General features: G+C 34.8%; 2 protein-coding genes across 2 annotated transcripts; one reads left to right on the forward strand and one right to left on the reverse strand.

The window, feature by feature from the left end:
- The first annotated feature begins 28,605 nt into the window (after positions 1 to 28,605).
- On the forward strand, positions 28,606 to 79,240 carry emc (Basic helix-loop-helix domain-containing extra-macrochaetae). The gene is made up of 2 exons (XM_085959478.1): positions 28,606 to 29,265; positions 77,118 to 79,240. Exons 1-2 carry the CDS (start codon positions 28,882 to 28,884, stop codon positions 77,160 to 77,162), a joined length of 429 nt encoding a protein of 142 aa, XP_085815604.1. The 5' UTR covers positions 28,606 to 28,881; the 3' UTR covers positions 77,163 to 79,240.
- A 16,829-nt stretch (positions 79,241 to 96,069) lies between these two features.
- On the reverse strand, positions 96,070 to 110,330 carry LOC147063209 (uncharacterized). The gene is made up of 2 exons (XM_085960014.1): positions 109,706 to 110,330; positions 96,070 to 96,119 (listed from the first exon to the last, which is right to left on the reverse strand). Exons 1-2 carry the CDS (start codon positions 110,328 to 110,330, stop codon positions 96,070 to 96,072), a joined length of 675 nt encoding a protein of 224 aa, XP_085816140.1.
- Between the last annotated feature and the right edge of the window lie 33,849 nt (positions 110,331 to 144,179).

Below are 144,179 nucleotides of genomic sequence, written 5' to 3' on the forward strand. Positions count from 1 at the left end.
ATAACGAGGTATTGCGACAAGTGGATATCGATTGCGCGTGGCCTAACAGTCGTAATTATTATTATCGTTAGTGTCCGTTTGTATCGTCCGCAAACGTTAGATGGTTGCATCAATTCATGGGTGTCACGGATCACGGCCAATGAATTATCTGAGGTGTTAAATGGCGGCGTCTTAAAGTATTACGGTGTCCTTGAGTAGATTCAAAGCATTGGCATATTATGATTAGTAAGTCAATAATAATTCATCATCGTTATTTCAACATTCATTATGTGACATTTAGTGACAACGAGACAGCGATTTTAACCCGTGACCCACGGCTTCAGAGTTGGATATTCTGCCACTTGTCCATTATCTAGTACTGAGAAAATAGCTAAGTCGTTGAATAGAAGAAGTTCTATAATCTAAGAGAAAATAATTTGACTACGGTGCATGGTTGCAGCATCAGTCGCGTGCGGCTCCGTCTCGGGACGGAATGAGAATTTAAAATCACTTCTTTCAGACACGTTTAAAGCGTCATAGAAAGCGGCCATGCATATCCACAGCTGTGCATATATGACGGGTGGTGGTGGGAACTTTAACGTAGTTCGGTTATGAGGAATACAGCGGAAAACACATTTTGAAAATACCCGATATACTGGATTATTTGTTAGTTTGGGTTATGTTAGGTTAGGTTTGGTTAGGTTAATCTAACAAATAATCCAGTATATCGGCTATTTTCAAAATGTGTTTGCCGCTGTATTCCTCATAACCGAACTGTACCGATAATTTCATTAAGGCTATACCTCAGTTGAGGCACGGTCTAAAAAGATCATGGCTAGGCGATGCGCGGATTGCGGGTCGCGGGTGCAAATGACGCATACCGAACGAAATATAATTTGTCATATAAATCCAACATGCATCCATTTAATGTTCTGTTACCCCTCGATCTGTACGTCCAAATCAGAGGATCGATCACCCTCCTCTTGAGGGGGATCAGCACAACACTCGCCGGTGTCCATCTGACACCACCGCAGAGATCCGAGGACGTTCCTTACAGGAAGACTGTAAGTGACATTGTGTACAAGACCGCATTTGCGGCATGGCAGGCGAGGTGGACCGCCTTCCCCAAGGGGCGGCACACTTACCGTTTTTTTCCAGACGTATTCTGCAGGCACCAAACTAGAAGACTCCAACCTTCGCACTGGATTAGCCAGTTCCTCACCGGCCATGGCAACTTCGCCGCCAGACTCCACGAGTTTGGCTTGATAGTATATGGGCCGGGTTGTACCTGCGGGCATGACCACCAAGATGTTGAACACATCCTCTGGGATTGCCCGCTTATGGAATTCGAACGAGCGGAGCTGTTTGCCAGGGTCCGTCCTCACACGGGCCAAATTGGTCATGGAGATCTGGCAGCAACCGAGGCCAACTTTGCGGCATTTGAGAAATTTGCAGCGTCGTATGGGGAGCGGGATAGTCCCGACTCTTCTTTAGACTCATCCATTTCAATTCGTGACACCCAGTATGCGCTTAACGTCAGCGGACAGCAGAGCCAGTCCAAAAAACAAACATTTTCTTTCTTAACTTTCTTCTTTAAGCACTACGGTGCATGGTTGCAGCATCAGTCCCGTGCGCCTCCGTCTCGGGACGGAATGAACACTTAAAATCACTTCTTTCTGACACGTTTAAAGCGTCATAGAAAGCGGCCGTGCATATACACGGTTGTGCATATATGACGGGTGGTGGTGGGCACTTTAACGTATGTTCTTACTATAATATGTTCTATTAGTACCAAACAATAATAATATATTCATTGACATGTTTTCTTTTTAAAGTAAATGGGTAAGGTTTTTAGTCATCTTTACACGATTAAAGAATTAATACGCCCGTCGCCATCACGAAACAAATTGATGTGTGCCCAGCTCGACGTTCTCTCTCAGAATGCCAGCGAGTAGTGAGCGAGTCCAAAATTTCGTCGCGCCTATAGTTGAAAATTATTTGCCGTTTCACTGATGTATCGCCTTAATCGTGTTGGAGAGCAAGTGTTTGTCTTCCGCCTTCGTAACACTAGATTAAGTAGGTACGTCAATAATGATTTGGATACTTAGGTTTAGGTATATTGTTTGCAACATGGTTTGTTGTTTAAACTTTCAACTATAAACGGATGTGGCAATGCGCGGGAAAAAAACAAAGTGAATAGCAAAATGTGCATGGAGACATGTTGAGTGTTGAATTGACATTTGGCGGCCAGTTGTTCGAAAATTTACTCAAAAATCATAGACATTGTACATTTTATTGCCACAAAAACAAGCGGGAATAATCTGCTTTTGCCCAAAAGAGAAAACTACATATTATGCAGTTCTAAGAATTTTTTGAAAATTGCCGCGGCTTACTTTGCCAAAATATACACACGTGCATAGCAATATGGGAGATAATACATCATAGTAGATTGTATATTATTGAATTTATGACGAAAAGCAGTTGTATTAACTCAGTGGTCTCCAACCTTAATGTTACTACGCCTCCCTTTAAAAAAATCTAATCTTGGCGCCTCCCCCCCTTTATTTCATTAAATAATACAGACACTTTTTTAACACACAAGTTTTTACTACTTACTTATATCAAATTCATTTTTTAATTAATTTTTTTTTCATGCGACGAATGAGCTTGTTTATTACCACAATCAATTTTAAAAGAAGTCAACCAAATTCATCATCGTTCATTGACAAAAATTAATGGATTCTATCATGAGCTCCACATAGTGAATAGGGCCCACAGGCCAGGATCTTTCACCCATATATTAAAAATATTTAATAGCCCTGAAATAAAGCAGCGCCGCAGGCGACTTTTTTTACTATTAATAAAATTATATGAAAAATGCATTAGCAAACTAACCAAGAACTCAGGAAATAGATTTTTGTTTGCTTCAATATATCTGGCGTAGAAATCATTTAAAAGTGGAGACACGTATTATTGTTATATTATATTAAAGAAATCACGTCAAAAACAATTTTAAAAAAAAATATCACACCCTGCCTATACGCTTCAGTTGACACTTTAGCTACGAGTGACATTTAAATTTGAGGTTATTGTTTTCATGCAACCAGCGGTCGTTTTGTGCATTACCGAAACAGAGCGTTTGCAAAAGCGCCATTTTTAAATTTCTCCGCTCCAAATATTTTTTTAATATGATTTAAATATATGTATTATATATTAAAATAAACATTCATGCACTGAATTTTCACTGTTACGTTAAGATATGAACTTTTATTTATTTGTAGATATTATGGTATAAAAAATAAATTATTCAAAAATTTTGGCGCCTCCCCTGGCAATAGATCGCGCCTCCCCCGGGAGGCGCGCCTCCCAGGTTGGAAACCGCTGTATTAACTATTCTTCAAGCGAAGGCGAATTTAGTTTTGTCTTGTGTACTATCTCACAGTGGTGAAGGGTGGAGGAAGGCTGTTTAGACCCGACATAACTATTGCACACTATACTTTGTCAGTCAGACTTATTTATTTGTTTTCGTTGAACTAAGAATACAAATTGTAAATGGTATCGATTACTTTTTCAAATTCAATTAATACCCTAATTAGACCAAAATAGAGGTAGGCTTTGGACATCCGAGAAAAATAATGCACATTTTGTCAGTCATACTTATTTATTTTCATTTAATAAAAATACAAATTAATATCAGATGTTGTTGGTTAGTTTTTAAAATTAAATTAAACCCATTCTTAACCCATAGATTAGATTAGATTGATTAGAATATAAGAAGATAAAAAATTAGAAATTATGTAGGTATAGTTTAATGTGTAAATTTTAGATATTTTATAGGAAGAATATTTGTTACTTATGTAATTAATATCTATTAAGTGTAGTTTGTTTTAGGCAGGGTTTTATTGATTTTTAAAAACTAACCAATACTATCTGCAATTTGTTTTCTTATTTCAGTGAAAACAAATAAGTATGACTGACAAAATTTGGTATGCACTATTTATGTCGAATCTCCACAGAATACTTCCACCCTTCGCCACTGCTACCTAGCAGATGATGTAGGTAACAGCCTTGTAACAATTTATTACAATTAAGTCATTCCAGAATAATGCAAACATAATTACAACATTAGTTTGAATCCAATCATTGTGGTGAGTGAAGGCCTCTCCAAACTGATTACATTTCCCTCGTTCCTTGAAGTTAGGTAGGTACGTTTTGAAGCAAGGTACTTTATTTATTTATAAAAGACACATTGAGCACATAACCAATTATTAATTCAAGACGTTCACAACATGACATTTAGAATAAAAAGTACAGGTAAGTATATCAACTTAATAAAGAAAAAAACAGTAATTTTATATTTAGCAAAAGAAATAAAATAACAAAAACAACAATAATTTAAGAAAAATATAAATTAAACAATAAAATAGAATTTTAAAAGCAAAATAAGTACCTACATCTTAGATTATAGAAAAATATAGATAAAGCGATAGTGAGTGTTTGTTCCTGAATAGATGACGAATTTTTTCTCGCGCTTGGGTCGCCCCCACCACGCGTCCTTCACGCCCCTTTCAAGGGTTTTTCGGAAATACGTGACAGTATGCGTGAACATTTGCTTGGCGTAGTGTTGCCAGATTTCGAATGATTTTACAAGCGATTTATTTTTATATTATATTAATAAATATTAGCAGAGTGAATTTTGGTAATACGAAATATATTAAGGTAACACACAATCTCAAAAATACGATTAATATTTATTACATTCCTATAGTGTTCGGAGAAATAAAAAAAACATGTTTTCATAAAATTTTATTTCTTATTAATCAAATAATACATTCAATTAACGATTCAAACATATTTGCTATATAAATTATGTAGCAGATACCTACCTACTTAGAAGTATAAGTAAAGAAAAATATAAAGCGTCAATTACATTGAGCTACTTTACGAGCTGTTTTTTGGCAAATTTAAAAGCGGGCGATTCAGCTACTGCGATTGTGATGATGACACACAAAACTTTCCATTTGCTGAGAAGCCACAAGCCAGCGACTATTTTGACAGAACGTAGTTCGTTTTTTCACCGGGAGGTTGCTACTGCGCAGACGCAGTAGGCCCACACGCCGGCGTGTAGCGTGTAAAGTTGACCGGCTTTCAACTTTTATCGGTAGATTGTTTACAATCGCTTACCTAGCAGCAGATCCTTTTTTCTTATCGTCTTCCTCAGTCTTACCTTCCTGGGTGTATCAAAGACATAATCCAAGTCCGATGACAATATTAATTCATCTTCTGCACGATTAGGATGAATTTCGTCATTGAGTCCAGATTCCATGCGAATGACTGAATCACTGTGTTGTGCAACTGTCTCTTCCTGATTGACAGAATATGATGTTTCGGCATCAATGCTGAATAAATTCTGAAAAAAATACATTAGTTTTAATTATAAAGCTGAATAATTATGTCTATGTATGAAAATACTTTATTTTTATGATTTCGGCTTCATGTATGAACAACATATAATATACATATTAACAAACGAGAGTTGGAATTGCATCTTCTGTATGAGTAGGATGAATTTCGTCATTGAATCCAGACTCCATGCGAATGACTGAATTATTGTGATGTGCAACTGTCTCTTCCTGATTGACAGAATATGATGTTCCGGCATCAATGCTGAATAAATTCTGAAAAAATACATTAGTTTTAATTATAAAGCTAAATAATTATGTATATGTATGGAAATACTTTGTTTTTAAGATTTCGGTTTCATGTATGAACAACATAATAATATACATATTAACAAACCTGAGTTGGAATTGCATCTTTATACAATCGACGAAGCCCACCCTTTGTGAAGAATAAGTATTCATTTAAAAAATGATTACTGCATACAGTGGCTCCTTTTGTGGGAAACCAATATGGATCTTGCCTCGACCTTCTTGTTATATCAATCCATCTTTTTTGATTAACATCATCTCTAGGAAATCTAAAAGATAAGAACAACTTATAACAACATACTTATGGTGATACGAATCCGATAAATAAGTGATAAATGATATTTAAAAACTACCGCTATATTTTATACACCAGCAGCCGTAGCTGATTCATTCATACAACAGATAAGCTTGAATACGAAATATTAAAATATGTGTATAATATCGTAAAATGTGCAATATTATTTTAAAACAGATGAAATCAAAAATCACAAATCTGGCAACATTTTTACCCACACTTGCAGAATTCTGGCGTGTACGCGACATAAATTCGACGAAATGTAAGTCATGCAAGAAAATAATTTCAGATTACAGAATAATCACTGTTTATGAAGTACTTACAAGTGGAAAGTAATCCCATGTCCTTTTTTTGGTTCCTAGATGTGTTTTGACATCGTTTTATAGAACAAGACGGCATATTTTCCGATTTTCGTGTAGATGTTGTCGGCACAATGTCAGTTTATCGACTGACTGCCATTTTCGTGGCGTGTTGGCTATGCACTTGCTTAAACATGACTCACTAAAATCACCTATTGCGGAGGGCTTGACCTACATATTGCATCGCTAAAAATGTCTGCATCTCTAGGGAGTAGGGAGTGAGTATGATGGTTAGGCAATAAAACTTAAATAAATAAAGCGTGTCAACTGTCTCAAATATTGAATGCGCATTACATCTACATGATAAACTTTAATGAACGTTATATAATAACAGATTTATCATGTTATATAATAACAGAACTGGAAATCCGTAACCTGTTATACCACACCTAGAACGGTAAGCCAGTTTCGATTAATTTTGTGTTCCCTGATCCTACTTCCTACCTCACCTACTATTTCTTCTATCCAGCAACATCTAGACCAGTGAGTGGTTCTTAACCGGTGCACGGCGAAAACATGATAAAAGCAGAAAAATCCGCAAAATAGTGAAAACCCAAAAAGTTCTTCGCGAAATTATAAAAATGTACCAAGAAGATGAATAATTTGTCACCTTAAAAGATCGTACTCTAAAAATTAATTTTTCTGAAATAATTATGGAGAATTTTGGATTTCTGTCCAGCTATCTACACGAGGGCACTGAAAATCTTGTTACAGTTTTCAACATCATAATATTTGTGTGAGCTCGGTTTCTCAACAATAACTAATAAGTATAACAACTAAAAAACGAAAAAGACTAATTTAGACGAAGAAATTTAGTGTAGTTAAAAATATTCGACCTAATATTTCTGAAAACTGCAAAATCCAAGCTCAGGTATCACATTAATTGATTTTCACATCAAATAAATTCCATTTTGTTAAGGGTAATTTTAGTTATGTACAGTTTTTCCATATTTGTAGGTAAGTATATACACTTTCTTTAAAATTTTCTTTTCTTTGAATGTTATGTAATCTGTTTTATTTGTAATAAAAGTTATGTCCGGATATTTTTCTTTGTTTTCTGACCGCTTGATTTACACACCAAACATTTGACACCGCAAATTTTTCTTATGATTAAAAGTGTACCGTGACTTCGAAAAGGCTATGAACCACTGCTCTAAACCTTAGATCCACCATTTGGACGTTTTCTAAATTTTAGGTGACAACATTATTGTCCAGTGGCTATCAAAAATCATTGTCATTTTTTGATAGAGCATTTTGAATAAGGGTTATCAGACGGGAGTAAATTATTTGAATTTTTAATTTGACATTATAATTAATTGGAACTTTCGCGTTTATACACAATGCTCTTTAATTCGTTTACTTTCTTTTAATGAAATAATAAAATAAAAATTCTTATATTATCAGATATCGAATTATAACCCAGATGTTAGAGCCCGCTGTAATTTTTACCATCTGACTATTTTAATAAAAGAGTATGCAATCTAGCCAGGTGACGATATCGCGCGACCCCGCGAATTCCAGCCATGGGGTTGCTTCCAATGGGGTTGTACCAGCACCTGGACGGGACTGCTGGGGACTTATGTGAACCCGGGTCCTCTGAGTTTCACACATGCGCCTCGTCTCGCGCAGCCGGCCTGCGAAACTCTGATTGTTCAGCGCGATGAATAGGTTACGCGGCCAAGTGCTCGGTTTTGATAAGGAAAAGCCCGCGTTTTTGTTTGCGATTTTATTAATAATGGGCACACAGTATTGACATCTGCAGTATTTTGGCGGTTATTTTGACATGTGTGATAGGATCGACAATGTATTAGGTATCTACTTCTATTGATGTGATTTTGTTATATTTGTGTTATTAAAATATTACATGCATAAAATAAAAAAAATATCCATGAATATACCGCTGGAATCGAGTTTTAAAATGAATCTATGAAACACACGTTCTGTTAAGTTATGAAACAATAAATAAGTAGGTACGGAGGTATTATAATTGTAGGCAGTGGCGAAGGGTGGAGGTAGGCTGTTAAGATCCGACATAAATATTGCACACTAAACTTTGTCAGCCATATGTACTTGTTTTCATTGAATTAGGACTATGATTTGTAGATAGTGTTGGATAGTTTTTAAAAATCAATTAAACCCTGCCTAAGCCAAACCATAATATTTTATGTGTGATATGGGCGATCCGACAAAAATAGTGCATACTTTTTCAGTCACACCTTTTTGTTTTCGTTGAATTAAAATATACATATCTATATTATTACAGATGGTGTTGGTTAGTTTTTTAAAATTCATTAGCCATGCTTAAAACAAAGCACAAGAGATAAAAAAATATTCTTCTACTTATCTGTAAAATATCTAAAACTATGTATGATTTATTTTTAGTTTATATATTTTAAAGATAGACAAATATTTTATGACCATTATCAATTATGGTTTGGTTTATGCAGGGCTTAATTAATTCTTAAGAATTAACCAAAACTATCTGCATATTAAGTCTTAGTTCAATGAAAACACATACGCGTGACTGACAAAGTTTACTGTGCACTATTTATGACGGATCTTAATAGCCTACCTCCACCCTTCGCCAGTGATTGTAGGCATGCATTATTTATATTAAAAATAAAAGTAAACTACCATATTATTATGCCCTCCTAAGAATGGAGGATATATTAAAAGCCTGTGTAAGTGGAATGGTTATTAGTTTTTACTTATTAGACATTAGCCCAATCTACTGGGTCCTTTTAATGGATCAAGCACACAGGTCCACACGGCCGCTCAACCGACGTTGCCACTGTGGGTACTGGGTATTATTGACATTCATATTATCATCACACGACAAATTAATAGGATAGACATGCCAAAACTAATCAACATAGGGCATAGACTTTGAAGGCTTATTAAAAACATAGTTTATTAACACAATCACTGCTAACCTTTTAATTACCTTTTCATTACCACATTTAAATAACATGTTAATTATATCTAATGGCTACGATGCGCCAGTCGCGGTGTTAGCACTAAATGAGTTATTAAGTGATTATGAAGTGCAAATAGGTACTTAGGTAGTTCACAGTGGCGAAGGGTAGAGGTAAGCTGTTAAGATCCGCCATAAATGGTGCACGCTAAACTTTGTCAGTCATACGTATTTGTTTTCACTGAAATAAGACTAAAATTTTCAGATGGTGTTGGTTAAATTCAATTAAACCCCTGCATAACCAAACGATAGTAGATAATAGGCAAAAAATACTCGTCTATCTATAAAATAAGTACTTATCTAAAATTATGCAATTAAATCATACACAACTTTGAATATTTTATACATAGAATAAAAACATATCACAATTTTACACTTATAGTAAAAAAAAGTCACCTGCGGCGTTATTTTCCTTTATTGATGGTTATATTTTTAACATGTGGTTATACAATGTAATTTTTAGTTGTGTCATTACTTGATAATTCCATCATTCAAGTGGATGTATGTATTAAAAATACACTAAATACCATTAATTTTACCGTGAACACCATTTGGGAAACGCTGCTGTAGAACGTCACACTGCCATTAAAGTTGGCGATAGGTAGGGGGGCCCGACAAAGATCCTAGCCTTGGGGCCCGCTTCAAGATATGGGGGCCACGCCTATAATTATTTATCGTCGTTATTGTGTACGTATGCAGTTGGACATAACATACGAGTATCACAGTTCATCATATTGTGAACAAATGCATGTCTAAATAAAATACGTACCTACCCGTAATAAAAATCACCGAAAGATAAGGGAAAGACAGACGAAAGTAAGATCAAATCAAATCAAATTCAAATCAAATTTATTTATTTTACATATGATGAACATAACAGAGTTCAAATTTACGCCGCGTATAAGTCTGAAAAAATATGTAGCCAAACAAAGATCCCTTCGAAATTTTAAGCTACAGTGTAATCATACCTAAGAGAAAGGGATAGAGCCACGGATAATATCCATACAGACGAAAGTAAAGGAGTCTTAAAAATTTCTTTTGGACTCTCTCCACCATAAGGCCGTAGTTCAACTGATGCGGGGCCCAAACGACAGACCTACTCTCAAGTCTGCTTCTAACTAAGGAGTTTTAGAGAATTTTTAGTACCGTAACATCTGAAAAGACCCGGGAAGTACGCAAGACAAAGCCCAACAAGATAAGTAAATTAGAAATAGGTACAATCATAGCCTTTCTGTAAAATGATGGTAGATGCTTGTAAATTCACTGCGTTATTATCAGATATTGATATCAATCAATATTAAATTAATGTACTTCTTAATGTAATAAAAATGGAACATTACCTACTGTCTGCAATGCTCCAAGAAAACTCTTTTTTTTTTATATTAATGATATACGGCCATCTCTCTCCGCTACAATAGCTCACGGTGAAATGTGATACGTAAAATTTACACGTAAACATTTATTGTATTTTTTCGTGTCCAACAATTTTTAAAAAGTGGTCAATTATAATATTGTGGTTCCTGCAAATTACACTCATGGTTTTTCAAATAGTTAATATAATTCAAATAGCTAGGAAGTCATAGAATAATAATTATTATTCTGTACGTTTGCGCATCGAACATCGTTTGGCAGCCTTAGACGACATAGCGATGGTGCCCACAGAACGCGTCAGGCGCCGCACTCGCGCAAAATTTCTACAAGTGGCGCATAAATCATTGAAAATACAACGTAATCAAATACGCCAGCGCCCACTGGATATGGCGACGCATTATACCATCGTTTCATCGAATCATCGAATCATCGTTTTTTCGCGAATCACCGCTTCTCGGCGATACGAATGAAAGAAAATACAATGGAGTCCATTCATTGACCACAGCGAGCAAAAACACGCTGCGCGAGGCATTCTCGATCGACGGGCGGAAAGCAATTATTTAATTACAGAGAAGTCATTGTTTTATTTTATTGCGTGTTCAGTTTATCGCTGGTTGAAGAATGTCGTCGTAAATTTTAATTACAAGCCCCGAAATAATATAATATTTTTATTGCTTTGTTATGAGAGGCGCTGTAATAATATTTATTTTGTGCTGCTTGGGCCGCTTATAACATAGGTGAAGGGTAATGCGCGGGAAGAGACGTGTGATTATGGTTATGAATAAACACTGCATTCGCCGACTTCGCGCGCCCGACGCGTCTGTGGGCACCATCGCATAGACTTACACTTTTTGTGTAATGAATAGATTTTACTGAAAGTAACAGTGCGTAGCTGACGATTCATGAATCTTCTCCTTCTACTTTCACCCTGTCACGACCCAGCATTAGGGTATAGGGCAAGCACAAGTTCGTGCCACTTCCCTCGATCCATCGTCAACTCTTGCGCCTTCCGCCATTCGAGACCTGCAGCGCGTAGGGCCCTTTTGTAGCACCGCTGCAGGGTGCGGGAGGGCCGGCTACGATGACGGAACCCATGAGGCTGTGCCATGGGAATGGGACAACTGGACGCCAAGACAATTGGACGCCGCACTGTCGTAGACACGTATACAGAACGTAGACGAGGAATTTTAATCAGTTTCTATCTACTACTTAGTTGTTTTAATTCATTTTACTCTTAACATAGTGTTTTTTTTATTGCGGATTGAGAATTACCATGCCTAAGGCTTTATATAAAATAAAAAAACTCTTTTTTCGTTGGAACTTAAACATTCGCACGATTATATCATTATTTACGTCTGCATATTTAAATTCTCACCAACTATTAAATCATAATATAATCATTTAAATATAAATAATATGATTAAATATATTTTTTAAAAGAACCTATAAGTACCTAACGTCTATTTATTTCCGAATCGCTTGGCGTCCAGTTGTTCCGGCGCCAAATCGTCCTAGACCCCTGTGCCACAAGGGTACGAAGTGTCGCACTCTTTGGCGGCATCCGGAGCACATGTACCAGCCACGTAAAACGTAAATTACCTCAATCACCGAAGGCTGCTGTGTATGCTCATGAAATCGGATGTGTATAATGCGGTCGTACTAATGTACTCCTAAGATTCGGCAGAGACATCGATTCTCAAAGCTCAAAAGCCCAGACCTTTGCCACCTTTGAGACCTTTGAGACAGCCACACAGGAGCACAGGTAGCACGCACGCGTTGAACAAACGACATTTGGTCCTCACAGAATACAGCCTCATGATTAGGTAGGTATAATAGATACATACTGAAAAACAAAATCGTTCGTTTGCCGAAGAATGCCTAAATTTTCCAATATAACTCTACATCACGGAACGTGCGCAAACAAGTGAAATATATGAAAACGGATTAGTGTGCACGTGTCGCATGCGGCCATTATGCCATTGGTCAACAAAGCCAGGCACGCGTGCGGCGCGCGGCCAGGCCGTGGCGGGCTGCGGGCCGCGTGCCGACCGTCGCCATCGCTGTTAGATTAAAAGATATGAAACTCCGCGCCATTATTGCGCCGATTCGAGCGCTATTGTGCCAAGGGCGCAAGTACCACTTTGGCATGGAAACGAGACGCGTATCAGTAATTGACGTATGGGATTAACAGGGTTCATTAGTGGAATATTTTTGTAATGGGGCACGCGCATGTTTATTGTGTTGGAGAGGGTTGGAGTTTTTAATGACTGCATTTTTACAATTTGTAAAACATGCAATTTTATTAAGTGCATTTTTATTGTTTATCAAATGAGTCATAAACGTAGTACTTAGGTATTGTTTATGACTGCATATTCAAGACCGCAGCGTTACCAACTTAGCATTTTTCTTGCCAGACCAAGCATTTTTGAATAAGTACGCATCTAGCTTGCAAAATTAGCATCTGGTGTAGGGCGTTAAATCTAGTTGTTTTTGACACCACAGACAGCTTCAAATTTTTCATAATACGGCTAGACTGTTATACCAGATTTACTTGAAATCAAAATAAATAAATGTTACATAAAAAATAATAATTGCATTAGTTTTATTGGTTAAATTCTTATTCGATCTTGTCCTTTTAAAAACAATTTTAATAATAAAATTATGACATATCTACTTTTTGAATTTTGAGAAAATTTAGCATTAATTTTGCTGTCATCTAGGTAGTCTATTTTCTTAACATTTGTCATATTTTTGTGAATGACAATTGGCAACACTGATCAGGATGCATTGTTTATAATCCCTAATTAGTAATTTATTCTGTGAAAAACAGTATCATGATTTCTGACATGATGTAACACTGTAATTGGCACAGTAAATGTTTAGCTTTAGAGTGTATAATAAATAATATTATGAATAATAAATACTAGATAAAAATACATTATTACTAATAAGTACCAAGATATCACAGAACGGATAAATAAGATAGAAATGTGAAAGCCAGTCGTTACGGACCAAAGTTTTATTGGATTATTACTTTTGGGCCTCAGAAAGGCCATAAGGCATCAAACCAAGAGACACAAAACGCGGTGACTGTTGTTCTCAAATTTTTAATGCGCGTTTCGTTCACGTGACAAACTTTAATACTATTACGTTTACGTGTAATATAATGTTAAAGATATCGGCTATAAACAACAGTGTACATCTGTGGTTTTCAAAGCTGTCTGAAGTTGCGAGCTTTTGTTTTGCTCTTTCTCTCAAAATATTTTCCCAAGTACCATCGGCATTTCCACCCTAATTAAAAATTCCGTCCGGAATCGAATATTTCAGCATTCATTCCTTGCACGATATACTTAATAATATTATAGATATACCTATTTCATCCCTAGTGAGTAGGGATTGCAATACCGATTGAAAATGTCATTACCGGTTTTTCGGTATTTCTTATTGAATACCGGTATTAATACCAGTATTTCTTAAACATTAAAAAATCAGAAGTAGGTGCTTATCAATAAAAATATAGCTATTAAAATCTTTTAAAAGTATTATTTTGTAGCAAAAACCTACATAGGTACCTACATTTATTATGTTGACAATTATGTATTTTGTGTATGTATTGATTATAATTTTAGAACTAAGTACTTAGTGATTTTTTACAAAAAAATTGAATATAAGTATTGATAATTTTAACAAAAGCCCTCAAAAGTTCATCAAGTGCAAATAAGTCCGGCTGCAGGAAAGGGTTCTTAAATTCAACGCTTGTACAGTCATCAATAATAATAGAACAATTTTGTCACGGATGTTTTATATTTCGAAAAAATATTATGATAATTCATCGCGTCAATTACTTATATAAATATATTTCATGAAATTTGTTTTATTATGTTTTCACCTCTATTCACTCAATAAATTTGCATTTTAGCAACACATAACTTATAATTCATTTTCAAAAACGTAAACGAGTGTGCTTTCTTAATACTGAAAATTCCGGTATTTTCGATTTTTAAAACTGGTATTTCAGTATTGATAAATACTGGAATACCGGTATTGAAAATCCCTACTAGTGGATAAGTTAAACAACATAAATTATGTTCAACCACAAGCCATATAGGTATTATAGTTTAATGCAGACAAACTAATCTATGGCATATTTATCTCGTCAGATAAATGGTCACATTAATCTTTTCACCCTAACTTTACTTCCAGCTCCCAGATATCATTCCAAATGAAACGCCAAAAGGTTAAAGTATTTTGAATAGTACCTACACCCTACACTACACTCATTGTTTATGATACATAATTGAGATAAGAATTAGATGCGAGACTATAAACAAAAGTTCTTTTTTATATGTCTATGTTTATATGTCTGGACAAGAAACGCAAGGTAGTTTTATCGGAAACCGCATGTTTGTCAGTTTTTAGTCAATTTCGCGATGAATATTAATGGGTACAACCAGGCCCACCTGTACATGGCGGACTTTGCAGATCTTCATAAAATTGCTCGTATTATTTGCCAGGAAAAGTGATGTTTTTTTCTGTATAGATTTTATGTCACGTGACCCCAGAATCATGGCCCCCACAAAGAGGGGGCTGATAGGGCTCTAGCCTGGGGGGCCGGGCTCAGGGAGGACCCGGTGTGGCGGTTTGACCAGATAAGTGGGATAAACACACATCGCAAATTTTTCTCGAATATGAAAAAAGTCGCCAGCGGCGCTATTGTTATACAATATTATTCAAATAATATTAAAATATGTGATTGTGCGATGGAATTTTTAATTGTTTGTCGATACGCGACAACTCCATAATTCCAGTGGATTCAGTACAAAAAAATACTAAATACCCTTAATTTTACCTTGAACACCAATTTGAAAACGCTACTGTAGAGCGTCACACTGCCTTTAACCTTAGCGTAGGGGGGGCCGCCAAATATCCTAGCCTGGGGGCCCGTGCTCAGGAGATGCCCGGCGAGGCGAGTCGACCAGATAAGTGAGATAAACACCCATCAAAAATTTGCTTTAATAGTAAAAAAAGTCGCTATTTTCCTTCGGGTGGTTTTATTTTAAAGTTGTAGAATACAAATTCTCACAACTTCATAATTCAAATGGATGTATTTAAAACATACAAAAAATACACTAAATATACACATTAATTTTACCGCGTATACCATTTGGAAAACGCTAATGTAGAAAGTCACACTGCCTTTATTCTTAACGATAGGTTGGGGGGCCGCCAAAGATCCTAGCCTGAGTGCCCGCTTCAGCATGTGGGGGCCATGAATGGGAAAACCTTTTTTGGAAGGGAAAATAATAGTATACCTACCAACCTAGGGGCCTAGCGCTTGGTAGGACCGCCCCTGGCTGTATTGGATAATAGATGGCCGTATAGTATTGAAATCTAATTTATTTCTAAATGAAACCGACGTGCTCGGCATGCCTTTTGTATAGGTAGATATGGAGTGGTATAATTTTCGATGAATACAAAACAAAACACCAAATAATATAATAATACATTTTCAGATATCGAAAAACCGTCCCACGATCAACCCCTATTTTTGGAGATCGAGTGACGTCACCGCCACGTGACCGCGATTTATATAACATTCAGTCCACGTGTCGGGAGGGGCGGGGTGAGGGGCTCTGCAACAATATTAAGCTCCGCTACTCCCTTTATGCTCCCTCTAAATCGCTTATCTCTATGTAGGTAGATACTATGGTGTTTACTGTGAAGAAAATATGCACGTACTTACATAAATATGTTCGATACGGCTCATGAATGTGCCACCATTTTTTTTTTAAATATTGTATGTGCAATACAATAAAAGTTGTATTTTATAATATTATAAATAAATAATAATTGTAAATCATACATAATTTTGAAAAACACGTCTATTATAACCAATGACATTAATATGGACGAAACATCTGGAAAATAAAATGATACTCACTTTTTTGTCGGGTCTGCCGAATGGCATAATCTGTTCTAACGCCATTACAATAAAGGTGATATTGCTATAAATTCCCGATGCTTTTTGTCGGGTCTGCCGAATGGTTCGGTTCGAACGGGTTCACTCAAATGAACATTGACACTAGAAACACTGTTCTAACGCCATTACAATAAAGGTCATATTGCTATAAATTCCCGATGCGTGATATCGCATAATGGAAATTGCGTGACGTCTACCTATACATGTGCGAATATCGCTATGCGCGAATTTACTTGCTAGCTACTGTATTGAGTGCGTTGTCCATTAATAATGTCATTGATTATAACCAATAGAAAGAATATTTTTTGAAAAAAGTAAGACACCTGGCAGGAATCGAACCTGCACATTCTCTACTATGCTACAAGGTGACATACTAATTACGACAAATTTTAACTATTGGCCTTTAATACCTGCTCATCAGCGCTCTTCCAAAGCAAGCTACTTCGAGTGGGTACTAGTTCGAGTAAGTTACAACATAAAATATTGGAGAAATCCGTCACGTCGGTTAGTAATTAAAGTAGTAGGTACCTACTTTGATTTAATAAACAAAAGCCGATTGCCAATAGTAGCTTGATTATATTGTTATCAAAATGTAAAACAAAAATACTAAGATAAAATACTAGTACCTAACATATTTTATCTAATTACTATAATAATTGATATTATTATCATTCTGAGCACGGGGATATGCCTAATGACAGAAGAAGAATGCAAGTTTTTTTCATCAGTTTATTAGATATGTGTATAACATATTGTAATAACATATGTACCTACCTACTTATATTTTTTTATTAGGTATTATCAATACCAATATTTTTCTAGGATTTTTGCCGCCTCCTCAATCATCCCGCCCGGGTGTTTCGCACCTCTAACACCCCTTATTGACGCACCCCTGGTTAAGTAGGTAGATGAAATGGCAGTGGTCTGAATATGTTGCCTGGCGAGTGGACAACCGCTGAACAAATGCCGTCATACAGTGGTAACGAACGGGCTCTAAAGGGACCCCTTAAACCAGCTGGATAGACGAACTTATAAGGTTCTATGTATGTATGAGGCAGCGAAGAACTAGAGATCGAGAATAGTGGAGGAAGCTAGGGGAGGTCTTCATCCAGCAGTGGATCGACCCCGGCTGGTGATGATGCAGGGAACTCGGAAACAATGGAAACTGAAATACCTACCTAACAGATAACCGATCTCGAGTAAGGATTAATCCGGGATAAAGTTAAACACGTGTCAAGAATACGCCATACATATAAATTGTTGACTGCGGAGAATTTAATTACTTTTTAATTACCGCATTTCAATAACATGCTAATTATATCGAATGTCCAATTAATTAGTGTACAACAGGTGTTCCGTCCGCGTGGAAAGGACTAATACTGACAATAAATTGCTCTCGGTGTATGCATTGATGTTCATTTAATATTGGTGTATTACACACACTATTGCACGTGTAAAAATGTAGTGTGTTAAATATTACCTATCGGAATTCTATTTATTATCACTGTTCTGTGTGATGATGGCATTTACTGGAAGAAAAGCTCTGTAGGTCGATTAAGCAAGAAAATATAAACATATAATGATCGCGTCCTATTTTCATTATCAGCACTATCAAAATCCTTAACCCCTAACGATAGTCATTTACACGGGATAATGCATCACCGAAATGCCCATTTCTGCTTATCAATCCGCTTATTCACGATGATTTATCATTAGGGTCGTGGCAGGGTTGAAGCGTTTTGGGGGCATGTGATATAAAATATAATAATATCTGTCTCATGGCGTGGGAGAGAAGTCGCCGAGGTGCTCCCACTAACAAAGGCGTCGCACGCCACTGACACGCGACTCCTAAACGGGGGGGTCGTTTTTCACAGTGATGCAGCCGTCAATTTGCCCCCACCCTGTTATTATGCATTACATTTATGTTTACTTTGTGTCTACTCAGTGCAATGGTCATAATATAATACGATAATCATTTACAATATAAAATATCAAATGATATTGAATTACATTTTCATTGGTGAAGTATTTTTCACTTGGTAGGTGAACTGTATACCTACTTCGGAGATCGTTTACAAAGTTTCGCGATATCCGAGAAGATCTCTTTCCGGGTTTGACCCAGTCAGTGGTGAAGATTGCTTGTTGAACGAAGGTGAAAGATAATAAAAATCGAAAAGAATAATAGTATTCTTACATTTTGCCAAAATATTGCGACCCCCTTCTATGATGGCCAGGTAATCTGCGACATTTAAAATAATCATTAAACAAATTTTTACATGTGAATTATCAATCATCACATTTGCTGTAACTTTGTCTATGTTTACGTGTGAATTCGCAAACATCACATGTTCTTTCACGAATTATTAGGGACATTTTTTAGGTACTCTGTTTATTTTGTAAAATATTACTACACTTTTCTTAAACCACGGTTTCCCTAACTTTACAGCGATGGTACACTGCAAATCCTGAAATTTTAACGGAACACGTTGTTTATTTTGTAGGGTAGGTAAATAATACATAATCAACAGACAATAACTACCTACATAAAAAAACAATTATTATGTATTTAGTAATTATTTTGAAAACATAACTGATGAAAATATATTAAGTGAATGAAGTTATGATTTTGGGTCCTTGAATAAATTGCAAATCTACTTGATACCTGATGTGGCATCAAGCCTGTTTCTGGATTTTGACTTCGTTGCAACCAATGACATTATATGGATGAATCATCTGGGAATAAAGATGACACTCACTTTTTTGTCGGGTCTGCCGGATGGCATAATCTGTTCTAACGCCATTACAATAAAGGTGATATTGCTATAAATTCCCGATGCTTTTTGTCGGGTCTGCCGAATGGTTCAGTTCGAACGGATTCTCACAAATGAACATTGAAATAAGAAATACTGCTCTAACGCCATTACAATAAAGGTGATATTGCTATAAATTCCCGATGCGTGATATCGCATAATGGAAATTGCGTGACGTCTATCTATACATGTGCGAATGTCGCTGTGCGTGAATTTAATTGCTAGCTACTGTATTGAGTGCGTTGTCCATTAATAATGTCATCGGTTGCAACATAATAAGAAAATCCTGCATCACCTGTCAAGATGAAGTCAAACATGTTTGAATTTCTTTCAGCTGCTACGTTTATTACCCCTTTGTTACCACTGTATAACGGCATTAATTTGTCCAACCTAATGTCATTTCATCTGATCCGCGCATTGATCTACCTATAACATCAATGGATCAGCGACATCTATCAGATCGCGTACTTTTATCTGCTTCATTATACATTGGTTTCTTTTGTGACCTTTCCGCGTTATGCCCAACATTTATCTACTTACCTTTCCATGACACATTAAGCTACTCGTATTTTTTTGGATTTCTCGTACAATTAAGACTCAATGGAAGGTCACATCTAAAATGTGACATCTAAAATATACGTATGACATTTCACCGTAGAACAGTTCACTGTGAGCTGTAATCGAAAAGAGATGGCTGTATAACATAGAGATCAAAAAAATACGCGTTGTTCGTGTAGTATTGCGGACAGTAACTAATATTCGAACGATTACGTCCAATTAATTTGCATTAATTTGATATTGAATGGTATCACTTTGGACCTACCAGAATTTTATATAAATTATAGGTACGATAGGTAGGTAATTACCATGATTGTATTTATAATTTACTTATCTACCTATTTTCTTCTGTCTTTCTCCTATATTCCGGTGGTTTTTATTGAGTATTCTTAAGTGTTTACGGCCATATAGGTATATTCGATACAATATAAATCACTGTGGAATATAATACGGCCAACTGCAACTTACCTACCTACAATTTTCCGGACACGCTTCAAAAACGATTTTAGACTGATCTCCCTAGTCATTTCGCACACAGCTTATTTGATAAAAAATTTTCCCGATATTATATTTGTTTTATTGACAGTCAATCTATGATCGTCAGGGCTGAAACCCTCTCACATTTGTGCTGTCACAATGCCCTCATTAGCATCAGATGTTTACTTAACCGGCCAGGCACGCGGCCCGCTGATTGGCGGGCCCACTCATGAAACCAATCAAAGTCGTCGACCGTGGGAAAGGAACTTGCCCTGCATTATTTCCAATAGGTAAGGTGCGAACTTAGTTACTACTCATTCATAATAATTAATATCATTATAGGTAGGTACCTATTAGGTATTATTTTGTCAGACATCTACATAATATAATAGCAGTAGCGAAGAGTGGAGGTAGGCTGTTAAGATCCGCCATAAATGGTACACATCAAACTTTGTTATAATACGTACTTATTTGTTTTTATTGAACTAAGACTACAATTTACAGATGGTGTTGGCTAGTTTTTAAAAATCAATTAAACCCTGTCTAAACCAAACCGTTTTTTTAGTTTTGATATACTTAGGGCGATACGAGTCAAAATTGTGTACATTTTTTCATTCATACTTATTTGTTTTCGTTGGATTAAGAATATGTACCTACATATTATTACACATGTTGTTGGTTCACTTTTTTAAATTCATTAAGGCCTGCCTAAACTAAATTATAATATTATATAAAATCTCCAAAGTTACATATGATTTAATTGCATAATTTTAGATATTTTATAGATAGGCGAATATTTTTGGACTATTATCTATTTCTATTATGTTATGACTAGGTTTTCGTAGGGTTTAGTTAAATTTTAAAAACTAACCAACACCATCTGTAAATTGTAGTTTTATTTCAATGAAAACAAATACGTATGACTGACAAAGTTAAGCGTGCACTATTTATGGCGGATTTTAACAGCCTACCTCCACCCTTCGCCACTGATAGATAGTAGATACCAGTAGTGAGGGGTGCAGTTTTGCTGATAAGATTCGACCTAATTAGTGCACACTAAACTTTCTCAGTCATATTTATTTATACCTATACATTGAACTATGTAATTATGTCATTGATGGGTCCGAAGATATCACGCAACACGCTCCGCTTAAATGAGCTCAGCACTCTTTTCACTATTCATTGAATCCATCAGGTTTCCAAGCCACACATGACAACTGAGCTGATTAGTGTTTTGCAGAAAATGCATTTTTTTTCAAGTATCGTTTCAATTTTATGCCTTATAACCAGGGAACACAAAAATAATGGGAACTGGTAGGGTTTTATTTTTTTAAGTTATTTTCAATAGCGACGTATGTATCATACTAATAATATGCCTTGTAACCAGCGAACACAACATTAATGGGATCTGGCTTAGGTATTCTACTCTTACTGGGTGTGGTATAAAACAGGCTATGGATCTCGAGTGTGGAGAAATATGGGATATAGGTACTAAACTTACTTAAACACTTGTTAAAAAAAATATTATTGTCAATATTGCTATCTGTACCTATCATATTAATAATATGCATCACCAAAGTGTGTCACGTTGATTTGAAGACTGCCGAAGCACTTTGTTTTACTTGGGTTTTATCGCCTGGCCGTCATAAAGTAACGTGCTTCAAAACCTTGGTCCATGGCGATGGCCTTTAGACATACTTCTGTGTTATTTATCTTTTCTGTGCTTCCAACGCATCTTAGTTAAAAATTAAAATCAACGAACGCTTAGTTATATCTGAATTTCAAGTTGTTTTTACAATTTATACTATTTTACTAAAATAGACGGTTTTCCATTTCCATCAGTAAACTTAATGTAATTTATAATTAATTTTCTATGAATATAATGCATTTTAGGGGTTTTATTATTACATCGATGAAATGATAAAGTTCTGCGGAAGTACGTGGCAACGCAACGCACAAAACCGAGAGAAGTGGAATCAGCTCGGAGAGGCCTTCGTCCAGCAGTGGACAGATTCAGGCTGATGATGATGATGATGATATTACACTATGATCACTGACAGATACTGCAGGTGAGTTTATCCTAAAAATGATGATACTTTTATTACCACAGACGAAAATAAGACAGGTAGGTACTAGGTAGTTTCTTTATTAATTTCAGCTGCATAGTTAACGGAAGGTGAGGGGCAGAAGATACGCTGAAGTGTTTATACAAATCCTGCCTTTCTTGTAAAAGCGCTTATCCTTCGAAGGAATAACGCGCAGTCCTTCAGATAAAACAGCATTCCATACTTCACGACAGGTAAAAGAAAACAATGCAACTTCTTACTTCGAGACTACGTCGCTTGGGAGGCACGTAATATACACTTATGGTTTCTATACTCAGTTCGAAATGTGTGGATATTTTCATTTTTTTTTAAATTTATTATTTATAAGTTAATAACCATGTCCTTGCTTTTTCTTACAAGGTAGTTGTTAGTAATTTTGGACAATCACAAACACCCAGGCTTTGAGAAAAACACATAAGTATTGTGTCCTCACCAGGACTCGAACCCAGAACTCTCGGGTGGAAGGCCAGCGCCTTGCGCACGACCCACTTTCATTAATACAAATTCTAGTGTAATTAATCTAAATATAGAGGTACAGATGCGATAACCGGACCCCCCCCAGGAACACAAGAAAATGAAATTATTTAGTAGAATGAAATATTAGTTCTTTTTCTTCGTCATTACTAAGGATCGTGCCCCGGATGATTTGAAAACCTCAAAAACCTACATAATTATAAGAGAAAAAAAGTAGGCCCGAGTAGGACTCGAACTCACACCTTTCGTCCGTTCACTTTCCGGTTGAGTGCTTTAGCCAATCCATATATGGATTCGAGCGAATTGTTTCTAATAACTGACGTTTTTATCTGAAATAGGTAGGTACTACTTTCTTCGAATTCCGCCAATGAAAAGGCTTAATCAAATGTGAATGATAGGTATTATTCAGGCATCAATAGCAAGGGCTGTGCCGGCTGTGCGGCTGTGCGGCTGGCCAATCCCTAGAGTTAGACTTTTAGTGATGCATTATGTATTTTGTTTTAAAATTCTATTTTATTGTTTAATTTGTACTTGAATTATTTTTTTTTTCTTTTGCTATAAAATAATTTTTTTATTTACTAAGTTGATTTACCTGTACTTTTTATACTAAATGTCGTGTTGTGGACGTCTTGAATTAATAATTTGTTATGTTCTCAATGTGTCTTTTTTAAATGAATAAATAAACTTAACCGAAGTAGGTAATCGTAAAAAACGTAAGTAGTTATTACATATAAATCACATGAATTGATAGCTTAAAGGCTAGAACACTCGCCCGGAAAGTGAAAGATGTGATTTGGAGTCCCATTCGGTCGATTTTTTCTAGATTTTATTGAGTTTTTACCTAGGTACTTATGGTCTTGTCCAAACTCAATGAACGGACTAATTTCCAGTATCACTGTTGTATAAAGGTGTTTCTAACGACAAGCAGGTAGGTAGGTGGATACTAAATCAAAGGTTATTATCACAATTCGTAGTATCGAATAACCTCACCTGTGGCTTTAAGAACCAGTAACCATTTACCTTTACTAGTTATTGTATAATGGCTGATGATTTAATCAGGTGTGCGTATTGTACTTTGGTTACTTATCTAATTGATTTAAATGGAATCTGAAAAGTGACCGAAATGTGCAACAAAGGATAATCTCATTAAATTTAATTTCACCGAAATGTTTTACATTTTAATACTGTCTCCAAGAATAATAAGTATAAAATAAGAGTACTTTGAGCATTTGGTCTATAAATCATGATAATAGGTAAGTAGGTAGGTTACTTACAGCAAACCCAGTAATACAATAGTTTGATTTATAATTAGAGATACCTACCCATTAATTTTACAATGAAGGCTACCTACGTTGACTTTAATTATTATTCCTATAATCGAGGTGATGTGGATTTAAGTGTAGGGGAAGCTGTTGTACCTTGGACATGGTTGTACCTCGAACACATGCATGTTTTTGTATATTGGCGCCATTTTATCTTGAAATTTACAATAGTAGTTTGAACACTTTCCTCTCGGTGGATACATGACGCTAGTTTTAGACGGCAAGCGGCACGCGTATTTATGTGAAGTGATTTTGAAAATTTTCGTTCGTAAAAGTAAGTTTTTTTCACTTATTTTTTTTGTAAATATATGCTATACTATGTTTGTTGTGTGAATAAGTAATTATGTAATTGAATTAAATTTCATATGTCTATAACATTGGGTTATTATAGATTTTGTATTCCTTACCTAAAAAAAACTTAATTGTTTTTGTCATTTTGGCGTGGTGTTATACCTTGGACATAACAAATGCTTTGTACCTCGAACATGTCCAAGGTACAATGCGTTTACCACGCATATTGTGTATGACTATGATTACTATTGTTCATTCATTTAAACATACAATTTAATTTCAACCTATTGTTTAAATTTATTCCAGGCGTTTATTTAATATGCCTACGATACGTAAGACAGGAATCAAGAGGGTTCGCCCGGATAGCGAAAAAATACAAAGTGCGATCCGTTTAATAAAAGAACAAAAATATACGCTGAACAGAGCTCCGAAACTAAACAGGTTACCCAGAAGCACAATAAGAAGATATATTCATCATTTTGGTACTGGTAAGGAAGTCTGCACCCTTTATGAAAATCTTGCTTCAAAGAGAGTTTTTAGTGAATAAGAAGAACAAAATATGTTGCTGCAATACATTACAGAAGCTGCATCTTTGCAGTATGCCTTCTATGATAAGACCTCGCCCCAAAGCTGCCCGGCGGAAAAATAATCGCCCGGGGCGAGAAAAGGGTCGATTTCGTAGTCTGATTGATACACCGGAGAAATTAAGAATCGAGAATAAGAAGAAAACGAAGCTGGCGAAGACTTAAAATATTATTCCATCGAAAAAACTAATTATGTTCTTAAAAAAGTTTCTGCTGTTAAGAAAAAGCTATTGGTTAGTTTCGAATCTTCATCAGCCGAGTCATCGGCTGATAATTTTGCACTGCAAGTCTCCAGCAATTCAGAAGGACCTCAAGAATTTCCAGATGAATTTTAATCTACACTGAATTTAGAATATCAAGTGGGGGATTTTGTAATTTTTCTTTATGAAAGAGAATAATTATTATTTTCTAGGAAAGATCCTAGAAATAAGCAAGGATGGGGCCAAGATTAGCTCAATGCAAAAATCGCTAAAGGGTTGGAAATGGTCGGAGAACATCGACTCAATGAATTATCCTTGAGATGACATAATCCAGAAAATTCTACCACCTGAAAAATGCCAATCTAAATTTACTTAATTTACTAAATTCTAAATCTACATTTATCAAGTTAAGGAAATGGTCAAGTATTAGGGTGATAAGGAAGAGATAATTGAGGTTTTATTATTAAAAAAGATTCATTATAATATCTACCTAAGTCTAATTAAGGTAATTATGGTTTATGATTAAGTATAACTGTTATGAAAAAAATGTTGTTTTGTTCCGTAAAACATATTTGTAAAAAGCTTCTTTCTTTTATCGTAATATACAAAACCTGCGAATTTAATAAATCTGTGTTTTTATTTAGCATAGGTACCTAAATGACCCCTTATTACGATTTTTTAAATGTATGTCCAAGGTACAACCTCCATATGTTAGAGGTACAACACCCCTGCTGTACCTTGGACCTAAATCCACATTTTTTATTCGGCCCAAAATCACCATAAATATCAATATATTTAATTTGAAATATACCTATATCAAAGCATGCGCAACAGATGGTAAAATCAAACTAACTAATGTTGGCAATTTTACCTATAACCAGTAATTTATGAAAAATCAAAAACAGAAAATAGGTCCGAGGTACAACAGCTTCCCCTATCTACTATCTACCTAGATAATGTCTTGACCGCGTCGCACATCCAAACTTGTCCGACTGCTACACGTCGAATACGTCGATACGATTTTGATAGTATTCACAAAACACACCTTAATGTAACTCCGCACACAGACCGAGTGCGTCATTTGAGTTTGAAAAAAAAAACATCGACGCAGTACCTAGGTAGATATAATACCAAAATGTTGCATCGGCATATGTGTGCGTTTTAATTCGCTTCGGCTAGCCGCGTGAAGTCACTGCCCCGTCATCTCCTCGCATGTGCGCACGGAAGAGTGTTGCAACGTTGCGTTCGATTTTGATTTATGACCATACATATACCAGTCGAGATGATTTTCATTGTCTCTGAGCGGTAGACCAGTCACATCAACACCTACGTATGCGTGATAAACAATGACATAATATTAATGTCATTTTGTGATAAAGGATTCAAACGCAATGTAAACTTCGTCACTGTAACAAATAATTAGAAGCATTTTATTTCAAAATTTTGATTATATCTAGGTACCTACTACAAATACATGGACCGAAATATATAAAATATTATTATTTTCATATCAACGTAGGTACCTATCGATATTTTGAAGAAAATATTCTGACTTTTGATATTAAAGAAAAATTAATTAGTATCTAATTACCTACTTAGGTATATAGGTACCTACTTAAAAATGTAGTTCTGTGGGTAAAGTATTGGTCATTCTATTTCACCACAAATATATATTTTGGTCATATAAATTGGATATATCCTTTAGTAGTTGATTTTTCTTTTTATCCATTTCTAATAATGTATCTATCGTATCAAACCGCCACGAAGAATTGAACGCAAACGAAAAACTCAATTACAGCATTTGTTTTTTTTTTACTTCATGGTCCAGGACTGGATGAAAAGAAAATCGTACCGGTGTAAGTAAATCATTCAATGGGCATTAATCTCGATGTAGGTACATATTCAAAACTATAACGGAAAAATTCCAATTTGGACCTATTAGTGGTAAATGCAATAAATAATACACAATTAACTAAGTATTGATTTCAAATGTTAGTAAGTATTTTATTTTAATTTTCAATATTGCTATGGGTATCTAATGATTAATAAATATTTACTGGTTTAAGTAAATCATTCAATGGGCATTAATCTAGATGTAGGTAACAATTCAAAATCATAACTGAAAAATTCTAATTTGGACCTATAAGTGGTAAATGCAATAATACACAATTAACTAAGTATTGATTTCAAATGTTAGTAAGTATTTTATTTTAATTTTCAATATTGCTATGGGTATCTAATGATTAATAAATATTTACTGGTTTAAGTAAATCATTCAATGGGCATTAATCTAGATGTACCAATTCAAAATCATAACTGAAAAATTCCAATTTGGACCTATTAGTGGTAAATGCAATAATACACAATTAACTAAGTATTGTTTTCAAATATTAGTACTTAAGTATTTTATTTTAATTTTCAGTATTGCAATGAGTAAGTATCTATATAATAATTAATAAATTTTTGGATAAGCTTAAGTATTTGTCCTCGTGGTTGATTATCCAGTTATGGATCTCTATGCCTTGTGCTTTATTAGAAATTGTCCCAAATCCCCAAAACCAAATAACTAGATCCAATACAAAATGCAATCTCATTGCAATGAGATATTTATGTATTTCGTGCTTATTTTTAAATTTGTTTATCTTTGTATTCAATTGTTTTTTTTTGTAAAATATCAATCGACATTCTACCTAGGTGCATAGTTTATCAAATATAAAAATGCTACATAACGTTTAGGTAAGTTCCTATCTAATAGTAGGTAATAATAATAATAAACAGCGGTTTGATTTTATTATTTTTTACATTATTATGTATTGAATAATCGCTTGAAATGCGCTGACTCAAAGCATGGGAAAAATCAAACCATTTCGAATTATCGAATTCCTTCGATCCGAACACAATCAAACATCGAACAGGTAATTTATAGCTGTTTATCCCTTTCCCACTTTGCAGATACGTCACGAGGACGCCACTTGCCGATTGGCCGAGACGGCGCCACTCGACGCCCCGGCGTTTAGATCCGACTACATGATTGGTCCGAAACCGAAGAGCGGGGGAACCGGTAAGAGTCTATAAAAACGCTACGCAGGCGCCGGCGGGAAACATTTAAAGTCGAATTCTCGTGGAGAGCACGTCGAGCAAAATTAATCAAATCTCTCTCGTCGATTATTATTGATCTGACATTACTGTTTTGACATCGTATCGAATACATACTTCAAGATTTTGTATTTTATTTGAAAAAAGCCGTGCTACAGTATAATTATACAATTATTATTAATAAACCAAGTGACAGTTCTAATCGTGATTTCTGTGTTTTGTGATTTTATAAAAAAGTGACTTGCAGTTTTTGTTGTTTTTTTTTGAAGAAATTGTACATTTTTTATAATTAAAAATGAAGGCCATAACAGCAGTGTGCGCTACCGGAGCCCCCGTGCCCCCTATTGCGTCAGGGCGAGTCCAGAGAGCGCGAGGAGGTGAAAATGAAGAGATCCAAATGTACATTGCCAAGTTAAAGGACCTCGTCCCGTTCATGCCCAAGAACAGGAAGATATCGAAGTTGGAGGTGATCCAGCACGTTATCGAATACATCGGGGAGTTACAGTCGGCACTGGACACGCATCCAGCAGCGGGGGCCTTCGACGCAGCCGCTGTGCTTGGTCCCGCGCAGGCTTCGGCCCCTAGAAGACCTCTTGGCCCCCTGTCATCGTCAAACTCTCTCCTGTCTGCATCACCCGCTCCATTATCACCTTCGTCACAACAACACACCATGCATACGGTAAGAGCATTTTTGTTTTTCAAATAATCTAAAACTAAACAAATAAGCACTTCTGTTACAATGGTTGTTGTTGGTTTTTGCTTAATTCCAATTAGGATGAATTTGGGATCTAGTAAGAAGACCTGTGCCTGTGTACCTTACAAATACTTGATCTTTGTCAGTCTTTATTTTAATACGGAAGTAATTAATACCCATTTACAATAGCAATGAAAAGTCTTCATTGTGAATAATAAAACTACCTGAACTATGCAAATTTAATATGTTCTTTTCTCTAGCCTAGCTAAACGAATATTGTATGATTTTTGCGCATTTTATACATTCTACGGACTACGTAGGTAATGCAGTTTCCCATTCTTATGTCAGAGCTTAGATTTCATCTATGATGCAGGGGACAGCTTGAAAATGTATTAACTTTTAACATATAGGTACCTAGTCTATTTTAGCTAACCATGTAAAACTCCACATTGTTTTTGTGATCGAAGTCTTTTAGACCAAAAACCAAACAAAGCTACTCACTACTGTAACAAAAATAAGATAGTTGTGTTAGTTTTATCTTAATTACCATTTTTTACATAGCACACAAAGCATCAATCTATTCTATTAAGATTGACGACTGTAAAAAACATATTATACCTACTATTGATTTTCTTTTTTTAATCTTTACAATTTTTAAAATAATTTGACTATTTCGTTTATGCATAACTAATTGTAGATGTTTCTAATTTAGTAAATTTGTTTCGTATCTATTTTTCAGAATTAATCTTATTGTTTATTCGGTTCTATACGTTTATCCTGGATACAGCGGCAAACACATTTTGAAAATAGCCGATATATTGGATTATTTGTTAGTTTGGGTCAGTCTAGGTTAGGTTAGGTTGTCCCAACAAATAATCCAGTAATATCGGCTATTTTCAAAATTTGTTTGCCGCTGTATCCAGGATAACCGACTTGTACCGTTTATTCTAGTCAAAGATAACACAACATCCTAAAAATACAGTTTCTATATGTTTCTGTAAGATGCCTCAAAATGAGTATAAAGATAGTAATATATTATGTAGGTACCAACCTAATAAAATATCATAATCGGCAAGGATGCGGCTAATATTATTAGGTACAGCACGTTATTTATTTCATTATTTTTATTACGGTTTGCACAATCGATAACGAAACAAACGGAAAACATAATAATATGGATAAATTTATTGTAAAATCCGCCAATCTCGGCGTATCGAATCCGCGAATGTTAAAAAAGACGCAAAACAAATTGCGAAACGCGAAATTACCATCGCATCTTGGCGATTGGCGCGACGTCGTTCGCTCGTTTCAATTTCTGCCACCTGCAAGCCCGAACAAAAAAACATGGCGACCTTTTTTTAAAATTTAAAACTGAACGAGGCAACTGTACCGGCGAGTGAGTCGACTCTCGAATCTCTGCACACCTGTGCGAAATTAAAACGACGAACCTGTGTGCACTGGATCGCGGCTGGCTTCCCACGCCAAACCGAAATGCGCGAGGCCTGGATAAGATAAGGTTTTCCGAAAGTCTTCATGGGAAAATTCTCATGTACGGTGTTATTTTTCAGCCAGCAGCTGCGTTCGTGGGAAACGAGAGCGTATATATTATTTCATTAATAGATTTACAAAGAAATTCTGCTGAATATACCAGTAAAATGTAGGTACTCACCAATTTTACATAGGCGTATAAAAAATATATTTGCGATGTGGTAGAAGTAATAAGGAAAAAACTTTCAACCTTTTTACACATTATTGCAAATGACTGTCGCGAGACTATACTTTTTATATTATCCATTAATTCGCCACTAGTGTTATGTACTTGGTCTACTATTATTATATTTATACTCTACTCTACCCCCTACTGAAAAATAAATGGTCCGTCGTAAAGATGCTCATATTTTTGCAAATGCATTGATAAAGATATTACCTATATAATTTAATTACTTGTTATTATTAATTCATAATGATTAGGACCGGTTCCGTCGGACGAAGGCACTTGAGCAGCCATATTAATATGGAGATATTACGTTTTCAAAGGATATGTGGATATTTTTTTATATTCATTTTAAAATAATGGAGGTAGGTATATCAACCAACTTTAATGTTAATTAAATGTTAAACGTGAATTGAGGCTTTACCTAAGCACATTCGTAGACCTGAAATTATTCATTGAATAGGTAAGTAAATTATTTTTATTCGCAGTTGCTAATAATAAAGTAAGTAGTACATAATAATAATATATAATACAAATTGATAAATGCGTGTGAACTTTTCATCAATTATTTTTTTTACTAATGACAACAAAATACGCCAAAATGCCGTTTAAAACTAAGTATCTCGAAGATGTCTGTATTGTTGCCATTATTTTAAAAACGTGTATGATCTTGTATTCATTGTATCTACCAAAATAGCGTTGGTCTATCCGAGACGTTTGTCCATGATGATGGTGATATTATGGTGATGCAGTGTCGTAGGCGGTGGCGTCATGCCGCTGCGAGGCGAGGACCGCGGTTACCTGTTTTCAGGTTTTATTATTCCAGCGCCGACCTGGCCCGGCTGAGAATGCGGCCCAACAAAAAGAAAATGAATCACAATCATTCAGTGGAGTCGTAAAATCAAGGCCTGAACAAAAACGATGCATGAGTGCGAGTGAGAAAGTATTCGGCACCCTTACGATCTCTTTGACACGCGCTAGAGTAAGATAAAAGGTCTACATTTGTGTAAGCTAGTTTCCAAAAATATCGCCATCAAATCGGGGCAAAACGCTTCACACAGCGTCGATAACTTGCGAGCTCGTGTTGCTAAAATTGATATTTTTGTGTTAAACATAAAGTCAGTGGTAAATATTTTTAGTTAATTAAGTAGAAAAGATGGTTCTGTGTGTTGTCTTAAAATGTGGTAGCCGTACTGATAAGCAAGAAGATGGTATAACGTTTCATAGGTAAGTTGATACATGTTCGTGATAATTTATTTGTATTTTATTATATATTTTAATATCAGTGACCTAGTGTTTTTTTGAAATAACTTAAATTATAGATATCTTTATCTAATGGTTGCATTTTGACCGCTTAAAAATATATTTTAATTCTGAACGTCTAGTGCGAGCACTTTGGGAGAGCACTAGCGAAATGGTCTATGGTCTCGAACATTTGTAGACGAATGCGTTTGCTCGCTCACAAACCAAACGCAAGGCAAGCGGCTTCATTTAGCAATGCAACGGGTGGCGTCTAGATGTATCTATAGTCTAAGCGTAAAATCCTCCGCCATGGCGCTCATGTAGCTTTTAACATTATTTCATACGAGTTTTAATGATGTCGTCCAACATAATCGTTTAATTGACAGACTTGAAACAATATAATTGATTAGTTATCATCGAAAACCTCCCCTAGCTTATTCCACTTTCTCTGTTTCTAAATCGCCACGTACACTCACCCTACTCCACCTAATATTAATAATTAATTAGTTACTTGATTTTAAAAGTAACGTAAAATGGGGATTGTAGTGTTAATAGTGAGATCTGCGTCTATTATATACACAAGACTGCTATCGGCAGCTATCGAGGGTAGTTTTGTATCGAAGTATTAGTACTTAAGTTTGTTGTAATTGTTACAATAAGTGCTATGTTTTAACAGCACCTCTCTTTGGTGTGCTAAATTTTAGAGCGAGATAGACAGTTTTGACTGTTTCACTTATTGTAACAATTATAATGACATAATGATACAAACATATGAAAACTACCCACGATAGCAGTTTTGTCACTTGTGTATAGAATAGATGCAATGATGTCATAGTTTGAAAGAGCAAGATGCAAGATAATTTATATTTTTAATTGTAGTTACTCGATACGTATAGTTATAACAACAATACCGAAACCAGATTCTATATAAATGAAAAGGATTTCAAGTTAATAGTAATTTTACTATGCTGTGGTACCCTAAGGGCTCAAACACGCAGCACTGCAGTTGAAGCGCGTCAACGCAACTCTTACTTGATTGTAAATCCTATTCTATTTGAATCTCAAATTAGATTATTTTATCCAATCGGTTTGCATTTGTAATCAAGTAAGACCTGCGTCGACGCGTTGCAACTGCATTGATGTGTGTCTGAGCCCTAAGTATAGACTTGTACAGAATGATACCTTTTACTGAAGGTTCGTGTTGTTTCACATGTAGGTACAATGGGAGGTCAATTTGATAGGCATATTATCCAGGCTGCCAAAAGCGCTCCAGTCAAGATTTGATCTATGAACAATTTCATCAAACATACATCCATCTATTAACACTTATTTTGCCATATTATATTATGACGTAGACATTGTTTTTCATCTGTTCAATTTTGAGTGCCCTTTAACCCACCATCCAATATTATCTTCAAACCAACGAATGGCAATATACAATTGAGTCTTTTTGTTAAACTTAAATTGACTGTATTTTTAAGAAATACACCTCATCCTATATCAGGTCCAAAGTTATGTCTCGTCTGTATGTTTATTATTAATATCATTATTAGTAAGTACATACCGTTTGGTTCCAATAATTTAAGTCGTCAGGATTTTTTTTTAATTATTTCGTAATTGTTGATAGAAGACTCTTGGCGTCATCAATATTTAATTCAGAGTATCTTACAGTAACAAGGAAAACATTTCTCAACAACAAGACGTAGATATTATCAGATTCCAAGAAACCTTAGGTGCATGATCCACTGTTTGTTACACACTTGTAATATTTAACGTGACAACGCTAACAAATCTCGATTTCACGTGGCTGCCTCGTTAATGTGACGTGAAATCAGAAAAAAAAAGAATTATTACGTCGTATGTTTAGTTTCACGTAAGGATTCCGATACCTTTGTGATGAGTAGGTATGTAATACGTAATATGTATGTATACATTCGAATATTGTACATTATAATATTAGTACTAGGTAGTACCCACCCATTCATATTACCTAATAGTCTTTACGATTTATTTTTGCTTTGAAAACTACCCTTCGCACAGGGGAAATGGGAAACTACTCGTTCAGGGAACGCAAAGGTAATGGGAAGTGGGGGTTGCCTTCTGAATGAAGCTGTTGTAACAAGGTTTAAATCTCGGATGTAGTTAAGAATAAATGAGAAAAACTTAAACACGTGTATTATGTTAATTTCAATAGTTACGTCTGTATCATAAATATGCATCAAAGTTTGACACGTAAACGAAACGTGCATTCAACATTGGTAATATAATATGAGGTTACTCGTCACGCTTTGTTTTTCTTGTGTTTTATAACCTGACAGTCGTAAATTAATCGGCTGGCTTTCACGTTTCTATATTATTAATCCGTTACTTCTAATTTTGATATTGATACTTTCGATTCCCAAGAAAAACTCTGTATAAGCTGAAGGAAAAAAATTGCAACTTACTGTTGAACATCGTAAGTAAAAGCCATCTCAATTAATCATTAAGGCGAAGCTGATTTAATTTTTCTGCTAGCTGGTCGAGTCACCTTACTATAATAAATATTTAATTTTTATTTGGATTTTACTTATATGTAATTATTTTCAGTGCTTTCACGTAGGACATTCATGTGGAGTACAGTCCTACAAACTTATCTAAAAAGTCGTCAAAAATGGAACTACGAACGAATGTCAGATTCTGTCCAGTTGCGAGTCTTGATTGGGTAGTTTTCGACAATGGCTCCCCCACCCATTCTTTCTTTAGATAAGTTTGTAGGTTTGTAAGTATGTATGTCCATTTGAATATTAAGATTTTATGTGACGTAAGTACTGTCAATATTATTATTGATCCAATATTTAAATAAGTAGACTTTTTCAGCAATCGTCGCCAATTCGCCGGAATCACGAGGCGAAATGGAGTCTGCAACGTACTTACGTGGGTACATGTTGTTTGTTTTCGATGTTAGACATCGGCCTTCCAACGTAATTGAGGTGGACACCTGCATCGGCTTCGTTCTGAACGCCAATTTACATATTCATGTAACTCGGCGATGACTATGCGCGGGCCAGTTTGAGCGAGTTTTCAACGCGACCATACACTAACTTCGATTCCGCTGGGCGTGGAACCACGGGAATTTATTTCAAGACAATAAATATTATAGATGATCACGAGTTTAATCATATGAAGGAACGTTGAAAGTGGATAAAGTATTATAATAAAATTATATCTTCCTCTTCGTCGGGGCTTGCCTGACCACCTTCCCTACAGCTTTATTACCAGATTCAGCTATCATCGGTACACAGGGCCTTCGTGAATTGAAACATGTGGCACTCGACTGGGAGCTCTTTCTCGCCCGTTCCGACCCTGGGCCAGACCCAACGTCATGAGATTTACCAGGTTGTAAATAAATACTCATCGTCACTTTAATACTACAACTAAATAACTCTGATTTGGTCATTGTTGGGAATCTTAAATCTAGGCCAAAATTATAATTTAAATAAAAATGGAAAATTGTGCTCGTCTAATCGGGAACAATTACATAATGTTCAATTGATTGTATGAACAAATATTGTAGATATATTATTTTATTTATTTAATACATGTTTAAAAGTTATCTAATATTTTCAAATACAAAATTAATAACTTCTGACTTACCGAGTTCTATCATATTGTAGAGAACGAAATGTAGAATAACAATAAATAGCTAACTCATAAAACAGTGAAAATCAAGTTATCTAGTTGTAGAATTGGAGTGACGATATATATTATTGATGCCCTACATCAAGAGTGCGAAATCCTTTTTAGGTTGGGAGAAAATCAAAATTATTTAAATATTATCTACCAGTCTATTTAGTTAGGCTGAAAGGAAAACAAAAATATAAATATCATGGTGGTTTTTTCATTCTTCAGATATTTTTTGACATTGTGTATCATCATTGGATATTGGCCATAAAATTAGTTTATAATTATTGTTTGTAGCATGACTCAAAACGCTATCGAGATATTTTGTTAATCATGTACATATTCGATATTTGGATATAATATCGTCAAATGTGGATATTATTCTTGATATAAAAAAAAACTATTGAATTTAAAAATCATCGTTGAATTTTGTAAAATACATAAACGATCCGAGTTAGTGGTTTGTGAATTTATTAAAGGGACTAGCCCACCGATTATTCCGTCTAGTTTATGGGTTCATTATGATGATCCATCCGTGTAGGCAGATTGATATTTTACCAAACCTTCCTTATAGTGTATTTGTCAATACATTATCTATGCTAAAATGATAATCTTTACTGATATTATAATAATAAGCGATTCTGCCATCCTTGGTTACGTTTGGATATTGTTCGACTTGGTTAATTTTACATTGTTAAAAATAGCCATTTATTGCCAGTGTTGACCTCTTGAGGTTTGAGAAGTATCGTAAATAAACCAATTCGTTAGCATATACTTAATTAATATGTCAAATAGTTATTTATTAACTAATTCCAAGGTATAGGAATGATTGACATAAATATATTAATACTAATATAATATGAATACGATAAAAAGAACTACCACGTTTTTAAATTTTCTGTTGAATCATATAAACTTGACAATGTACGATATAAATTTGGCGTCATATGCTTAGTGTATTCTGGATGTTGGCCTCCAGGATATCATCTGATACCATCCCAGGCTGCTAGACATATCAAATAGCTGACAATTTGATTGCGATTCAATATAATGTCAATATTAATCTCGCGCGTATCCCTTTGAGGTAATAGAAGAAGGTTAGCCATATTAAAAATTAATTTAAACTATTAAATTATTATGTTTCATTGTCTAAAAAAATGCTTGTAATAATACTTGGTAAGGTACAGGTGATATTATAAATGTTTGTGGGTGTGAAGCGTGCAAATGTGATAAGTAGCTGAAGACTACTGCGAAGAACTTTTTCGTAATGCGTACTGTGCCGGCCCTGCACGAGTTGCATTTTCCACAGGTAGCCATGCGCGAAATCCGCCGTGTACTTTTTAAAGTTTTTATCTTAATTACCCGAACGGCTTGGCCGTAACATGGCAGTAAAGTCGCCATTCGGCCCTGATTCGCGATCGCCTCGTGGGAACCAATCGACTGGAACCCAACACTCAACTCTGCTCAACATCATTTCGCGTAGTCTCGTTTTACCCCACGACTTGGATTGTTCGGCAGCGAATGCATTATTTAGTGATTAGTCGATCGATTGTTGTTTTAACTTAGTCGGTAGGTGTTTGATATTTAATTATCAATACTCCCAAGAGATGTAGATATTTTTGGCGATCCATTATAATATATCGTCGATGCACATCAAATATGGTCTATGTGACGATTTTACGAAAATGAGCTAAATATACAGTTTTTTTTCTTTTTTTTTTCTTTACCTTGTAAAATTTGAACCATGTGATAATAACAAAAATTAAGGGAGATAGAAAACAAACTATGTGCCAACATTCAAAACTTTGCATTTAAATATGAACCATGTGATCTTACTGCACATGCGTCATATTGATTACGTGGCTAGTACCGGGTTTATGGTCACATGGTCCGTATTTTACATCATGATTTCACTTGTACGTGTCCTAGTTGTTTTTGGAGTGTAAAACTATATAAACCACACCTAATATCACTGTTTTAGTACCTGTGATCATTTGGTTTATAAATTAGCGGTAAGTTATTACATTTTATTAAATAAATTTGATGTATTTTCATGTAAATATGCTGTGCGAATCAACTGGAGAGTGGATCCCACAAAGTGATATGGATATTTCTTTACCAATGGATTCTGATATTTCACTAGTTCAGAAAATTAAAAAAAGGAGAGTCTTGGGGAAAGGGTATGTCGGCTATAAAAAACATTGCGGAAAATATCAACAAAGCCAATCAAAGCAAGCAAAGTCTATGGGAATAAGATGTTCACACAAATTACCCAAGGTGGCATATAAAAATTCTTTAAGTTGTCAGAAAATAACAGAAGAGGATCGCCTGCACATATTTCACAATTTTTGGATGTTGAAAACTTGGTCAGAGAAAAAAGCATATTTCCTGGGCTTTGTAGCAACACGTGCTGTAAGAAAGCGTTGCAGTGAAAGTACAGCTATCACGAAGAAGAATCAAGAGCACGGTATATATCTTTTTACCAAGGACGGGGATAAACATAAAGTGTGCCGCAAAATGTTCATAAATACTTTGAGCATCACACAAAGCACCAACATAAGATGGAGTTATCAGCAACACATTATTATTAATGACGGCGAAAATGTTCCCCCCAACAATACAAATAAATGAGTGGCCAAGCAAACTGAAACTGTGGAGAATGTAAAAAAGTGGCTAAATCTTCTGCCAGTTGTTCCAAGTCATTATTCTCGGTCTCAAACAAAACGACTATATGTCGAATCGTCTTTTTTATCAACCCAAAACATGCTATCAGTCTTCAATATGTGGTGCACAGAGAACAATGTGCTAACTGTGAACAAAAACTTTTCCAGCAACGTTTTAAAGGCTAAAAAAGTTTCTATTCACCATCCACGCAAAGGTCAATGTGATATTTGTGTAGGATTTAAATGTGAAACTCTTGGGAAAGAAATTTACGACCAACACATAACACGAAAGGAGCAATCTAAAAATGCCAAGGACACTGCTAAAGAATCTACCAGCGAGACTACATTAGTTTTAACAATGGACTGGCGGAGTGTGATGTTCATAACACGAAAGGAGCAAGCTAAAAAGGCCAAGAATACTGCCAAAAAATCTACCAGCGAGACTACATTAGTTTTAATAATGGACTTGCGGAGTGTGATGTTCATAACACGAAAGGAGCAAGCTAAAAAGGCCAAGAACACTGCCAAAGAATCTACCAGCGAGACTACATTAGTTTTAATAATGAACTTGCGGAGTGTGATGTTCATAACACGAAAAGAGCAAGCTTAAAAGGCCAAGAACACTGCCAAAGAATCTACCAGCGAGACTACATTAGTTTTAACAATGGACTTGCGGAGTGTGATGTTATGCACGAAATTGCTGGCATCTGCTGTTTACTACAAACAGAAACTACAACTACATAATTTCATCTTATATGTCCTAAATAATGCGGACGTGACTCCCTACGTGTGGCACGAAACAGGTGGAGGTGTGACCTCTAACGAGTTCACAAGTTATATTATCAACTATTTAGGGACCAAGCCACGTAACTATAATAAGATCATCCTAATTTATAATGGTTGTAATTACCAAAATCGGAATCGAATACTGGCAAGAGCTTTAAGTGACTACTCAAAAATGACATAAGTCACTGTAGAACAGATATTTTTGACCATACTATGATGGAAGCCGATAATTTCCATTCTGTGCTGGAGCATTACTTCAAGCCCCCAATATATTATCCAAGTGATTATTTATCACGCATGCAAATGGCTCGACCCAAACAGCTGTATAATATTAAAAATGTTCATTTTAATAACTTTTTAATTTACGAAACTTTAAATACGAATTTAACTTCTTTAAGACCAGGAAAGAAAGTAGGGGATCCTGTTGTCACAGATTTGAGGGCTCTGGAATATGGCAAGAGTTGCTTCAACGCCGCAAGACTGGCTATATTCTCCCATTGCCACTGTATAACAGACCCCTTGCCTTGCCTGACTCCAAATTTAGGCATTTGCAAGAATTAAAACTTGTGATAGACAAAGTTCATCACCCTTTTTATGATTCCCTAATGTCCATGTAGGAATTGGAGCAAAAACGTTAATTTAGTTTTTGTGTGTTGTGAACTATGTTCAAATTAATAATTTCAATGTTGTATAAAAACACTTCGTTTTGTTGGTCTTATTTATAGTTATTATTTTGTTTGATGTAGTATGTACGATTTGAAATAAAAATAACATTAAAATGAAGTTGTGTTTATTTTTTCAATAAAGAATGATTAATATTCATGCTTTCAATATTGTTAAAGAATAACAATTTATTCTTAAAGAAAGAGGGAAAATTTAAATGAAGGCCTCGACTTTGAGTTGAAGGTTACGGGTTTGATTCCCGCTACACCGCCAACATGTTTTACATGGATGTTTTTACTGTGTAAATATGGGTGCTGGTGCTGTAAGTCTGGGTGTTGTGATGACCCAATAATAAGTGTTAAACTTCATGGGAAGATGGAAAAAACATTATCAGCCGAAGTCAAATAAATGTTTGCCAAAACAGAAAATTAATTAATTATTTTGTAATAAAAAATTCATATCCTCTGCATATCACTACACAATTCCATTGCATAGTATATCCATAACATTCACATAAATTTTGTGATAATAGAATCTCATATTTTAATTCTGTTAACTAGACACTAGACTAGTGCCTAGTTATCAAATTTGAATAATTTTGAATGATAAATTTTGATAGCTAGTATTAAAAATGGTTCATGTGACGAAAACTGTGCATAGAATATGAACCATGTGCAAAAAACGCAGTAAAATGCCATTTTCTTGTTCAAAATAGTAAATATTTGCAATAAAATGTATTCTCACATTGAATAAATATTTTTTCCCTAATTTGTCCATTAATAGAAGTGTTATTTTCCATTCCGTTTTTTTTTTAAACAGTTTTTATCGATTTTCTTAGAATGTACTCAGAGTCACATAGACCATATTTGATGTGCATCGACGATATTCTGTTTTTTAAATTCTATTTTATTGTTTAATTTGTATTTTTTTAAATTGTTTTTTCCCCTCTACCTTGTTTTTTCTCGAACTGATTACTTGTAATTTTTATTCTAAATGTCATGTTGTGAACGTCCTGAATTAATAATTTGTTATGTACTCAACGTGTCTTTTGAAAATAAATAAATAAATAATATTCATTCTAAGAGTAGGTACAGTTGACGAATATACATAATATACCAGTGACGAAGGATGGAGGTAGGCTGTTAAGATTCGTATCATACGTATTTGTTTTCATTGAAATCAGACTACAATTATTTACAGATGGTGTTTTCAAAATTCAATTAATCATTGCGAAAACCAAGCCATAATAGATAATAGTCAAAAAATACTCGTCTATCTATAAAATACCTAAAAAAATATGCAATTAAATTATACATAACTTTCAATATTTTATTGACATAATATGTTTTATCTATTATAGTTTGGTTGGACAGGGCTTTGAATTTAAAAAAATGAACTAACAATATGTATCAATCCAACGGAAACAAATAAGTATGAATGCAAACGTGTGCACAATTTTGTCGTATCGCCCAAAATATACCAGAACTATTATGGTTTGGTTTAGGTAAGGGGTTAGTTGATTTTTAAAAACTAACCACACCATCTGTAAATAAATTGTAGTCTTAGTTCAATATAAACAAATACGTATGACTACAAAGTTTAATGTGTACTATTTATGTCGCATCTTAACAGCCTACCTCCACTCTTCGCCACTCACATATACATATGTACATCACTTCTCAGAATTATAATACATTTTAACAAATCCTTCTACGCTGTGATTTACAAACTTTCTGACGGTGTCCTACGGTTCAAGAAAAACTATAAAATTGGTAAGTAGGTAGGTAGGTACACAAATCGGGTAAAGATTATTAACTGCTCACGTTTATCAATGATATTGATATTCCTATTGATATTGGTCAACATTTTATTAAGTATCTATAAAAAGCTCTGAATCCCTCAAGTGTCAACCATTTTCGTTGACAGATTTAAACCTGTGAATAAAAATTGCGTCGAAATTGAATAGAATAAAATCAAGGTAACACGATATTATTCACGGATTTTAAAGCTAACTGGCGGGCATTACGAATCGCGCTCTGCACGCACCATCAGCAGAACAAAGCGGTATCTATCTTCACGTGGAAGATTTCCTCTTGTGACGGGCCATCGCGTCACGTCGTCGCCGGGTGACTAATGTCCACAGGTGGCGCCCTAGCCCGAGACCTCGCCAGCACTGTTCTCGAGCCAAGCGATGGAGACAATCCAGACAATCGCGCGGCGGACTCGTTGGCGATAAATTGCCGACAACTGCAAGAGGATGACTCGCGTCTTGCCTTACATAGAACGAAGTGGCCACGTTTGTGCAATAATAGAACGGTAGAATATATAAATCTCAGAGGAAGATTACTGTGGTATTTATCAGCATCTACCGGTCACATGAAATTATTATTTTTAATATAAGTATATTTATGTCACTGAATCAATCCAGAAACTTGTACGTATGCAGTTCGCCGTATCAAACTTCATCGTGAAATGTTGTATCGGAAATATATGACCGTATATTTAGTGAAACGGCAAATAATTTTCAACTATAGGCGTGACGAAATTTTGGATTCGCTGGCAATCGGAGAGCGAACGTCGAAGTGTGAATACGTCAATTTGTTTCGTGATGGCGACGGGGTATTAATTCTTAAATCGTGTAAAGATGACTAAAAACGTTACACACTTGAAAAAGAAAACATGTCGATGAATATATTATTATAGTTACTAATAGAATAAGCAGAACATTAAATGGACGCATGTTGGATTTATATGACAAATTATATTTCGTTCGGCATGCGTCATTTGCACAATCCGCTCATCGCCTAGCCACGATTTTTTTGGACCGTGCCTCAACTGAGGTATAGCCTTAAGAGGACGTTCTACAGAAATGGCCTTGAGAATTGAAAATATGATTTTTTAACATGTGGTCCATAATATCTGGTCTACTAGTTAATATAAAAAGGTCGTGTCAAAGTTGTTTGTGTTAATAAATTTGCTCTGTGACTGATCCGACTCATATTTCACATTTATTTCATCAGGGCTGTCGAAGACATAAATCATAATATATATTTATAATTTTAAATTTTTATTTATAATATATATTATTTAAGTTTTGTGCATCTAATGCCGGGTCCACACTGGCAACAAGTTAATTTGCTGGCAACCTCGTTAGATTTTACGATAATTATTGTAAAATTTCTTAAGCAATTATGGTAAGTATCGTAAAATTTAATGAGGTTGCCAGCAACTTGTTGCCAGTGTGGAAATGGCTTAATATCCACTGTGGTTCACGTAGTGGCATGGACCTGGGGTTAGCTAATTCAGGAAGTCAACACCCATGATAGAATTTTTTCCAGTTTTGGTTGCATTATATTCCAAAACTCTTCTGTAAAAATCGTTTCCGAGTTTATAAATGGAAATTTCTCGGTGTACATAGTAAACAAACCTACGAATAAAAAAAGACAAAAAGGAACATACTGATTCATCGCAGTAAAATCTGGTAATCAAATTCGCCATTTTGAAAAGCGACGATTTTGCGTAAACAAATATCACGTGGTCTGTACGTGTGCGGCAAACTTCGAATGTGTTTGTAATTTTGTGCAAAGTGCGAATGTAATGTTTTCAAATAATTGATATGGATTAATTATACCATCGTATTATTTTCTCGAAATCATAAACATACTATAATAGTATTTGAGTATCAACCTATGTTCAATTTGAATTGGGTTATAATAATAATATACCCGTATATATATCAATAGTATGTTTGCTACAAAATCCACCCAAGTTATCAGTACGTACTTGCACAGGTTTGATTAAAAACCATGATGAAATTAACATTTAAAAAATATGAATGCTTAATATTATTTTGACAGCCCTGTTTTCTGATCGGCTTCATGTCGCAGGTGTTCATAAAATAATAATAATTCTCCGCGCGGCAGAAATTATCAGTAATAATAATAATATTTCTTGAAATAAAATCTCCGATGATTAGTGATTTTTGCGAAAAGATCGATTTAAATTGACGTAGGGCCCTTAAGGGCCCGCTGAAGAGCCCGCCGTTCAAATATAATTTAGTATAAAAAGGACCTCGGCGTCGTAACTACGTCAATTTAAATCGATCTTTTCGCAAAAATCACTAATCATCGGAGATTTTATTTCAAGAAATATTATTATTATTACTGGTAATTTCTGCCGCGCGGAGAATTATTATTATTTTATGAACACCTGCGACATGAAGCCGATCAGAAAACAGGGCTGTCAAAATAATATTAAGCATTCATATTTTTTAAATGTTAATTTCATCATGGTTTTTAATCAAACCTGTGCAAGTACGTTCTGATAACTTGGGTGGATTTTGTAGCAAACATACTATTGATATATATACGGGTATATTATTATTATAACCCAATTCAAATTGAACATAGGTTGATACTCAAATACTATTATAGTATGTTTATGATTTCGAGAAAATAATACGATGGTATAATTAATCCATATCAATTATTTGAAAACATTACATTCGCACTTTGCACAAAATTACAAACACATTCGAAGTTTGCCGCACACGTACAGACCACGTGATATTTGTTTACGCAAAATCGTCGCTTTTCAAAATGGCGAATTTGATTACCAGATTTTACTGCGATGAATCAGTATGTTCCTTTTTGTCTTTTTTTATTCGTAGGTTTGTTTACTATGTACACCGAGAAATTTCCATTTATAAATTCGGAAACGATTTTTACAGAAGAGTTTTGGAATATAATGCAACCAAAACTGGAAAAAATTCTATCATGGGTGTTGACTTCCTGAATTAGCTAACCCCAGGTCCATGCCACTACGTGAACCACAGTGGATATTAAGCCATTTCCACACTGGCAACAAGTTGCTGGCAACCTCATTAAATTTTACGATACTTACCATAATTGCTTAAGAAATTTTACAATAATTATCGTAAAATCTAACGAGGTTGCCAGCAAATTAACTTGTTGCCAGTGTGGACCCGGCATTAGATGCACAAAACTTAAATAATATATATTATAAATAAAAATTTAAAATTATAAATATATATTATGATTTATGTCTTCGACAGCCCTGATGAAATAAATGTGAAATATGAGTCGGATCAGTCACAGAGCAAATTTATTAACACAAACAACTTTGACACGACCTTTTTATATTAACTAGTAGACCAGATATTATGGACCACATGTTAAAAAATCATATTTTCAATTCTCAAGGCCATTTCTGTAGAACGTCCTCTTAAAGACATTCCAACCTCTTTGGGTCGTGTAGTATTACCTACTGATATAAAATTCAATTCTAAATAAAACACGGTTCTTGTCGGTTTACACTTTACAGGAAGCCAGCAGCAAACAAATTTTGAAAATAGCCGATATACTTACTGGGATTATTTATTAGGTTAGGTTTTCATTCTTGAATTCATGAATTTTGCCAAAATCAGCTATGAAAATTGAATTAATGTTCATATTGAATCTTATAAAATTGGAGACTATAGTATACGGTCATCTATTTCCGATAAGAAAGCTCACGGTGAACTGTGCCACGGTGAAATGTTTTACGTACAATTTACATATAACCAAGTATAGTTACACGTTTAATATAAGTATATCCATTTTGCAGTCATTTGAGTAAATCAATACGTCTCATGTTAGTTTGTTTTTGAATGATAAGAATTATTATCTGATTATTTATTATATATACTGCCGGTGTAAAATTTGAGATTTTACATTGTCGTTTGATAGTATTTCGGAGAAAAGCCAAAATAAAATCACACTCATTGGAATGACAGCGACAACAGCTGACAACACAAACCCAATCCTCTTCTGACGCCGCGACGCCGAATGCAATGCCGACGACGGCGTCTTGAAACATCCCTCGAGAACTTTCAGGAACGAAAGCTCTTGGAAGATCAGGGTTGCCGATTTCAATTCGACGCATTTCTTGTAGTTGTAATATCGGCTTGACATTAGGTTCCAAGGTCTAGTACTTCTCTTCAGACGTGAGTAGAGTGGAACCTTGATCTATCGTTCCCGCATTCATCCTTTCCCCGTATCCATCGTTCTTTTTTTAAAGTCCCGGCCAAACACCCATTAAATAATCCCGCATTCATCGTTCCTCGATCTGTCGTTTTACTCGATGTACCTATCGTCTAAATATTACGGTCCAGTCAACAATTTTACCCCGATTGATCGTTTTACTACTCAAAAGTGAGCGAATTAGAGAGGTCATTGTTTGAATTAAAATTTCAGACTACAAAGAGGCAACTCACTATGAAAGACTTTGTAAAAAGATGAATTTTCTAATTCTATTTCATTGTTATTAAAAAAATCTGATGATAAAACAAGTTTTTTGAAAATGTTACCAAACAATTGTTTTTCTTACTTTTTGGACTTACCCGCATTGATCGTTTCTTTTGGAGGGGCCCTTAAAAAACGATAGTTCGAGGTTCCATTGTATTTTAAATTTTCAATCATTAAAAATCGATTTATTTTAGTGTGTAGATAGATATGTGTTTTTTTTATACTGAATAATTAATGTAATTACTTGGTTTTAGGGATTTGCAAGATTTCAGGTAATTTGTAAATAATACAACCAACGATTTCTTTGCTTATATAATTGTCATGTTGAAGCAGTGGGTGCGGGTTCAAATCCCTGATTTGGCTACGCTATATCACATATTTTTGCAATTTATAATGTCCCCAATTGATAGGTTAGGTATTGGGCAAATGGCTTATAACGATTCATGTTCGTAATTTACTTTTTTTTTTTTTACTTGATATGGCTTCATTTAAAGTTTCTCTCTTAACAAAGGATCATGTAATGGTGACATATTTTTTTTAATTTGAAAACACAACAGGGCATCCGGGATTGGCCAGCACGGGACAGTTGGCAACCCTGCCAACAATACATATTGTACCAGTAACGGTCCATCGCGTAAACAGGTGTCGCCGAAACTGCTCGTAAATGCCAGACAATAAATCCGAGGTCAAATTTATGAGATCCTCTAATTTCATTATCTTGGTGATGCTATGCCTCACATTTGCTTTATTCCCCGGTTAACTACGTTTCTCACAATGATTCCGGTGCATCCGCCTTTATCCAAAAATCTACGTTAAATTATAATTACTACATAAATATAAATACAATGTGCACCAAGCCAGAACTTGTAACATTCGATGGTAGAACATGCGAGTCTTCTTCTTGCGCCATCTCCTATCTATCGTAGGTCACTCCAACTAGATCTTCTTGCCTACGTGTTTAAACTGTGAACTAACAAGCTCCTCCCATTTTTAACCGCACTGCTATTAAAGCGCCTGACGGTTAGCGACGAGTTGTCCACGTGTTAAAACTGGACTACTGGAGACTCCTATTCATTCGACGACAGCGACTTCCGGCTTGTGCCTAAATCTTCTTGTTGGACAGTAATTCATTGATTGCTTTCTTACTCAGTAGAGTTTCACTCATACCAAACTCGTTTACCGTTAATCCATCTACTTGGATAATGGGCTGGGTGATGCTGTACTTGTCTTCTCGTAATTTGGCCGAAGTGTAGTTATTTTCTGTCCTTCTGAGGAAACTGACTTTCACATCTAGGGTCGTCAAGGGCCGTTTTGATTCAATACCTTGGCCATCGGCCATAGGCATCAAAACCCAAGTAAAGCAGCGCACCTATAGTCCTCAAATATTGAAATCGCATTACATATTAATATGATACAGATGTTATTGAAAATAACATTACATATTTAATACGTGCGTATTTTTCTACATTCCATATCCGTAGCCTGTTGTACCATACCCAGTAGGGTAAGCCAGTTGCCATTAATTTTGTTTTCCCCGGTTGACAATCAATAGGGAAGTAGGTGCGTAACAAATTTAGAGTTATCATTCTACAGGCGGAATCTCAGCGCGATTCAAGAGTTTCTGTCGGATTTACGCAGCTGCCCGGCTGTCTTGCGCTGTAAAAAATGTATTCTTGAAGCGTCATTGCACCACTGTGTTATTATTTCTAAAACGCTCTCCGGCCAGCTGCAAAAGACTCTTGCCAGAAATTAACTCAGCACTTGATTGATTATTGACATTTGCGACGTAACAATGTGCAGCCGTCAACAGCTGTCTCAACATTTGCCAAGTCTAAAAAAAATTCCCGAAAATTCTAAAAACTCCTTGGCTTATACTTCTAACTAAACATTCAAAGTGGCTATCTCTCTTATCAGATCCATTTCAGTCTCATTAAAGTTGTTCCATTTTTTCAAATAACAGTATGACGATTATGGTTACCATGGAAATAACAGTCGAATGGGAACCCATTGAATGATGAAATTAATGTAATAAAATAATATTGTGCGTGTGGAAGTTACAAGAATTTAATAATGTACAAAGTTTGATTGGACCCCGAATACGGCTTCCAACTTGCTGCATTGACTAAAAATAGACCAGATATAAAATAAACAACACCATTTTCACAAAACAATGGTGATATTTTAGGCTGTCGCCCGTTGACGTGGTTGCGTTTACCCTACATTCTCCGCGTAGGCATACCGCGTCGACTGGCTTCTACATTTTATATGGTGGAAGTTTCGACAGACGAGAGGGGGTCGAAAGTTGTTAGTGGACAGTTTTGTATTAATTTGTGATTTGTCATTATGTAAGTAACCAAATCAAGAGTCAGTATTTTTATGTAAGTAATAAGGTAAAGGCACTAATGGTTGACAGTGCACTAATGGTTGACACTTTTGAAATATATTAATTAAAATAAGAAAACATGTGCATGTATCCATTCGAAAATAGCTTAAAAACATGTACAGTGTAAACTTTGTGATGAACCAGTCAAAACTCATTTCTTTGCGAGCCAAACCATTAAAATGGCGAATATTTTTTAAAGAGTGTGACAGAGTGAGTACGTATTTCAAATTTTCTTACCATATCCGTTAAGAATGCTGTACTCTTCCAGGTAAGAAATTATTACATAATATGTTTTTATTTCAGATTTTTGGTATCTTACATGTAATATTATATGTTAAAGTGTAGATTTGAATAGGTTTCGTGATAATATATTTAAATTTATGTCTGAAATTGATGGGTGTCAATTATTGGACCACAAAATAAAGAAAACCTAATAGTTGACAGGGTATGTCAATTAGTAGTGATCACATCAAAGTTGCAATAAGAGTGATTTTTCAACAATTTCGGCATACACATACATTCAGTTTTGATTCCATATAAGAAAGTATATTTTTCGTCCATCCTCTCCAATAATAGACACATGTCAACTACTAGGTAAATTAAATGTCAACTTTTGGTTCCGCAAAACACGAAGCGACTGCCTCAAGAAAAATGCCACCTATAAAACGACAAAATGTTTCAATACTCTTAAGGCTATACCTCAGTTGAGGCATGGTCTAAAAAGATCGTGGCTAGGCGATGCGCAGATTGCGGGTTGCGGGTGCAAATGACGCATGCCGACCGAAATATAATTTGTCATATAAATCCAACATGCGTCCATTTAATGTTCTGTTTATTGTTCTATCAGTAACAATAATAATATATTCATTGACATGTTTTCTTTTTAAAATGGGTAACGTTTTAAGTTATCTTTACACGATTTAAGAATTAATACCCCCGTCGCCATCACGAAACAAAATTACGTATTGACACCTCGACGTTCTCTCTCAGACTGCCAGCGAGTCCAAAATTTCGTCGCGCCTATAGTTGAAAATTATTTGCCGTTTCACTGAAGTATCGCCTTAAGCATCAATTACATTGAGCTTCTTTACGAGCTGTTTGTTGGCGAATTTATAATCTGCCTGTAAAGTCGCCCAGTGTAATTATCGAACAAGCTAACATGCTAGCAGCTATGGAGGCAGCTATACATGATGAGGCAAAGCCTTCCAACTACAACAGCTACAAAATGTGCCTAGAATTACACTGTTATATAAAGTTAAATCTCATATGTAGCATTAAATGAGAACAAGTTCATACATATCTGAAGATGGAAGAAAATAGAAGCAGTGCTGGTAACATTGACCAATCTTTACGAGCAACTGCAAATCCAAAAAAATGTATTTTAGAAGGGAAAAAGAGATATCATAAATATGTCTGCGTTGTCCAAAAGGCATTTAATAAAAATGATATCATGGTAATGATTTGTTTTGACAATGCAAAAACGAGTCACCGGTTGATGGTTAATTAGTATGTAGGTACCAGAAAAGGTAAGGAGAAAATATTTAGGTAGGTACATGTAAATTATACCAAAATATTCCATGTCAACTATTGGTGTCTAAAGGTGTCAATTATTAGTGATTCATCTTTTTTGCCATGTCAAGCATTAGTGATAAAAGATAGGATACAAAAATGTTTTATTAAAAAGTGTGTTTGATTATTGCTTATTTTCTGTCATTATAATATAATCGGTAAGGGTTTTGTGCAGTGATTAAGATGTCTGGTTTTTAAATCTATGAAGAAATGTGTATTCTATATTAAAAAAAACATGATTTTTTTCTTAATGTGTCAACCATTAGTGCCTTTACCTTAATAGGATGTAGAAATTATGATACGGTCAATGCAATCAGTTCCTCTATTATTGTAGATGTAGGATGATGTATTTGTAATTATTATTTTGTTTGTATGCATGAAAAGTCAAAAGAAAAGCTCATTTTAAATTGGAAAACGAAATTGTTTATATTCGTTGTCATGTCGTATTGCTTTCTTATCAATTTGATAGGATAGCATTGTACAAAGTACTCGCTTAAGTGTCCATTTTCCAGAGTTTTTCTTGACGTTTTTTATCACCCGCGCATTCCCAGCCGCATATTTAGGCGTTCAATTTTAACTTTTCTCAGTGATATTTTTTCACCACTGTCGTCCATAAATTCACCCCAAGAATGCCACTGCACTTACAGCACATATAAATCCGGCTCAAAACTGAGAGTAAGAAGTTCTCTAACTCAAGGCGCAAGTCCCTCGGATTAAATTTACCGGAGCAGGTGTTACTTCTTGGCAATTTATGATGTTCAGCTCGAAAACGGACGACCTCAGAGTCCTTTTTTATTCAGCCGTGCCAGATCCGTCGATCTATTTCTGTGTGGATGATATTTTTTACGCAATTACGGCTGCTTTATCAGCATTATGCAGCTGCAAGCTTCAACATCGTTGCCGGACACTGCAGCTATTTTCTTGGCAGATAATTATAATTGAACTGTACACGGACTATGTAGTTAATGGCGTGCAATTATTTTTCCATGTCAAAAGAACAACGATAAATCGTTAGAGGAAACTAGATAATTCGTATATTAAGCAGGGAATACCTTGTAACCTACTATATAGCATTATATCTATCTAGCACCTATCAAGTCCATACGAAAGATGCACCTAATCCTTTCCAATATATGCATTGATAATTGATTTCTAAACACATCGTCGATGGTATGCGATACGGTAAATATTCCCCAATACGATAATTATCTCTCCCCACATCCAAATATCATTGATTCTTGTTACTCTCTAATTTCTAATGCACACTAGTGAAGGAAGGCAAACAAACTTTTCATTAAAGCCGTGGTATTTAATTTCTTTTATGTACTTACATAAGATGAAAGCACTATGAAGAAGAAAAGGGTACTTATAGGCAAGTTGCCTTCTGATTCCAAACAAATTTTGAGGAATCGTGAGAGAAAGGCTTCTGTCAGAATGCATCCATATGTATTATAATATGTTCACATTTACCTATTATATTCCCTATAGTAATCATTTGTAAATATTTTGTCATCGCTTCTCGCATGTGTATAAATATTATCAGTTCCGCGCAGTCACATCTGTTGACGTATTTTAAACTTTCGATCAAAGCGACGGTGCCGCTGGACAGGCGTCGCGACGTTCGAGCGGGAAAACTTTGGCGTCGCACAATCGACGCCTGCGACGCCGTGAGTTATTGCGGGCGCGACGTCTTGTCTGCACCGCTCGTAGTAGTGCAGAGTAGCGCTGTCTTTCAATGTGTACACAGCGACCTTAATCCGAGCCGCATGCTAATACTGAATGTACATTGTAAATTAAGTCATTCACATTACTTGATCATTAAAGTATTATCTATATGTAATGAATTATATAGGTATTATTTTTGTTCAAGTATACAAGTTTCACTCGATCTGCAATAAATGAAAAAATGTCGTATCATTCTGCTTTTTGACAAGTGTTCAAAGGAAAAACAATTGTTGGCAATCATCCAGTAATATATTTGTAGAAAACGTTCGATACGTCTTGCAATAATTATTATATTATACAAATTAAACTACTGCTACTGACAGATTAATTAATTAATTCCTTACATTTAATTGCCGAACCAGTTGATAGTGTCAACTCTAAATACAACACTATGCACATGCCCATATTCAAATTCCTATATTTCTTTCATATATCTTGATCGTACCGGTTGATGGACCTGCACACTACTCCAGCGTCAAAAATACCAAACGATTTTCACCGAAAAGTAATTTCGATCTCAGTTCTAAGCAGCACCACCTGAAACAATTATTATTTTTTCGCTTTTTTTTTCCGACGCACGTGCGCAGAGCACTAGGCTGTTTAATGATTTTAACAGTCCTTTAAAACCAACTGTTGTCGTTAAAAAAAAAATCGAATTTTGAGTTTATACGTTTGAATACGATATTATAAAGATTTAGATGGGTTATTAAGTTTAGGATAAGAACAAATCAAAGGATACGTTGGTTTGATTTATCGGTAACCGGACAAAACAGAACAGCCAGGGGAAAAATGAAACATTTTTTGTGGAATCTATTTAGGTTAGGTTAGGTCATTATTTCGTTGTACCTAGTCACCCAATTATTTTGAACATTATATTGATTAAGATGAGATATCCTAAGCTTGCCGGCAACACGCAATACCTATACTGTACGGCAACACTGTAATATAATTTGATTTATTATGGCGTATTGAAAATCTGTGCTATTAAAAAATCTATCAACATAATAGAGATAGGACAATTTCAATATTAAATTTATATTTTTCCTGAAAGGTCATAGTTATATTTATCGTTGTTCTGTTTTGTCACTGTTTTCTGTTTTGTCATGTTCTGTTTTGTCATGGAACCGATTTATCTACTTATGAAACAGTGCAAGAAATAAATCGTTTTATTTGTTATGAGGACTGGTTTCGAAGTGCCAACCTTAGAATCGGAATTCATGAATATATTAACGTTGGCGCCTGACTTGGTATAGATAACTGGTCTCTAACTCTGTGTTGTTAGTTATTTGAGAGTAGCACTTACGTCTAATCATTCAAGGTATGTAGGGAATTCATAATTCATGATATTAAAACGTTTTGCGCGACTCGTGGTCTCTGCCCAGTGTACCAGAGTACAGATTATTAATGGCCGCTATAAATCTCTACTGTCTTCGTCGTTATTCACTGCACTGGACTCATGATGAAGCAATGCTTAATTAGGTTGTTAATACTACATTAAATTTGTTCAGCATTTGCATTGGACGCCGCTAATCGAATAGGCCGATGTTTTATTCTGTGTCCACTCCAACACACTAATTACGGGATATATATGGATGTATATTGAAAACAAACGTATTTGTTATTGAAAGAAAGTATTGAAACGGTTATCGAATTGTGTAAGTAAATAATTTCTCCTCGAGACCTTTTTGAAAGGTTGGACACTGCTGCAGTCGCCGATGTCGAAAAGGGACTGCCTTCAGAGGCAAATATTGAAAAAGCATGGCACGTATTTTACCATCTGCACATTTATTCTATATACTATCGACAGAGACTGTCGGGGGGGGGGGGGGTAGTTTTATGTTTTCAGGTGTTCATTGTTACAATAAGTTAGCTGTTAAAACTGTCTATTTCGCTCTAACACAGCCAAGAGAGCACTTATTGTAACAATTATAATACCTATCTCAATACATAAATACGATAAACTACCATCGATAACGGTCGATAGCAGTCTTGTGTATAGAATAGATGTGCTGCGGTGGTTATACGCCACAGTTGCACAATCTTCTCGGTTGGGATACAGTCTTAAAAGAAAACTAGGCGCAGTGTTGTTACATCGTTATTCCGTGACGTCATGCAGCTAGCCAAAATGAATGACGAAGTGCCACATTTTGGTATTATACCAAATTGTCTGGTGAAATTTGTTTCTTGTCACACCTGCTGTTTTGTTCTCAAATTAAAATGTCGCAATCGAGTTGTGTGCGGGGTACATTGAATTACACGTGTTTTTTTAATAAAATGCAGCACATTGACATATACTGCGTGTTGCAGTCGAGACGAGTTTAGATGTGCGTAACGGATAACACAGTACGATTTTAGAGTGTAGAGAAATATTGGAATCACATAAAACACATTACTGTACATTGCATTTAAGTACAGAATGAACTGCACCCCTAACAAACCAAATATAAGTATGTAAACCTATTTACAAATTTGTTATTGATTGTGTTCTAATATAATCATAAATGATAATGTATGTATTACATTTTTAAATTTAAAATATCCATTTCACTTTCTCCCATGGGGAGTAGTACCGGGCAGCTATCATATTATTATTATCTATCTAGGTATATCCGTTACTTTATTAGTTTATTACAATAAATACATAGATTCTTATATACAAACGTGTCTGTTAACAGAAACTTCCATTATCTGCGTAATACAAGGTAGCCTTTTTTATTTTCATTTTTCCTATCGCGGTAAAGTAAAATGTTTATTTACAAAGCTCGGAAGAACTATGTTATTTGGTTCGGAATCTTTATCCATTCTCATCTCATATCTGCCCATGCAGATGGCTCATAGGTATCGTATTGTTTGCCAAGACACAAAGAAATCTTTTAGTCAGTCGCGCGGTCTTCTTGCTTGCGACAGACTCAACACGTGTGTTTTTCAAAATATTCCTCACTCCCCCAGTATTCTCATAGAATCAGACAGAGTTCCGCCTTATGCTAAATACAGCCTAAAAATATACACCGGTGTGTGCTTATTTTTATTTGACTGTCAATTTGTATTAAATTTTACTGTTTTTTTTTTATTCAATCACTCCATTTGGGCTCTACATAATAAGACTTTTATATACTTACAACGTTTTTAAATTTTCTGTTGAATTATTATGCTCAATATGCTCAAACTTCTACTTGATATGAAGTAAATAAAAAAACAAACAAACGTAGAATACTGAAATGTCATTTTGACATTTCATTATGATTTCCATAGTAACCCACGTATATATTAATAATTTAGTTGTTAGGACCACCCCCTTAGCAACCAATGATAGTCTTTTACTTTTTATGGGTATTTCTGAAATAACTTTCCATACAAAACAGAATGAACTGAAAATTAATTCAATTCTGCTTAAAGATAGCTAAAAGTATTAAAAGAATGCATTGGCATCGTGTTATGATATATTCTAAAAGTTTCAAATGTATAGCTAGTCGGGAAGTTAGTTAAAAATCGATTGCAAGATTTGTACTGGATAAACAACCACCGGACAAACAAGTTTTTTTTTCCGACCATGTCCGATCCTAATAGGATCATATGGGCATCCACAGAGTAGAGGACAAACAAGAATACGAGCTAAGAAAAACGTGGTAAAAATTAAATTCGGCTTACGTATCGGCCTGATGGTTTTGTACAAAATACAAAACTATTGTAAGTTATTTTTTCAGTGCATAATATGATTTTTTTGTAATTTATTGACGCTTGCTAGACCGACGAGCCCGTTCACTAAGCTACAATAATATACTGATAGACTTCACAGAAGTACAGTGTGCAATATGGCTAAAGGAAAAGTGAAATTTGATGAGAAATTAATCGTTTCAAATTCTCAGCTGCGTCTCGCATCCCGCTGCTTCTCGAAAGAGGCTGGTAATTGTATTTTTTTCTTCACAATATCAAACATATTATATTTATGTACTCACACGATAATAGTACTAATCAATAATCGTTTCTCAATCATTACAACGTCACATTAGCGTACACATTTCATGCGTTATACGTTTTTATTTGATTTATGTTTTCTCTTCTTTTTTCTAATGATGTATTTAACTTTTAAAACATACGGAGTGGGCCAGAATTAAATACACAAGTACCTACATTTAAATGAAAAACTCACCATGACTTTCTGTATATTATTTTTAATTTGTACTTTTAGCTTGTGTTGTAATATTTAGTTAACAATGATACCAGATTGATGACCCTCTCACACACAATTTTTACACAAAACATAAGATTCTACATAGTTAACACTATTGACTACCTATATTATTATCTACTACTTTATCGATCGCCCGCCTATAGCAAATATTAGGTATAATTCTCTTACAGTTACCACTAACTAACCTATCGATATTTGACAAGTTTAGTCTGCTACGTGGAATTAGACTTAATATGCATATATTATGAAAAACCATATTAATTAGTATTTCCACTAACATGGAAATACTCTTCAATCGTGCTACGTGTTGCCTTGCCTTCTATTTCTCAATATGTACTTGGGCATTTTCGCCAAAGTTTGTACATTGCGTTTTTGGCATGTCCCATGACTTTGATTGATTTTTTCATAGTTATTATATTATAAAATGTTGGAAAGTTATGTACTTTTAACATGCAAATTTATTAATTTACTCTATTCAATCAGTTAAATACAACTATCTGACCTGTATATATTTTTAATTGATTATTTAGATCGAAAGGTAGTGCGTTTTTACCATGTCCCACCCATAAATTCAAATAAACAAAGTCTAATTTCGTCATTAATTTTGAGTGTGTAAAATTAAATTCGTAGTGTTTTCAACAGCTTACATTATATATTTTTGGAAAATATATAGTTTTTTCGTAAATTTGTACCAATATTGAAAAAAAATCACGTTTAAAGTGTGTCCCAGGATATTTGAAAAAGTGGAACTCCACATTCCGTTACCACGATTTTAGCATGAAGGCGAAAAATTTTCACTATAAATATGTTTTTTTTTAATGTAGCAACATTTTTGTATAACACTGATCGCCATGTACACTTTAAATTGTTGGTGTGTGTCGGTATCGCTATCGGAACAGGTTGCTTTCTGGGTTGGTCATTTAAGAAGTTCCACTACTGTTACCACGATTTATAAGGTAAGAAAACACATATTTCTATTTCACATACTACACATATTGAGCTTATCTTTCATACTACAGATATAATAAAACATATCGCAGGTTTAACAATAAAACTAAGCTAAATTTTGGCTTCAAACACTTCTGAAATCCGTTACTTCCATTCCGAAACTATATTGGTGGTAACGTATATGTGGAATGTAAAAGTAACGAAATGGCATGCATAAAGTTGGGTTTACAGTGTGTGTTTAGTTCTTCATAGATTATAAAAATTTTATTTTGTCTGTTCGTATGAAAAACAAAAATATTTTCATTAAAAAATATAGAAAATAACCTGACTATAATATAATAATATAATAAAGATTAAAAAAGTATGTGATATATCTGAATACGCAAAAATAGCGCACATAAAAGTATGGAGATAAAAAAAAACAACAGAAGGAAAAGAAAAAACACCAGACTGAAATAATTGCGAGACAGGCACTGGCTCTGTCATACTCTTTCTGTTATACGCCACCAAAATTTTAAAACTTCTCCATACATTTTAGGCATAGAAATTTATAAAAATGTATGAAAAAGTATTTTTTTGTCACGTTTAACAGAAATGTGTACTCGATTAGATTTAATACCTAGAACTGTAGGTATTCACGAAATGTCAGAAAAGTACGTCTTGATTACAATCAACCTGTATAGCTACATTTTATGTTGATGAATACAATTAAATTTCAAGACAACATACAGTCGAACTTGGTTATTACGAGGAAGATGGGACCGACTGAATTTGCTTGTTATAAGCGTTACTCGTTATATCAGAGAATAGGTATTTTTAAATGAGCATGTCACATTACACAAAAAGTCGAAAATAAAAAATTTGGAAACCATCGTAAAAATCCCCGAAACGAGCATGGCATTCATAAACTACAAAAGAAGTTGTTTATTGTAATTAACGCTGGTAGGTACCTACGGACTTCACAAACCTTGGATTTTTCAACCATATGCGTGGATACTTTTTTATTATTGTCGGTGAAACACCAATAAGGTAGGTACTTAGACACTTTACTAGTGTCATAAACGTAATCCGACCCCGGCGGCATCCTGTCCAATCGGATTTTATTGCTTAGGGTCGAAATGTTTTAAAACGGTCGACACATTAACAGTATTTTAGCTCGGTATATCCGATAAGTTGCTCGTTATAACAGTGAAAAAATTAAATGTATGGCGAAAATCATAAACCAATTGTCAACAAATGTTTCGTTATTACATCCGAGATCTCGCTATGTCCGAGATCGTAATAACCGAGTTTGACTATAATTATTTTCGTAAAAGTTATATACTCCGTGCCGCGCTAGGAACTCGCGTCTGAATCCCTTGCTGATTTTTTTTTCATATATTGTTAATTTGCTTAAAAATATTTTTTATCTGAGTTACAAATAATATAAATGCCAAATAAAGTTATGGTAATGTATAGTGTGTCAAAATTATTACCTACCTTATTTTACAAGTATTGTGAAATTTATTATAAAATATATCTATTTTAGTGATTAAGTTTGATTTGTTTTGTTATTTTGACGCACGTTGAATATTTATCTGTCTATCAAAAAATTCAAATAAATTTCATAAAACAAAAATTTGTTTTTATGGTAACATGTAACTTAAGCTTTACAAATTACACTCCGTTACCATTTCGTTCCATTCCGAAAATGTCCCCAAAAAAGTTGAACGTTAACTATTTTTCATTTGATTATTAAATAACGAAACTTATTTATTTTTCCAATAAAATTTAGTAAAAGTGATTATTGTCTTTAAAAAAATAGCAGAACGAACATTGATTGGTTTTTTCAAATACTAAAGGAAAAATGCTCTGCCATTATAGACATAGGGTAACGGAGGGGAACGAAATGTGCCCAAGAATTAAAATTCAATAATATTTTTTGACTATTTGTAGTTTTATTTTGAAGTGTATGGTTTTTTTAATCTAATAGAGCTCTTTTAAGTGATAAAAAGTGTTTCATTCATGTTTTAAAAGCTAAGTTTCGTAGTCACGGAACGGAAACTTATTATGCCCAATTTCATAATAAAAATGATATAAATATTGTATTAATCAATATTTTGCTGAAAAATTGCTATCACCAATTCAGTAATAGAACAAGGAATCTGCTAGCTATATAAAAATGGTTAATTTGAGTGAAAAAATAATATTACCCAAATTTCAAACATGTACAAACTTTGGCGAAAATGCCCACTTACAAAGCGGGCACTTACGCTGACGTGTATTGCATTATTTGCACGGAAATTGCGGCAATAATTGCCAGGCATTGTGTGCGAGCTCCGCAGTCCTGTGGCACTTCGCGAATCACGATCTCGAGATGCGGACGTTGGTAAACTCTACTTGGTGCAATCAACTTGGATGGGGGATCTAGATTTTAGAGCACAGGTGTTCAGCCGCCAATCAGTTTTAGTTGCGACACCGGTTACCAAATCGAAGATGCGCATCTAATATACTGCCTAGGCATAAAATCAACGATGGAAAGTTTAATTTTATGGCATGGAACGCAAGTAGAGATGGCGTACGTACTAGTCTTGTCGCATTCTCTTGTTGTGGAGACAGACACAGGCCATGTTTCTGTGGTTCCGATTCACATTTACTCGTACTAATATTAGTGTGGTATTGTGCACCAACGCGTTGCTTCTGTGTATAATAATGCTGCTGGAGTAATATGTCAACACTTCACTTAAACTTAGCTACATTTAGTCATTACTCAATAGTATCTACAAAACAAGTTTCAAAAACGACATCATTATGTAATGAGTTGAATAGTTGTATGTACATCATTATATCAGTTACAAGACTGAGCACATAGATAACTACTTGTAAGATACTACGAATATTAGTTACTTAAAATAATAAAACAAAAACTTGTGACATGGAGTCAGCCACAGAACAGATATAAAATAAAATTCCGATAGGCTATATTCAATACACAACATTTTTATGCAGGGTTTTGAATGACGTGTGAGTGTCCTACGAAAATGAAACACGCATTATGCACGTGCAATAGTGTGTGTAATACACCAATATTAAATGAGCGTCAATGCACCGAGACCGAGAGCAGTAAGTTGTCGGTATTCGACGTATGACGTATTCTTGACACATGTTTGAGTTTATCCCGGTTCTTCCTTACTCGAGATCGGATGGATACCTGCTACTCCTTAAACGTTAGGTCAGTTCCCATTATTTCTGAGCTCCCCGGAGCCAGCCATCCGCCGGATTACGTCTCGCAATAATTACTGAAAATACCACCACATTTTGCACGGAAGAAATTAGTGGTGTAAGATATTTTGGGTTCCTTTTGAATTTACTAGAAGTTGATAAAGTATACGCTTTATAACTTGGACTTTTTACTACACCGATACGCCTCTTTGCCTGATTACCTCGCATAAAATTAGATCAAATGATATTCACATGTATTAATATAGTAAGAGATTATATTATATCATTTTCATCCTAGAGCCGGAGTGCAAAGTTATGAAGTGGCAACTCTCGTATTCCTGTAGTCGTCTCTCAGGACATGGCAAACTGTGTGGTCGCTATCTCTACACCCTACAATAATTATTTTACACCTCTTTCATGGCATTTCTTGTCGCTCGCTGATTACTACACCATGCCTTGTATACCGATACTAATTTGTATGGAATACTGCTATTACGATGTGTGTCGAATTTTGAACGGTTGTAACTCGCAACGTCGCAACCATAGTAAGTATAATCCTAGTTCATATTAATTTTACTGTAAACTATTTTTTATCATATATACCATAGTGTCTAGTTGATGGCATTTTAATGCGAATTCTTCAACTCCAGATAGGTCGCGAAGCTTTCAGACACTCTTATTAATATTATACAACCTTTGAAAGGTTGTATATAAGTACGATACCTCTTTGAAAGGCGCTGTGAGTGACTTGAATGCAATTACAGGCGGCAAAGCCTCTCTTTATTCACGCAAAATAACCGGGACCTCCTCGAATGGCTACCGCTAACGAGGTATTTACATATATATGTTACAAAGCGCATTCATATACGTATGTATACGACGGGTATTCAGACGCCAGTATTAAATGCACGCAAGTCATTCGTACATGGTAGCTCTGCCAAGTTTGCGCATCACGATTTTTATTAGTTCGCCTTCAGCGACAGAGCCTTTGATGGGAGGCGCGCCGCACCTTTCTTTCCGTCAGGTGATGTCAGGGCTTTAGATTGCACCACATCCTATTAGCGTCACTGGTCTTCTTATCCAATTGGAGTCACTTGTGTCTGAATGACAAAGCTTTATACTTAAGTCGTAACTTTTCAAAGATATTATGTTGTAACGAAGCTTTAAAGAATGAGGAAACAATGGTTATTAATAAAGCTTTGATTGCTCAAATTTTAACAGCTCTCCTGTACGATTTACATAATAATATGTATGTACTGTAACAAGACATTGAAGTAGCATCGAATTACCTGAGGACTGATTGGTATATTAATTTTTCAGTTTCACGTTAGGTTCTATATAGGTATGTACCTAAGAGGAGCGATGGGTTATCGCTAGGATACTCAAAGGAGAGAAAGAATACATTTTTATATAATTCGTATCTACCATTGGACACTTTGACAGTAGTACAGTTAGTAATATAAGTGAATCGATCACAAACATCCAGACTTTGAGAAAATCACATAAATCGCCAGGATCGAACACGGAGCCTCCAGATGATAGGCCAGTGCCTACGGACTACGAGGGCCACAAATAGATAACTTTGACTTTCATCTTAAAATTGACCCTCAGTATGTATTTGTCATTTTATGTGATTTTAAGTTATGTTACGTCCTCATTTTATATTTAAATAATTGCATATTGGTTAATAAATATACCATCATAAATCGTCTGGTGTTCGAATTTAGAACTAAGCTCGTCACAGCAATAAAATATTGAATAATATATTATGTCGAATTTTATGTTAGCATAACTAAACGTGGCGCCCTCACTCTGGCGGACAACTTACACTGGTGGATCTAGTGGGGCCATCATATCAAAGGATTACGGAAACTTAAGTATTTCTGTTCTAATCAAATATTTTTATCACCTTTTTGTGTGTGATGTATGCATACGTTTCTTCGAATTGTATCATCGGAATTAGAATTTAATATCATTTTTTAATCATCATCGGAGGAGTGTGACAATCCGTAGCTACCCAACTTTTAATATATCGCGCCATATTTCCCTATCCAAACAGCAGTCATCGTAATCTCTACCTAAAGGTCATTCATACTCATTTATTAGTGATGGCCCGTATCTAATAAAACACAGTTCGATACAATGTCATCTAATTGCTTTTTATTTACTTCATTGTATCACTACACAATGCAACTAACGGTTATTGTAGTCGATTAATTTACAATTATTATCTGAATAGACATGTTAAGTATGACATTCACGTATGTCTTTCTTCTATTTTGGTGTCGCAGGAAGTCAAGATAATATCACAGCTGTAAATGAAGCTAACAGAATATTTTTTTTCTTATTCACAAGTATTTGATATATTGCAGATCTTATTGACTAATTTATATGCCTGCAATATGGAATATCAATAACAATCTCACCTCGTCTTGTTATGGAGGTTATATTTTCATAGTATTTATTGTCTTATCTGAAATACAATATTCAAAATAGGGTCAATGTCACCCACTGTAGACTTCAGTGAGGACGGAATAATATTATAATATGTTGCAATTTAGATTATTATAATATATATATATATATAGAGTAAATTATCTGTTTAATATATTATGTCTATAAGTATAGTTGAAGTTTATTAAAATATGTAAATGTACTTCAGTGGTTTCAGATTAATATCATCACCCGTGTACCGAATTTCAAGTTTCTGAATATACATGAAATAGGCGATAAGACTATCCGATATCCGTGCAGGACAGATAAAACTACAGATTTTAGGTCGTTTTTTTATAATCTATATTTCTGTAATCCTAAGAAAATCATATTGGTCTCACATGGTAGAGGTTGTATTCACATATATTATGTTTGATATAGAAATGGATGGTTGCCACTTGCTCAACCTTTTAGGTCCATACTCTGGGTCCAAACAACATAATATGACTTTTTTTCACATACCCGGACATTACATTACAGGCCGACACGTTACCTGCTCGGCCATCGTGGGCGCAGACACAGTACAGATATTATTTTAAAGTAAATATAAACGCTATACTTATTGTTGATTTTTTAGGATATTGCGCTATATGACAGTCACAGAACAGATTAATAAATATAATTCAGATAGGCTATACCCCAATACACTACATTTTGAAGCAGAGTTTTGAATGTATGTGTCCTACGAAAATAAAACACATTTTAGACGTCAATAGTGTGTGTTGCAACCGTCAAATACTCAAGTATTGAATGAGCTTCAGTGCATAAACCGAGAGCAATAATAATTGTTAGAACGAAGGACGAGCGTATTCTCGATACGTGTTTAAGTTTATCCCGTATTCTTCCACACTTGTGATCGGTTGCCTATTACTCCACATTCGTTAGGTATTTCAATTCCCATTAATTCTACGTTCCCCGAAAACAGTATTTTACCATAGCAGTTTGAAGCATTTTGGTTGGAACACGGTATTTCTCAGTAGATGTTTGCAATAATTAAGGGGGGACATGCTCGTCGAAGGTCAAAATTGAGTTTTTATTATATTTTCAAACCATGGTCCTGGACACTCCTTAAACGTTGTAGATAATCTATTTATATAATTTTGATGACTGCATAAAGTATTTTTGTTACATAAAATAGTATTCTTTTAGACCTCTCGCTCTAATGTTTTAGAATATAGTCATATGTCGGTACATAACCGTGCAGTGGTGTTAAGATTTTTTACGTCAATTAATTTTTAGAGGCATTTATAAAACCATTAGTATAATTTATTACGAGATAATTTTTGTAAAATATTCATGATAAAAAATTATATTGATAATCTCTGTGATCCCAAATTTGACAAGAATTAGGCATTTTATTATTCAAAAAATCGGCAAGATTAACACATTTGAAGATGATTCTAAAGATACTTATTAAAAGCTATGTCTTTGACCATTCAAGTGTGATAAAGATCTTATGAATAATGATTGCTTTATAATAATTATTGTCCTAAGAATAAGGTAGTGTTTTTTTGAAATACGCCATTTCTTTTGGCATTCCCCAGTGGTTAAGCTACAACATACGGCCGTAGCCATAAATGACAAACTATAATTAAAGTAGGGAGTAAAATTATGTTAATGCAATGTAAGTTTGTATCTGAATTGTACCTAGTAAGATATTTTTTTAAACAACCATCTGTGTAAATCCATTCTAGTCCCTACTTAAATTCGTCACAAACACGATTAGAGCAAATTAACAATTGCAGCCGACAAAACAAATATCCACCCCTCGATATTATTTTACATCCACAAAAGGTTCAAACACTACTTTCGTTCACATAACCTCTCATCCCCTATTTACCACACGTCGGACTCACTCGTTAAAATATATTAAACGGTTATAACCCACCCTTATTTAAAAAAAAAATTAACCCCTGAATGATTATTATTAGAAACTATTATGTTTTCTTGGAGCTTTATTACCGCTTCCTGGATATATCGAGTTAGTTAGTTTATTGACACCGCGACGTATCTTAATTTGTTTTCATCTCGAGTTATCGACATCATACGGGTGTCAATTGATTTTAAAGACTTGCGGTAAGCATTCGTATACCCGCATTCTTTACATTTATAATCAAAATCGTATGTTGTGCTATTGAAATAAATTATAGCTATTTTATTGGACGATGCACAGTCCTCCAATGAATCGTAAGCATTTATGTATATTCTACACAATTGGTGGCGAACCTATGGCATGCGTTTGAAGAGAAAAAAAATACTCTTCAAGAATAGGCATTACGTTTAATGTAAATATATAATTTCATATGTCGATTCCTAGACTTTATCTCTCACATATAATATTATCGCACTAACCTTATCAGGCGGCGGGGGATGCCGCGCCGTGAACCATTAATTTTGATCGATTTACAATGCTTGAAACCATTGTAGTGAGAGAATGCCTCATTTGGTAGGAGCGATTCTGGTGTCAATTTATGCGTAAATTATAATACATTAACAAACCACTTTATAACCCCACGAAAAATGGCTGCACCAAATAAGAAACAAAAACGTTGTGGAGATAGGTGTAGTAATTTTGGCAGACAGTTTTAGAATTGGTGGACCGAAATATATGTGAGTGGTATCTCTAGAACATCATCAGTTTGTATACTTATAGAATTCTTAAAAACTAATTTTTCCCCATGAAAAACTGCTCGGCATGTCACGGTTGAAAAATAATATTTGGGAAATTTTTCCACGCGTACGTAAAAAGGTTGGCAAACCCAGTCCTAGTACCTATGTATATATAATTCGACGGTAATTACCTATAACCAATGACATTCATAATGTCATTGCCTATAACTGATACAAATCGTAGAAGCTGTTTATTGGTGGCCCATTAAAGCCTGCTTGCAATTAATCTGTATTAGCGGGGGGGAGGTATATCAGTGGCGAAGGGTGGAGGTAAGCTGTTAAGATTCGCTATAAATAGTGCACACTAAACTTTGTTAGTCATATGTATTTGTTTTTATTGAACTAAGACTACAATTTACAGATGGTATTAGTTAGTTTTTAAAAATCAATTAAACCCTGCCTAAACGAAACCATAATAGATTTGGTCTAATTTGGGCAATGCGACAAAATTGTGTACAATTTTTCATTCATAGTTATTTGTTTTCGTTGGATTAAAACTACATATTACACATATTTTTGCTTCATTTTTTTGATTCATTAAGCCCTGCGTTAACCAAACTATAATAAATAAAAAATATTATTCTATCTATAAAATACTCAAAGTTATGTATGATTTAATTGCATAATTTTAGATATTTTATAGATAGACATGTATTTTTTGACTAATATCTATTATGGCTTGGTTTCTCAGGGTTTAATTGAATTTTAAAATCTAACCTACACTATCTGTTAATTGTAGTCTTATTTCAATGATAACAAATATGTATGTCTGAAAAAGTTTAATGTGCACTATTTATGGCGGATCTTAACAGCCTACCTCCACCCTTCGCCACTGAGGTATATACATGACTAGATTCAAGATTGTGTCATAAAAATGACTTCTTTCGTTTTTTTAGAGCCCAAAGTCTGCATACCTAACAAAAATTTTAAATCAAAGTGCAAATTATGAATGTCTAAATCTCTGGTGTGTTATTTCAATATTTCTACTCCTAACGTTTCGTAATGTGTTTTTAACATCAATCAAGTATAAGGTCGACTCGAACACCTGACGAATATATCAAGGAAGTATCGTTTTTTTTGATATTGTAATTTTTGAACGAGGCTGGCACAATTTAACATCTGTGGCTGTACTGAAATACCACGGTGGCCATCGAGTTGATTCACGAATGAATGAGTAATCGTTTTAGATTATTAAACAATAAAAATCGATCAAAGAAGAGGGATGTTGAGTTGGTCTATCTCTATCACATCTACCAATGTCATAAATCCTGTAACCTTGTCACAATATGGATTAGAAAAACGAGATAAAATATTCCAGTATTAACTATTTTTTGCACGTTTACAGAGTGCTTTTAACTTGGGATTCTATTGTGATCAGACTGCAATCCGCTAACTTTCGTACATACATACTATTATATGTTGTTGATATTACGTTTGTCTGGTTAATTAGAACACTAAGGCCAGCGCTCCATTTGCGAGCCAAAAGTCCGAGGACAATAAATCGTCCGATTTGTCTATGCCCTGCTACTGATCAATGAACGAATAAAAAAGTCGAGCTGTCAAAAGTCAAAAATTGCGATTATCGTAATGTCTTCTGATAACCCTATAATTTTGTGTTATTTATATGTAGACTTGCGTAAAATAATAAAACAGTGAAAACAACACAAGATTTACGTTTTCTTTTATGAATTTCATAAATAAAAATAAAAAAATAATTGGTAAATCTCTCATTTTATAATGTGTAAATTAACAAATAAATCAATGAAAATGTTTAAAACAATTACAGATTTTTTTGCGGTCCGAATGATTGCGTATTAATGTCAAATCAAATTTGCATTGCGATCGACGGATGAAGTCTGGCAACTCGGAGGTAAAATATCAAACATGTTTGAAATCCAACGAGCCTGGTCTGCGGATTAAAAAGTCCGCAGACCTGGGGTGCTCCACGCGAAAAAAAAGTCCGAAGACTGTAAATCGTCTGACTTGCGTGCCAATGGAGCGCCGGCATAAGGTCATCCGCTCACGCAGAAACTGAAATCTGACGAACTAGTTGGTGATGGAACTCATAAACTTGCCAGTGACTGACGCTTCGCACACGGCGCTACTGAAACCTAATAATCTCATAACCTGAAACTGTTAAACCCATTGTCTTTCCTATTTAATTCTAAGCTTTTTCCGTAATATCTTTACGGGTATATTTTGACAGCCTGTAATTATACAGGCAGGAGTATTTATCAACTCTGCCACATATATTTTAAATTAAAAATCGGTTCGCCCATTTTATCTTTTGACGTCTTCATTTGTTATTGCTTTATTATTCAGTTCAGTGCTACCAATTTTGGTCAGAAAATATGATTTTTCATCGAATCTACTGATATTGGTATCACCGTTTAATGGGTGACTGGCAACTGAGAGACTGGGAGACTAGCATGTCGCGTCTCTCCTCGGTTTCAGTTACGGATGTTTTGAAACTGAGAGATTCCAGTCTTGCCTTCAGCGAGCCGCGATTGAAATGCATTAGCCTAGATACTGGAGTTTCAGTCTCGTCTTTTTTGAGTATTCACGCGAGCGGTTTGCCTAATTGCCCTAATAGGAGGCAGTATGCCGAGTCCCGTTTGAATTAATAACAAAGTCTTCGTGTTTGCATACGGCCATAAGCATAAAACCAATAATTGTATTGTGATTGTTAATTTGTATTTGTGATGTATCTCTAAACGTCACGTTTTTTTTATTCTGTTTTCTCTACTATCTTATGAACATCACATTTAACAGTAGGCCACCGGTAAATAAGTTTCATTATGTTGCGTGGCCGCGTGTCACACGGATAAATCCGATACTATATCCAGCGAATTGATTAAAGCAGACAGTTGGTCCGTTGGCGGTTGGCGTTATTGTTATTCCGACCAGGTGTTCGCAAAAGCCTGTCTCTCGGCGATATACCTACTCGCTTATATAAAATCGAAACACGGAATCGCGATGGCTTTAAAAAATCTGGTCACCGAACGGAACATCTGGCATTATCGTATCGACAAGCTAAAAGCATTTTATCGAATCAGCTATTAAAGCCACGATATAGGTACATTGTAACATTACACTCAACCTACAGGGATAACTCTCAATATAACATAAAATAAATCATTCCATACATTTGGGTGTAACGTAATTACTGGACATAATTAAACTTTAATGGAACAGTATTTATATTTTCGAGCAGTAAGTTTGTATATTACATCGATATAGGTATCACTTTTCATTTCTAATAGTAAGTTTAAATCTTTATTGATTCTACAATCTGACACAATTCTGGACACCTCCTGAAGAGGTTTCAGAATAGATTTTCTTACATTAGAAAACCATTTGTACAAACTATTAGATTCATGTGAATCAAGCATACATTGAGTAAGTAAATATGTGCATTTTCCAAACATGGGAATCTAACCCGCAATTCGCGGCTACACAAAACACGATTTCAATTCTGATTCCTGACACATTTTGATTTCACGGTAGATAACCATTTTGAGGCGGGATTAATTCGAATTTCGTATTCAATAATAAATATATCAGTAGATAGTATTGCAACTCAATTTATTTTATTTACGTAAAGTATCCGCCCAATAAATTATCTCGCTTTTAATTATTATACCTCATATGAATACATTACCAAACTAAAATTCTTAATACCTGCCCTCTTTATCAATGTATATCTACATACATGAATCATAGTTCATAAAATTCTTTCTAATTTGACGTGATAATTAAATACTATGTTTAATCACAGGGATAGGCAATGATTTACGAGCTTAGATATATTTATTAATACCTACATGTTTATTTGTAATGTCTTGTTAAATAGTATAAATTATAATAGATCTATGTATGTATACGTATCTCGATTTTTTTTCTGTATTTATCGGTGCAATTTTAGGTTTTTACTAATTACTAGTGTTCAATCAATTTAACCATCGCCCGAGAATAGAAAAAGGGTTTTATATTATCACCTTTCAAATTGCAACAAGAAATATCTGGTAAAATACCCCTATATTTCGTAAAGCAAAGTGAAATTATATTAGTAAAAATACTATGCTTTATAATTAAAATTAAATTGATTTGTTTATCTAATAGGTAACTAAAAGGATTGGATATCAAATGTTTCTCATTACACGTGTAAAGTGAGGTGTCATAGATATTTTGTAATTATGGTCAGTAAATAATATATTTTAGTTCTATTATATAGGAATATAATATATAAAGTCACGTGAATGTCATATGATGGCATTCATAATATAAAGTAATGTCTTTAGAAGCGCAGTAAATAGTATAAATTAACAGTGATTAATTTTAACATAATACACGGTATATAATAAATTATTATCATCAATAAAATTTATTACTAGATATTCAATTTGATGTCGATATTTTTACAAGCAATGCATGCATGATGTCACTGTGAGACATCGGCTTTTATTTGTAAATACCAATCCCATATCTACAGCTGCAATATTGTGGTTAGTTACAACTTAAATTATGTATTAATTAATTGGTCAGTATATTTACCAACTATTGTTAGTATTTCATACATTTCGAGTCATTAATCACTATTCTAAATGCCGATTTAACAATCGATGTGTAGTATTTTTATTGGCATTTTCATGTTCATTGTTGTACAAAATATAACACCCCCTAATCCAAGACTGAAACGCCGTCCCACTGAATTGCGAATTAATTTGCCTAGTTCTAGTAATTGATTGCATATTTCGCAATAGTTTTCAAATAGTTTACAATAAATACATTCGAAGTATGAGCAATAACTAGCACTACCATCGAATTTCATAGTGGGCCTTGCCGTTACCATATTTTTTACAATAAGTTATTTTTAAATACTGAACCTTGTAATAATGAATTACTTATTATTGTCGCAGTTTTGTTTATACAGTGTTGCAGTCGTTTCTAATAAAAAATACTGACCAAATTTCGTAAAATACTAACCAAAGTAACTGTACATACACTGTTTTTAAGAGTGCAGAATTTACAAAGTTCACAGCCGGTAGATTAAACCCACGTGTAAAAAATACAGTTATAGTCCAACATAAATGACTGGCGTGCACTGCACATGGTGAAATGTTCGACAAACCCCGCGTCTCCGGAATAGACTATTTTTTCCCTCCACGAGAGGTTCCCGCAGAGGGTTATGATGGGATTCCCAAAATAGGGAAGCGAGGGCGAGGCCATCTGCACTCCTTGTTTCTTCAGTCTGTCGCCACTCGGTCAGAAATAAATTTCCATCCGAGATGTGTATTTCCAATGCAAAGCAATGTCACTAGCAAAGATAACTGTCCAGCAACTTTTTCCATATTGCCATATTTTCCATCGCTGCCTATACGTATACATATCCTATTCGTTTTCGTTAGATAACAATAGAATTAAGCCGATATATGAGATTGTAAGTAGCCCGAATGCACTGTCAACAAATCGCATCGATAAGATCAGTTATAGTGACTTTGTTTAGAGATCTTGCCAGATATTGTTTTTGTATTATTATAAGCATGTATTAAAATTGTAACGCGAAAGTTCCAATCAACCTGAGGCAAATTAGTTCACGCAAGTGTTAAAAAATTAATAAACAGCACAGCACAAACGCGGGCGATCTTAATTAATCGGCGGATGGTGCAATAGCTGATTGCTTTTCGCTAAAAGCGTCTGAGATGGAAACCGATAATTGGTACCTACATAACTTAATTTTAGTTTTTTTTATTGTTAAAAGATATGTTTTTGTAACCCATAGTAGTATTTTATGTTAGTACCTAAATTGAATAATTTATATCCCCCACAAGTGATATAATGTCATTATCTGTGACAGTGCAAACTTTGTAAATGGGTATGAGCTTTCGTTTGTAAAATCCAAGCATTTTTTTTTCAAATTGTAAGTAGGTTGGCATTTGTTGGATACTTTTATGAAATTTTACCACTGCATTGCACGACATGTTCATACTCTTCTAATGGAAAATGTCAGTTTTTAAGTTATCAGAAATTAATCAAAGACCACAGTGGATTTACAGATATTTGTGTTGAAGACTGACCGCTGAACGGAGGTAAACGATTGATCATAATATGTATAGACGAAAATAATAAATATTCACACTTGGTCAGTGATAAATTCTTACAATATATAAATTTAACTAAAAAGTTTCATTTTTACATAATATTTAATATATTATCAAGTGTAAACTAATCATTTTTTTTATTTATTCTATCTACCTTGACTATCGCGTCATATAAACTCATATAAATATTAATTGTGGTTACAGTCCTGTATTATCGAACTATTTAATTATTCCCAATATTGTAATTTCATTAATAAATAAATCAATTTGCTGTTTTCTTATGAGTATTCCTATACCTAGGTTTTATGTTTAGAAAATTTTCGTAAATAATCGCTAATGAAGTCGTCGCCAGTGATCGATATACAATGTATAGTTTGGACTGTCTCTGTAATTTAGATGTGTATTATTAAATCGAGACGTTGTCAATCCATGCATTATTATATATCAATGAAAATGCAGTGATATGCGAAAGTTATTGGTGCTCATCTCTCGGGTCGCACATTAATTATAAGGCCTCGACAATCGTGTCGAGTTATAGACGTATAGTGATAATTATCATTGCTACAAATAATAATAGCAGATAGGCGGGCAAAGAGTGATGCTGTCGGTAGCAAGGAGAACAGCTGTGCGACCCGTGGGTCACGCGGCGCCGCCGACACTCGCTTGGCTGTTTGTTCACTTATCTGGTTACTTACGTAGGTACATACTTGTTTTGTTGGACTCCTTGCCCACTCGCTATAAACAACGATTGACCACGATCCAGCATCGCAATACCGGTATCAAGTCGACCTCAGATAACGTCAAACGTTCCAGACGTCGTGCACCCTTTCAAGGTTGCTGAACAATCATTGTTTTAGCATTATTAATTAAGCCTAGTATTTATAGGCCTACATACATATACAGATTCAATTTTGAGGTCAAACTCCTTAGGACGTCGTGTTGTATAAAACTAACTAATGTAAGGTAATTTGATATAAGGCGGTGGAAACAGCGTTGCCAATTTAGCGTTTTTCGTACCAGATCTGGCATTTTTCGAGCTTGCAAAAAATCCATCTGGCTTGTGGCGTTTTTACTAGCAGTTTTTGATGCCTCCAACAGTGCTGAAAATACTCTAGATACTTGGTTTATTTATTTTCATACGTATCAAATTTCTGACTATCAGATACCTACTTAATGCAGGTTGGTAGGTACCTATTTTAGTAGCATGAGAAGTAAAACATAATTTAACACTTGAAATGACATTTATGGCCTTATATTGAAATGGTTTGACTGTCAGTTTGACAATATTTTTACACGTATAGACGTTTTTTCGATATGTAAAGGGAAAGGTATTGACTTCGTCGCTTTTGGTAGAATAAGTAAGTAAATTTATTTTCACAAAATCTAGCGTTTTTTCCTGCCAAATAGCTTGTTTTAGTACCCCGTCTGGCATGTTTAAACATAACTTAAACATCATTAAAATATATCTAGTGAACACACTAAGCTTGACAGAACATAATTACACCAATTATAATAATTATTGATAAATTCGTTGTCATATTCGCCACAAATCATTAATTGATTTTTGTTTTGTTTACCTCTTAGTTTAGGGTTTTCTGGTTGGTGGCCAGTAAGTATTATAGATACGTACATTACCCACCTATCTACTCTACCTACAATAATCATTCGAGACGTTCCAACATTCCAATGCACTGAGTCCGAGTGTATGTGACTACAGTTAAAGATAATATCATTCGTATTTATTGTAATATTGTATTAGTTATTTTGCCAAGTGATCCAATAATTATGTTAGTTAAGTTTACAGTACAGGTAGAAGTACAGCCCTTTTTGATTAAAACTATTTTAAAATGGCTGTTCGCGAAATTATTCCGGGACACGTGGTCCAATAAAATTAAAAACGTCAGATGTTCTAATGCCGGTTGGGGTAGTAAACGCGGGGGGATGGACGGGACGCGTGAATAGCGGATGATCAGACGACGGTTTTCCCAGGGACACGTGCAAATCTATCCCGAATCCCATTGTATGTACACGTGTTGGCGACACAAACAATTTACTCTATATTCATCTCATGAAAGTAAACCGTGTTTTTATTCATCCAATGCAATGAACTTCCGAATGCTGTCCTATTCATTAATAGTGACTATATTTTCCAATGAAAACAGCGAATATTTGATTTCCTCTGGTTTTGTTTTTCAATTTGGAGTTTTTTTTATAACTACACCGTAAATATTGCGTAATTATCTCATTATAATAATATTATAAAAGTCTTCATTTCATAATATGGAAGTAACCAATGCCATTTTTAATCGCCCATATTAATCTTTTAGCACTGTCGTCACCCACTGTGGTTGGAACCTCGGAGTAATAATATAAAGGTAGTGTGTATTTTTCGACTAAATGAAGCCGTGTTTCTTGCGCATAACGCACAGCAGAACCTCAATTTTATTGTTATTAACTTAACTATAAAACGTTATACCATCGTGTTGCTTCTCAGTTAACATGGTTAACCATATTTGCTACTGAATTAACTAAAAATAATTACCAGTAATTTTAATTTTAACACAAAAACAATAAATTTCAGCAACACGTGCTCGCATTTTTTGAATGAATGGGATGGGGTCATTTAAACCAATATTTACCGGCGACGTGTACAAAAAATATTTAATTCTGCCGTAGAAATTCTATTTTACTCTTACGCATATTGCGGAGATATAAGCATACCGAAACGCTTTCTCACTCGCTCTTAGTTTTGTTTTTGTCCAGGGTTTGGTTAGAACCGTCTTCTGGAAACGTTTCCACTCCTTTCTATAATGCTGTTTATATATTTGTATACAGAGATATTGAATACAGTTGTAGTGACCGTGCCCAAAGGTTCTATTCTCGTCCGTTACACCACGATATACATTCGAAAGGTTGTGAAGACGTAGCGGGTGATGGCATCAAAGTTTTCTGATTGTGATATTCAGTATTAAATTAATTGAAGTTATAATATACTTTGGAAAGCTGCCAAAGACTCTATCACGCGTGCATTCTCACGTGCGGCCGATTGATAAAATGTTGCCCAATGTAACATGCTAGTTTCCGACAGTGGCCACGGTATACACATTTTATGATAGAAAAAAAACCCGCGAAATATTTTGATTGTGGTAGTCGAAAATTAACTATATATTTCGTGCTGTGTCGTATTTTAGTATCAAGCGGGCAGATGCGTCGTACAGATGTCCGTTCGCGCAGGATGTCCCTATTATGTTCACTTAGCGCAGGCCGGCGAGCCGAATTATTGTTCTTTCAATCGAATGCATGTCATGGTTGTTCCACGTTTGAATAATGTGCAAATAATTACTTGTTTGCGTTTATCACCCCCTAATACTTTTCGATTTAAAATCACAACAAAATTATGTACTAAATTAAGTTTTTTTTTTTTAATAAATTCATTTCAATTTCACAAAACACCCGCTGAATCGGGACGAGACGGGACGTCAGCAAAATGCTAATGATTATTAAGTAGAAGAAGCTAGACTTGAAATAAATCAATAAATACGGGTTAAATCTTACAACTAATTGCCATACTTATAGTATAGCACCTTGCTTACTTATTTCGAGCTCAGCGCTTCTATTCTATAAGTACACAAGACAGCTATCGAGGGTAGTTTTTCATTTTTTATATGGAAGTATTAGCACTTATTGTAACAATTACAATAAGTTTGTTGTAATTGTCACAATAACTGCTATGTTTTAACAGCACCTCTCTTGGCTGTGATACATTTTAGAGCAACAGTTTTGACTGTTTAGACGGCTAACTTGTATCGACATAAATGAAAAACTACCGTCGATAGCGGAGTATAATAGCAGTATTGTGTATAGAATAGATACGCTGGACAGGTTTCGAATACCTACTTAATTTTTTTTTAAATGCCAGTGTTATTTTGTACCGGCCGAAAATGTCCTAAGAATATTGAAGAATTACAATATAGATATATTTTTAATTCAAATAAAACTGTAATTATGCTATGTGAATAATTCCAGGTGACAGTTTTAATGTGTGATTTACGAAATACTATATTTCCCATAGGTGTATTTATAATATAACAATCTACATAACTATTGTTACTTATCTGCGTTTTCTTGGAACGTAAAGTGATAAATAAAACAGATGTTCGTGAACTATTGAGAGATTTCATCACCACACGTTTCATTGAATCCTTTTGCACAATGATTCCCATAGAAAAGTGGCCAGTTGTGTTATATTGTTGTCCCATGTTCGGGATCATATTTGACTTCTTTTTATTCACACGGGACGTTTTGTAAGCTCACACACGGTGACATTGTGTCTGAATAATAAAAAAGGGTCTTTGATAATATGGATATTAGTTTTTATCAAACAACTTCGGGACCTTAATGCACGCGCTAAATAAATGGGGGAAGTCATATCACAGCCCGATATGTCGAGTAAATTAAACGGATGATGTGCACGAGTCCAGTATTAAAATACGACATGTGTTTAAATGTAATGTAAACATGACAAATGGCAACATTTTTGTGCAATAGATGCATTTATGTTTATTGAATTACATGATCGCGTCACGAGAGTACGGTGGTTCCTATAGCGTGTTTGATTTGCCAGCGAAAACCATAATATTCGTAGCTTTTCAAATTTTATTTATTTTTTTACATATTATTATAGTGAACATTACAAATTCACCACATGACATTTAGAAACAAATACATATTATAGTAAAATAGTATTAGGTACATAAAAAAGAGAGATCAGTACTAAGTTATTAAACAGTAGAAAAGTGTAAATACAATATATATATATATATATTTATATATTAATTAGGTATGTACAAGGAAGTACACCAAATGAGTTAAGCAGACCCTATTTTAAGAATTTATAGGACAACGTCCACCTATTATACTAATCCTCACGTAGGTAGAATATATCAATACCCGAAGCAATTTGGTTGAACATAGTTATCGCCCTCCCAATTGGCATTACCAGTGGCAGGTTGGTTCTGCACCTTGGTAGAATAAACAACTTATGCTCTCTATTTCTAAGATGATTATCAGGGGGACACAGGTCAATACTGCCCAGAATTTCCATAGAGAGACATTTGTGAATATTGGAGATAGTAGATCGGTTACATGTACATTGTGCATATTACATTTCACCGTGAGCTGTCAAAGCATGGCAGACAGCAATGTAACCATTTTATAAGATTCAATAAGCACCTACTTGCTAATATAATTTTATATAAATGCGATTGTATTTCTAAATTACCCACATTTTATTGTCTTCCCTTGTATTCATATGGTTTTTATTACGTATTTTTTTAAATGTTTTATTTCGACATGAGTGATCTCATGTGTGGTGAACTGTGATACGGCTGACCGTGTTCGTACAATTTACCGGACACTAATCACAATGTCTTGTTTCTATGTATCGGTAGAGGTATATATAGGTAGATTGCTCTGTTTATTTTGACAATAATTCTAATGAATATCTTTCTCTTTTGTTACAGAGCCCAGACAAAACATCACAACTAGACAGGCTGGTGTCGTGTTGAGGAGAGTGAAAATAATTAATAATATATTATAAAATAAAGAACTGTCATTTATAAAGTAAATCGTTTATATTTAATTCATCAAAACTCATCATCATCATCATCAACGGAACGGGGCATCCCTTCGCAGCCATATGACAAGACAATCAAAACTATTCGAGAAGAAATCTTCTTTACCGACTACTACACTACATCCACCAAATATGATTATTCAATCCCAGTTAAAGTGACATTAATTTAAATGTAACTAAAACATTTGGAAGAATTATCATGTGAAATGTTTTTACATTTTTACTTTTCGGATTACTTGTAAAGTCTATTTATTATTTTTTGTCAAATTACACTTACAAGTTAATCCGGGTTAACGCGGATTATCTAAGTGTCGTTAAATATAATTTGACGGAAATACTGAAAAGGCTGTGTCCGTAATCCTCGTTTCTCGTCATCATTCATCATCATCATCATCCATGCTCGGGTATCATAAGCATTTAACAGTGCGGATGGAGATTTGTAAAAAAATAACATTCGCTTGTGTTTTTAACAATAATACTTATTTTTCATTATCGTATATTGTTTGTCCTATAGCCGATCTCGTCTTTTGATAGTAATTTTGAATATAAACAATTATGCAATTTGAATGTGAACTCAAGGCGCTTAATTAATTACATGGAATGAAAGGTTGGAAAACAATGCAGAGATTATAATAGTATAATTAACCATTTTGAATTATGATTCCGGACAAAACATTTTTTTGTTGTAGAACGAGATTAAGGGTGAGATGCAGTCATTGTAATTATGATGCTTAAGGGCCACTCTATCTGCGTTATTTATTCAATTAAACAACTTAACGCAACCGTAAATTGTATATTAACCTCAGAATTTATAATTATGCATGTTGTTTATATTGTGCATTTTTCTTTTTAACTTCCCATTTGTGTAAATTATAATAATATAATATTACTTACTTTCGATCGCAAAAGCGACATTGTCGTATTATGTATCGTTTAACTAAAAGTCAAGCTTAATTATTAACTTGTCTTGTCGGTTAACGTAATTACGACATTCATGCATCTGACCCGTAAACTCTAAATTAGGGTTTTATATTATTATTCTCTGCATTGTAACTCTGTTGTTTGAATGTTTGCAAGAGATATGGATGGATCTCATAATATTTCCCATTCTTCGTTAATCTCTTTGTATCGATTCCTATAATTAATAATTAATAATACTATAATATTCTTTATTACTTGTGCCCCAAGATTTACTCATACGATATAAGTAAGTCTTGGGGGAAATCTTTTGAACATATAATTTCATATAGTGCGATTGGTAAATACATTGGCCGCTGTCGATTGCCTTTTATTGAATTACGTTTAAGAATATATTGATAATTCCATTAGAATTGTGTGAAAATTAAAATCAAATGCAATCGACAGGGCTGTGAATTTATTTAGTACCTGTTAATAATCGCAATGTTACTTGTTTTATAATTTTTAATAGATCTATTACATTATAATACGTCTCAAATATCGATTTTCACTTCCCTATTATTTATTTTCAAAATTGAAAACAAAATGTTTAATTTTTAATCCTCAGAAACCGACCAATGTATATTTTTTTTAACTGGCTACTTTATCAACCATAAAGTAAACGATTTATTTGAAATTCACTTGATTTATTTTCCATCACAGTAATTGAATATATTTCGGATGAAACTAAATACAAATGCTTTAAACATTTTGTTCTGTGATTGTTTTTTATTTTAAAACTGTTTTTAAAGAATTTTAATCTTTTTGTAAGTTTATTATAATTAAGATAATTGTAAATATTGTAAGTAGAAAAAAGAATTTTATGTTTTTCTCTTCTTCATATTGTTTTAAAATTAATTATTATTATGAAAATGAAATTGCTTTAATTATGATTTAATACTTTTGTAATATAGACACAATTGAAAAATTAACAACTCTATATTTTGCACCTTTGATTGTGCGAAGCAAAAAATTCTCATATCAATCGAATTGTAGTTTGATACTATATCAGTTCTAAAAAAATACACCGAACTGAAAAATATAAATACTATATTGCACAAATACCTGTCTTTGAATTATATTACCTGACCCATCCATCCATTTCTTTCCAGAAATACAATATTTTTTGGCATATTCGAAGATATATATGCAGCAGCACTAGCAATACGTTGCCGGTATTGTTTAAACAAGTGTGTGAATTTGAAAACGGCATTTGGTTTAAAAATAAAAAAGTAGATAAGTATAAAGTGATTTTAATATAGTTGACGAAAGAATATTTCCACATAAAACTTCGTACAAAACGTCTTAAATCACACGAATGGTGTTGACTGTCATTCATTGCTATTGATTCAAATAAATAAACTATAATACTAGGTACCTAATACTTATGTAGTAATTGCTATTGCCACACAATTTAATAATGACAAGGACCGGCTTCGCTCGCTTGGATAGGACATTATTATGCTTCTTTATATAATCTTATAGCCTAGGCCCACTGGTCAAAAGGGGCGCCGCGAGACATAACAGTATGAAAACCATTGAGTTTATGCCATGCATGTCTGCTAGTAAAGGTAAACATAACAAATGACTCACATAATATTGATCATTCACTCAGCTAATAAGGAGTAGCTTCTGCATCCAGAATCAGTTAATCATCATCCATCAAATCACAACTTTTTGATTTACTAGTTTTAAGTAGGTACCTATAGGTATGTGACACATACCTATTATAATTCGATCTGTGCATTTCCCAATGTTCCGCCCGTAGACGTGGCAATGATGGTTTTTTACGCAGATGACACAATCGATTCTTCAGAGAAATTAAAAAGGGGCCTTGAAACAGTTCAAACCAGTCTTACAATTATTATTAAATTCTACCCTAATATTAAGAGCATACATAAGTGAAACGGCAACTAAGTTTCAACAGTAGGTGGAACGAAATTTCGCAGTCGTCGCCAATCGGAGACTGACAGTAGAGGTGTGAGCACGTCAATTTGTTTTGTGATGGCGTTGGAGGAATATATTCTTAAATCGTGTAAAGATGACTAAAAAACGTTCCGCATGTAGGTACTTGAAAAAGAAAACATGTCAATGAATCTTACTTTTATTATTACGAATATAATAATAAACATAACATTAAAAAGACGCATGTTGAATTTTTATGACAAATTATATTTCGTTCGGCAGCGTCATTTGCACAATCCGCGCATCGCCTAGTCACAATCTTTTTAGACCATGCCTCAGCTGAAGTATAGCCTTATAAATACGCGCATTGCTCACACATTGAATATAATTATTAATAATATTACCCAAAGCATGACAAAATCCCTTCAACTGACACCAAAAGAAACTATAACATACCACTCAAACAGATACGCACTTGTCCACAAAAAAATAACCACAAAAATTATTACGTGTCACTGCCATATCCAATTATTATTGAAGCTGGTAGTTAGAATTTTTGGTGTTTCTATTACTTTTTATGGTCGGGGGGGGGGTCAAAATCAGTCAGTGCCTCAGGCCTCCAAGTTCATAAACTCGTCAAACGTTAGACTTGTCGCATTCTCATATTAATATCGATGTAAGGAAAAGTATCAAATGTTTATGTCGTGACATGATAAGCAGTTCGATCATGTGCAATGACATCAATGAACTGACTATGACAATATTCTAAACCACAACATTTCAGTCACATCAGGATATTGTTGGCGGTTATATTGTATGATAGTGGGTTAAAGATAATACGAGGGTGGGTCAATAATTCCTTAGAAAAAAGCATTAAAACAGTTTTTATTTTTGTATTTTTTTTTTAATTTCTCAACATAATCTCCTTGGAGCTCAATACACTTGGTTAGACGTTTCTCAATTATTTTAAACCGTCAGAAAAATAAGTTTTCGGAAGGTCCTCAAAATAAGCATTTGTCCGATCGATGACTTCTTCATTTAAAAAAAAACGTTGTCCACTTAGCCATTTTTTTAAGTTTGGGAAAAGGAAAAAGTCACTGGGGGCTAAATCTGGCGAATACGGTGGGTGGTCGACCAATTCGAACTTCAATTCTTCAATTTTAGCCATTGATCGTAAACATGTGTGAACACGGGCATTGTCCTGATGAAAGAGGATTTTTTTCCTGTTTAAATGAGGCCGTTTTTCTTCAATTTTGTTTTTTAGCTGGTCCAATAAAGATGCATAATAATCCCCTGTTATTGTTTTTCCTTTTTCCAAATAGTCAACGAAAATAATTTCACGTGCATCCCAAAATACAGTAGCCATAACCTTACCAGCTGATTTTACGGTTTTCGCCTTCTTTGGACATGGTTTGCCTTCGCAATCCACTGCTTTGACTGTTCTTTCGTCTCGGGAGTATAGTGGTGTATCCATGTTTCATCTACAGTCACAAAGCGACGGAAAAAATCATCCGGATTGCGTTGCATGAGCGACAACAGGGCTTTAGAGGCCACCACCCTATTGCGTTTATTGTCGACTGTGAGCAAACGCGGCACCCATCTTGCAGAAATACTTTTCATGCCCAATTTGTCATGTAAAATAGAAATGACGCTACCTTTTGAGATCCCTGTAACCTCAATTATCTCACTCAACTTTAATCTTCGGTCACTTAACACCATATCGTGGATTTTATTGATCATTTCTAGTGTAGTCACCTCTACAGGACGTCCTGAGCGTGGTTCATTCTTTGTTGATGTACGACCACGTTTAAATTCATTTAACCAGTTATAAATAGTTGCAAGTGAAGGAGCAGATATGCCGTGAACTAAATCCAACTCATTTTTTATTTCCTTTGCTGTTAACCCTTTTATATTAAAATGTTTAATAACGGCTCTTAACTCAATTTTCTCCATTTTCCATTTTTCCATTTTCTACAAGCAATTTTTTTTTTTAAATGTACGAGAAACACACAACAACCCGACCGATCTGATTGAAACTTCGCAGCATACTGAATCGGTAGTGCCGCTGCATGAAAACAAACCGCTTACAGTACAATTCGCGCCACCTGTCGGCTTTTCTAAGGACTTATTGACCCACCCTCGTACATCGATTCATTAATACACGTCGCCACAATAAAAATTAAATTATGCATATTTCTTCAAAATAGACCTCCACATAACTATTTTTTCTGTGTGTGCACCTGGATCATTTACATACAATAATTATTAGTGTTTATCTATAGAAGAAAGTTGTCTTTAACATCTTTACATAAAAGCCAAATTTGTCAAAGCCGACACTTTGCCTCTGGGTTCCACATATGAATGATTGCAGTGTAAATACGTTATTATCAAAACTAGTTCTACTGCATTTCTGCGAGGCGTTTACATATTATTTCTAATATTATAAAATTCTAATCTGTTATTGAAATCTTGGAATAAAATAATAATTCTTGCTAAGTAATACTAATAGTCATCTGACTTGGTTGCGTGGTTTGCCAACACACTTGACCTGTCGATGACTCATTTTGGAATTCCAATAAAACGCTTTACTTTGCCGATTTGCTGATAACAACAAATCCTCCAACATCGTCATTCGTCATTTGCATCTGGTTTATGCCTGCTGCAGGACACAGGTCTCCCCCTGTAGTCTGGTTGCCAGGACATACAAACGTAGCATGACTTGGTTTTGTCGAAGGACAAAGGTTTTTTGATTGATCCTGACTTTGCTGATTACGAATTTCAAGTCTGTCATCCCTGGGTAAACGACGTCATCTTGGTAAAATGGCGGCCAAAAACGAGCTTCAATATTGGGACCATAGATTTTATAAATAATTGGGACCATACCTAAATAAGATGTCATATTAATAAAAAGGATTTCAAGTTATACACATTTATATTTTTATAAAATCGATGTTTTTTAAAATAAATATAAAAAAATATTAAAACTATGAATAAGTCAAAAATTTCTACGACAAAACATATAAAACTTAATTAACTAAATTAATAATAAATATGACCATAAAATATATGTAATACTAAGATAGGGTCCTCTCACATTTTTAACATTTTTTTAGAATATTGTCTATCTTTAAAAGTTTATCTTTAAAAGTTTATCTTTGACTTGAAATAAAAAATATTTCTAATTTGACGCCTCTGTTGACCAAGTGATTCTAGCGTCAATTTGGTGCTGTTTGTCTTCAGTAAAATTGTTTTATTTTTCATTTATAGATATTTTTTAAATCCTCTTAATTCCCCTGCTTACTTAGCTGTATAGTGTTTCACAAGTGTTAAATATATTGAAATTAAACATTACAATAAAAAAGTTGTACCTACTAGTTTCTGGCTACAATTTTCTCCTTTTAAATCTGTCTTCAATGGGTTTTAATAGGTCTTCAAATGGGTTTTTTTTTTTTTTTTTAAAAAGGCAGATGGACCCATGTTTAACCGAGGCGACATATCGGTGGTCTGAAAATAAATTATATTAAAATGTAAATATTACGTAGGGACAACTAGTGGCGAAGGGTGGAGGTAGGCTGTTAAGATCCGACATAAATAGTGCATACTAAACTTTGTCAGCCAAACCTAATTGTTTTCATTGAACTTAAGACCTCAGTGTGTAGATTTAGTTTTCAAAATTCAATTAAACCCTGCCAATACATAGTAGGTAGGTATATACCAAATAGTCAAAAAACATTCGTTTATCTATAAAACATCTAATAGTATGCCATTAAAACATACAGAATTTTAGATATTTTATAGATATAACAATATTTTATAGCGATTATGGATGGCTTAGGCAGGGCTAAATTAAAAAAAAAACAAATCAATGCCATATTATGTGATTATAATTCAACGAAAATGAGTAAGGAATAAGTAAATATGACTGAAAAAGTGTGCACTATTTTTGTCGAAGCACCCGTAGCGTACGTAATCTATTATGATTTGGTTTACGCAAGGTTTAATTGAATTTAAAAAACTAACTAGCGTACATAATGTATTATGGTTTGGTTTACGCAGGGTTTAAGACACCAGTGAAACGGCAAATAATTTTCAACTATAGGCGCGACGAAATGTTGGACTCGCTGGCATTCAGAGAGAGAACGCCGAGCTGGGAAGACGTCAATTTGTTTCGTGATGGCGACGAGCGTATCAATTATTCTTAAATCGTGTAAAGATGACTAAAAACGTTACTAATTTACTTGAAAAAGAAAACATGTCAATGAATATAATTATTATTATTGTTACTGATAGAACATATTACGTTAAAGTGCCCACCACCACCCGCCATATATTCACAGCCGTGGATATGCACGGCCACTTTCTATGACGCTTTAAACGTGTCTGAAAGAAGTGATTTTAAGTGCTCATTCTGTCCCGAGACGGAGCCGCACGGGACTGATGCTGCAACCATGCACCGTAGTGCTTAAAGAAGAAAGTTAAGAAAGAAAATTTTTGTCTTAGTGTACCCGCATACTAAGTGTCACGAATTGAAATAGATGAGTCATTGAGTCTACAGAAGAGTCGGGACGACGCTGCAAATTTCTCAAATGCCGCAAAGTTGGCCTCGGTTGCTACCAGATCTCCATGACCAATTGGGCCGGGAGGCTGCCAAACATGATCCCTAGTTCGGACATGGTAGTGGCTGCGGATCGCGGAGTGTTTAAGGGGAGCAGCGCATAGACGCGAAGCTACTGAAATCGGTCGTTGTCAGTGTCGAGCGACTCGTTGTCCTGCGGGATAAGAGCATCCGACAGGACTGTGGCGGACTCTTCAGAGCTATTGGTGAACGATCCGTCGGGGCGCCGTACCGCCGACATGACTTTTTCGGGCCGTGAACCCAGCTTCATCACGTAATTGTGATTGTGATCATCGATTAATGTGCACTATTTATGTCAAGTCTTAACAGCCTACTTCCACCCCGTGCAACTGGTGAATAGTGGAGGTACGCGATCCACATATGCTATACAATAATGATATAATTATTAGACTTCCTCATACCAATATAACATTGCGATTATGCATGTAGTACATATATTTTTTTTGTTATCAATGTGACATAGGTACCTACCTCTTCTGACTTGAATTAATGATTATTAAAAAAAAAACACATTCCTCCATGGGTGTAGTAACACTAACAATCAACATAATCTGAATTTTTTCATGAAACTGGTTTTACAATACTTTGGAGCAAAAACTTCTGGCAATAAAAACACTTGACTTGTTGTTTACTGATGCATGACGTCTCAATCAAAATATATGGCTAGAAAAAAAACAATTGGAAAACACACGCAAGCAAACATTTGCCGGAATGTTCCGGGTACTAGAGAGATACCGGTACAATAGTTTTAATCATTGCAATGAATGTATGCAGATAATGATTAAGTCCAGTAATGACATTGTGTAGGTTTGGGGATTGAAAATACCAATACCGGTATTTCGGTATTTCCGATTGAATACCGGTATTAATACCGATATTCGTGAAACACATAAAATAATTACAAGATAAAAAGAACTTTTTATATACAACGTTTTTAAATTTTTCTGTTGAATCATATAAACTTGACTTGACTAGCTTAAACGATCAAAAAAATTTGTACTTGATAGAAATACTGAATAATGAAATGTCATTTAATAAATTTCCATAGTAACGCACGTATATATTATTTAATAAATTAGTTGCTAGGGCTCCCTAGCAACCAATAATGGTATCGAAATAACTTTTCATACAAAACAGAATTAACTAAAAATGAATTCAATTCTACTTAAAGATGGCTAAATTATTTTAAAAAAAATGCATTGGCATCGCGTTCTGATATATTCTAAAAGTTTCAAATGTCTAGCTAGTCGGCAAGTTAGTTAAAAATCGATTGCAAGATTTGTACCGGACAAATAAGAATACGAGCTAAGAAAAACGTTGTAAAAACAGACGTACCTATCTACCAATAAATATAGAGTCTGTCTTCTATAAGTTGGCGTCCACGTTACGTCGTTTGCGGACGGAAAGCATTGTGCCATCGCGTTCGACTGTTGCAACTTTTCAATGGGAGGGAACGAGAGGGGATGCAGTGTTAAGATGCTGAAGCGGGAGGAAACCGCACGACAGTTTATAGAAGACAGACTCTAGATATAAACATATCTTTGAAATATTAATATTGTACAGCAAAAACATCTAAATATGTACATTGAAGGGTATCGGGAGAAAACAATGATAGTCACATTTTTTTGTGTTTTGAGTTAAATACCTATGCAATGTATTAGCCAACTATGTAGGTATATTTTCATTATACATTCAGACTTGTTGAAAACTTTAAGAGTTCCCAAGTAAATGTTGATACAAAAATTACCAGTATGGGAGAAAACAATAAAAATGTGTTACCCTTTCAATTTTTTTTAATAATACAACTTCCACTCTGTGGAGGTCTATATACTTCGCTTAGGATCGAACATGGAAAATCTGGTACCTAATATGTAATTAAAAAAAGAGTTAAAATTAATTTAATATTGAAACTATTTTTTTATGGTTTTACCGAGGCTTTGACCGCGACTCGCTGTCACATCGCCTTTTCTCTTCTAGAAGGGGATTTGCAGATCAGGTTCTCAATCCAATTCTGTTAAAGAAGTTAACAATTTTGCCAAGCGCTTTCGCCTTGTCCACCGCCAAGACACCTTTCAACTCGTCGACATTTTCAAAGATATCCGCAGTTCGCAGCTGTACGTTCATATTTGACGCATTGTACCTACTGCTATAATATGTACTATGTCCTCCAAAATATCACATTCATCGCAGAGCTGCGAATCGCTTCTTCCAATGAGGACATCAAATCTTTTACCCATTGCAATATTGAAACTATACCTACTCGTATATGTACCTACATTATATTATTGTATTTCATAGATATCTGATGTTTTCTAAAATGCGTACAAATTATTAGAGTTGACATTTCATAACTTTGCACCCCTGCTCCAGGATGTAAGTAATATATTCTTTAAATATTTTTTTATTACTACATATTGTATTAATACAAGTGAATATCATTTGATCTAATTGTGTGCGAGGTAATCAGGCAAAGAACCGTATCAGTGTACTAAAAAGAGCAAAAAAAGTGCAAAGTTATAAAGCATTTATTTACTCTACCGCTCGTTGAAAATAATGTTGGACAAAGAATTTGTCATTCGGTCTCAATGCTATTCCGCCATCTATTATTTGAATACATTTTCACGGTCATAATGCATTCGTACAAGTGCTTACGTACAATTTGCCGGACACGACAATAATTAATTATTATGTTCTTCAACACTATTCAAAATGGAACATGTATATGTACATTGCCGACTCAAGTAGAAAGCCGATACATTCACAACGACTGGTCCTACTTTTTCCACCCCTCCCGCTGTTGTCTACGGATGACCTGTCATTGTCCTATAGAGTGCTCATACTGACGCGTCTGTCGTGTTCATACAGGGAATGGTTTGATTTGGATAGATGAGTTACATGATAAATAATACACTAGCATTAACACACCATCTACAAATGTAATGCATAGATCGCTACATATTTTTAGGAAATCGATATTACCACCGGTTTTTGTGTGAAGGACTGGTCTGACTTTGACAGCTGATGAATAAAAGTAATGTATATTATTTATAAATAACACTGATAGTTAATATATTTGATTTGAGAATTTTTATAATTCAATTTGAAACGAGAAAGGGGGAATCAATATGTCAAGCAATCTGGGATCTGATTTTAACAGCTGAAAAGTGGACCACTCGTTGCTTGTGGAAAAAGTTATGCTCAGGCTTTATTAATCTAAAGAGAGTGGTGATATGTAAGAATCTATGCCTATTGCTGTGAGTTGTGACGTAATAATATGTATAATTAATAGTAATATAAAAACCCATAGAAGCAAGCTATGGTAAAACAATAAACCTTAACATGAAATAAATGCAAAAAATAATAAACTGTTGGATAACGTTCAACTAGATTGACCAATTTTCACCTGACGATTTGTGAGGCAACAGGTGCTTAATCCGGGCGATCAGCTCGGAGATAAATCATCCATTTAGCGCTCATTTGCAATAATTACATCAAAGAAAGTGACAGCGGACAGAGCTTGACAAGTTGTTCTTGTAAGTAATACAATATTCTCAAAAACTAGCCCGCACTTCTAATTATTATTCAGATTAGCTTGTCAACATTACAAATTCGTACGACAAGCACTGCGAAGTAAATTAGTCAATTAATATGTAAAAATTAATAAGATGTAGTCAGGTAAGTATTACTTGTTATGTTCTATATTAATTCAACAGGTACTACGCAATTTTATTTTTTAACTAAACTGTTTTTTACCCAATGAATTATACAAGATTTAAGGCTGTACCTACTTAGACACGGAGTGATCTTGCGATGTCCCGATACACGATAACGTTTTTTTTCGTTGACTAAATAGCATGGCCCCCAATCCAGGATCTTTAGCGCCCCTACCCATCGCTTAGGTTAGAGGCAGTCTGTCGCACTACAGTGGCGTTGTCAAATGGTGTTCGAGGTAAAATAAAATTCAGTGTATTTTTAGTGATTTTTTAACGAAGTAAAATAGCACCACATGCGACTTTTTTACCTTTAGAGCAAATTTAAGATGTGTCCCATTTATCTGGTCGACTCGCCACGCCGGGCCTCCCCTGAGCCCGGGCCCCTAGGCCACAGCCCTGTCAGCCCCCCTTGTGGGAGCCATGCTAAATAGATTCGGATGGTGGTTTTCTGTTATTATTTTCTTGCTAGTTGGATTGGTTGATTTTTCAAGGGACAAAATAAAGTTTTTATCATAATTGAGTATTTCAAATTACTATCCGGTATATAAATTAAAACTGTCATTTGAAAAATGTCATTTAATCTAGTTAGGCATAGCTAACGTGACCATACGTCCCGTTTTTAGGTAGCCTATGCCGTTGTCCTCAAGCACAGCTTCGGGACGCCGAAATGTCCAGTTTTCAGAAACAGTAACAATTACAAAAAAGGCGTGAAACGAAGAACGTCGATCCGGTGTTGCATATGAAGACCACGTACATCTGTCATCTACCTAGCGTCAGTCGCACGTAACTCTCGAAACGTATAGATATTTGGATGCAGCGATCGGCGAGCCGGTATAGAAATGACCAATTCGTAGGTGTTTGTATGCGTTCTGGCGTCTTCGATCGCAGCCCGTGAAGCATGTAACTTGCCGATTGTAACAGTAGATGTTTTTTTTTCAAATTAAAAAGTCGCATTCGACCAATCTGCGGAGCTGCATTTGGCAACGTGTGTTTTGTGAATAACGAAGACGTTACATCGGCGTATTCAACACGTTGCGAACAAGACGAGTTTTGATGTGAGAGCCGGTTTAATACCCGTTTATCTTCATATGTTTTTGATGAGCATGTCCGATCTCAAAAGACCATTGCCCACTGATGAAGGAAGCCGATACATTACACGACTGGTCCTACTTTTCGCCCCTCCCGTTGTCTATGGATGACCTGTCATTGCCTGTCATTGTCTATAGAGTGCTCATACTGACGCGTCTGTCGTGTTCACTTGTCGGAGTATTCTCAGTTTCAGATTTCTTCCAGATTATTTTAACGTATCTTGGAGACCTTGGAGTTCATCTGATTTACTGGTTATGTGTTATTAATAATTGGAAGTGACGATCAAAGTAAGAAAATTTATTCTGTATGTAATCATATCATAATACACTAGGACGTTTGTCAATGTGACAGTCGATTCTAAACGACAATAACAAATAACTTATGTATACTCTTCAGTCATTATAGAATACCAAACTCTGCTTGCAAGTACGTTATCAATAAATAATATGGCAGTGAACCACTGGTTGCTTGCGCAAAAAGTTGTGCTCAGACTTTATTAATTTAAAGATGGTGGTGCATATTAAAGTGTCGTGTCTACTTTCTCTACCAAGTCGTTACGTACGTCTTTTCCTTTGCGCATTTAATTCAACCGTGCGGCGTCCAATCTCCCGGCGGCCAATTGGGCCGGTGTCCAATTGGGCCGGCGTTCGATTGTATCGGCGGCCGATCGTCCCGGAGGCCAATTGGGCCGGCGTCCGATGTACCGGCGGCCAATAACCGGAGGCCAATCGCCCGAGTCCAGTTCGCGGTGCCAAATCGTCCTAGACCCGCAAAAGACGCATTGTCATTGATACCTACGCACATAATTTGTGTAAGTTGGTGCAATCGCACTATTATCTTAAAACTCATGTTTGTAAATTAAATAATAATATCTACTAATAATATAATAGAATATTAATAAAACACACCAATAAAATGTTACAAGAAAACATTTTTGTTATTTCCATTTCACAGTGCATTGTGCTATATTATTTTAATCGAGATTAGGTAAGTGTAAACCAGTACTCCTCTGACTGTAAAGTAAACGAATTTGCTAATATTAAATTAATACTAGGTATCTGAAATGTGTTTATTATGTGATGTTTTGAGGGTTTCAAAATCTTTCGAAAACGTCCGAGTGCTACGTACATTATACGTATCATTTGTGTTGAGTATTCTTGAATATGCCAGCATTATTTGGAGTCCTAATAGGTTGATCCACACAATTAAGTTAGATCGAGTCCAAAATAGATTTCTTAGATTTCTCTACTTACCTAAGAACATACGGGTTCTTTCCTTATGATAACGATAATAAAATGAATTTCCCGACTCGTTTTCTTCTGCGCATACTATCAATGCAAACCCTGTCTACTCGAAGAGTGACTGTTATTTTAAAGCATTTATTTTTACTAATTCTTCGTGGGTTCATTTACAATTCGTATATATTGGCAAATATTAATTTTCATGTTCCCACCAATATCACTCGTAACTCTACGGTCTTCAAGATACATCGACGCAGGACAGATGTTATGTTTCATGATGCTGTGTATCGTGCGATTAACTTATTTGATGGCACCATAAAAATTGATTTATTTTTTATTAACTATTAATGTTTGTGGACGTGTTAAATAGGTTAAATTTATAATTATATATATTATCATGTTTCTTTAATATTTACATAAACATATGCTGTTTTTTTCTACTTTCTTGTTATATTAGTTGTTATTTGTAATTAAGATATTTTTATAATTTTGTATTTATTATGTTTTATGGCGCATTGGCCAATCGTTGTAATGCCATAATACTCCTTTCTAAATAAATAAATAATTGTTTAAAAATTATATTAAAAATCTATACTTACACTTTAAATTATATTAAGTAAGTATAGATATTATTCGATATTATTCAATTAATTTAATAATTTATTTTTAGTACTTTCATTAATTATCTATATATGGCCCGGTTTCGTCCGCCTCAGATGAACATTTTCAACTAAATAATCTTTATACGACATTCATTTATCAAAACAAATTCAAAAGGTGATACAAATAATCTACCAATACATTGAATTATCCATCCAATAATATTTTCTCAATAACAATTAAGGCTATACCTCAGCTGAGGCATGGTCTAAAAAGATTGTGACTAGGCGATGCGCGGATTGTGCAAATGACGCAAACCGATAAAAATTCAACATGCGTCCTTTTAATGTTATGTTTATTATTATATTCGTAATAATAATAGTATATTCATTGACATTTTTTCTTTTTCAAGTACATGCGGAACGCTTTTTAGTCATCTTTACATGATTTAAGAATATACTCCTCCGACGCCATCACAAAACAAATTGACGTGCTCACAGGTCGACAATCACTCTCCGACTGGCAACGCGGCCGAAATTACGTCCCATATACTGTTGAAAATTATTTGCCGTTTCACTTATGTACGCTCTTAAGTAAATTAAAGTTAATGAAAATGAGAGGGTGCTCGCAACCACAAGACTTAGTGGAACATCATCGTTCAGACATGAAAAAATCTTTATAATGCTATGTTTATTTTAAATAATTAATCAAAAATCGACAGTAAACTTAACAAGTTATTTATTGAACATACATGACTTGAAAACATCTCATGCCTAACACCTACTAGAAAAAATCCATTTTAGAAACATGGATTTAGATTTAGGTATAGCTGGATTGGCGCTAGTGTATTTTGCCAATTAAGCTTCCGGCATTCTATCTAATAGTCAATTTTTACAATGTTTTTATTAGGTCGTATTCTTATTTGTCCCGTGGTTGTTTATCCGGTACAAATCTTGCAATCGATTTTTAACTAACTTCCCGACTAGATAGACATTTGAAACTTTTAGAATATATCAGAACACGATGCCAATGCATTTTTTAAATACTTTTAGCCAACTTTGAATTCATTTTCAGTTAATTCTGTTTTATATGAAAAGTTATTTCGACACCATTATTGGTTGCTAGGGATCTGGGGTCCTAGCAACTAAATTATTAATATATACGTGCGTTACTATGGAAATCAATATGAATGCCAAAATGACATTTCACTATTATTTCTATGAAGTACATTTTTTTTGATCGTTTAAGCTAGTCAAGTCAATTTTATATGATTCAACAGAAAAATTAAAAACGTTGTATATAAAAAGTTCTTTTTATCTTGTAATTATTAACTAGTAACTCTTATGAAATGCTTATCAAATTGCGTTACAATATTGGCTATCGGTTTCTGTTTTGCTGTCTGACAAGAACGGTTCAAATCATATGTGTGCTCAATATATAGAATGTTACATTCTCAAATCTTGTACCTTATTCGTTGAATAATAAAATTTTATAATAAATTTATATATTTATTATTGCATATTTATGCAAAGTTTGTGGACCATATTTGACGGTAAGTTATAGTCTTCGGTTCGTTCTAAGTGCGAACAGGTGAGTCGACCAGGTGATCGAGAGTTGATGATAACGCGAACGAGGTTGTGGTGGAAATTCATTTTTTTTCATACGATAAGGTTATTTAAGTCATTTTCACGATGCAGCAATGCCGCTGTTCGCGTTGGCCTTGCATTATGGCGCGGCTTCGATCCAATGATATAAATAATAATTTTCAATTCACAGTTTTAATTGATTGATTAATGATTAAATTAAGTACCGTTTATAGTGATAAACGGTACTTATTTAATATTAATATTAAACGAAATTATTCAGTGACGAATACTGGTTATTGGGCGGAGGTAAATGATTATTAGGTATTACAAACGAAAATAATAATAATAAATACTTTTGGTAATGATGAATGTGTAATAAATAATAATATACATTGGTTGGGGCAATTATGGTTGCCCTCATCTCTATATTTCCTTCCTACCTCAAATCCTCATTATTGTCGTAGGCGCAACTCTGTTATGAGTCATCAGGAACGTTCCCTCTAATTTTTATATTGTTTGTGCGGATCATCAACGCATCTGTGCAGGGTTGGTTTCATCCAGTGCGGTAAATTTACACCCCCCCCCCCCAACATACACATACAATTTCTTTTTTAATGACAAAGTTTAAAATTTAAGTAAAAGTTCGACGAATTCGAACGCATAATACTCGGGAATATCTGCGTATTTAGATACATGATTATGAATATCTTGTCAGAGAGCCATTCCAATTTAAATGTATCGCAGGATTTCTTCTTAATGATCGCATTTGAAATATCACATCCACTCCTTTTTGACATTTTTAGCGGATAAGTTTTCTATAATAATTAATAAGTATAATAATTGTACTATACATTATGCTTGCACAGGCAAGCAATTGTATTGTTCACTTGAGTTGTTTGTTACGTGCACTGAACACACCTGTAGTTATTAATTATTAGTTTTGTATTATAAATATTTTAAGTAAAAAACACTGCACTATTTGGCACGAACACTTTTACCGTTTAAAAATTATTGTATGAACTGTGATGTTTACACAATAAGGACTACCATGAGACTGTACTGACAATGTTTCTTGCAAGTTGAAACATGTCAAAGGAAATGAAGAGGACCCGGCACATAGGTGGTCATTGCTAAACACTAAAATACGTATCTTTTTTTCGTATAATTTGGCATGCAATAGAACGGGATGGATATGGTGATCCCTTCTTGAAACTTTCTTTTACAATATTTTGTGTGAGGACTGTGCGGGGGATGAAAACATGTGTGCGGAGATATTTTGGTAGATGTGCGCAAGCACACGCGCACACATTAGAGGCAACATTGGTCATCAGTCGATGACCAATGTCGATGACCAAAGTCGAAAATGAGGAATTCTGTGTGCACCTTGTACGTCATCATCATCATCAGCCTGAATCTATCCACTGCTGGATGAAGGCCTCTTCAAGCTGCTTCCACTTCTCACGGTCCTGTGCATTGCGTTGCCACGTACTTCCCCAGAACTTTATCATTTCATCGATCCAGCTGCCTCTAGGTCTACCTTGCGGACGTTTTGTACTTCTTGGATACCACTGGATGACTAGATTTGTCCAACTATTGTCTCTTCTTCGAGCTATGTGTCCAGCCCATCTCCATTTAAGGCTTTTAATAAACTCTATTACATCGCAAACCCTTGTCTGCTTCCTTATCCACTCATTCTTCTTTTTGTCCTTTCGCGTTATGCCCAGCATGCACCTCTCCATACCACGTTTTGCTACTCTAAGCTTCTGGATCTCTCTTTTACTTAGGGTCCATGTTTCACACGCATATGTGATCACGGGAAGCACACACTGGTTGAACAATTTGCACTTTAGGCACAGTGGAAGGTCACCTTTGACCTCTTTGGTCACTTGTACGTATAATTAGTTAATTGTGGTACCTACATAATAGATAAAACACCTGAAACCTGTATATGGTTTGCTTCCCATAATTATTTACATAGTATCATAAAGTTTCGTCTGGGAAAGTCAACTCGTTGTAGATTCCAGGAAATAAAATACACATTCTTATCGGTAATAATTGGAATCCCTGCCTAAATATGAGAGTCAAACTGATGAAAACAAACGCAACCAAGGGTTCTCATGAATCTTATTCTCCTGCTATAAAATGTGAAAATAGTCGTGAGAGATTTCCCATGCGAAACCGTCACCGGTGTGGGAAACAGAATAATTCCATGTTTGATTGCAGTTGCGTGCAGTGATGACTCGCGGGGTCGCTAGGTACCACAGAGAAAGATAAAATAATAGATTTAAACGCTAGCTTTAATTGCATAATCATTCTTAAATCGAAAAATAATAATTTGCTAGTTGTGAGATCAATCCAAGTCAAATCTTGTAGGTATTTTCAGGACCAATATTAAAGAGATAGATACGTATTACCCAGCCAAACTATATTTTTAATATTCAGCAAATATCTCTTCTTCTATCTATCTGTTCTACATGTGTCAATCTGTAGTTAAAAATAATTCAGATTTCAAAAAATAAAGAATTTTAAGTAAGTACCTACCTAATGTTGTATTGATTTGAATTTGAGTATAGCGACCTAACAAGGGTGTGGCAAGATATTTAAGCGCCCGGGTAACGAAAAATGCGCCCCCTCGTAATACAAATCTTGTAGGTACCTATGCACACTTACTACCATGTTTAAGAGCATACATCAGTGAAACGGCAAATAATTTTCAACAATAGGTGGGACGTAATTTCGCACTCGTTGCCAATCGGAGAGCGATAGTCGAGCTGTGAGCACTTCAATTTGTTTTGTGATAGCGTCGGAGGAATATATTCTTAAATCGTGTAAAGATGACTAAAAAACGTTACGCATTTACTCGAAAAAGAAAACATGTCAATGAATGTATTATTATTATTACTAATATAACAATAATCATAACATTAAATGGACGCATGTTTGCAATTTTTATGACAAATTATGTTTTGTTCGTCACGCGTCGTTTGCATAATCCGCGCGTCGCATAGTTACGATCTCTTTAGACCTATATCAGCTGAGGTATAGCCTCAAGAAACTTCGTGATTGGTACGACTGCACCTCCACCGAACTATTTTTGGTAATGTATGATAAATCAAAGATCGGCCTGATCGGGAAGCCCCGCATGCTTGTCTCGGCACCCCACTGCACCAATCCGTTCATCTTTAGCCGGTCATTATCATCCGACAACCTTTTATTCTCCGTTGATTGTTGGTGAGGTCGACCATTTGTTGCTATTTGGCTTGGGGCGGGCTAACTAGCCGCCATTAGGTGAATGTTGCCATATTAATTTCCACTCATTAGCCGTGTCGTGATGACTGGCTTTATTATGAATGCTCTGGGCCATTTTTGATGATTGTGAAATTGCGCTGAAACTGCCGATTAATAGTTGCTAGAACAGCGTTTTTTCACGTTTATTGGAAGCCCAGTTTCAGCGAACAGCAGTGGAGTAATAACCGAATAGAAAGACGCCATTGACATTTATAAAGACATTCTACCACATACGAAATCTCAATAATTACGTGGATACGTCTGTAGAATAGGTCAGAAATTAAGGAAAGTGGAGTGCTACTAACTGTAGTTATCCTAGGACACGGTGGAAAACCTTGCTAAAAAACTACAAATAATTACAAGATAAAAAGAACTTTTTATATGCAACGTTTTTAAATTTTCTGTTGAATCATATAAACTTGACAATTCTATGTATTAATAAATTAGGACAAATAAGGCAATTGTCAACAAATCATTTTTATGCTATTTTGCAACAAACAAACAAATATAAAATACTGAAATCTCATTTTGATTTCCATAGTAACGCACGTATATATTAATATTTTAGTTGCTGTTTGAGTTTAATTTGACTTAAAATTTTCCAACACCGATATCTCTGAATTTTGAAAATGTGGACTAGTTCTATTCACTTCCAAGACGACGAACATAATATATATTCGCCATACAATAATTTATAGTATCTATAATTATTTATAGACAACAGTGGCGAAGGTTGAAGGTTAGCCTGTAATCCGACATAAATAGAGCACACTCAACTTTGTCAGTCAAACGTATTTGTTTTCATTGATCTAATACTACAATGTGTAGTTTGTTTCTCAAATTCGATTAAACCCTGCCTAATCAAAGCCATGAGTGTCGTGTGAGAGCAGCCGGAACATCCTCTGACCTCTTTGAAATCACGCCAGGAGTCAAGCAAGGATGTGTACTTGCGCCCTTTCTTTTTATCATCATGATGGATTTCATAATGCGTAAGACGGTTTGCCCCGACAGTGGGATACGCCTACATCATGATGACACAACCGATCTATGCGAAGAAAGGGATTGGAGTATGCAGACGACACAGTCGTGTTTGACTTGACGATCGAAAGGTTGGAGGTAACCGTGAACAGGCTAGCTAGAACTCGATGCGTGTGGGTCTTCATCTGAATGCCGCTAAGACCAAATCCATGTGCAGTGCTGCATGCATCGACGCCGAAACTCCTCTTCGGGTTTCTGATCTGCCCGTCGAGCTGGTGTCCAGATTCAAATACTTGGGTGCCACGATTGCCGATGATGGTGGTGTTTCTAGTGAGCTTGGAATCCGCATGGGTGTGGCGGGCTCTACGTTCAACCAACTTGGAGTCGCATGGAGGTCAAGGCTGTATTCTGTGAGGACCAAATGTCGTTTGTTTAACGCGTGCGTGCTACCTGTGCTCCTGTATGGCTGTGAGACATGGCATCTTACTAAGCTTCAAGAGTCTCGGCTGTTGAGCTTTGAGAATCGATGTCTCCGCCGAATCTTATGGGTACATTGGTACGACCGCGTTACAAACACCCGAGTTCGTGAGCAGATGCAACAGCCTTCGGTTATCACGAAGAGACGATTTACATGGCTGGGACATGTATTCCGGATGCCGCCAAAGAGTGCGGCACTTCGTACCCTTGTGACACAGCCTCAAGGGTTCCGTTGCCGTGGCCGGCCCTCCCTCACCCTGCAGCAATGCTACAAAAGCGACCTACGTGCTGCAGGTACATGGCGGGAGGCGCAGGAGCTGGCGATGGACCGAGAGAAGTGGCGCCAACTTGTGCTTGCCCTAAGCCCCAATGTTGGGACGTGACAGGGTGAAAGAAGAAGAAGAAGAATCAAAGCCATATTAGAGTATGCACACTCAAAAATATTCGTTTATCTATAAAATATCTAAATGTATGCCATTAAACCATACATAATTTTGGATACTAGAAGATAGGATAGGAGAATATTATTTTGTTATCGAAAAACTAACCAACACTATCTGTAATATTATTTAGCTATTCTTAATTCAACGAAAACAAATAAGTATGCCTGAAAAAGTATTAGGCCGAGGCCACACAGGTAAGTGCCTTGCTTGGTGCTTAAGGCTGGTTCGGACTGGTCGAGTGATTTAGTCGAGTGGAGAGTGATTTGGTGCCACTAAATGATTTAGTAACTGAAAAGTGTCTGAACACAGTATATTAGTGAGTGAAGTGTCGAGATGAACAGAGTACAACGTAACAAAGCAAAAAAAATAAGTTAATAACTCCAGTTGTAAAGGCTATATATCTATTTTTTATGTTTGTATATTTGATGATTTATAACCATTTTATAGACGGAACGTACTGTGTCAGTCCCGGCACCGGATTTTTTTGATTCTTTTATTTTTCTCAACTCCCGCGAGTTGGTAGATCTAAAAATTAAAAAGAATTATTAATGGCTACTTAGTAGGCATTAACTATTTATTCTGTAAAAATATTAATTATCTATTGTAATACAAACAATATATGTTGTAATAAATAAAAACCTATACGTACTGACCTAATGTACCTATCGTAATGGCAACACTGCACGGCCCAGTGTTGCTAAGCCAAAATTTAAAATTTCAGTAGATTTTGACAAAAAAATTCAGTAGATTGTATAAAATATCAGTAGATTTTGGTAAATGCAATATAGGTATTATAATATACCTATGATTTTAAAATATGGAGGGAACTCACATTGTGCAGATAACGACTTTCGTGCACTTCATGCACTTCGTGCACTTCATGCTCGTATAATAATTAAAACAATAATAAAACTATTCAGTAGACATGAGCCCTTTGTAAATCTTTGAATAATGCCTCTTGTTATGTTATCTTCTTCTTATTGTGACATCCCCTAGCGGAGGTCGGCCACCATCAAGGCGATCTTATCTTTGTCGTCTGCTATCCGGAACAGTTCTGTGGAGCTGCACTCGTACCAATCACGGAGGTTCTTAAGCCACGAAATACGGCGCCGTCCTCTGCTACGCTTCCCATTGATCTTTCCTTGAATGACAAGTTGGGGAATGCTGTATTTTTGTCCTCTCATAATGTGGCCGAGGTATTGTAGTTTCCTGGTTTTGATACTACGTAGAACTTCTCGGTCCTTCCCCATTCGATTGAGAACTTCAACATTTGTCAACCGGTCAGTCCAAGGAATTTTGAGGATGCGTCTATACAGCCACATCTCGAAAGCTTCAAGTCTCCGTGACATCTCTTGGTTTAGCGTCCATACTTCCATACCATATAAAAGAATTGAGAGCACATAACAACGTACCATACGCAGTCTCAGACCTAGGTTATATGTTATAAATATGTTATGTTATAAACTTATAAATAAGTTATAGGTAATTCGTCAAATTTTATTTGTTGATATGTCATAGATTAGTATACGGTTACTTATACTTATGTAAAACAATACCCAATAAATAACATTATTTTATTATAAACAATGATGATGTCAGTGAGTAGAGTTATAATGCTTTCTTTGTACATTTAATAGCGTCATACATAAAAAAGGCAAGCGTTAATAATGTTTCAAGTTTATTAATAAAATAATCATCAGTCAACTTACAAATACGCAAAAACACAAATATCAGTAGATTTATTAAATTTCGAAAAAAAATCAAAAATTCAGTATATTGGCAAAAAATGTCAGTAGATCTACCTACTGAAATTTCAGTAGACATGGCAACATTGGCAACGCTGCGTGCACGCTTCGCGCCTCGCTACGTGAATATTAGTCACCTAGTGAGTCTCCCGGCGAACGGACGTGTTGTTGAATTTTATCGTGTCACCTAGTGATTTTGCAAGATGGAGGAAATTTTAATAGGAGCGGTTTATAAAAGAGAGCCTTTGTGGAACCCTTCTAACAATTTATATAAAAATGTACCAGTGCTAAAATCACTTTGGAAGGAGGTTGCACTGGAAGTAAATAAAGATGGTAAGTTGTTATGAAATTGTTTATTATGTTTTATATAATTTATGTAAACAGCTGAGCATATTATAAAAATCAACATAATAATAATTGGCATGAGAGTTTTTAACTTGCATTCTCTCGTTCTAGTATGTTTTCAAGTAAACCTGGTAAACTATAGTTATTTTGCCATGACACGGCACCAACGGGGGATGCTTATACCAGCAGAGTCACCTAGCGGAAAAATACGAAGCTTGCAATTTGAGACATTTTTTTGATAATTTAGAATTTCAACTGTATTAATTAATAAATATGTATCTGAAAACATTAAAAAGAAAAATATATTTTTTAAGTCAAAGATAAACATACAATAAAATTGTACAACAATGTTATAAAATTTGAATTTGTCACAGGACCACATCTTATATTATTACATTATATTAAATTTTATGGTCATATTTATTATTAAAATTTAGTTTATTAAGTTTTCAATTTTTTCTCGTACAGATTTTTGACTAATTCATAGATTTAATATTTTTTATATATATTTTAAAAAACATCGATTTTTATAAAAATATAAATGTGTATAACTTGAAATCCTTTTTATTTACTTATATTAAGACCATACCTAAATAAGATTTCATATAAATAAAAAGGATTTCAAGTTATACCTACACATTTATATTTTTATAAAAATCGATGTTTTTTTAAATAAATATAAAAAATATTAAAACTATGAATTAGTCAAAAATCTGTACGAGAAAAAATTGAAAATTTTAATAATAAATACATATGACCATAAATATAATGTAATAATAAGTTGTGGTCCTGTGACAAGTTCACATTTTATAACATTTTTTTACAATAATTATTGTAAATTTATCTTTGACATTAAAAAAATATATTTTTCTTTTTAATGTTTTCAGATACATATTTATTATGAGGGATCTTATATGCCAACAGTGATTTTTTGATAATTTACAATTTCAACTGTATTAATTAATAATTATGTATCTGAAAACATTAAAAAGGTTCAAAGATAAACTTACAAATTGTAAAAAAATGTGAATTTGTCACATATTCGGTACATGGGTTACGTTATTATTTTTATGGTTAGGTATATTTATTGTTAAAATTTAGTACCTATATTATGTTTTCAATTTTTTACCGTTTAGATTTTTGACATACATTAGTTTCGATAGGTTTCAACAAAATTCGCCATTTTTGTGCCATACTTCCAAAACAACATTCTGCAGTCTTACGTGCCCTTGAAAGACGGCAGTGAATTCTCTTGTTATTGTCAAGATTTCTTTGACCAAAAGGTCTCATCAAGTAGTCTAATAATGGATAATCTACATCTCATACGATGACATGGAATTTTCACATCTGTCCCAGGAATTTCTTTGTCTTCTGGGATCTTGAGTTGGCCTGTTTCTAATGAACGAAATAAAGACGAAGATCTGAAATTTCCAAAATCACATTTTCGACCCTCTGTCCCTATGTCTACGAAAAACTCGGTGCTTTGCGCCTTGCGGGGGGGGAGGCTTCGCCCCCCTGGGCCCCTCAGATGATGGTTACTTAAACCATGACGGCTAAAATTATTAAACATGGAACATGCTTTACCTACTGATTCTCTGAATGCTGGTTGTCCAAATTTGAAAGAAAATTTATTTGTCAAAGTAACCGAATCTAAAGGATTCAAACAATTTTGCTTTTCTGAAAATTATGTAATTACAATAATAAAACTAAAGAAGTAATAATAACAGACGAACAATACGTCGCACAGAATATAGGCTACTGAGCGTAAAATGAAAATAATCAGCGCGGGCCGCGGGCGGGCTGCGCGTCTACAGTTATTCTACGTCTGATTTTCGTAACGTTTTTGCGTCGGAGATCGTGAGTAAAACATGTTTCATGTTAAAAGCTTTCCATGCGTATAAACCAATGCTTGCAATAAGATAGATACATATTGCTTGTAGTTGTAGTACAAAGATCCACTGTGACCAGGACAAATTACTCGTATATGCTTTCCATCACTTGCCCCTATGCACTTGGGAAAATTCGATTGTTCATAAATTGAATACGATATTTCATGCCACTTTTCAGTTGAGGGCAAAGGCATATATTCACATTTAAAAGAATTCCATATCGCCTCACATGTTCCTCTTACAATGTTAGCAATAGTAGGAAAAGATTCTCCCGTTGCTAAATATCTGAAACAAAAATAATTAAAAAATTAATAATATTTTTAATGTTAATTTAACAGAACACACTGTACGTGCCAAATGGAAGAACTTACGAACCTACTTCTATAGAGAACTGACAAAAATTGAAAAATCGGAAAGTGGTGATGCAGCTACAAACAAAACCAGCACTTGGTATTATTTCAAGCAAATGATGTTTCTTAAAGATAAGTGTTCTGTTGAAAAACGTTATTCCAACGTAACCCCGGAGGATTCTGATCTGAATTCACTTGAAGAAAGCCAATATGACACTTCACCTTGCTTTGCACGTGCTTTATCACCATTATCTACATCCAACTCAGCAACAGCGGAAGAAGTGATTATGCCGAAGAAAAAAATCAAATATATGGCACAACGCGATGAAAAAATATTTGAACTCGAAAAAAGAAAACTAGAAATTTTACAAAAAGAGTGTTCAGAAGATTCTGACGATGATCTGTTATTTTTTCAAAGCCTATTGCCATATATTAAACAAATACCTGCATTACAGAAATTAAGACTTAGGTCTAAAATTCATGATCTGATTGTAAATGAACTTGATATTATTGAAAATGAGTGCCCTATCATATTTGTAGATACCTAATAATTGCCAGTGTTAATTTAATTAACGATGCAGATACTTCTCAGCTAAATTTTTACCGTGGTGGTCCAACTCAACTCAGATAATACTTGATTTGCAGTCACCAGAGTTGCAATGGATGCTAGCAAATTTTATTCAACATTATAAATCCAACAATATTTAGAATAATCTCTAGTGCACTAAGGTTAGCTTTAGAATGATTTCCCTGTATTAGCATAATGTAATATCGCTGTATTTAATTTGTACTATCTTTGTTTATTCAATATAGTGAGCTCATTTAATCTAGATCTTTTATTTATTCTGTACATTATCCCAATCTCTCATAGCGGGTTTTTGCAGTTATTTCGACGTTAGTGAAAAACTTGCTGGCGCTCAACCAGCATTCTAAGGCTGGCCCAGGAGTCAATAATTCATGCAGGCGCTCATTCCGGACTCATATTGAGTCTGGGAGCCCACACCATGGTGATTAGTTCCAGGTGTGGGTTTCACTGCGCTGAACAGAGCACGTACTCACTACATGAGGAAGCAAGTCTCGTGCTCTTCACCACAGTGTGGTGGCAAAACGGTAGGTGAGTTAGAGGTAGCTGAAAGGTTTGTTTTCCGCTGTATTCCGTATAACCGAACAGTACCGTTTGTTGCATTATTTAATTCCCGTAAAGGACTTCAAATTTGGTATTACATTGGCTAATAATTTTATTTAGATTCAAAGCATTTTAATTAATAATTTATAAATTGTGTAACAATTATTCGAAAAAACGAATAAAAAATGCTATAAACTACATGTATCATATATATTTAAAAAAATCGCTGTAGGTACCTAATATTAAAAAAGTACATAATAAAAAAACTAAGAATAGATAAATACTTTTCAAAATTGTTGCACTTACTTACCTTAATCCTACAACAAGTTGTTCCTCGGGTGTTATAGAACATCTGCAACAATGCGTATCATTCTTTTGTAGTGTCTCTTTTAATTTGCCCAACAATAAGGCCCGTTTCACACGGGACACCGGTGTCGCGCTTGATATAATATAAGAGGCCTTTGTATTCGAATAAAGGGGCCTCTGTATTATGTTTATGATCGCACCCGAGCTAATGAGTCAACGCATAATTTCGTGTTATAAATTGGAACATAAAACTGGCTGCGGTAATAAAAACAGGTGTATCGGCGGCTTGAGAATGTAGCGGCCGACGGAAAAGTGTACCGGACACGCGTTGACTCATTAGCTCGGAGGCTTTCATAAACATAATACAAATGCCCCTTTATTCTAATACAAAGGCCTCTTATATTATATCGAGCGCGACACCGGTGTCCCGTCTGAAACGGGCCTAAGTCAAATGTTTCCTGGTTCATTCTCAAATAACTAAAAAACTTTTCATCGTATTTCCGAAATTCTTTGTAGAAGTGTTGAAACTCTCCAAGAGTACTTCTGGATGAATTGACATTATGCACCCAAAAAGTTCGAATTTGAGACTTAAGAAATTTTAAACTTAAATTCTCTGAGAAGTAGCTCTCTGGTTAGTTTTGAGAGTGACATCGTTGTTGACTTGAGCCCTCCCAAATTTAATGCCAACTGAATTTGTACCTAAGCATGTAGCGTGCAATGTGGCAGTGGTGTTTTTAGTAGAAGAGCATAGCACCTAGCATAGCGCTAAGAGAAGCATTTCGGTGTGGCCGAAGCCTTATGGTTTGGTTAGGCAGGGTTTAATTTTAATTTTAAAAACTAACCAGCACTATCTGCAAATTGTATTCTTAGTTCAATGAAAACAAATAAGTATGACTAACAATGTTTACTGTGCACTATTTATGTCGAATTTTAACAGTCTACCTCCACCCCTTGCCACTGGTAGACAGGACGTATTACTTAGCCTATTTTGCTACCGAGCGACGTTACCCTCTACGTCTTGTTCCGCCGCCTATTCTATAGTAATGTATTATGTAACCTTGTCTAGAATTAATAGTATGAAATGTAATTTCCTTTGTTTTAATAAAAAAAAAGTTTAGCTCAATATTGTGTACTTGCCAGTGACAAAGGGTGGAGGTAGGCTGTTAAGATTCGACATAAATAGTCCACACTAAACTTTGTCAGTCAAACATATTTGTTTTCGTTAAACTAACAATAAGTAAAATTAGCATGCTAGTTAGTTTTTAAAATTCAGCTGAAGCTTGCCTAAAATAAACCACAATAGTTTAAGTATTCTATGGGCGATCCAACAAAAATAGTGCACACTTTTTCAGTCATAATTGTTTGCTTTCGTTGAAATAAGAATACATATTGAAAATGGTGTCGGTTAGTTTTTTAAAATTCACTAAGACCTGCCTATACAAATCATAATCGATAAAATATATTCCTCTATCTATAAAATGTTTAAAATTATGAATGGTTTAATGGAATAACTTTAGATATTTTATAGATGAACGAAGATTTTTTGACTATTATCTACTATGGCTTAGAATCTTAGATTATGCAAGGTTCAATAGATTTAAAACTAACAAACACTATCTATCTACATTCTGCACATCGTAGTATTAGTTCAATAATAACAAATACTTTCGACTGACTAAGTTTAAGGTGCATTGTTTAATCGGATCTTAACAGCCTACCTCCACCCTCTGCCATTGGTACTTACACATAATTCAATATATTTTTCGCAGTAGTGTTCATTGTGTTTATATATTATTATATATTTTGTCATGTGATCAAACGTCTTAAAATTACAATCAGTGCTCACGTGAATAAATAAAATAAAATTAACCACAATCACAAAATATTCATTTGATGTCAGTCAGCAACACCATTATTGATTATGTTTAGATTGTTAAAAAAAAATCAGAATATACGTAGTTGACTAATGATGCCTTTCAAGACGTAACTGGCATTTTTACATTTTTTGGATTCATCAAATCACCCAACAGAAAACACGAAAAACTTTGAGAAATGACGCACGTCAATTTGAAATATACACAACTATCGCTAAGTATATATTTAGTGTCAATACAAAAACCCTATGATTATTTTTTAGTAAACACAAAAATAATTGCTGTAATTAACGAGATGCTCGTAGTATGGCATACCTTTGATGTGATACGTATCACTTTGAAAGTATTTTCTGACACAGTAGAGGGCTGTCATTTCAATTTAGTGCGAAGTCAATTTTATTGGTGGATTATCGAGAAGTATTTGTCAAGCTGGCGTTTCTGGGTATTCGATATTAATATCTGTACCTCAGAGGCAGACGGATGCAAATCTAAATACCCAATTGTTCAGGAGAGCCAAAAAAACATTTTTTTATTTTAAACGAATACTCATAACTTCTAAGAAAATATACATGGAATGATCATATTTTTTTTTATTCTAATTCAATTAAAGTACTTCTGGAATATGTAAAAAAGGAATAAATATAATACAATTTTATATCTAAAAAAAATAAAATAAAAAACGTAGTGTGGATTTGCATCCTTCTGCCTCTAAAGATATTTTGTTAATGTGGATTTGTATCTTATTTACCTAGCCAAAATAAAACAATTCGTAAGTTAAAAAAAATTATAGGTATAAATATAACAAAGCAAAACACATTAAAAAAAAAATATTATGTCATCATCATCATCACCAGCCTGAATCTATTCACTGCTGGATGAAGGCCTCGCTAATCTCCAAGCTGATTCCACTTCTCTCCTTCCTGTGCGTTGCGTTGCCAAGTTTTTCCGCAGAACTTTATCATTTCATAGATCCAGCGGCCTCTAGGTGTACCTTGCGGATGTTTTTTACCTCTTGGATACCACTGGATGACTAAATTTGCCATGTTCCAGCCCATTTCCATTTGAGGTTTTTACCAAACTCTATCACATCATTAATCCTTGTCTGTTCCCTTATCCACTCATTCCTTTTTTTGTCTTTTTGCGTTATGCCCAGCATGCACCTTTCCATACCACGTTGTGCTACTCTAAGTTTCTGGATCTCTCTTTTACTTTGACTCAATGTTTCACACGCATGTGGTGACGGGAAGTACACACTGGTTGAACACTTTGCACTTTAGGCATTTTCGAAGAAATTATTCAGGCGGCCAAAAGCACTCCAGCCTAGCTTTACTCTGCGAACAATTTCATCAAATATACATCCATCTATAAACACTTATTGTGCCAGATAGATGTAGTTTTTCACCTGTTCGAGCTGAATGCCATTGATGAGGATCTCTTCTTGGCCCGCAAAGCAGTTTAACATGACTTTATTCTTTGATACATTTATTTTCAAGCCTACTTTGTTGCTTACTCCAGCGAGTTACTGCATTCTGCTTTGGAGGCCTTCTGAGTCTTGCAAACAACTATTTATTGTTATCGGCAAAGCGTAGATGACTCACGTATTCTCCATTTATGGGGACCCGTGTCATTCCAGTCAAGTTGTCTAAATAAGTCTTCAAATGTAGCTGTAAATAGTTTAGGTGAGATTGTATCACCTTGTCGGACTCCTTTGCTGATAGGAAATGCGCGATGGTTTATGGAGATGTTGATGCGCTACTGTATATATTATTGAAAATATTTATATAGCGCCCGGGGATTCCTTGATTTCTGAGTGCATCGAGTATTGAAAATTTCTTTATGGAATCGAACGCTTTCTCATAGTCTATAAAACCCATGGATAGCGGCAGCTTGTATTCCTGTTACCGCTCTGATTTCTCTGATGACTTGGATAATATGGTCCATAGTGCTGTATCCTCCTCTAAAGCTCGTTCTCCTGGCTGGTTCTCATCTAGTACATATTGCAGACGGTTTGAGAGAATTTTATCTTAGTGGATTATTGGATTTGAATCCTTCTGCTTCTAAGGTAGGTATGGCATTTGCATCTTTATGCTATGCATATCTTGGACTAGGACTTTCATCTCTCTGCCACTAATAGATAAAGCCTTAAGCATGACGATTCTTAAAAAAACTCATTTTCCCCAAAAACGGAGTTGCATCCGTCTGCCTCTGAGGTACAGATATTATGTATTCAATAATCACCAACTAAGTGTGAATTATAAGAAGATTATTCACTATCGCGGTGGCAAATGGTTATACATACATGCAGTTTTTTTTTTTTTTTTTAAGATTTATTCTAAGTAATGTTCCTAATCATAGCCCACACATGCCGAAGCGGGTCCCCAGGCCAGGATCTTTGACTGGCCCTTTATGGCCAAGGTTAAAGACAGTGTGATGCTCTACAATAGCTTTTCCCAAAATAATATACACGTGGATTATCATATAAGCAGGTTTATCAATCATCATAGGTACCACATAAAATTGTGTCGCATATAATTGTAATATAGTAAAATAGCACCGCAGGCTAATTTTTTAAAACTATTAGAGTAAATCTGTGATGTGTTTTATCTCACTCTGCCGGTCGACTCGCTACGCCGGGCTCCTCCTATGCCCGGCCTCCAAGGCTAGAGCCCTGTCAGCCCCCCTTTGTGGGGGCCATGTTCCTAATAATAATTGTACCATTTTTTGATGTTGAAAGAGTATTCTGTCGGAAGATGTTATTTTGACCGTTCCTTGTAATTATTCTGCTTAGTGAAACTCATTTTGTTGAAATAGCCACTACAGTTTTTTTTTTTTTTTTTTCTAGATGCCTTTATGGATACCTCGCATTTACTATCGAGGTTTCTTAAGGACTTTGGCACGCAAACTACTCTACTTGATGCTAGTCAAATGAAAATTGTGCCGGCTGAGAGAATATGCCTTATTGAAAACTGTTCTTCTACCCGCATCGGGTATTGCTGATTTGAATTCGGCCAGGGCCTATGATACCGCCTTGCAAAAACCCTGGAAAATTCTTAGTAGCGCAAGGCGGAGGTGATTCTGATGAATATTTTGTCGTATTCATTGGGAACTGAGGACTGCGATTTGTAGTCGAGTTTTTTCCCGTGGTAAAAGAAATGTCGCATTGGACTAATGTTCTAAGTATATACTTATCCTATCTTATATGATTGCAGTCACTGGATCTGAAAGGCATGAATCATCTTTACATGTCACCATTTATTATTTTTATTCTTTTTATTACATCAATACAGAAATTAAAAAGGGCATCTCTTCCGGCCTCGTTTGCCATGGTCCCCGGAAGGTCTCGAATGTCCGCATCTGCCATCTGTAATAAAAAGTTCAGGTTGTGCCGCTCCTTGCTAAAGATTTGACAATCTAGGAGTAAATGTAAGACGTCCTGGTCGCTTCCGTCGTCGCATGGACACTTTCCATCAGATGTTATTTTAAACCGGTGCAGGTATGCTCGCATGACTCCGTGACCTGTAAGAATCTGAGTCATCTCAAAACACAGTCCCTTATGCACCCTGACGTCTCGTGCTGCTAAAATTGAAGGTAAAAACTTTCGGGTCAACTCCCCTGTCGATGAGTTTATGTATCGTGAGTTCCATTCGTTTTTCACCATGTCTGAAATTGTAATTTTCGCGTAGCTCAGAGGAAATTTGTCATAAGCTACCGCGGTCTTGGGTTCAGAGGCACCATGCCGAGCCAATTTGTCAGCTCTTTCATTTCCTTCTATCCCGGTGTGTCCCCTTATCCACTTGAAGTGCACCTCGGGGTGGCGCCGTCTCAGTAGAGCGGACTCGCTGTGAATAGAAAAGACAATCGGATTAGTAGACAACGGATTTCCAATTGCTTGGATTGAGCTTTTGGAGTCCGAATAAATACAAATACTATGGTTTTCGGTGAGCTTTCGCTGAATTGGATCTGAGCCTGCCCACTCCAGAGCGCATTGGATGGCATAGAGTTCGGCCTGCATTACCGTACAATAGCTGGCAAGGCGGTACTTACGAGCCGCTATCTCACCGCCATTAATGTATGCCACAAACCCTGCACCAGTACCGCCATCAATTTTGCTCCCATCAGTGAAAATCGGCATGTTATTGCATTCGTTGCTTTCCAACGTTGCAGGATAAGAAACCACTTCAGAAAATAGTCTAGCCGGGTGTGGCAGCCTTCTATAGTCCACCGGTTTTTCGTAAAGCCTGTCGTCAGGCAGAAAACCTGCGAGGCCCTCCTCGCCCTTCTTAGCTCTGTAAATGAGAGCGATTTGTTTTAAACGTAAATCTAGAGGCATAAGTCCTGCTAGAGCTTGCGTTGAATTGAGCGAAGCCGTTCGGTAAGCTCTGCATATTCGTATCGCTAGTGCTCGCTGAACCGTATTGAGTTTTTTTGCTATGTTTTTCCGTTTGGCAGCTTCATGCCATATGCTGGCCGCATACGTGATCATAGGCTCAATAGCACAAGTGTAGAGAATTCGAAGAGCTTCAGAAGATACACCCCATGTGGGTTTGGCCATTCTTGCTAGTTTGAGCGAAGTCACCGCGGCTCTTTTGCAGATGCTGTCCGCATGCTTTGACCAATTTAGTTTGTCAAGCCACTACAGTTACACATTTTTATACCTACTGCAATATATCAAAATATGTTAATATTTATTAATTAATATTTTATTGTACTCCATGTTTAGTTGCTATTTGACGTTATTGGCAAAAATAAACTTATGTAAATGTTGTATAAATTTTCCATTTCCTCATCTGTGAAAACTTTATAATTTCTATTAAAAAATATAAAAGGTAAATCCTCGTTTTTCTATAAGGCTTTTTCTTAAATGTACAGAAAATTACGCAAAGATTTAAGGTTATACTGCCTGCTGTAAGGTTAGTTAAAAGTCTTGCAGTGCTAAAGACGCGCTAGACGCGTAACCATTGGTTGGCCATTAGATATAATTATCATGATATTTAAATTTGGTTATTAGTAATTATCTGGTCAGCAGTGAATGTGTTAACGATTAATGAGTTCATTAATTTATCATAATATTATTTTCATTAATCATTCGTTCAGTTCATTAATTTATCATAATTTATCATATAATTAATCACGTTATTTAAATGTGGTAATTATTTAGTTATTAACAGGTCCGCAGTGAATGAGTATACTAAGTATATCTAATGGACATATAATGGGCAACGCAATAGTTGCGTTGGACGCAAGGTGTGAGTACTTTGTTTTGAAATAGCAATCTAGTAAGAGGGTCCAATTAGGGGCGCGTTCCTTTGACGCAGATGATGCAATCGATTCGCAAGAAGATTTAAAAGGGTGCATCGAAACGGTCCAAACCTATCACACATTTATTAATTTATACCCAAAATGTTAAAAGGATGCGTTATAAAAATTGCGTATAGAATAATACTCAAAGAATAACAAAATCCCTGCAACTGACATCAAAAATCCTAGGTATAAATAACAATAACCACTCAAATATATACGTAATTTTACATACAAAATTAACCAATAATATTATTATATTGAGTCACCCTGTCACTAGGGAAGAGATAAATTGCTATTTTTACTAGGTACGTTGATAGTTAGAATTTACATATTGTTTTTATTTTAATATAGGGGGCCTCAAAATCAATCGATGCCTCGGGCCCCAGGCCCGCTACTACTAATTACAGATATTTTTTTTATTATTTCATTCTTCATTCGTACACAAAATAACATTTCTTCTGATTGAACATAATTAATTATTCATAATTGATTTTATTATGAATATATATCAATTATTATAAATAATATTGAGCGTAATTATCCAGAAGCAGTCAGTTCGCACAGAACACCAACAGTGAAATTGCTATTTTTGTGTTAGAAGTGAGTATTTGAAACTACAAACCGTTTCTACAGATATTTAAGGCTGTACCTCAGTTGAGACATGGTCTAAAAAGATCGTGGCTAGGCGATGCGCAGATTGTGCACATGGTGACATAACGCGTGCCGAACGAAATATAATTTGTCATATAAATCCAACATTCGTCGATTTAATGTTCTGTTTATTTTTCTATTAGTAACAATAATAATATATTCATTGACATGTTTTCTTTTTCAAGTAAATGGGTAAAGTTTTTTAGTCATCTTTACACGATTTAAGAATTAATACCCCCGTCGCCATCACGAAACAAATTGACGTGTTCGCAGCTCGACGTTCGCTCTCCGATTGCCAGCGAGTCCAAAATTTCGTCGCACCTATAGTTGAAAATTATTTGCCGTTTCACTGAAGTACCGTTTTAATATTATTTTTATTTACTTTTTTAAATTTCTTTTCTTACCCTCTTGCTTAGATGCAATTAGAAAATTTTGAAATGGAAATTATTGATTTGCAATCTAATCCTATTTGAACTGAAGAATTTGTGAACATTGAAAATGTATTGAAGAATTCGAATGACATCGGCTTTCTCAAATTGATGAATCGGAATGCCGAATTGAAAACATACTATTAAAAACATGGAAAAGCGTGCCTAATTATTTTATATCACTGTTAAAAAACTAGCAATCTCGTTGTTGACAATTTTTTCTTCTACCTACTCAAGCGAAAATATTTTTTATATATTGAATCATGTACCTACATTCAATCGGTTGACAAAGGAAGATTCAGCAGCATACATTAATAGCCTGATATAAAAAGTCTCACAAATAACATGAAACAAAAAACCTCAAACAAAAATTAGTGTGGTAATAAAAATGTTATTATATTTCATTTTATGTGTATCATTTTTTTTACATATTCAATAAACAATATAGTTACCAATGTACCTAATTATTCAATAAATACGATTTAGATTATATGTGTACACCTAAAAAGGAATGGCACGCGCCACGGATTAAAAAAATTCTATTTGCCATCCCTGTTATAGAATATAAATTATTAGACTATAATAGAGGCAGGTATATATTTTAAACAAATATTGCCTCCGATTTATTTCGCCTGCAGCGCCCGTTGGATCAATCCATCTATGTAACGAAACACATCTAAGTACACGACCGATCGTAATGATGATCGCGATTAACATTAAAGAATAGAATAACATAAATTAATCTTATAATTTACTGCATCTCAGTTGAATCTAAAAAAAACACCGACTCGAGAGCTGCATCCGCCGTTGATGGGTTGACTGCCATTGGCTGGCTGTGAACACCTGTCTCCGAAGCTTAGAAAATTCCTCACTATGAAAATAAAAAGAAAAACGTCGCACTTATAATTCTAGTGGTCCATCATAGGTAAGTAAATCCTGCGGTCAATGTCCTGCTCACATTTTATCTCGTATTTTATTTATTGTGATTTAAGATGTTTTTAATTTAAGATATCATAATATAACTGCAATCATAATATAATTGAGTACCTATCGTCTTCATTGGTGAGTAAAAACCTCTGATGTGACAACTTTGTTAAAATGGTTATTTTTCAATATTTTGTATTCATTTATATTACATCTCAATGCTCAATATATTAACGTACTTACCATAAACAATATAATTGATAACAGAAACTTCCGATAAACCGCTAATTTACCTATGTAGTTGGAGCTATTACAAACACTCGATGATAACGAGACGTCCACTACACTATCGTGTAGAATTTCTTTGATGCAGATGACGCAATCCTCGGGCCTCGAAACAGTTAAATTCAGTCATATAATTGTTAACCTATAGTCTATACTATATACCAACATGTTAAAAGTATGCGTATTTCACACAAATTTAATATAAAATTATCATTGTCATCTTCAATAATAGTTATTTTCAGTTACATGATTTACCTACGTTCGTAGTTGAAATTTATAGTGTCTCCGGCCTTCTTGTCCCTAAGCCCACCACTGTTTTCATCAATTAGTTATTATCTTCAAAATTTCCATTTGTCACATTGGGAGATTAAAGATAAAAGAGCCATTAAATCCACAAACGCTGCGCACTGCAACCAGTCTTAATCAGGCATCACGGGGCCCGTCGCTTCGACGTGAAGCATCAGTATTTTTTATCACTGGGAATGTCTCAGGAGCAGTTACGCAAGACTGATATCACCACAAACTCTAGTGTGCTTTGAGTTAATTTACATGACTTTAAGTTAAGAGTGCCCTTGGATGACAGAAGGACATAACGCAAAGTTAAAATTGGTTATACGTAACCAACCGTCTGCGATTTTAACTGCTGAATATTAAATCGTATGATACATATTGTATTCTATCACTGGGAGAACTGTATCTACGTGTACAAAAAAAAAAACGATTAAAACCAAAGATTTTGAAGAAAACCTTCCTGCAGAGAGATACGTATGAAAGTGATGGCTAAAAATGACCCCTAGGATCAATAATTTTCAAACAAAATCCGAAAAAATTGAGACCAAAAGTGGTACATTGAATTTAATGGTTCCACCAAACCACCACACCCGGTCTTGATCGGGCGTATCACGGAACCCTACGTTTAGTCTTTGTGACGACCGGGTCGGACGGTACGATGGGTTGCTGCTGAATCACTGGAACAGTTGGTTGAACCGACTAAAGAAACTCTTCTCTTTCAGTACACATTTTATGACATTCTCAGAGGAAGTTTTGTTTTGTATCCTGCATTTCTTCGCTACGTGTAAAAAAGTGGTAGGTACATCGAACTGAAAAAATATCTTTAATAAGAGGCGATAATACCTTGCCGCACTACTCGCTCACATAACAGTAAAAGCATAGCATACCACATCCTTGACCAGATTGACGCCAAGAAAAATAAAGGAGGAGATCTATGCCTTCAATGGATCCCATCGCACATGGGTATTGAGGGCAATGAAAGGGTGGATGATTTGGCAAAGGAAGCTGGCCATTCAGGGGTGCCATATCAGTTGATACCAGAAAACCTGAACTGGAATGAGACCATAAAGAAAATGTACCAAAGCACGTGGATAGATTTTCACCATAGGGCATCACTAGAAAAGGGGAAATGGAGTAAGTCTATTCTACCATCCCCACAGTTGGTGCCTTGGTTTGTAGAGTCTCCTTTGAAGAGGAAGAAGCTTAAGCTAATACTGAGGCTAAGAACAGGGCACTCAATGGGTAAAAGATTTGATGTCCTTATGGAAAGAAGCGATTCGCAGCTCTGCGATGAATGTGATGTTTTCGAGGACATCGTACATATAGCAGTACAATGCCCTAAATATGAACGTCAACGTCACAGAGTACAGCTACGAATTGCGGATATCTTTGAGAATGTTGACGAATGGAAAGGTGCCCTGGCGATTGGTAAGACGGAAGAGCTTGGCAAAATTGTAAAGTTCTTTAACAGAATAGGATTGAGGATCTGACTGGCGGATCCCCTTTTAGAAGAGATGAGGTGATATGACAGCGAGTCGCAGTCAAAGCCACGGTAAAATCATTAAAAAAGAGGCCATATTCTAGTGACGCCAAAACTTGAAAGTCAAGTTTCTTTGTATAAAAAGAGTCATTCATTTTTCCTCAGTCGGAAAAACATAAATCCACCCCACTGACATTTGTAGCTATTTGCGTAGTTACAATATTAAAATGTATAGATACGAGTAGGTATGTTAAACGAACGCATATATCTCTTTTTCTTTCATGTACGTATGCCCAAGGCAAACCGTGCATTGAAATAAATCCTATTTTCGGATTTAGTTGTGAAATAGGATATTATAATGTGAACGTGTTGCTTTTAAGTGTCGTCCGAGGAGCGTAAATGTAAAGTAGCGTGACAGTACACCTGCCAAGTGCGTTATTTACACCGGCAGGTGGTGTGCCTATTCACAATCATTCTATTAGAGGCCAGTGGAAAATTGTGCATGTGTGATGCGATAGCGAGACTGCGTTTCTCAATGCTTTACACCGCCTAACGCGACAATTAGAGCCAGAAAACTCTCCATTGTTTCGTGGAAACTAACGCGTGAAAACAATGCTTTGTGGCAGTGTGTATGAGAATTATAGCCAACGTCGCGTTACGGCTAAAATTGTCGTAGCATTGAATATCAAACCTGTCATTTCCTGCAATCTGTGGTTGCGTTTAAAGCCGCGTTGACCAATGTTCCCTCTAAAATTCGACTCTTTTTTGAGTAAATCAAAATTTGTTAGTGTTGTTATTACTTATATATGAAATCACCAAAATTGTATGTGTGTGTTTGTGGGGGGGGGGGGGTGTTAATTTTACCGCACTGGGTGACACCAACCCTAGTTACGCCTCTGCTCAGATGCGTTGATGATCCGCACACACAGTAGAAAAATAAGAGGGAACGTTGGCGTTGACACGATCCGAGTACACTCGGACCGAGCGCACTCGCACGAGACAGCTTCATACTAATTACTCCTATACGAGCTACTCGGGCGGCGTTCTCTTCTTCCGAGCTAGCTCGAATAGGAATAATTAGTATGAAGCTGTCTCGTACAAGTGCGCTCAGTCCGAGTGTACTCCGATCGTGTCAACGCGGCTTAATCGTCGTAATATACGGTGAACCTTGAACTCCTTAGCTGGGTCACACATCTAAACGTATCCGACTGCAACATGTCGAATATGTCGTTGTGATTTTATTGGTGCACGTGTAATTTAATGTAGAGTATATGCCTCATAACTTTGCACTCTGAATACACTCTATATAATGAACTCTCAAATACGACCTTTATTTAAGTAGTATACCGTATACCTAATAACAAAATGTCACAGTTCGTCATTCAATTTGGCTATCCGCGTGACGTCACTCTCCCGGCATGGCATCGCTTATGCTTACGGAAGAAAGATGCAACACTGCGTTCAGTTTTGTTTTATGACTATATCTCAATTGAGATGATTTTCAATGTGCGACTGGGTCAGTTGTGGGACTCAGTTCCTTCCTCGATGATACGAGGGTGGGTCAATAAGTCCTTAGAAAAGCCGACAGGTGGCGCGACTAGTACTGTAAGCGGTTTGTTTTCATGCAGCGGCACTACCGATTCAGTATGCTGCGAAGTTTCAATCAGATTGGTCGGGTTGTTGTTATTTATTTTCGTACATTTAAAAAAAAAATTTGCTTGTTTACAAAAATGGAGAAAATTGAGTTTAGAGCTGTTATTAAACATTTTAATATAAAAGGGTTAACAGCAAAGGAAATAAAAAATGAGTTGGATTTAGTTCACGGCATATCTGCTCCTTCACTTGCAACTATTTATAACTGGTTAAATGAATTTAAACGTGGTCGTACATCAACAAAGGATGAACCACGCTCAGGACGTCCTGTAGAGGTGACTACACCAGAAATGATCAATAAAATCCACGATATGGTGTTAAGTGACCGAAAATTAAAGTTGAGTGAGATAATTGAGGTTACAGGGATCTCAAAAGGTAGCGTCATTTCTATTTTACATGACAAATTGGGCATGAAAAAAGTTTCTGCAAGATGGGTGCCGCGTTTGCTCACAGTCGACAATAAACGCAATAAGGTGGTGGCCTCTAAAGCCCTGTTGTCGCTCATGCAACGCAATCCGGATGAATTTTTTCGTCGCTTTGTGACTGTAGATGAAACATGGATACACCACTATACTCCCGAGACGAAAGAACAGTCAAAGCAGTGGATTGCGAAAGGCGAACCATGTCCAAAGAAGGCGAAAACCGTAAAATCAGCTGGTAAGGTTATGGCTACTGTATTTTGGGATGCACGTGGAATTATTTTCGTTGACTATTTGGAAAAAGGAAAAACAATAACAGGGGATTATTATGCATCTTTATTGGACCAGCTAAAAAACGAAATTGAAGAAAAACGGCCTCATTTAAACAGGAAAAAAATCCTCTTTCATCAGGACAATGCCCGTGTTCACACATGTTTACGATCAATGGCTAAAATTGAAGAATTGAAGTTCGAATTGGTCGACCACCCACCGTATTCACCTGATTTAGCCCCCAGTGACTTTTTCCTTTTCCCAAACTTAAAAAAATGGCTAAGTGGACAACGTTTTTTTTCAAATGAAGAAGTCATCGATCGGACAAATGCTTATTTTGAGGACCTTCCGAAAACTTATTTTTCTGACGGTTTAAAAAAAATTGAGAAACGTCTAACCAAGTGTATTGAGCTCCAAGGAGATTATGTTGAGAAATAAAAAAAAAATACAAAAATAAAAACTGTTTTAATGCTTTTTTCTAAGGAATTATTGACCCACCCTCGTATCTTAACCGCCAATTATTTTTTCTGTAACTGGATCCTAGCCTGTTCTCGATTGTCTTCTTTATACCCAGGCAGTCTAGACGGACCACAGATGTCCCGTGATTCAAATGACCGGATTAATAAAGATATCGGATAGATATTAATTACTGATATGTTGAAAGCTCGTTCGCGTCATAAACCCGTATTAAATTAAATATGTAACTCACGAAACGGTTTAAATATAGTAAAATGACTGCTTAAAAAATAAAAACATAAAAACATGTAGTGAGATACTTCAGTGAAACGGCAAATAATTTTCAGCAATAGGTGGGACGTAATTTCGCAAGCGTTGCCAATCGTAGAGCGATAGTCGACTTGTGAGCACGTCAATTTGTTTTGTGATGGCGTCGGCGGAATTAGTTCTTAAATCGTGTAAATATGACTAAAAAACGTTACGTATTTACTCGAAAAGCAAAACATGTCAATGAATATATTATTATTATTACTTCAATAACAATAAACATAACATTAAATGGACGCATGTTGAATTTTTATGACAAATTATGTTTTGTTCGTCACGCGTCGCTTGCACGATCTGCGCGTTGCGTAGTCACTATCGTTTTAGACCATACCTCAGCTGAAGTATAACCTTAAATAAATTTACGCCTGCTTGTTTCATTTTGTTTCGGCTTGAAAAACAATGCAAATGAATAAAATAGATGTTGAAGAATTCAATGGATAAAAATGCGATGATCATCAGCTTACGTGCCACATTTTGAGATGAGCAGTTCCCCGCGGTCGGATGTTAGGCCGTAGACCTCGTCTTCTGATCGCTGCGAGCAGGTGAAAATGACACAAGACTAATTTTCTTTTATTTCCGGTGGAATTTCTCGCTTTTGAGTTGATTCATGAGAATGATGTTTTAAAAGTTTTCCAAACAACTGGTCGCCGCAATAATTCTACTCTATCCTCTGTCCGGTGAACGAAAGCGATAAATAATGGCTATTGATTAATTTCGTGTGTGCCATTAGAATGCTTTGGAAGCTAATTTCAAATTTCGAAAGCATTGTGTTACTGGAAATATAAATATAATATATTATGAATATTGAATATATTATGGTCAAAATCGAAGAAAAAATATGTAAGTACCTACTAGAGATGGGAAAACTGGTCGATTTTGAAGACTAAGTATACTTACTACCATACTACCAGTATAAAAAAATACTTAGTATCGAAAGTTGTTCCAAAATACTTACTATTATTTGGAATACTATATAGATCGTTTGGCGTGCGTATGCGACAAAAGTTTCATACTCAACTGAAACTAAAACCAACTCCATATTATTAGTATTTTAAAATACGTATCGGGTCAGGGAACTCAGACTGTGTATCGGCTTCAATATAATCGCTAGAAAAGCCCCATTTATTATAAAATTTTAAATTTATGAATTGTTTTTCTGTTAGGTTACAATATTATTGTTAATATAAATTAATAACAGTTATTTTTTAAAATTTCAAACATGTTTTGAGCGGTATATAACAAGCCTAAGCCTGTGCGTCATCTCACCACTGTGCTGCGACACAAAATTTATGACCTATTATTATTCATACATTCGAACGCAATAGACTAATAAATTAAAATATTCCTATATTCAAGTGCTGTTTCGTTCGTGCTCATTTAATGTCAATAGTATTGAAAGTCTACCAACTGGCGAGTGCGAAGAACAGCGACTCGCGATTATATCATCACAAGTTTTTTGAAATAAGTTTATTTGGCCACAAATACTTAATATGGGTAGTTTCATCCGAAACTTGAGTATAAAAACTGGTGCAAGTATTTCCAACTCACCTCTAGTGTCGGAATTATATGAGAAAAAATAACGATAGGTAACACAGGGAACACAGGATTAATGGGAACTGAAACACCTAAACACCTGTGGAGTAACAGGCAACCGATATCGAGTGTGGAAGAATATGAGATAAATTTAAACACGTGTCAAGAATACTTCAAGGGTTTAGCAGTATAGGTAAAAGAATCTTTAGAAGCCCTATGAGTAAAACTAGGTAGCTTTAGAATTTACATCAGAATGAGACTTGGGCTCAAAACCCATGTGAGCTAGAAAATAGGAAACCGGGAAAACACCCTAGGGACTGGGCGAACATCGTTGATGCTATAAAATGATCCATACAAGATCATAATTTCAAGCCGAACATCCCGCTAAAGCATGGTTTCCCAAACTATGGGTCGCGAGCGAATATTGAGTGGGCCCTCGCCACTGTATACATGAATTAAAAAAATTGGGAAGTGATAAATTTGATATTTCATTCTGCTATTTATAATTCCTAAAAATTGAAATAAACTTAATATGATTGTTTTGAAACACTTGAAACTTTTATTATTGAAAACCAAGTGCAGCCTAAGATGAACGTACTGTCTGAAATTTTCAGTCATTTATCACTGTTAATAAATAACTTTGACGACTATTTTGGGGAAGAGATGAAAAAGTTTGTTTCGTTGCGTTGGAATTGTAACACATTTCAAGACGACTTACCAACTAGTATGTCAACAAAAGCAAGTGAAGAACTCATTGATTTATCAGAAGATACGTCACTGAAAAATAGTTTCAATCGTAAACAGTTAACGAAATTCTGGCTCTCAGTTGCTGATAATTATCCTTGCCTGTTCGATGAAGCTATGAAAGTCCTCCTCCTCTTTACTACCTCATATCTATGTGAGGTCGGATTTTCGGCTATGGTTAACATTAAAACTAAATACCGAAATAAATTGGATATATCAAACTCACTGCGATTAAAAGCAACTAAAATTGAAGTTGATGCTAAAACTGTAACGAAGAAAAATAAGAAACAAATACATCCTTCCCATTGAAATAACTTTGAAAAAAAAACCTTGCAGGTGTAGGTATTGAAGTAATAATTTTTTTCAAGTTGTGTTTCTTATTTCAACAGTCTTTCATTCATATTGGTAACACTTAAAATATTTTTTTATTTCAATTATAACAAATAAGACAGCATTAAGTAGTTTCACGAATCGCCACTAGGGAATCTGAGCATTACCAAAATGTATGCCCTCTTTTCTCTAAGACAGCTAGGAGGTGGGTCCCAAGATTGGAAATTTTTGTTAGATGGGTCGGAGCCTAGTCAACTTTGGGAACCACTGCGCTAAAGGATAACTTTTTGTTTGTTGGACCCATAAGGACAATATTCAGAACAGAGTTTTTCTTAACTGTTTTAAAGCGAAGGTAAATTCAACAGCTCAATACTTAGCTAGATCACATATTGTGGGAAAGTGTATTAATGCACTCAGAAGACCCAATCCTAGAAATATAAGTCAGGATACCGAGGTCTGCTTCTCAGACCTCACAAGGTCTCAGTTAAAAGGAAAGCTAAAAAAAAGAATACGTCATTCTAAACGTGTCCTTCGTTCTGACAACTGCTCTCGGTTTATGCAATGACGCTCATTCAATATTGGATTGTATTTGTATTTGAAGGTTGCAACACGCACTATTGCACGTCTATAATGTGTTGTTCATTTTCGTTGGACACTCACACATTCAAAACCCTGTTTCAAAATGAAGTGTATTGTTGTAGGTATGTAGGGTATAAATAGTCTATCTGAATTATATTTATTAATCTGTTCTGGGTAGGTATGCATTGTACGTGTGCAAGTGGCCGAATCACAGTTCACTGCGAGATGTTGTATCGGAAATATTGCATTGAGATCGAATTCATGTATAATTAAACACAAAAAATATGTAACATAAACCACCGGAATACAAAGGAGCGACACTAGAAAATGTAGGTAAGTAAATTAGACAATATCATCATATCGTACGTTCTCTATAAACAGTATAAACTAATCAACATTATCTGCATTTTTAAGTCTTAGTTCAATAAAAACAAATCCGTATGACTGTCGAAGTTTAGGCTGCGGATCTTAACAGCCTACCTCCACCATTCACCATCTGTGTACAGTCTTTAATAGTATCAAATATAATGGAAATAGTTAACTGCGCCCACAAAAATAAGAAAGTTTCGAAAGATGGTATTCTATGGGTCTAGGACGATTCGGTGCCAGGAGAACTGGGCGCCACGCAATCGAATGAAATTCAAAAATAAATAGACGTTCGTGAATTATAGATACCTACTTTAAAAATATATATTTAATATTATTATTTAGGTATGTTATTCTATTAGTATTTAATACTTCTTGAGAATTTAAATATGTACATGTAAATAATGATTTAATTGTTCATATGTTTAATTTCCATCGACAAGAGAGTTCTTTTATTTTTATATAAAGTCTCAGGCAAGATAATTCTCAATTCAATCAAAAATATTATGTTAAGAGCAAAATGAATTAAAATTACTAAGTAGTAGATAGAAACTGATTAAAATTCCTCGTGTACTTTCTGTATAAAATCGTTACGACCGTCTATTTTTTTATTTAATTCGACAGTGCGGCACCCAATTATCCTGGCTCCCAGTTTTCCCATTCCCTATCCTAAAGATACAAAAAAACTGATTATGAAACTGATGTATGGAATTTATAGCAGAATTTGGCAAATACACAGCGCATCATTTGTCATTGATGTAAAAAATCCAAGATTTGAGAAACTACGTGAATAACAGCGGGCTTATCCATTCAACTGATTAGTATTTTAAGGGTGACGTGAAAAAATCTTTTAACAGGAAGGGCACCGCCAGACGAAAGACTTTGAAAGCTACTGATTCACTTTCGCGAGATTGGAAATTCTGTCCATCATTGCAATCCCTGAATACCTGTGTTGTGGGTTGTAGGAATTATATAAATATCATTTTTTTACGGAAAACAGGTGGAAAACGTAGGCGTTAACAATCAAGAGTCGCTAATATTAATTCAGAATAATGAAACAGTAAACAAGTGTTTCGCAAAACCACTAACGGAGCATTGTTTTCGTCGTGTGATAATGATAACAATGGCCACCTGTTGGCAATATGGTTCCGCTATTTTGTGATAACGGGTAACTCAAATATTGCCATCAGGTATTGTTTTAATATTACAAATTACACCAACGCTAGGCAACGTGCCATACCTACGTATTGTTGTTTTAGTAAAATTAAGTTATTAGTTATGTAACTAATGATATATTGGATATTAGAAAGTGAGCGGAGGCACTCGTAACAATCAAATCTGCATTGGCTTATAGCAGTGATGGCGAACCTTTATACGTATCCGTGCAAAATTTCTCAAATATTGTTTTTCAACTGTCTGACATGCCGAGCAGTTATGGGGAAAAATAGTTTTTAAAATTATATTTAAATAATTACAAGATAAAAAGAACTTTTTATATATGAAGATATTATTATGAAGTGGAAAACATACCTATAAAATTGATAATAAATGACAGATCGCATCGTATAACAAAATAGCAGGCAAATACTCTTCAAGAATACGTATTACGTTTAATCTAAATATATAATTGCATAGGTCGGTCCTTAGGCTGTATGCGTCACATATAATATTATCACATTGTCCTCATCAGGCGGCAGAGGATGTCGCGCCGCGAATCTCTAATTTTAATCAATTTACGATGCTTGAGATCACTATAGCGAGAGAATGCCTCATCTGATCCAATCCTGATGTCAATTTGTGCGATAAGAACCAAACTAATTAATAAATTAACAAGCAATTTCTTTTCTACCCACAAAAACAACTGCACTATATAAGAAAAAAAACTTGGTGAAGCTAGTAGTAGTAATTCTGGCAGACAGTTTCAAAATTGGTGGACCGAAATGTATGGCATAATTGAAAAAAATTGATAAAGCCACATGTGTGCTATTTTTTCCTCATGAAAAACTGCTCGGCGCGTCAGACAGTTGAAAAATTATATTTGGGAAATTTTGGGAAGCGTATATGAAAAGGTTCACCAACCCTGCACCAACGTTCCCTCTAATTTTTCTATTGTGTGTGCGGATCATCAACGCATCTGAGCAGTGGCGTTAACTAGGGTTGGTGTCAACCGTCAGTGACGGGCCGTCACCCAGTGCGGTAATTTTACACCCCACCCCCCCAAAACACACACATACATTTTTTCATAAAAACTTGCGTGCTTGCGTTAGTCACACTTAACCTTCGCCTTCCGAGAAATGAGTCAAAGAATTGTGTATGAGATGGTTTCGTGCATTCGATCAAAACTAAAATATGGCAAAGGAAACTTTCTTTTACAGGAAACATTGCCCTGCAGTTGCACTATAGTTAGTTTTTTTTTTAAATTCAAATACCTGCTTAACCAAACTATATTGTATAGAGTGTTTATTTGTTCAGGCAAAGATGTATCTTGGTCCAGGGCAAGGCGTTTGGATTCACAGATCTGATAATTACAGCCGATACCTAGTTTCCACTTTAAAAACACATACACTCACCTGGATTACTAACGCCTAACGCCCACAGATTATAAAGTGTTTTAATTCCATTTTGATAGCCATCAATTTGTATCCGATGACTTCACATTCTGTCAAACAGTTTATTTACTTACATTAATTCGTTACTCGACGTGTGTGTACGATGGTAATATAAATCTCAGTCGGAACTCGATTGAGTAAAGGTAATCCTTCTTTAGACGTAGTTATGTGCCATCCATAAATCATTCGCACCTAAAAAGATTAATTGCCTTTAAGATCGGACGGCTGGAAATCTATTGTTATTTCTTTAATCACACTCCTTTAGCGAGAGCTACGTATTTCAAGCATATAACTTTGATACAGTGACATTTTAAATACGTATATGGTGTTAAACAACTCAATCCGTGTCAGCATATTGATCGGCGATATTAAATATATTACCGAAATTACAAGTTCTCTAATAATATCCATTTCCCGGAGTGTCCAATTATTGTAAATTCAGTAAATAGCTTATTGCAGACTTTTTCCGCGATATCCATTTTTCCACATAGTCATCTATATCCGATGATGCAAACTCCATATACCTACTCCTAAATATTCTCTTCAATATATTATTTTGATTGTGAATACATCAATAAATAGCGGTTCATATTTATTCATTGGACATGTCACTCGAATATGAATTCCTGGTCTGTTAGTATCTCAGTCTCTAAATCGCTCCGCACAACATCTCATTCTACCGATATCAGACCTCGGAACAGTATCATACTCTTGCACAGACTGTTTACGCTGCAAATAAAACTCGCTCCGCCATCCATCGGAGCAACCACCAAATCTCGACTTCTCATCTCTCCTTCTGACGACCTCTTCATTCACAACACCATGACTACATACAGCGATGACCCCCACACTTATATAGGTACCTAAGAATGGTTGTCGATTGGCATACTATTCTACTGCTATCACGGGATCATTTTTATACACCTTTTATATTTAAACTGATTTTATTAGAAGATAAATAATATAATATATACCTATTATAGCATAGATATTATATTTTAGACAAAATAACTTATTACAGCCTGGTTTGATCATGGCCCCCACATGCTGAAGCGGGCCCCAAGGACAGGATCTATGGTGGGTCCTCCTACCTATCGCTAAGGTTAAGAGTAGTCTGATTTTCTGCAGTAGTGTTCCTCAAGTGGTTTCCACGGAACCCCAGGGTTAAGGGTACGTGTATTTTTTTTTTAAATAAATCCAGTTGGTTTATTGTGTTGTCGGCACATAATGTAATGTTATGAATATTGGCGACCTTCTTTTGTGGTAACCAAGAAACATCCAACCCTTCGCCATATTGAATAAAAAGCCATTTTGTAAGTCAGGAAACACACTACAATTAAATATAAAATAAAATTCTACATGTGAATTATCATTTAATTATATCAATCATCATATTACATCAAATTACCTACATCACACAGCCACATATTTTTTTAATGTTAATAATCAATAAGGAAAATAGCGCCGCAGGCGACTTTTCTTTAATATTAGGGGAAATTTATGGCGTGTATTTTTTACTTACTTACGTATAGGCCAGGGGGTCGACCCCCCTCTAAGCCCGGGCCCCTAGGCTAGAGCGCTGTCAGACCCCCCTTTGTGTGGTATGGGTTTGATACAGTAAATACAGTCGATGCGTCATTCTCTAAGGTTCAATTTAAACTGAATTGTAAAGCTATTTTGATTCAATATAAAAACAAATATTACGCATGGCATTCGTAGACACAGTGGTGCAATAAATCAAATCTTTATCAAACTCATTACCAGACATTCATTATGCTACTTGTTAATGCTTGCTATAAAGATAGGCTCAAATCGCGTATAACACTACTAGCAACAAGTATACTCCAAAACCTAGAAACAGTGGACGAGTTATATATTATTTGAAACCACCTCCTATAGTATTTTATATCTGGAATCAATTCGTGGAAAAGGCGGGAAAACAAAAATTATGCTTGTGCAAATATTAGTGTTCTCCATAATTTTGGACAGTGTCATGGACCCTGAAGGAGCGGAAGGCAAGTGATGCCTTCGAGATTTTGTATTTCTTGGACAGAGCACAGTATGAACTAGTAAATCATCGAGAAACTGCAGATAAAGGAACGGCTGTCGACAGGTGTGTCGCTAGATTTCAAAATCAGCCAAGTCCATAATAGATGAATAGAAGAAAAACATCTTTTTTTTCCCTCAGATACACAGTCACAAGGATGAAAGTTTATATTATTTCGAGGAACTATAGAATATTTAAAATCAATAAATTCCACATTTTGATAATGCAGAAATGTTAGAAAGCAGTAGTTCTTCAGCAATTCACAAAAAAGTCAAAAATACCTAAAGGTGGACTTGGCTGATTTTTAAATGTAGCGACACAAATAATAAGGGTTAGACGCATTCTGCAGTTATTTGGACATATTGCTCAGCGTGAACCGGACAACTTGGAGAGACTGGTGGATTTGGGCAACCTCTAGGGAAGACGAAGCAGAGGAAGAGCGTCGGGGCGCTGGAGCGACAAAGTGAAGGAGTTGACAAGGAGATTGGATTTGATTGGTTTTCAGTTATTGTACTGTGTATTAATTCGAAGATACATTTTATATTTTGATTTTGCTGCGACGGCCAAATGGTATCGTGTCGTCTTGTAGTAAAGTCGTGAGTTTAGGCTCAAATCCCGGGTCTGGAAGATTTACATATTGTTTTCATTGTGTGTTTGGACGTAGAGCATGGACCTAATAGATTGAGCAAGTGGCTAACAATCACTTATCGTAAAATAAAAATCAGTTCAGAAACATCTTCGTGAGGCGGCATAGATCCAAATAGGATTGTAAAGCCAATTAAAATATATTACCGCCTGATTTGATTGGTTATTGTGCTGAATATTAATTTGAAGTTAAATTTGACATCTTGAACATGGAAACCCATAAAACACCAAGATGGATGGCGGAAATCGAAAATTCTGTCATGATTGGCCATTCTCTGTCAATTTTACTTGCCAACGTGGGCTTTTGGAAGAGAATCAATCATTATCATCAGAATACACATGTACATGGATGTTTGTAGGTAACAGAGTGTCTATGACTCACGTAAAATTCGTGAGGAACACAAAAACAACAATAATTACTTGCCATTTTTGTGTTACCATAAGCGAAATCTAATCACCCATTAATCTATAATTAGTTACTAGGATGCCGGTGCCTGGTACCAACTAATCATCAGTTAGGAGTTAATTAGTATAGATTGCGAAATCTTCCAAGTACGTCTCGCATTGGAGATGTTCACAGGGAGATACGGAAAATCGTGTGTGGCTAAATATCAAAGCCCCAGGTGCGAAGACGTTTACCGAGATCCGAGATAAAAACACGTGTTTTAGCGTTAACACGATTGCAGGTAAAAGTAATATAAAACACTAGGTAATCGATCGTGAGAAAAAGATTTCTTTTCCATACATATCATTTTATGGGTATTTTAGTGTAGGTATCACACGGGACGATGCGGTATTTTTGTTTGTGGAGGATGAAAACGAATATAATATATTTTATTATTGGTCTTTTACAGTCAGAAGAGTTGGAGAAGATGAAGACTTTGAAATGCGATAAGCTCGAGCGTTGCCTACATGTAAATTGTACGTAAAACATTTCACCGTGACACAGTTCACCGTGAGCTTTCTTATCGGAAAGAGATGGCCGTATACTATACGGTCTCCAATTTTATTAGATTCAATATGAACATTAATTCAATTTTCATAGCTGATTTTGGCAAAATTCATGAATTCAAAAATGAAAACCTAACCTAACCTAACACATAATCAAGTATATCGGCTATTTGTTTGCTGCCAGCTTCCTGTAAACCGACAAGAACCGTGTTTTATTTAGACATGAATTGTATGACAGTACTATACGACCCAAAGAGGTTGGACGGTCTTTAATCTACGGCTATATATTTGCGATATAACATTTCACGGTGAAGTGGGATACGGCGAACTGCATACGTATATTAAGTTTCCGGACACGCATCACCGGGAAGGGACAGGTGAAAACAATATATAAACGAAAGAAAAACCAGGTAAAAACCTAATATCGACCTAACAGTAGGTATAACTAACTATACACAAGAAATGTTCCTGTTAATAAATTGTACCTACCTACTTTATTTCTCTCGCTAAGATTAATAATTAAATGAATTAATGTATCATTTACAAAATATGGGTTATGTCACTTGTGAATTAATTCTGCAATATCGAGACGAAATAGGTACACAATACATATATAGTTAATTCATTATTTTTTTATATGTCAGCCATTGCTAAGAAACATCACGTGAAACAAAAAGTCTTCGAATTGCTAGAAACTGCGGATCAGATTAATGTTTGAATCATGGCATTATATGATTAAATATTAATTTAAATTTATATAAAAACTGATTCTTATATTTTATATGGGATATCAGATGACCGAACCTGCAAGTGCAGAGAAATGAAAAGCTTGGAGCACATATTTCCATCCAAAGTATTATAGCGCCTGTATACGTGCGTGGATTTATTAGCACCAATAGTATGCAAATTAAACTATCGCGATAATAATTTGTTTACACGTAAAAAGGCAGACTGTGTCATTCTTCAAGCGGAAGCGAGACGCGTTGTTGTCGTCGTGTGGTGCTATTTGACAGGTTTTGACGGGCGTGAAAATCGGTAAACGTCAAAATGCTCTGCTCGATGTAGTTCGTTTTCTTCCGGCAGGTTCGCCACTATCATTCTACTGCGCAGGCACAGATATCGCACAAGTTCAAACTGTTGCGTGAAAATTCAGAAGCTGCTGAACTTTTTTGATACATGCATGTAATCTTGCAACTTGCACGATAATACGTTTTTACATGTGCATTTATACGTATGTACTGTCAGCACTCAGCAGTAAACCCATGCATGTGTAATCGCGATATTATGCCAAGTTAAATGAAAATTCAAGGAGATACCTACCACAAGTTGAGAAAAATGGTATTGCTCTTGCCAGCTTTTGGATCGACACCTATAGTTATTGAAAATCTGAATTAAATATGTTTGTACGCATGGATATAAAAATTCCAGTACATAATTGAAATTCTCAATAACCTGCAGTTCTAAAAATTTACGAAATTACGCTTGAGAAATTATTAATAAAATATATACTTATGTTTATTATGATTTTCTGAATATTTCGCGATCTTGTTTATACTTCTCAACGCGTAGATTTCAATGCCTTACGAATTGGATTACGTGGGCTGCAAAAGTGAGATCTTGTGGTGTAATATGATCATTAAACCTACTTCACCCGTCTTTTGATTATTGACTCGAAGCAAACGCTATTGAAGCACGTTTAGCTGAAGATCTCTTTGTTACAATTTTATAGCTTTATTTGCCATTAAAACGCACGATTGTTTTGCACGATGCAACACGAATTGTTCTCATATTATTATATGGTATGGGAAATTTAATCGTTCTCCGGTACAGCATCTTTGCGCTTATTGGATTAACGTCAATTACATGTAACGTGCAACCAAGCCATAGAAGACTGCATTACTTATGAAAAGTCCATAGAAAATGTAAATCAATGCAGGGTTGCCTCGAGGAATAGGTACATCTGCCTATGTGTGAAAAATGTCACTCTAAATTATAATAAATAATAATATACAATGCGTATATGCGTGTAAAACATAGACATAATATAAAAGACATCAAAAAATACAAGTAGCGTAACGTAGCATGGAAGACGCATGTTGGGCACATCGCGATAATACCACAAATGAGACTAATGGATAAGCGATGTGATAGAGGTCGCTAAGTGGGTAGTAGAACATGACGTGTCTTCACAATAAAATATATTGTAAATTACACAGTGGCATTAATGCACACATTAATGCATCGATTTTGGCCGTGGAGGCTTCAAAATACCGAAAATCGTGTAACGTCATTTATGGGCGAACCCATGAATTACACTTTTCTCACAAAGGTTGGTTATTTATATTTAATTATATTCAGACAGACAGAGACATCCTTAGAAGAAGTGCCACCCATAGGCAGACTTAGAATGTCGTCCCCTTTAATTTTACAACGTTTTTATTATTATTATTCTTATTTGTCCGGTACAAATCTTGCAATCGATTTTTAACCAACTTCCCGACTAGCTAGACATTTGAAACTTTTAGAATATATCAGAACACGATGCCATTGCATTTTTTAAATACTTTTAGCCATCTTTAAGTAGAATTGAATTCATTTTTAGTTAATTCTGTTTTGTATGAAAAGTTATTTCGATACCATTATTGGTTGCTATGGGGTCCTAGCAACTAAATTATTTAATAACATATACGCGCGTTACTATGGAAATCAATATGGAATGAAATTTCATTATTGAGTATTTCTAGCAAGTACAATTTTTTTGATCGTTTAAGCCTAGTCAAGCCAAATTTATATGATTCAACAGAAAATTTAAAAACGTTGTACATAAAAAGTTCTTTTTATCTTGTGTTAAAGTGTTAAATTTTATCCAAAATTATTAGGTTAGGTGCATATATATCTATTTTATCATCTTAATTAAACTAAACAGACAAAAATGCAACAAAAATCTTCGTAAACGTAAATATATTATCGTAAAAACACGTAAGTATGACAATCGTAATATAATATACTGAAGATTGGAGCATTTACATGAAATCTACTCTTAAATAAAGATGATTTTATGTATGTAGAGGTCTGAGGCGCTAAGTATGGAGGACTCCTTGTGATGTTTTAAACCTAAAATTTCGGTACTTTTGAACATCGTCCGCAAAACCGCAACTGCTTCCAAAAGTTCTAATAATCGTATTGATTCCTTCATTTGCCGCCCCTAGGTAACGCGTGACCTTTCTACGCCCACGGGACGTCACTTATATTGAATTACCACCAAGTAAACGTAAAATCACTTGAAAGAGATCACATTATTACTCATCGATTTTGTAAGAAAATTTTACTTTTATGAAATAAGAATGCACTCATTGAATTCACAGAAGAAAGTTGACGCATGATAAAACTTTATCAGCTATTTTCTTGTATACTTGATAATGATATGGGCGTTAGTCAGTGAGATTATATTTGTATGAGATCATTTTATAGACAGTGTAAGCGTTAATTAATAACACAACTTATGCATCAAAAAACCCAGTTGTTTGCACCAAAATCGACGAATGAAAGAGATTTTATCGATTTCATTAGGTATTCTGGTGCGTGGATATTGCGTATAATAATTGAGATAATAAGTAGGTACCTATCTATTTTAACTACATTCAGATGTTATTTTTAAATCAGGGACATTGATTTTAGTACGTAGATAAAACTATTTATGTTATTTTAGATCAGTGTTTTTTTTTATTATTATATAGGTACTTAATAATTATTTCAATATGTGCGCATCATATGTTTTTGAAATTTAGGTTAGGTTATGTGATCTATTAAAATACTCTTCGATTGTATTAAGTAAAATATTTTATGTGATCATGCAATGTTTATTTTTAAGTTACAAAAAGAGAGAGCACCACAATTTCATACATGTACAGGGTTGCGCCATGCGGGGATGTTGGGGTGCAAAACACCCAGGCGGTAGGATTCAGGGGGCGGGGAAGGTAAAAAAAAATATTCAATTTACTAACTTAATTTGAAAACACCTCAGATATTTATTATTATAGAAAAACGACGGGACTTGAACCTGTAACAACTGGACCCCGCCAATGTGAGAAGCAGATTGTCAAATCATTTGAATTATTCACTGAAGAAAAGAAATGGTTTATTTAATAGGTATCCTATTCAATTAATTAGGTACATAAAATAAACTTTATGAAGCAATTATCTTCCATATACTTAAATAAGTATTTTGTCTGATAAAATTGTGCTTTCGTCCTTTATTCGATACACATCTAATGATTTACAATACTTTACAGTTTACACTATAAATTAAAATATTATATTGTTTTAATATGTAAAATATGTCATAATTTTAGTTAGGTATACATTTTGATAATAATATGGTAATCGTTTCAAAATTTGTTTGACTTCTGTCATATCTCCACTAAAAATATGTTGTTATTGAGGTGGTACCGGGTAGGGGGGGGGGTGGTTGGACTAGCACCCGGGCGATCGGGCCACCGTTGACGCGAAATGGATGTTAGCTACTCATTTTATTGGGTCCATAATCTGGTCTAAACCTAGAAAAACAACATGTGAATTTTCCGTATTTGAACCCGGTAACCAAGTTTCGCACCCATACAAAACTGTTGGTTTCACGGTCAGCAACTTGGACCTGAATAGACTCTTCAGTTCGAAGAATGCTGCATTCCCAGTCGCACTCTACTGACGACTTTTCGTACTTTACGGATATGTTGGTTAATATAATATAGAAAATTAGGAAAGTAAGTGATTTCAAATTTCGAATTAACGACATGTTCGCAATAAACATGCATGATAATTAATTCCCCATGAACTTTTACTGAATCATAAAAGAATTTAAAAAATCTTTAATTAGGTACGCCAGAATTTAATCACTCTAATGGTTGTAAAGTACAACGATAATAATTTATGTGAACTTGTATTTAATGGAGGAGATAGCCATCCTGTGAGAGGCAATGAGTCTAATTATGTACAAGTATATTTAGAGTACTTACGTCTGATATGAGCAGGTGTTTCCGCTGAATCTCACGAACCTGATTCGTAAAGATATAAGTACCTACGTGGATTTTTTTCTTCTCTATCCGGTCACAGCGTGGAAATCTTTTTTTTTTTACGTGGAATGTCAAGATTTAAAGTTACAGAGACGGTCGTCGGACTGTGAGAAGTCGAAAAAAATCAGAAGATATAATTAAATATGTAGCACATAATAAATCCCGAAGTCTAGATGTTTTGAATATTTTAAATAATTTATAATAGATCAAAATTATGCTTGAACACCAATTTGAAAAATTCTCACACTTTGACGTATAGCTACGTTTTTTTTACGGTACGTATTTGTGCATTGACCGGTGAGATTGAATCTCGAAATCAAGTAATTTAAAAAAATATTAAATTAGTGTGGTGATGTTGTCTGTTAGCTACCTACCACAATTTATACAACTAATACAAGTATTGTCATAATGCTGAAAGGGATTGAAAACAAAGGCTATTACATGTCGTGTCCGGAAATTTTAACGTATGCAGTTCGCCGTATTACACTTCACCGTGAAAAATGTTGTATCGGAAATATATGGTCGTATATTAAAGATCGACCAACCTCTTTGGGTCGTGTAGTATCTACTGAGATAAAATTCATGTTTAAATAAAACACGGTTCTTGTCGGTTTACAGGAAACCAGCGGCAAACAAATTTTGAAAATAGCCGTTATACTGGATTATTGGTATGGTTGGGTTAGGTTAAGTTAGGTTAGGTTAGGTTTTCATTCTTGAATTCAGTTAAACCAATCAATATCAAATTAATATTCATATTGAATCTAATAAAATTGGAATATTATTGTCTGCAATGTTCCGCGAACAACGCGTATTTTTTCATCTCTTTCCAATAAGAAAGCTCGTGGCGAACTATGCTACGATGAAATGTACCTAATACGTACAATTTCCACGTAACCATTAAATGTGAGGATGGAACAACTAGTGAATTTACAAATTACTGTATTTGACTAAAGGGTTTGGAAATTTTCATTGGAAAAATGTTCACGCCCTTTAGAGCAATTTTGAGAAATTCAGAGATTTTGTTCATTATTGCTAACTAACGTTAGATTATTCACGAATCGTATTAAATATTTTTGGTTTTTAACCCAAGTAAAAAGGTTGAATCTCGTTAAAATATTGTAGATTTGATCTAATTTTATCTATAGAATAAACACTATAATATCTTCGAACGCATAAATTGGCGGTTAATTCAGGTAAATATAATATGTAGGTATCTACTAGGGATTCCATTCCCGGGATCCCGAGATCCCGAGCTATTTTCGATACCTATGAATCCCGGGATTGATAAACATAATCCCGAATCTTTCAGGATTGACTTTTTTATCAATGTTTATGGAAAATAAAATAAAAACGAAAATATGGCAGAAAAAATACTTTTAATAACAAATAACTACATTAGAAATAAACTGAGTTTGAATGAAGTTTGATTTATACCCATGTGTAAGTTGCCGATTCACTTTATTTTTTCACATAAATTAATAAAAATGAGAAAGATTGGAAAAAAAACATTGCTTCTCACTCTTAACAAAGTAATTCCACCATGATCTCATACGTTTTACGGCAGTTTTATATTTGGCTGATTAATTAGATTTATGAAGCGGAAAGGCCATAAGTACACCATGATTTGCTTTACTATTTTAACTTGCTTTACTATTGAAACAGTAATCTCATATTAAATTCACATTATTATTTGTATTACAATATTATTTACTCCATTAAACTGAGGTATTTCCAAGATTGAACGTATACAATATTAACAATAAATGTTTTAAATAGTATAAATTATACTAGATTTATTTTTCACCGATTTTATCAATGTTATTTGTAAATATATTTCTTTTTTATTAACAATGAAAAAAATGCCAATCCCGGGATTATCAAATTGTAATCCCGAAATCCCGGGATCAGAATTTTGGCTCGGGATTGGACTCCCTAGTAACTACTACATTCAATTATGAATGCTGCAGTTTTATGTACCTATTTATTATTTATTCCTTGAATAATAATAATAATAATATTAAAATAATAATCTTGACGTCAAGAACTCAAACCTTATAAACGGTCTATAATATGCCGCCGACATAAGAATTAGGCAATCGTTATGATGTACCTAAGTATGTACCTATATCAATCTATAATTGTTTATATTCAATAACAATAGTAGATTCCATCAAAGATTCCGTTTGACCAAGCACAGTGACGTCTTTAGGTAAAGTGCCGCCCTAAAGCAGAATAAAATAATGCAACCCATTCCATTAATATTCTAAAATTGTACGGCTAATTTAGTTAATACTGCATATCGAAGGGTTGCCAGAGTAAACGTTTTATAACTTTGCACTTTTTTGCACTCTTTACTATACTGATAAGCCTCTTTGCGTAATTACCTCGCATAAAATTAGATCAAATGATATTTACTTGTATTAATATAATATATTATTTACTAATAAATAAATAGACAAACAATACATGTAAAAAAAAAATTTTAGAATATTTTAAATCATTTTCATCCTAGAGCTGGAGTGCAAAGTTATGAAGCATATACTCTATTAGGGAACTCTGAGTGTGGACATTGGCGACTAAAGTAGAAAGCCGATACATTCACAACGACTGGTCCTACTTTTTCCGCCCCTCTCGTTGTTGTCTATGGATGATCTATAGAGTGCTCATACTGACGCGTCTGTCGTGTTCACACAGGGAATGGCTTGATTTGAATAGATAAGTTACATGATAAATAATACACTAGCATTAACACACCTTCTACAAATGTAATGCATAGATCAATGCTACATATTTTTTGGAAATCGATATTACCAACGGTTTTTGTGTGAAATACTAGTCTGACTTTGACCTGGTGATGAATAACAGGAATGTATATTATTTATAAATAACACTGATAGTTAATATATTTTGATTTGAGATTTTTGTATAGTTCAATTTGAAACGAGAAAGGGCGAATCAATATGTCAAGCAATCTGGGATCTGATTTTGACAGCTAAACAGTGGACCGCTCGTTGCTTGTGCAAAAAGATATGCTCAGGCTTTATTAATCTAAAGACGGTGCTGGTGTGGAGTAACAGGCAATCGATCGCGAGTGTGGAAGAATATGAGATAAAATTAAACATGACGTGTCACACGTCACATACTGACAACTGCTCTCGGTGTATGCATTGACGCTCATTCAATATTGGTGTATTGAAGGTTGCAACACACACTATTGCACGCCTATAATGTTTGGTTCATTTTCGTAGGACACTCACACATTCAAAAACCTCCTTCAAAATGTAATGTATTGGGGAATAGACTATCGGAATGATATTTATTAATCTATTCTGTGATATGGACTTTGTATCATCATCGGCCGGGGTCAATCCACTGCTAGATGAAGGCCTACCCAAGCTTCTTCCAACTCTCTCGGTCCTGTGTCGTTCGCTGCCACGTATTTCCGCTGAACTTTACCAGTTCGTCAATCCAGCGGCTTTTAGGGCGACCCTGTGGCCGTTTCGTGCCCCTTGGGTACCACTGGATGACGGCGTTTGTCCAGCGGCCGTCCTTTCGGCGAGAAATGTGCCCCGCCCATCTCCATTTCAGCTGTTTGGCAACGTCTATTACATCGCGTACTCCTGTCTACTTCCTAACCCATTCGTTTCTCTTACGGTCCTTTCGCGTGATGCCCAACATACACCTCTCCATGCCTCGCTGTGCGACTCTTAGCCTTTGGACATCTCTCGTGTTGAGGGTCCACGTCTCGCAGCCATACGTGAGCACGGGTATCACACATTGGTTGAACACCCTACGCTTAAGACATAATAGTAGGTCACTCTTGAAGACACTATTCGTCCGGTTACAGTCCGTCGTTACAGACGTCCGAAAGCACTCCACACCAGCTTTGTTCTGCGAGCAATTTCATCGTGCATGCTTCCGTCTATGGACACCTGCTGTCCTAGATAGACTTAGCTGCTGACTTGTTCGAGTTGGGTGCCATTAATAGAGATAATAGCAGGGTCCGAAAAACAGTTCCTCATCACTTTTGTCTTTGAGACGTTTATCTTTAGGCCGACCGTTTGACTGACATCCGCGAGTTCTTGCATTCTACCATGCTCCCCACTAATTGGAACACCTTTCTCCTCCCAATCAAGTTTCCTAAATAAGCCCTCAAGAGTAGCGGTGAATAGTTTAGGTGAAATGGTATCACCTTGGCGGACACCTTTGTTAATGGGGAATTTACACGAACGTTTGTGAAGTTTCACGCATGCTGTGGCATCACTGTATATACCAGTGGCGAAGGGTGGAGGTAGGCTGTTAAGATTCGCTATAAATAGTGCACACTAAACTTTTTTAGTCATATGTATTTGTTTTTATTGAACTAAGGCTACAATTTACAGACGGTGTTAGTTAGTTTTTAAAAATCAATTAAACCATGCCTAAACGAAACCATAATAGTTTTTGGTCTAATTTGGGCAATAAGACAAAATTGTGCACACTTTTTCATTCATAGTTATTTGTTTTCGTTGGATTAAAAATACATATTACACATATTGTTGGTTATTTTTTTAAATTCATTAAGCCCTGCCTAAACCAAACTATAATAAATAAAAAATATTATTCTATTTATAAAATATTCAAAGTTATGTATGATTTAATTGTATAATGATAGATATTTTATAGATAGACATGTATTTTTTGAATATTATCTATTATGGCTTGGTTTCTCAGGGTTTAATTAAATTTTAAAAACTAACCAACACTATCTGTAAAATGTAGTCTTATTTTAATGAAAACAAATATGTATATCTGAAAAAGTTTAATGTGCACTGTTTATGGCGGATCTTAACAGCCTACCTCCACCCTTCGCCACTGGTATATACTGTTCAATATGTTTATGTAGCGTCTGGAAATTCCTTGGTTGCTAAGGATCTATTTTTCAAGATTCCTTTTTATGTAAAACAGACGCTGTTTCCGTAAATATGCAGATTTAATAAATAGATTTGCAAGAGAACGTGGAAGTAAAAAAACATCTTATCATGATAAGATTTTAATTGAATTCTACAAAGGACTTTTACTTGAGGTATATCCAAATATAGTTAAAAACGCTTCTTTATTTGGAAGTACCTATATTTGTGAAAAAACATTTTCTACAATGAGCATTAATAAATCAAACTTATAATATAACATATCGCATCTATTTTGCGTATTCACACCACAAAATTTGAGCTTAGATTACACTATTTAGTTTCAAACAAACAAAAATATTGCAAAAATCGGTGTGTGTACTTATGTACGCGCGTTAGAAGTTATTCTTCTTTGGCGTCTAAACAAAAACAAAACTTGTAATAACCTAGATTCTTCGGCTAGCTCTGGTGTGGTGATTTAGAATCAGGCCCTTATTTGAGTGCCGCTGGTTTAAATTATTTTATTCCGCCTAACACAGCGATAAATATTTCAAAGTATTACGCAACCAGAATGCAATATAAATTATAAAAATTATGTGTTACATCGCGGCTGGTCACACGCGAAAAATACACTCTGATCTGTTTTCCTAAACGCGCCAATATAAGTATAACTTCAAAAAAAAGCATCGCCTGGGTTGTATGAGTGCCTAGACATTTTCTAGTGCTTTTATAAGAATGTAGACTAAAGTAAATAGTATCATGACACCTACTTTTGTATTTCATAAACCATCATCTACTACCTACACTATACAGGGATTTTATAAGAACCTAATACATTCGCCTAGTATGAAAATATCTCTATTCATTATTTAAATTTAGTAAGAATGTGAAAATTCTAAAAGAAATTACCATGGTAACTATTAAACAATAATCAAAAACGAATTGTCTTTAATTGAGTATAAAGCAATATATACCTACATAAGTTTATGAGTGCCTAATACATTTTTTCCAGTGCATCGATAATATTTGAAAAATAGAACATTATGATGATTTTATATTTTGTTCACAAACAATCTACCTTATCTATATTATGAAAGCCTAATACATTTTTTTTTAAATATTTAAAAAAATGCGATACTTATGTGTATTATTTTAAGCTAGGTGAAAATTCTAGAAGAAATTGTTATTTTTTTAAAACAATCTACCTGCAAGGTTCTATGCGAGCCTGATATATTTTTTTCAAAATATGCGGTATGAATATTATTTTAAGATAGGTGAAAATTTTAGAAGACATTGCCATTTTTTTAAAAAAACAATCTACCAGCAGGGTTCTATGCGAGCCTGATACATTTTTTTCAAAATATGCGATATGAATATTATTTTAAGATAGGTGAAAATTTTAGAAGACATTGCCATTTTTTAAAAAAAACAATCTACCTGCAGGGTTCTATGCGAGCCTGATACATTTTTTTCAAAATATGCGATATGAATATTATTTTAAGATAGGTGAAAATTTTAGAAGACATTGCCATTTTTTTAAAAACAATCTACCTGCAGGGTTCTATGCGAGCCTGATACATTTTTTTCAAAATATGCGATATGAATATTGTTTGAAGATAGGTGAAAATTTTAGAAGACATTGCCATTTTTAAAAAAACAATCTACCTGCAGGTTTCTATGCGAGCCTGATACATTTTTTTCAAAATATGCGATATTAATATTATTTGAAGATAGGTGGAAATTTTAGAAGACATTGCCATTTTTAAAAAAAACAATCTACCTGCAGGTTTCTATGCGAGCCTGATACATTTTTTTCAAAATATGCGATATTAATATTATTTGAAGATAGGTGGAAATTTTAGAAGACATTGCCATTTTTTAAAAAACAATCTACCTGCAGGGTTCTATGCGAGCCTAATACTTTTTTTTAAATATGCGATATGAACTAATAATAAATATGAGATTAGACTGTGGAGAGTGAACATATCGTCATTTTCGTACGAACACGTACGAACTGACTTTCATACATTATATTTCAAATAAAAACATTTTCGTTTTAAATAATCGATTTTTTGTATGAATCCATATTATATATGCAGGGCTTCTCTGACACGAATACTCAGTCATACCTAATGTAGTTTTAATTTCGGTTAACCCACAATATTCATGTCAAAATATAACATTTAAAAGTACGTAATAAAACCATCGTATTACAAGGGACACACAGCAGACAATTAATTGGTAGGTAAGTATATTATAAATACAATTATATCATATATGTACCTATATTATTTATAATGTGTAGTTTTGTATAGTAGTATTCAAAATGAATTAAATAACACCATGTATCTATATAGTTAGGTACTTACATTTATTTATAAACCCTAACTCCGGATATTAGGTATATTACAGTGGCCAAATGTTTTTTGTGCACATAATAATAATAGAAGAAACCTACACAGTAAACTGACATAATTTCTATACAAAATCATTACCACCTGGATATGTCTTTTGTCTTTTTATTGAAATGCAGTCTCCAAAATACCACCACCAAAATACAACGGATTTGTAATTGATTTATTTCAAAACACTACATTTTAGTTATTGATTTTTTAATTATATTTAGGACGTGTTGGTAGGTACTGCGTACTTTATATATAAAGATCGATATTATCCTAAATGAATTAAATAATAACTGCATTTATCTATATACCTCGGTAAAAACATTTATTTTTTTAAATTGAAGTAGGTATTGCTGTCTTTGTATTTTCAATAATACCTACTTACAATAAGTTTTAATTCAATTAGTCCACTGTCCGCACGCAAAATTATGTGTAGGAGAACATTTGATCTGGTTTTATAATATACAAATATAAATAAGTATACGAGGGTGGGTCAATAAGTCCTTAGAAAAGCCGACAGGTGGCGCGACTAGTACTGCAAGCGGTTTGTTTTCATGCAGCGGCACTACCGATTCAGTATGCTGCGAAGTTTCAATCAGATTGGTCGGGTTGTTGTGTGTTTCTCGTACATTTAAAAAAAAAATTTGCTTGTGGAAAATGGAAAAATGGAAAATGGAGAAAATTGAGCTTAGAGTTGTTATTAAACATTTTAATATAAAAGGGTTAACAGCAAAGGAAATAAAAAATGAGTTGGATTTAGTTCACGGCATATCTGCTCCTTCACTTGCAACTATTTATAACTGGTTAAATGAATTTAAACGTGGTCGTACATCAACAAAGGATGAACCACGCTCAGGACGTCCTGTAGAGGTGACTACACCAGAAATGATCAATAAAATCCACGATATGGTGTTAAGTGACCGAAGATTAAAGTTGAGTGAGATAATTGAGGTTACAGGGATCTCAAAAGGTAGCGTCATTTCTATTTTACATGACAAATTGGGCATGAAAAATATTTCTGCAAGATGGGTGCCGCGTTTGCTCACAGTCGACAATAAACGCAGTAGGGTGGTGGCCTCTAAAGCCCTGTTGTCGCTCATGCAACGCAATCCGGATGAATTTTTTCGTCACTTTGTGACTGTAGATGAAACATGGATACACCATTATACTCCCGAGACGAAAGAACAGTCAAAGCAGTGGATTGCGAAGGCAAACCATGTCCAAAGAAGGCGAAAACCGTAAAATCAGCTGGTAAGGTTATGGCTACTGTATTTTGGGATGCACGTGGAATTAATTTCGTTGACTATTTGGAAAAAGGAAAAACAATAACAGGGGATTATTATGCATCTTTATTGGACCAGCTAAAAAACAAAATTGAAGAAAAACGGCCTCATTTAAACAGGAAAAAAATCCTCTTTCATCAGGACAATGCCCGTGTTCACACATGTTTACGATCAATGGCTAAAATTGAAGAATTGAAGTTCGAATTGGTCGACCACCCACCGTATTCGCCAGATTTAGCCCCCAGTGACTTTTTCTTTTTCCCAAACTTAAAAAAATGGCTAAGTGGACAACGTTTTTTTTCAAATGAAGAAGTCATTGATCGGACAAATGCTTATTTTGAGGACCTTCCGAAAACTTATTTTTCTGACGGTTTAAAAAAAATTGAGAAACGTCTAACCAAGTGTATTGAGCTCCAAGGTAATTATGTTGAGAAATAAAAAAAAAATACAAAAATAAAACCTGTTTTAATGCTTTTTTCTAAGGAATTATTGACCCACCCTCGTACATATTAATACAATAAGAGAACATTTTTCACATATTTTTTTTATTCAAATGTTTTGATAAGATTAGAGGAATCTGAATAAAACATTTGAAACCATAATATTCTAATAAGAAAGATAATCTCCTAATATAATATTTTACCAATTACCACCAATAGCTGTTGATAATTTATACCATTAAATTGCAATATTACTTACTAATATACTAATACTAGCTAATACTAATATATTACACAGGGAATTATAAATATAATTTTATTTATTTATAATATTTAACAAAATATTGCTATTTCGGTAACTTACAATATTAATGTCTAAATAAAACACTTAAAAATACGTAATAAAACCATCGTAATACAAGGAACACACATTAAAAAATAGGTAGGTAAGTAGATTATAAATACAATCACATCGTATAGGTATAGGTATATTATTTATGTAGTTTCGACATTAAATTATTTAAAACTAATAAAGACATCTCATAAAATTCGTATTGAATCTAATTGGAACAGCAAACTAGCGCCACATATTGTAGAATTCGTATTCCACGGTGAAATGTTCAACGAAGAACTCGTCATTTGATTAAATGTTCCACGAACTCATGCGGCGCACGAATAAGTGTTCTACGTTGAACTGTTTACGTACAAATTTCCGGATACGGGTATAGGTACACCGAGTGCAATAGACAAAATATCGATAAACGAGAAATTAGGCTGTGAAGAAGAAAAAGAGCCTATGCGACTAATTTACATTCTCCTCCTTGCCCCCCCCCCCAATATTAAATCCTGGGTGCGCCACTGACCTATATAATACTCATTTTACTATATTGTCAATTTCATGCTGGGAAAGTTATTAACTGTACTGCTCTTTTTTGAGGGGAAGGATTTTTTCGTATGAAAGTTTATTATAAAGCCATCGATTAAACGAATGAAAAAAAATTACCTGTTTGGTGAACTTGTCCTAATTGCGTAATTACGCGATAATTTAACGGAAGAGACAATATTATTACTTTCTTATTTAAAAACAACATACGATTACCGTTTTAATTTCTTAAATATTTCAACCTGCACCTGACATGATTGTAAAATACATCTGAATATTTCGAAAATAAAATTACATGATAAAAAGAACTTTTTATATATATTTAAATTTTCTGTTGAATTATTATGCTCAATATGATCAAACTTGTACTTGATATGAAGTAAATAAAAAACAAGCAAACAAAAATATTTGGAATACTGAAATGTCATTTTAACATTTCATTTTGATTTCCATAGTAACTCACGTATATATTAATATTTCAGTTGCTAGGACCACCCCCTTAGCAACCAATAATAGTCTTTTACTTTTTACGATTTTTTCTGAAATAACTTTCCATGCAAAACAGAATTAACTGAAAATTAATTCAATTCTACTTAAAGATGGCTAAAAGTATTAAAAGGATGCATTGGCATCGTGTTCTGATATATTCTAAAAGTTTCAAATGTCTAGCTAGTCGGGAAGTTAGTTAAAAATCGATTGCAAGATTTTTACTGGACAAACAACCACTGGACAAACAAGAATACGATCTAATAAAAACGTTGTAATAAAATAATTAGGTTCGATAGACAATCGTGTATCTTTTTAAAAGAATTTTATGTTTTATTCATTACCTGTGCGAAAAGGTGTCATGGAGCGCTGCATTGTTTTGTGTTTCACTGAAGTTTCTACTTAACGAATTTTGAAATAACATCCAAAATTAATTGTTGGGACATATCCGCATGAATGGAAATTTTAGCGTAAAATCTTACCGCCGGGATTGCCAGGAATGTGATTTCATGTAGGTATATTTTAAAATATATTTTTTTAAAGTAATAAGTAAATAAGAAGTATATTTTTTCTAGGTGTTTATGGTATGTTTCTAAGGTTATTCCAAATTATGTACATTCAATAATACGTAATAAATCAATCATAGCATTCTGTTTACAA

The sequence above is a fragment of the Rhyacophila brunnea genome, unplaced genomic scaffold, assembly GCF_057557595.1.
Source record: "Rhyacophila brunnea isolate RB1 unplaced genomic scaffold, BYU_Rbru_1.0 scaffold_9, whole genome shotgun sequence".
NCBI lineage: Eukaryota > Metazoa > Arthropoda > Insecta > Trichoptera > Rhyacophilidae > Rhyacophila > Rhyacophila brunnea.

What these genes read in the sequence shown, in the direction of transcription:
- LOC147063209 (XM_085960014.1), bottom strand. Translation starts at nt 110,330, where the DNA reads ATGGCCAAACCCACATGGGGTGTATCTTCTGAAGCTCTTCGAATTCTC. An exon ending in AAAGCTCACCGAAAACCATA is followed by an intron (nt 96,120 to 109,705) that starts GTATTTGTATTT and finishes GGATTGGTGCAG; the next exon opens with TGGGGTGCCGAGACAAGCAT.
- emc (XM_085959478.1), top strand. Translation starts at nt 28,882, where the DNA reads ATGAAGGCCATAACAGCAGTGTGCGCTACCGGAGCCCCCGTGCCCCCT. An exon ending in AACAACACACCATGCATACG is followed by an intron (nt 29,266 to 77,117) that starts GTAAGAGCATTT and finishes CTTTTGTTACAG; the next exon opens with AGCCCAGACAAAACATCACA.